Source organism: Hakea prostrata, chromosome 3, assembly GCF_041222555.1.
Source record: "Hakea prostrata isolate BN-2017 chromosome 3, UWA_Hpros_2, whole genome shotgun sequence".
In the NCBI taxonomy this organism is placed as follows: Eukaryota; Viridiplantae; Streptophyta; class Magnoliopsida; order Proteales; family Proteaceae; genus Hakea; species Hakea prostrata.
The window spans coordinates 53,773,106-53,917,284 of NC_142602.1; the positions used below are offsets into that span (position 1 = coordinate 53,773,106).

At 40.2% G+C, this 144,179-nt stretch overlaps 6 protein-coding genes across 7 annotated transcripts; 3 read left to right on the top strand and 3 right to left on the bottom strand.

Annotated features, from left to right (window-relative positions):
• Nucleotides 1-26,257: 26,257 nt before the first annotated feature.
• On the bottom strand, nt 26,258-30,232 carry LOC149022486 (uncharacterized). The gene is made up of 4 exons (XM_089147637.1): nt 29,990-30,232; nt 28,903-29,877; nt 27,622-28,426; nt 26,258-27,519 (listed from the first exon to the last, which is right to left on the bottom strand). The coding sequence occupies exons 1-4, from the start codon at nt 30,230-30,232 to the stop codon at nt 26,258-26,260; spliced, it is 3,285 nt and encodes a 1,094-aa protein (XP_089003763.1).
• Nucleotides 30,233-36,867: 6,635 nt separating this feature from the next.
• LOC149022487 (BTB/POZ domain-containing protein At3g44820-like) lies at nt 36,868-99,758 on the top strand. Of its 2 annotated transcripts, XR_016172432.1 has the most exons (5): nt 36,868-37,708; nt 38,137-38,206; nt 39,216-40,421; nt 41,041-41,667; nt 99,727-99,758. XR_016172432.1 is itself a non-coding variant. In XM_089150561.1 (4 exons), exons 1-4 carry the CDS (start codon nt 37,659-37,661, stop codon nt 41,608-41,610), a joined length of 1,896 nt encoding a protein of 631 aa, XP_089006687.1. In that variant the 5' UTR covers nt 36,868-37,658; the 3' UTR covers nt 41,611-42,591. The 2 variants fall into 2 exon arrangements, 1 of the variants encoding a protein (XP_089006687.1); XM_089150561.1 differs by lacking the exon at nt 99,727-99,758 and having other exon boundaries at nt 41,041-42,591.
• Nucleotides 42,627-44,988, bottom strand: LOC149022488 (protein NRT1/ PTR FAMILY 6.2-like). The gene is made up of 4 exons (XM_089147355.1): nt 44,791-44,988; nt 43,914-44,461; nt 43,295-43,635; nt 42,627-43,204 (listed from the first exon to the last, which is right to left on the bottom strand). The coding sequence occupies exons 1-4, from the start codon at nt 44,971-44,973 to the stop codon at nt 42,627-42,629; spliced, it is 1,650 nt and encodes a 549-aa protein (XP_089003481.1). The 5' UTR covers nt 44,974-44,988.
• Nucleotides 60,450-60,965, top strand: LOC149022489 (uncharacterized). The gene has a single exon (XM_089147638.1). It carries the CDS (start codon nt 60,450-60,452, stop codon nt 60,963-60,965), a length of 516 nt encoding a protein of 171 aa, XP_089003764.1.
• Nucleotides 99,759-101,447: 1,689 nt separating the features above from the next.
• On the bottom strand, nt 101,448-105,558 carry LOC149022490 (protein NRT1/ PTR FAMILY 6.2-like). The gene is made up of 6 exons (XM_089147639.1): nt 105,537-105,558; nt 104,343-104,417; nt 103,912-104,129; nt 102,729-103,276; nt 102,116-102,456; nt 101,448-102,025 (listed from the first exon to the last, which is right to left on the bottom strand). Exons 3-6 carry the CDS (start codon nt 104,080-104,082, stop codon nt 101,448-101,450), a joined length of 1,638 nt encoding a protein of 545 aa, XP_089003765.1. The 5' UTR covers nt 104,083-104,129; nt 104,343-104,417; nt 105,537-105,558.
• Nucleotides 105,559-123,214: 17,656 nt separating this feature from the next.
• LOC149022491 (uncharacterized) lies at nt 123,215-133,638 on the top strand. Its single transcript, XM_089150562.1, has 7 exons — nt 123,215-124,200; nt 128,551-128,695; nt 128,831-128,884; nt 129,007-129,098; nt 132,307-132,542; nt 132,679-132,849; nt 132,935-133,638. The coding sequence occupies exons 1-7, from the start codon at nt 123,233-123,235 to the stop codon at nt 133,030-133,032; spliced, it is 1,764 nt and encodes a 587-aa protein (XP_089006688.1). The 5' UTR covers nt 123,215-123,232; the 3' UTR covers nt 133,033-133,638.
• Nucleotides 133,639-144,179: the final 10,541 nt, after the last annotated feature.

Genomic DNA, 144,179 nt, shown 5'->3' on the forward strand with positions numbered 1-144,179 from the left:
AGGCAATAATAGAAGGCCTTGAGAGGGTTCTCAAAGTGTAAAGACTAATAGTAAGCTGAATTTCGTACCTTTCTCATATTAGGATGGAGGTTATATAGAGGTTACCTGGAGGCGGCGTCTCCGTTAATTTTGCCCATTTAGTTGAAGAGTGGGTGAGTTGCCTTAGGAAGCACGTTCCCTTCATTAGCCGGCCTAATAGAGCCGTTATTCCATTATCCACCTCCCCATGTATTTGAGTGGATACGATGGGTAGTTATCTCTAACTAACCCTTTTGACTTGGTCGTCTCCAACGTTATTCTTGGACTTAGCATTGAACGTCTTCTCACTTCACGAGCCTATCTAAAAAATGGATAGATCCCTCAGGGAAGGTCTTATCCAACTATTCGAGTGAGTGAGTGTTTCCTCCTGAGGGGGTTCTTCAACTCCTCCCGAAGGGGTGATACACAATTACCCAAGTGGGTGTGTGTTTCCTCCCGAGGGGGTTCTTCAACTCCTCCCGAAGGGGTGATACACACTTACCCGAGTGGGTGTGTGTGTGTTTCCTCCCGAGGAGGTTCTCGGGTTACGTATCCACGATAGAGCCCCCCATTCCATGTGATCGGCTTCTTGAACGTAGGGAATGCTTCTCTTACATCATTTCTCATCCAAGCTTTTATATAAAGACTCTTGGGTATATGTCTTCTTAAATGACAAAAGTCATTTCTTCGAAAGCCTTCTTCAAACGTTATGGTTCTCAATTTGTAACCATCGCGTCGGTTTGTTGTAATCGTTTCTTCATTACAACTTTCGATAACCCAAAGGTTATATGATCTCAACCGTTACATCCTTTGATCTTTGGCCGTTAGATCGCGACTTTTAGTATTCTCGATCTCAACCGTCGTGTCATTTGATCCTTATCTGTTAGATTGCGACCTTTAGTATTCAAGATCTCAACCGTCGCAGCCTTTGATCTTTGGCCGTTGGATCACGACCTCTCCTCTCCTTGCCCTCACTATAAATAGAGGTGTCAACATCATTTTCATTTATGTTTGAAATGTTTGTAGCTCAAGTCTCCTCAACCGTTTGCTTGCCTTTGCTTTCTTCAACTTGCTCTTCAACTTTTCAACTAGTAAGTCTCCTCTCACCCTTCTTGATTTCTTTTCTTTTACCTTTTCCGTACTTATGGATAAGTCGAAGAAGGGCAAAGAATTCGCCCGACTATCATCCCCTTGGGAGGTCCCTGCTAGTGAGGTTTCGGGTCCCGAAGCTTCTTCTCGAACATATTCCGTGTATTATTCTAGTGAAGAGGACCTCCCCGACTATGCTGATTCTCAAGAAGTTGTGAGGGCAGCAGCTAACTTAGCTAGGGAAGATCCGATTAGTCAAGAACCCTTGTGTTTTGACTTAGGACTTGATTTAATTAGCCTTGAGCCTACTTCAATACCCTCGTCCCGTCACAAGAAGTTGAGGAGATCGGTCGACCTTTTCCTACCCGATCTCGAATTGTTCTCCGAAAGCATTCCTCACCTCGTCCCCCTCTTTCTCGTCCTACGGACTCTAGGGGTCGTTGGCCTCCATTACTTAATGCGGATTTGCTTTTGGAAGAGGAAATTCGTGAAGAATCAAATAAACCAAAGATCCCTTCTCATAATGACTTTGATCGGAAGCTTTCTGGCCCTGAATTTTATCCTTGCGATCTCAAGCGAATTGATCTTCGACGCTTGAAAGATTTTTGTGGTATTCCTAATGACTACACCCTCCTTCTCCCTTCTGAGTCTAGTCGGGTTGGAGAGCCCCCCGAGGGGTCACTTTCTTTATATTTTGATGCCTTCCTAGGAGGTCTTCGACTTCCTATACAACACCTTATTGAAGATGTTCTCAAGCATTTTGAGTCTATAACTTGATCCCAAATAGTTTGAGAAATGTGATTGGTTTTGGCAGTTTTTGCTACAACATTGGGGTCAAGCCAACCTTTCCCCTTCTTCATCGGTTCTTTGAAGTGAAGAGCCAATTTCAGCGTGGTTGGCTTTCTTTTAATCGCCGTGCCATTAGTGTGGTTGACTGGTCGGACAACATAATCCTCCCGGGTACGATGCCAACATCCACTAAGGGGTGGAGACACCATTTCTTTTTCTGCAAGTACATCCCAGCCCCTCTTTCTTCTTCTCTAGCCCATGCAAGGACTCCCCCACCCCTCCCCTCCATCACAAGACCTTCCCCTCCCCCTTATATCAAAGACCTTACAGCCCCCCTCCCTTACCCTGTGGCATCACTAGAGACCCTCCCCCACCCCTCCTAAACCCTGCAGCAACCCCTCCCCAGCCCCTCTCCATCCACCCACTTTTCCCCTTTCTTGATTCTTGTTGCATATCTGAAAACAGAAAAGAAAAGAAGAAAGAAAGAAAGAGGAAGAGAGAAAGAAAGAAAAGAAAGCAAAAAAGAAAGAAGAAAGAAAAGGAAGAAAGATCAAGAATTAGAGAGAAGCATTTGAGAATCAATCAAGAAAGCCGCCAAGCCTAACTGCAAGTTTCCAAAAACCTTTCTTCCCCTACTGCAAGCCTCTCAAACATTTTCCACCCGTTCCCTAATTGTTAAACCCTTATTCCATCCCATTTGAATTAATCCCATTAGTTGATTGTTTCCTCTCCAAAGTTCTCACCTGTTTGGGTCTATTAAAACCCTAATTATCTCAGTCCAGCCCATCTCAGAGTTTGTTAAAACCCTAAACCTTCCCTAACCCAACTGCAGGCTTCCCTCTCCATCCTAGGGTAAGTTTGGTTAACCCAAAGTCATAATTCTTCTACAAGATCATCCCATTAGTGACTTTGTTAAAACACTAATCTCACTAATTTAAATCTTGGAAACTTGGGACCTCCCAAAACCATACCCAAACCATCCCATGGATAACCCTAACCTTATAGGTATTGCATTTATTAGCTGGTTCTAAGTAAAGAAAGATCCTGAAGGCTAACCCAGAACCCGGGTTACATCATGCATGTAGTGGAAGGTTTGGCCAATAAGAAAAAAATAAAAATAAAAGAGAAGGCATCATAAAGTTTTAGTATCTAAGAACACCAAATATAAACTACAAAAACTACTCCATGTTTGTTGAACCAGCTAACGCATAAACCATGGGCTTGGTTTGGTTATACCGAATAGATGCTGTCAGAATTTCAGTACCTGTAATCAGCCTAGGGACTAAGAAGAAATTTAGAAAGAAGAACAAGAATAGAAGAAGAAGAGAAGAAGAAGGGAGGGAGCTTGTATGTGGATGTTGTTTCTCCCCGGTACTTTATTTAGAATGCAAAGTCAAGTCGTAGTTTAGGAAAGTTTCCTAAAATGAGTTATAGCAAAAAAGGAAAATTCCAATATTGCATAGAATCTCCCAAATCTATTAAAAATAAAATGTCCTAAGGGGATTACTTGTCATCCAAGCAATAAAAAAAATTAGAAAGTAATCAAAATAGAAACTCTGATATTTCAAAACTTGTGCCAAGATTGCTTCTCCAAAATAGAAACTCGTGCAACTTGTTTACCAAGGTTGCTACAATTCTCAACACTCCCCCTCAAGCTAGAGTATGCACAAAAAGAACTCCAGCTTGGACAATAAGAATAAACTTGAAAGGCAGCACCATTCTGGAGCCGTGTAGTAATAGCATAGTTGTCACGGCGACGAGGCGATGCGAGGCGGTTTTAGCTAGTTGAGTTGATGAGTCGACGAGGCGCCCTCCGAGGCGCTTTTGAGGCGGTCAAGGCGTTTTAATTGAAATTTTTACTTTTTAGTGTACATCTCATACACTAATTCTTTATAAACCTATCTTATATATAATAAAAAAAACTAATATTAGCCATTTAGCCTACCTCAAGTCATCCAACATACTACAAACCACACATAGTAGGTCCTAAATAAATTTCAAGTAACATACTATCATTAACAAGAATCAAGATATGATAAAATGTAACTAAATAGTAAACACATAGATGCATGAGCAAAACAAATAGACACTAGACAAATAGAACTTGGTCAAAGGAATAGATGAGCAAACAATTATGGTTGAATGCCATTCTATCATTCTATGAAAATACAATCACTGCTGAAACCTCACCTAGATCCTGCAATCAATCAAGCAATTGTATAAGCGTAGTCCAATAAAAAAACAGCAATCCAGATTCACTTGCAGTAAAAATATGAAGAGAATAAGAGGAATTTGTATTGAATTACAGGTTCTACCAAATTAGTAGTACTCATGACAAAGAAGACATAATGGCTGCAACATCCTCCATATTAACACTGAAAAGTAGAAAGAAACACTTACCAAAGACTGCCAAAATAACTTTAAGCCTAAACAATAACAAAAAGGGGAAACAACCAATGCAGACTTAAACCAAGAGGAAATCAAAACCAAAATTCCAGAATAACAGAGGAGTAAGTAAGTCAAATAGAGCACACCCGACATGTAACCATCTAATCAGTTGACAATCTCCAAACATAAATTAAAAGTAGCAACTTATAACATTGTTACAACATAGAAAAAAAAAAAAAAAGGCATTCCGGCGACATACTGTCGCCTGAGATGGTGACCAGAGTTACCGGAAGCCCTTGCAACTTGGTCACTGTAGGCTCTGAAACTTGGTCGCTGCAGGCTCTGCAACTACGGTGGCTTTCGTATGAGCCTATGAGGGAAAAAAAAAGAAGAAGAAGCAGAAGTAAGAGAGTAGCAGCAGGCGTCGATCAATTTTGGACCTTCCAAACTGAAAAAGAGAGTACAATGGTGTCGCCGGTGATGTTTATGGCTGTCGCCGGAGTCACTGGATGTCGCCGTCGATCGAGTGGAACTCTGGAAGATAGTAGCAGGCGTCGATAGAAGAAATGAAAAGATGAAAGAGAGTAACAGGCTAACATCGTCTCTGGCTGTCGCTGGTGATGTTTTTGGCTATCACTGGAGTTGCTGATTTCATCGTCGATCAAGTGGAAGCTAAAGAGAGTAGCAGAGGGAGAGGGCCGAGAGGCAGAGACGATGAGAGATTAGGGGCTTAGGGCTTGCGAGAGTGAAGAGTCTCGAGTGAAATTCTCGGGTTTTCTTCTTTTTGTTTTGTTTTTTGGTTAATGATTTAATGTTAGAATGATCCCATGTAAAACTTATATAAGCACTCAACCATTAGATGATTCCCAATTGGAATCTAGTTTCTTTTGGCCTTTGATTTGGAATAAAATATGGTGGTTTTTAAAATCCACAATGGCGGTCAGTCGCCTAGGGGTCCGCGGCGTCTGAGGTGACCGCCTTATGGACTCCACATGAGGCACTTCTAGCCTCATCCCCTCAAACTCCTCCAGGACGCCTAGACGACGCCTTGACAACTATGAGTAATAGCAGACGTTGATAAACAATGAGAGAACTCTACCTAGGAGATAATCAACATCAACTTAAAAAAAAAACTTTAATTCTTCATGTTGAACAAACCATCCAATAATGAAAGCAATTGGCGATACTGTAGACGGACAAAATCTATAAGTATAATAGCATCAATGGCACTATCCAAATAATGCTAGTAGTACCTCCACACTTATAGATAAAAAGTTGTAGCTTCAATGTGCACACATAACCTCTTGCAAGAAGGTAGAGTAGTAGGCAAAGGTATAGGCAAGTAAAAAACAGTTTTGGTTACTATGGACCAAGTAGGTAGGTAAAAGGCAATATAAGTTATTGTGAACTAAGTAGGTAAGGTAGTATGAGTTACTATAGACCAAGTAGGTAGGTAAAATAGTATAGTTTACTACAGACCAAGTTGGTAGATAAAATGCAATATGTAGTGTAGTCAAATAAAATGCAATATGTGTTATTGCAGACCAAATAGGTAGATAAATGTAATATAGGTTACTACAGACGAAGTAGGTAGCATAGTTGTCTAGGCAACGCCTTGGCGTCCTGGCGGCCTTTGAGGAGCTGAGGCGACAAGCGCCTCATGTGAAGTCCATAAGGCAGTCGCCTCAGGCTCTGAGTCGTCGCCTACGTGTCGCCTCAGATGCCTTGGACGCATCAGACCCATAGGCGACCGACCGCCTTTGTGGATTTTAAAAACCATGATATTTTTTAATCCAAATCAAATGTAAAATATGAATTAGAAATTAGATTCCAATTAGGAATCATTGGTTGAGTGCATATATAAGTTTTACATGAGATACATGGGATCATTCTAACATTAAATCATTAACAAAAAAAAAAAAAACAACAAAACAAAACAAAAGGAAGAAAACTTGAGAATTACTCGATCCTGCGAGCCCTAAACTCTCTGCTCTCGTCGTCTCTGCCTCTCGAGTCTCGGCCCTCTCCCTTTGCTACTCTCTTTAGCTTCCACTTTATCGAGGACGAAATCATCAACTCCGGCGACAGTCATTGACTCAGGCGACAGTAAAAAATATCACCGACGACAGCCAGAACTCTCTTTCAGCTTTTCATTTCTTCTATCATGCCTGGTACTATCTTCTTGAGTTCCACTCGATCGACAACAACCAGCGACTCCAGGGACATCCAGAGACTCCGGCGGCATCCAGCGACAGCCAGAAACATCACCGGTTACACCACTGTACTGTCTTTTTCAGTTTCGAAGGTCTAAAATTGATCGACTTCTGCTGCTAGCCTGCTACTCTCTTACTTCTGCTCCTTTTTTTTTTCCCCCTCATAGGCTCATACGAAAGCCACCGTAGTTGCAGCTACCAAGTTGCAGTGGCTTCGGTCACCATCTCAGGCGACGGTATGTCGCCGAATTTTTTTTTTCTGCGTTATAACAATGTTATAAGTTGCTTTTTTTTCTTTCTTTCTTTTTGGTTTGGTTTGCATTCTTTAGATATACTGCTTGGTGTATGCACTGTGTACATGAGATTCCTTTGAACTGCAATTCTTTTGATATTATTTGCTTTTATTTATTTATCCCTTGCATTTGATTTATGTGCTTGCACTTCTATGATCTATCGATGCTAGTGTTGGTGACATTTAATGAAGGTATGTTGCCTAGTGTCTATTTGTTTTGCTCATGAATCTATGTGTTTACTATTTAGTTACATTTTTTATCGTATCTTGAATCCTTGATTCTTGTTAATGATAGTATGATACTTGAAATTTATTTAGGACCTACTATGTTTAGTTTGTAGTATGTTGGATGACTTGAGGTAGGCTAAATGGCTAATATTAGTTTTTTTTTTTTTATTATATATAAGATAGGTTTATAATGAATTAGTGTATGAGATATACACTAAAAAGTAAAAATTTCACTTAAAACGCCTCGACCGCCTCAAAAGCGCCTCGGAGGGCATCTCGTCGACTCATCGCCCCAACTAGCTAAAAACGCCTCGCATCGCCTCGTCGCCGTGACAACTATGGTAGGTAGACAAAAGGCAATATGGGTGTTACTGTAGAATACCATCTTAGGAGGATAAAAGGTCTTCACTGATAATACTCCTCAACAAATCTTGAGTAGATATAGAACAAGCCTCCAACTCTGGTTCTTCACAAAATAGTATTCTTCAACGAATTTAGAGTAGGTATAGAATAAGTTTCCAATCTCCCCCTCACATATAACATTACACGTGGACAAATAATGACAACCAATATCCAGTATAGGATGATCCCAAGCATGAATCTCCAATGTGCCCTTTTTATGGTAGATAGTCTTCATTCTTCTAGTAAGTTTGAATTCAAGAAATAATTCCCAAACTCTCCTCATGGTCAATTACAAGATGCATGCACTGGATTCACAAGCTGATGTAATATGAGTCCATCAAATAAAGTGGTTACCATATATATATGCTCAATGACAATTCTATAAATTTTGACAACAAAGAGGGATCCATCTTTCAAAATAACTTTAGTGGCAGTTCTGTAAATTATATATATTTTTTCTGTCTCCAAATAAAGAATAGCATAAAAGGGAAGCTAAATAAAGAGAGGCAAGTAGCATGACTTACGCAATGACCAAGTCATGAGAAATACACTGAATAAGGGAAGGAGAACTTATGCTGGAAACAAAGGTAATAGGTGGAGCACTAATAATTGAAAGAGGGGTTGTATGGAGGAGTAATAATCGGAAAACAAATTTGGAAGTAATTATAAATAAGGAAACCTAAGAAGATGAAAAAGTATCATGGGACATGAGGTAATATGGAATAAAGGAGGAGAGTTTATGGTATTTGAGTAAAGAAAAGCTGAAATCAGATAAAGCAAGTAATGTGATAATCTTCATCCCTCAATTAGGAAAGCAAACAAACTGTCGAAGAAAAAAAGGAAAAATAAAGTAAAGGTTTTTGGAGGAAAATAAAAAAAAATAGAAGGTGACATTCAACCTTAGTTACCAAAAATCAGGGAAGGGGGCAACAGTACTTTGGTCTTGCAATAACCAACAACGTGTTCTCAATATTTTGAGAAACAAGAAAATAATATTATTCAACAAGTCATGAACCAAAGCTGAACCAGAAAATCCTAGCAAAATAGTCTCTGCCAGAAGAAAAGAGGGCGATAGGATGTGGTGACCAACCACCAGAAACTTCCCAGATTGTGATTGAGTTTACTTCTAGGTAGATACTATAATCTCTCAAATTTTCAGCAGCATCAACATTGATTGCAAAATGAGGAGGCAGCATATCCATCATATCCCAGATGAAAAAAGAAATAGCAGATCGATCCAAAAAACAAGTGACTATCATGCACAAGTTCAGATCTCGTTTGATAAGAAAACATATCACCCTAGGTTTCCAACACAGGAATGGTAGATGATTTCATGTGTAATTAGAGGAGATGCTACCACATGATTATAATAGCTATAGGTGGCTATGCACTAGGTAAGAAGAAAATAGAGAAAATTGATCAAAATTGAGAGAGAAGAGTCGTGGGCTGATTAAACCTGCTCGGATACCATGTTAGAATTTCAGTTCCTGTAATTAGCCTAGGGACTGAGAGGAAATTCAGAAAGAAGAACAAGGATAGAAGAAGACTGGAGAAGAAGAAGAGAAGAAGGGAGAGAGCTTGCATGTGTATGTTGGCTCTCCCATGGTACTTTATTTATGTTGGAATGTGAAGAATTGCTCTAAAGTTGTTTATTCATAAACCCCAATAGGGTATTTATAGTTACAATCTAGTAAAGTCCTAGATTGTAACTATAGATATTTATCATGCCTAACTTGCTCATAATGTAATTGAATACCTTTGTGCTTCAGCTCTTTGTGAGCACATCAGCCCGCTGCTTGTTTGAAGTAACAAAGGTAATATGGATCAACCCAGCCTTAACCTTCTCTTTGATAAAATGTCTGTCAATCTTCTCATGCTTAGTCCTGTCATGTTGTAATGGGTTGTGAGCTATGTTGATCAAAGTATAACTGTATAGGAACCTCCAAATCTGTCCCAACCTCTTGAAGTGGCCCTTTAAGCCATAGTACCTCACAAATGCCTTGAGCAATCGCCCTAAACTCAGCCTCAGCATTGGACCGCGTAACCACAGCCTATTTCTTGCTTCTCCAAGTCACAGGGTTACCTCCCACATACACACAATACCCAGAGGTAAACCTCCTATCATTTGGACATCCTGCCCAGTCTGTATCCATATATGCCTGAATCTTCAAATGTCCATGAGCTGAATTTAAAATCCCTTTTCTTGGAGTGGCCTTCAAGTATCTCAAGATCCGATATACTGTATCCAAATGTGAGGAGTGGGGATCATGCATATACTGATTAACAAGACTAATTGCAAATGTGATGTCAGGTCTAGTGTGAGATAGATAGATCACCATTCCTACTAATTTTTGATACCTTATCTTGTCAACTGCTTCTCCTTCTTTTGCCTTCAAGTGTAGGTTAGGCTCTATAGGAGTCTCAGTAGGCTTACATCCTAGCATCCCAGTTTCTTCAAGAAGATCCAATGTATACTTCCTTTGGGATAGAGATACACCGCTAGCAAAATATGCCAACTTTAAACCTAGGAAATATCTGAGTTTTCCCATGTCTTTGTTCTCAAATTTGGTTCTCAAAGAAGTCTTCAATACTGAAATCTCATCCTCACTACTGCCTATGATCACAATATCTTCCACATACACTAAAGTAGAGTAGTGTGAGAACCTCATATTTTAATAAACAAAGTGTGTTCTACATTACTTTGCTTATAGCCATTGGATATCATTGCCTTATGGAACCTTCCAAACCATGCTCTTGGAGATTGCTTCAACCCATATATAAAACCCTCATTAACTTGCACACTTTCCCATTCGTCTCAGTAGTAGAATACCTAGGTGGTACATCTATATGTACCTCCTCTTGAAGTTCTCCATGCAAAAAGGCATTCTTCACATCTAACTGTTGTAAACTCCACCCTTTATTAATTGCACATGAAATAATAGTACGAACTGTATTCATCTTGGCAACAGGGGCAAATGTCTCTTGGTAGTCAACGCCATAAGTCTGAGTGAAGCCTTTGGCCACCAATCTTGCCTTGTATCTTTCCACAGTTCCATTTGCCTTGTGCTTGATCACAAACACCCATTTGCACCCAATAGTCTGCTTTCCTGCTGGCAAAGTCACGAAGTCCCATGTTTTGTTTTTCTCCAGAGCTTGCATTTCCTCATCCATAGCCTCCTTCCAGTTTGAGTGAGATAAGGCCTCCTGCCAAGTGTTAGGAACAAAAGTAGAGGACAAAGGAAATAAAACTTTGAAATTCTGGGGATAGGGAATGATATGAAACATAATTGGAAATAGGATGTTTGGTGCAAGTTTGAGGTTGCTTTCTTAATGCAATTGGTAAATCCAAAGTAGGATTAGAAGAAGGGTTAAAGACAGACTCACCTGGAGGAATGTATTGTTCAGGACCAGGAACCAAAGCTTTTAGCTGGCTTGGTTTAGAAGGGGTCACTGGTTGCTTTCTTTGATAGGTCTTCAGAGGTCTAGTCTCCCCCTTTATATCATCCACCAGCTGTTCCTGTCCGGTCACTCCATCTTCCAATAGAGGATCATCTGTAGGAATCTCAGGAGAAATATCGAAAGGAGGAATTAACACTAGAACCTCTTCACTGAAACTCTCCCCCTAAAGAGGTGTAGGGGAAAAATAAGGAATCTGTTCCTGGAACACAACATCCATAGAGACGAAAAAACGACGAGAACTAGGATGATAACACTTATACCCTTTCTGTGTGGGAGGATAACCCAAGAAAATGTACTTTATCCGACGAGGATCCAACTTTCCATGAACATGGTGGTTCCGGACAAAGGCAACACATCCAAAAAACTTAGGTGACACTGTAAAGGCTGTTGTTCCTAAAAGAACCTCAAGGGGACAACGTTGGTCTAAGACTCGGGAAGATATTCGGTTAATTAGATATGCTGCAGTAAGGACGGCGTCACCCCAAAATTGAGGGATGTACATGCATAGTAAACATAAGGGAATGTGCTACCTCAAGTAGATGTCTATTCTTGCGTTCGGCAACCCCAGTTTGAGGTGGAGTGTCGACGCAACTAGTCTGGTGAATGATGCCATGGTTTTCTAAGTAGGAAGAAAATGCTCCACCCAAATACTCAGTTCCTTTATCTGTACGAAGGATTTTTACTATCGCCCTAAAGTGAGTCCTAATCATATTATGAAAATTTTGAAAACACATGAAAACGTCACTTTTTTGGTGAAGTAAACCCATGTGGTCCTAGTGCAACAGTCAATAAAGGTAACAAACCATCTATGACCAGATAAAGACACGGTTCGAGAAGGACCCCACACATTAAAGTGAATGACTGAAAAGGGATTTTACTATGATGATTTGAAATATGGTAAACATGCCTGGTTTGTTTGGCCAAAATACATGCCTCACAATAAAAATCATTCAAATTACATCTTTTAATCAGATCAGGAAATAACTTGGACAAAACAGGTAAAGAAACGTAGCCAAGACGACGATGCCACTACAATAAGGTAAAAATGCAGGAGAGGTGGGACTAGAGACCATAGAAAGAGCTGATGGGGATCCATCCATCAAGTAGAGCCCCCCTTTATGTCTACCACTACCAATCGTAAGCCCAGTTTCCAGGTCCTGAAACACACAATGAGAAGGAAAAAAAGTTATTTTGCAGTTCATATCACGAGTAAGTTTACTAATAGATAAAAGATTAGCCAAAAACTGAGGAACATGCAAAACATTAGACAATGTATCAAAAATTAGTAGGAAAGTTGATCTATCTATTTCACACTAGACCTGGCATCACATTTGTAGTTAGTCTTGTTACCTAGTTTATGCATGAACTCTACTCCTCACATTTGGATAAGAAAAATTCCCTAAAACTTTTTGAATTTACGAAAAAGTTCCTAGAATTTTTTGAATTTATGAAAAAGTCCTTGGAATGTTTCAAATTTACGAAAAAATCCCTGAAAATTTTTGAATTTACGAAAAATCCCTAGAATTTTTTGAATTTACAAATCAGCCTCTGACTCCGAACTATTTAAATTCACGAAATAGCTCCTTGTAAATGCATCAATGAAAGAAGTGAAAAAAATCAACACGATTTGGAGGTGCAAAGTGAATGGGACCATCACTTTGGAGGTGGAGAGTTTCGATACGATTGACAATGTGAAAACCAAGATCCAAGACAAGGAAGGAATTCTGCCGGACCAGCAGCGTCTGATCTTTTCTGGTAAGCGGCTGGAAGTTCTTTTGCAGGTTCTGCGTTTTCTGGAGTTGGAACTTTTTCTTCAGCTAGTCTTGCTGATGGAGGTGCAGCAGGTTCTAGAAGGGCATTGGCAAAGGCAGCTGGTGTGGCAGGTAAAAAAGCAGCGATGGTAGCAGGTGCTTCCTTGGCAGCCAGGCGTGCTCTGAAATTGAGATGAATGAGGTTCTGTGTGGCCAAGATTGCTAAAAAAACAGCAATATCGGCAGCGGCAGCGAGGGAAATCAAGAGAAAGAAAGTTCCCTCTTTCTTGCCTAATCAAATATTAGGCTCTTGATACCATGTTGTAATGTGAAGAATTGTTCTAAAAGTTGTTTATTTATAAACCCCAATAGGGTATTTATAGTTACAATCTAGTAAAGTCCTACACTAAGTAAAAACTACTTACACTTAGTAAAAAACTAACTCTAGACTTATTAGGAAACATAATCCTATTCTAATTAGAAAACCTCAGTCCATGCTTTCAACAATTTATAAGCTTTCCTAAACTGAGTTACATCAAAAAAGGAAAATTATGTATTGCATGGAATCTCATAAATCTACTACAAAATGAAACTATCTTAGGGAGCTTACTTGTCAACCAAGCAATAGAAAAATTAGAAAGTAACTAAAATAGAAACCCTGATTTTTCAAAACTTGTGTGCCAAGACTGCTTCTCCAAAATAGAAACTTGTGCAACTTATGCACTAAGGTTGCTACATTTCTCAACAGATGCTTTTGCTTGGATTACTTAAACCTGATTTATATCGAAGGACTTATGTTCCGGTCAAATATATTCTTGTGTATGTGAATGCTATCGAAGTCGCTTTGAAAATATTTTAAGGAATGAAAACATTTATAGTTTTCCATACTTTTGGCTTTTAACAATTTTTGACCATATTAAGATTTATGGAACTTCTATATTTGAGAAATACCCCATAGTTTAAAAGTTGAAAATTTCATTCACTGCTGAAAATCAGTAATCTTGAATTTGATCTTAACTTTTTATCTTTTTGAATTTCCACTTTTTAACTATTTTTGTTGGATTCAGATAGGGAGAGAAGTTGAAAAGAACTATTATGGTGGAGAGATGAGTAAGGAGAGAGAAGGTTTGGAGAATTCGAAGCCCCTCTGTGTTTCTGCTTTGATTCTTTTAGAGGGAAGAGGGGGAGTGGCGGATGAAGGTAATTATGCTCGAGATGGTGGAAAAGGGGGTAAGAAGAGTTATGCAAATGTTGTTGGTAGTGCAAAAATTCTTGCGATTGATTCCCTGCCAAGTTCGATAGGCTGGATCTTACTAGTGGATTCTGATACCTCATATGATTGGCAATGAATCAGTTCAGACTTGCATTGATTGGAAGAGCAAATTTTTGACAGATTTCCATGAATGAGCTTTGTGAAATTGTGCAAAAATCCTAGAAGCTGAATCAGGGTATGGTGTTGCATTCTTTAGGTAGAGGCTTCATCATTTTCCAGTTTAAATCAGAAGGGGACGTGGGGGAGATATGGCATTGTGGATGCTGTAAGGTTGGGCTGGAAGGTTAGTTCACAGTTTATCAGATTTTGGAGGTGGCGTCCTGACTTCAACGACCCCCATCCAGCCCCCAAACTGGTTTGGGTTCGTTTCTCGGAGTTAACTCTTGAATATTGGTTTGAAAAAGTCGTGTTATCAATTGCAAAGACTGTCGAAAGGCCAGGTTCACCAGACAAACGCACTTGTGGTGGTGTAATGGGGCAGTGCTTTGAACAATAGATTGTAATCTACCCAAGTTTGAACTCCCATTGAATTAGGTGGTGGAGCCATCTGATAAGGAGCTGGGGCCCAATCAGAAAGAAGGAGCCAAGGACATTGGGGGTTTAGATGAGAGAGAAGTGAGGTCCTTTGTTGAAATTCAAAATTTTGATTTTCAAATTCTCGATTTATCTGGCATGGACTCTCCCCTTGTTGGCAGTTAAAGTCAGGACTCTACTCCACAAACCTAGAATCAAACTCTGCTGAGGTGGCACCATCAACTGGGGAGGATGCGGATAGGAATGAATTTGAACCCGGGCAGCACTTTGGTGCGCTGGATGATCAAGTTTTGTTCCAAAGGCACGTAGAAGAGATGGTGAAGGGGTCTCAAATTTTGCAGACAGATGCCCTCCCCTTGCTAGAATTGGAAAAAGAGACTGGTAAAGTTGAGCATGTTTCTTGTCGCTGCAAACTAGGTTGGCAAAAGAAACTGGGGGAGCAGAAGACAGTTAGAGGTTCTCAGGGGGTCTCGCTGCAGCCAGGGAAGATCTCAGTTGTGTTAGAAGAGGTTATTCAGATGTATTTGATTATGGAATGGAATTGAATATATTAGTAGGTCAGTCCAAAAGGTGTGACGGTCATCGGCTCTAATTTGTTTAAGATGAAGGTTCTTTTTTGGAGTATTAGGGGCATTAGTAAATTAGCTGGTCGTAGAGCTCTAAAGCTTCTGTTAGTGACTCATCAACTAGACTTTCTTTGGGTCGCTAAGCCTAAAGTGGAGGTGATCAAATGCTCAATTTTAATGCTTTACAGATCAGATTTAGCAGGAATTTTATTTTTAATAGCAGGACTAATAAGGAGCCTAATTTATGGCTCTTCTGGAGGCGTGACTTGGCTAGATCTATGGTGATCTCCTCGGGTCAGCACATATCAGTAGAGGTAAATTGGAGGGTGATAGATATGGGATTTCTGTGGTTCACGGAAGTTGTTTTTGTGCTGGCTGTGGCCAATTATGGTTGGATTTGGTGGTATGGCATCCTTGCCGTGGGTGGTAGTGGGCATTTTAAATGCTATGCTTCGCTCCTTGGAAAAGAAAGGCCCTGGGCTTTACAACCTTGGTGCTACATCTGATTTCTGGGCTATGGTGGACTCGTGTGAATTGATGGAGCTGCCTTTGATGTGGAGGAAGTTCACTTGGTCAAATCATCGCCGTCAAGGTAATGTACAAGCAGTACTTGACATAAGTTTTTGCAATGAGGAGTGGCTGAACATATTTGGGGATTCGTGACAGATGGTGCTTTCCATTCAGGCGTCTAATCATTCTCCTATTTTGGTTGTTTTTGAGCCAGGTGATAGACCCTCAAACATTCCCTTTCGGTTTAATAATTTTTGGATTGACACCCAAATTTTATAGGTGTTGTGAAGTGTGCTTGGACGGAACCTATGGAGGGGATGCGATCGATATTTTGAATTAAAAATTAAAGAAGGTAAAAACTGCTTTGAAGGTTTAGGCAAGAAAGGAGTTTCTGAATATTTTTTCCGCTGTTAAGCAAGCAGAGATCAATCTCCAGCATGTCCAATTGTTGATAGACCGGCAGGGTATGTGCGATGAGTTGTTTGGTCAAGAAGCGGAGATGAAGATGAAGCTTTCTATTTGTGTGAAAATACAAGATTCCTTATTACAATACGAAGCTATACTCAAGAGGTTGAAAGTTGGAGACTGTAATACAAAACTGTTTCATCTTTCCACAAAAATTCGGGGAGCCAAAAATGTTATAGGGACTTTAAAGGAGAATGGAGAATGGATAGCAAATTTGGTTGAGCTAAAAGAACATATTGTTGATTTTTTCTTAAATGTTTTGTAAAATTTCATAAGGCTGATGTCTATGTTTCTCATCAAGATTTGCTTAAAGATATGCCATGTATAATTGAGGAACAGGATCGTGATCTTATAGATGTGGTTTCATTAGGAGAAGAAATTTGAAAAGCAGTGTGAGAGCTTGATCCAGAGAGTGCTCCAGGGCCAGACGGATTCCTAGGAACTTCCTTTAGAGCATGTTGGGTTATTATTTGCAAAGATTTTTGGGCTACAGTGAAAACTTTTTTTTCCTGAACAAGAAAATTGCTGAAGGGAGTGAATAATAATTTCATTACCTTAATTCCTAAGGCCGGGAATGTTGTTTCTTTGGAGAGTTTCTGTCTGATATGCATGGAAAATTTCTTTTGCAAGGTGATCTCAAAGGTGCTGGCATCCCATCTTAGCATCATTCTTCCAAAGCTAATTTCAAAGGAGCAAGGAGTGTTTCAGAAAGGTAAAATTATATCTAATAATAGTTCTGTAGTTTCTGGACTTGCAAATATATTACATATAATACTAGAGGAGGTGGCATGGGTTTAAAATTGGATATAAAAAAGCCCTATGATTCTTTATCTTGGGTGTTCCTCTTTGATGTAATGAAAAGCTTTGGCTTTTCTACCAAGTGGGTTGGGTGGATCCATGAAATGGTTGTATCATTTATGATTTGTAAAATGGAGGTTCCATAGGTTTCTTTGGTGTGGAGAGAGGGCTTAGACAAGGGACTCTATTTCTCGTATGTTGTTGCTTATTGCAGAGGTACTTTACAGGGAGTTAAGTGCCCTAGTGAAGGAAGGGAAACTGAAAATACTACTTGGCCTCAGGGGTGTTGAGGTTCCTTTTCATTTCTTATATGCTGATGATATTTTTATATTTTCTAATGCCTCTGTAAAGTATGTTAGGAACTTGTCAGACTTCTTGAAAAAATATCAAGAATATTCTGGACAACATATAAGTGTGGAGAAAAGTAAGCTTTTCCTTGGCAGTGCTCCACAGAGAAAGCGAAAAATCATATAGTTGTTTAGCAGGCCTATCACTCCTTTTCCTACCAATAGGTGTCGATGTCTTCTAGGGAAGGGTGACTCGATCAAGAATGCTACCAGTGTTGGACAAAATAAAGAATAGGTTACAAGGTTGGAAAGGCAAGCTTCTTTCTCAAGTTGGTAGATGGAGTTAGTAAAGCTAGTAATCTCCAGTATCCCTATCCATACCTTTACTATTGGTGGCTAGGAACAATTATTAAACAAGTGGAAGCATGGATGAAAGATTTTATTTAGACTGGCAACATTGAAATAGTCAAGAAAATAACAATGAAGTGGGAGAAGGTTTGTAAACCAAAGGGAGAAGGGGGCCTAGGTATTCATAGGCTTCTTGACATGGATTTTGCTTGCTTGAGCATTGACAATCAAGCATGATGATTCAAAATTTACAAAGTTCTTGAGAGGGAGATTGGTGAATTCGAAAGGGATGCTGACAAATTCTGTTATTATTCTTTTATTCTTTTGGGGTTGAGGAAGGTATGGAATTTTGTTAGGGATAGGGAGTGCTGGACCATTGGGAATGGGAAGAAGATAATTTTTGGAATGATCAGTGGCTAGGAAAGTTCTCTGTTGCTGGCAATCTAGGCTTGGACTAGAACACCTGTAGATCGTTGAAATTGAGAGTAGAGGAGTGTATGGTTGAGGGGAAGTGGGTGCTGCCAGGAGTGAATTCAGATGCACTAAAAAAATATTTTTGAGTTCATTCATAACATGTCTATTTCAGCTTCTGCACACCAGGATGTTCGCCGCTGGGTTGGGTATTAATGGATGTTTTTCAATAAAATCTGCTTGGGAATTATGTTGACAGCCACAGCCTATTTTGGGTTGGGCGAAAACTCTGTGGACACCCCTCTTGCCTCGAAGGCAGCTTGCTTGTTGGAGAATGATGCGAGGAAAAATCCCTGTAGACGAGGAAGTTCAACATAGAGGCACCTGTCTTACTTCTTGCTGCGATCTTTGCTTTCAAGCAACATAAACTTTACAGCATTGTTTGTTGCATTTCGCATTTGCACAATCATGTGGGGAGAAATTGGCTTCACGATTTGGTCTGGAATGGAGGCTGAAACCCACCTCACTTGACTCACTTATGGAATGGAAAAGACAAGCAAAAGTTCATCCCTTGCGCTTGGCTTGGTCAATACTCAAATAGGTGTCTCCTTATTCTTTTCTATCTTTGGTTGGTCCCAAATCTGCAGAGGTACGAAGGTCTGAATGGCTCCTCTATTTGGGTTTTACGTCAAGTGATGTTTGATCTTGGAACTTATGATTACAAGATACAAGGAAGGATGTTAAACCACAGTACTTTTGTGCAAGCCAAAGTCCTTGGATTATTTCTTAAAATTACAGCTTCTCCCCTTTTCAAATTTTCTGGACTGTCCCAAGTTAGGGCTGGACGAAGCTTAATACAGATGGTAGTTCACTTGGAAACCCAGGAAATGCAGGGGCTGCTAGTGTGTTTTGCAATGATAAAGCCATGGTCATCAAATCAAATTGATTGTTCTTGGGTGTGCGGACAAATTTCAAAACAGAGATGGAGGCAATTATCCTTGGACTAGAATGGTCCAGATAATTGGACATTCGTAGGTTATGGATCAAAACAGATTCGGTGGCTGCTGTGGTACTTTTTCAACAAAAAACCTTCCTTGGTGGATGCTACAGCAATGGAGAGGGTTAGAAGGTTACTTGAACAGCATATAATGGAAGATTTCTCATTGCTACAAGGAAACAAACATGGTAGCTGATCATTTGGCTGGGTTATCACCAAGGTTGTCATCCTCAGCGGTTGTACTCAGTGGACTACTTCGATGCTAAGGGAACTAGAGTGGGACGCCTCTGGTAGGCCTAGATTTCAGTTCTAAGGCTTGATAAATCTGATTGTAAGATGCGGTGCTAGTGGAGTATGTTTCTTCCCTAGTTCCTTTTTTTTTTCTTCCTCTTATTGAGATTGGAGCCAGTGAGGAAGGGTGTATTGGGTGCAACTGATGTTGCACGCTGAGTGTGTTCGGTTCCTTGTATATCATGGAGTAATTATGTTGTACATATTTTTGCTTTAATTTAATATAGATGACCTTTTAGCAAAAAAATAAAATAAAATAGGGAGAGGGTGTTAAGATTAATATATTAAGTAAAAATAAATTTTACTTCAATGATATTTGGTATAAATAAGTGCTTGTAGGGACAAGTGACTCATAGTGCCTGTCCTGGTTTCCAGCCAGAGTTCCTGAAGTTTCACTGGTGATCAGAGACACTTATATAGGTCTTCAAGCAGAAATTTAGGAAATATGATTGAAACCAGTCGAGTTGGGTTGACACATGGAATTTTTGAAAACTCCACTGCTATCTTGTCTCAGTCAAAATTCAATGTATCCGTAGAGATTTACAACCGTGCTTCCACTTGCTTCTAAAGCTACAGATTTGATTCTTTTTTGCTCATCAATATCCAGAAAGTTTCAGGACATATATTTGACTGTTATCAGGGCCAACTGGAACAATTTTCTCTGTATGGCTTGTTCTATGGGCTAGTAAGTTTAGGAAGGCTTTTGTGTATGCTTTTGGTTGGGGTTCTTATCAAGTTTAACCTAGCTGGATGGACATGATCCACGTTGGACACCCAAATTAAGGGCAAACGTGTTTTCTGGTCTGGCAAGGGCCGTTAATTTAGTTATTTAAGATGCAATATTTTAGCTATCTTATTTTGGTAGATTATGTAGCTTTGCTTCAGTATTTTGCCTTTCTTAGAGTTAGGTTAGTTTGCTTGTTTCTTCTTTTAGTTGATCTACTTCAGATAGCTTTCTACACATGCAAAGATATTCCATATTGTATTGATTGTAAATGTGGAGTGAACTCAATTAGTTAGACTTGATTAATGAGATTTTATTATTGAAGCTCTGCTTGGGTGTCTGTGAATGTAAGATCTCTCTTCCCCCTTTTCATTCTTCTATTCTTCTCTCTACGAAGCTCACCTTAGCAGATCTCCACCTTGGACTGCACTAGGTTTGTATCAAATTCTGAGATGTCAAAAAGTTAAAAATTTATCTGTAAGTAGGAAAATTTTGGTTTAAGGCAGGCTTAATCGGAGATCTTAAACAAAGCCTGATCAAAATTGCTGAAATGTGATGAGAGCTTGAGACTGATTATTGATATGAGATCCTTTCTTTTAATTGTAAAAGAATGTATTTCTCTATTACTACAGGTAGATTTCTTCTTATCAGAAATCTTAGTTCTTATTTCAACTACTTCTGAAAATATGGAGCTTCTGGCTGTAAAGGTGACTGACGACTGATATGGAAGGTTTGAGGTAATGAGTGGTGGTGGTTTTGATGACAAAAGGAACGTCTTCGGGGTGGGTTGATAGATTTTATTGTTATTGAAGAGAGAACTAAGAACCTAAAATGGACAGTGCATTGTCGTGATAGAGCAGCTTCACAAGGGTGGCAACACTGTTTGGGAATCCTCTTATATGATTAGGCATATTTGCCATATAGTTTGTCAGTTTTTTATTTTCAGTTAATTCCTTGGTCAGCTAATCTCCATGCTGAGGAATGGGCTAGACAAGGAGTTGTAAGACTTCACTTGCTGGTTACGATGCTTACCATTTTTGAGGCAGCTTGTTTCTTTCTTCTTGTAATTTTATTCTGTTCTGCATGTTTATTTCATTGGTTTCACTCTTCCTCTTCTTCTTGTTTTCTATCTTATCAGTAATGTTGCTATTTAAAAAATCCTTTTGAATTATTTCCTCAAGTCTTAATAAAATCTCAAACTGTTAATCCTGCTGTTATGATCTAGAATGTCCCACAATCATGTTTCTTCTGTTTTGCCCCTTGCATTGGCATTGCTAATGTTGCAATATTTTCACAGTATCTGGTGTGTTGGAATTTGGAGCTGTTCTTCTTGATAATTGATGCTATTGTTTTTAGAGGAAAGCAGGACTCAGGGGTTGAAGAATAGCATCCCTGTTATCCGGATTGAAACTCGACTTTCTGCTGTGAGGAGGGAAGGGAGCTAAAAGGCAAACTCAAATCAATTGAGCCTTGGCCCAATTAAATGGGGTGGCTTTTGTTCCATCCAGTCCTAAACTCTGCATGTCTATCCTCCCCTTTCTCCTAGAGTTATTCAGCTCTACACTTGGCTGATTAGCTGCTTCAATTTGAATTAAAATTGCTATTGCGCTGGAGCATCAAAGTGCCCTTCGCAAACGACCATGCTAGCCCAAATTGCATTCTCACAGGTTATCATGTATTGGAGTTGCTCTATATCAGCTTTAGTGTCATCAGTCCTTATCTTGTACTCGTATATATCTTGGATCTGCAAATCCAAATTCAGAATCAGCTATTTCTAATGCAAATTCTCTGTTTTTCAGGTATATGCTGTTGGAGGTTTTTGTATTCTTAGGTGGGTCTGCGCTAGATGGAGTGGAAGGAAACCCAAAGATGAATCATCTGTAGGAGATCACTAGTTCTTCAAGTCATTATTATTGTTAGTCTTGGAAGACCTTACATTTTACACATTGCAAATCCTTGTTTATAGTCATACGTGGATGAAGCAATCATGAACTGTTGACCAATTATGAAATTCTTCTAATGCAAAAATCCTAATGAATTGTGTGATCTCATAACCTTGAAGCAAGCAAAATGAACCAGATGGATCTCATAAATATGTTCCTTCTCTTTTCTCTTCTTTTGGTTGTGTGGTGGTGGTGGGTAGAAACTTTTAAGAATTGGAATTGGGTTCAACCAAGGAATGGAAAAGGTCCCCTAAGGAATACCATTCCTCCTATTAGCCATGAAATAAATAGTGTAAGCCAACAAATACAGAAAGGGTTGAAAAGCCAGCGAAGCAACCTTTTCTTTGCTAACGCTTCTGTGCTTCATGGTCTTAAAGAGAATTGCAACTTTGTGTTTGGTGGTCCATACGTTATAAAAGTGCTGATGTGAGTGTGCTGCTACTAGCCATTACTGTTTTAGTCAACACAAAGCTTTCTGGAGATCAAAGCCATCAGTTTTCTGGTTCCTTTTGCCACAATTGAACAGGTAATATGTTTCCTTCTATTCACACACTACTGCTTAGTTTCTCTTTTTTTCTTTTCATAATGATAACAATAGAAAACCCTACTGCTGGAAATGTATTTTGGATTCAAACCCATTTTAATAGGACAGAAAACCTTTCTTACATATGAAAGTGACTGTAAAGTGATGAAGCAGAAAGAATTTTAATTATTATTCCAAATGGGTCTTTTGTTGATGCAACTTTCAGCTTCTTTTCTCCATGATCTGTGGTATGAAATTTTCAGAATTTCAAGAAGAGGATCTTACTTTTACTTTATTTTGGAATTCTCATTTAAAAATGTGCCTTTATGTTTGATGTGATTGATTGCTTGCACACTTCCTTCCTTAGACATTACTGCTTTCGTAGGTTTGATTTGGTTCTCTTCTGTCCTACTAAAACCCACCGTTGTGTCATAACTTTATATGTTCTTTTCATTATTTTGGAAGGAGGTTTGGACGAGGAGTCCTTTTCATTGAAGCACATCCTCTATTTTTCTGAGGCTGTGGTTGCATCATTTCAATAATGTATTGATTTAGTGTTTGGTATTCAATCTCGAGTTCAAAAATGAAACTTGTTTATTGATCATTAGATTGGCATATTTGGTGTGGTAGTGGAATAACAACCACAAGAACCACGTTTGGCATCTCTTTCTCTGGTTTCATTGACATTTGCACGCTATAAGGAAAAAATTTATAGGAGCTCAAGTTGGTCAATTCCACTTATTTAGATCTGATTCTTTAAGGGCCTGTTTGGTTACATGAATCCAGAGACTTGAAATCTTTGAATTCACAAATCAGAGATTTATACCCGTTTGGTTGTGTGAATCCAGAGATTCATGAAATATAGGGATTTACCTTTTTACACTAAAAACGTGAATTTGTATATTTATGGGAATGAGGTGAAATCCAGAGATTTCATCCTTACTATAAAAAAGTGCTAAACATTTGAACCATGACTCCATAGATGTTTTTTTAGGATGAATATATAGATTTCATTTAAAAGATTCAGGCTAACCAAACAATTATTTTTATGAAACATGACTCCATAAATTTGAGATCTATAGATTGAAATCTCTAGATTTTTGAAAACTCCATATTCAAGTAACCAAACAGGCCCTAAATCAACTATGAAAATTATTAATTAGTGAATTGTACGTGATATTATAGAGTCGCACTACTCTTGCATAACGTGTTTCAGACGTGTATAATAATTGATTATCGTGAGTGAAGCTTAAATTTTCTCTTTCATGGGAATCAATTTTTTCTTTTAATAGTTTTTGATGATCCAAAAGTCCGGTCATGAATTTCATGAGCATTGGTGTTTATGTATATTTGTTTTTAAAGGAAAATGTACATTTTTTTAACTTACATGGACGTGCATTGCGGAGTAGTTGGGAAGCAAAAATCCAATAAAATAAGACAAAAAAGAAGATTATATGCTCGATTATATCAATGGGATGCCTCAACAGACGTGCCTATACCTATACATTATAATTATTAGGTTTAAGTTTGTTTAACTTTTTTGGGTAAGAAAGTTTATTTAATTTGAGTTGTATTCACTGTGGACATGCTTTTGACACATTGGATTTATTAATTTAAAATATAAATAATTAAAAATAGTAATTACCTCATGGAAAGTTGAACATAAATTATCCAAAATGTCATACGATTCGCTCTATGATATGTATGTTTAAATTTTGATGAAAAATAATGGGTCGTGTTGCGTCTCAGATTTGACCAACTTGTTCTGATTGAAGTTCGACCAAAGTCTTGATCAATTGAAGAATGAAAAATGCAAAAGAAGCTAGATGCATGCCGGCTAGGACCCAGGAAACTGCTTCCGATGGCTAAGTCAGTCGAGAATTAGATTAGGATTCTGAGCGAGTGCTGCTTAGAGACTATCTAGCAATGTTCGTGTGTTTACTTAAGGATTGAACCCTTATTATATAATGTGCGGGTTACATTTCTTAGAGCTAATAGAGTCCCGTATACTTGTTCATCCAGTTGTTGTGGGATGAATCCCCGATTAGGAGTTTACATACTGGGTTATGTCCTTTTTTTGCCTTGGTGTGAATGAGGCATTCCTTTTATTTAACCGGGGTATGTCTGACCAAGAGGCCGGGTGATAGGCTGAGGGATTAGGGGTGCAAGTTTGGCCCTGACGGCCTTGACCCGCCTAAGCCCGGCCCTGAGCCTGAATAGGGCTTGGGCTAAAGATTTTGGCCCTAAGGGCGGGTTAGGGCCAAAATATTCTGGCCTTGAACTAGGGCCAAGGGCGGGCCTGGGATTACTCTCTGGCCTGCCCAGCCCATCCCGGCCCATCCCTGATTTTTGGCCTTGACCCAAGCCTTGATTTTGGCCCTGATCTTGGCCTTGATCCTAGCCCTAATCTTGGCCCTGATCTTGGCCCTGATTTTGGCCCTGATTTTGGCCCTGATTCTGGCCCTAATCTTGGCCCTGATTCTGGTCCTGATCTTGGCCCTGATCTTGGCTCTGATCTTGGCCCTGATTCTGGCCCTGATTTGAGTCTAAAGACTCTGGACCCTCCACCCATATGGAGAGGAATTAATTGTAATACATATGGGTGGATACTTGACACGTGTCAAATTTTAGAAACATGATCATGTTTTGTAGAAAATTAATAAAAATAAATTATAACCTCATTACCAATGTAATAAGCATTTATTTGATTTTGGCCCTGATCCTGACCCTAATTTGATCTTCATACTAACATTGATATGAGTCTAATTTGGCATTTAGTCACTTTGATCATATTAGACTATAAATTCACTTTTTATATTATTTTGAAGGTAATTTTTATTTTTCCAACAAAGTCATTTTTAGTTCAATAAAATCTTGATTTTGTTTTTTGACTAAGGCGAGATAATATATTATAAATAATAAAAACTATTACATAAAGAATTAATATCTAACAAATCTATACCCCAACTTCTCATCATGAATATCTAACAAATCTACTATGATATTTCAAAAAAAATTATTAAAATCATATAGCTATGTTTATAACTAAAACATCATTTTCTTTAACTATGAAAAAAAAATATTTTTTTTGTTGAATACTAAATTATTGTCGATTTACTTGTTAACAAGGTTTTGAATATGATTTTTTTTGTATTGAATAAAGATATCAATTTATTGAACAGTTGTGAATGAAAACATACCTACCTACGGCTTAAATTCTTGACTTTGAAGATAAAATTTTCATTTATCAGATTCCTTTTGAATTCTGAATCTCTGATGTTTCTGAGTTTACAAAAAGAGTTTGTGTGACATTCTCTATAATTGACTTGACTTTCAAATATGCCTAAATTTAATTACAATTATTCTCTCTACTTATTCTATTTCATGAATAATTTTAACTCTTTGCTGCTGGAGAAAAACCAAAGGAAAAAACAGAATAAAAGAGAAAGAGAGAGAGAGAGAGAGAAACTTGAGGAAAAGACAAATTGGAAATTTGGAATGAAGTTTGACCATTGTCTTAGAAGTTAGAAATTAATTGAGGATTGAGATAAATATTTTTCTTTTTCCCTTCGAGCTTGCATATAATAACCATAATTTTTCATCGAATAGCAAATTAGAAAACCCTAGAAATTTGGATTTCTCTAAAATCTAAATGGGTATAAATAGTTAAATACATATTGAATATAAGTTTTGGGTTATTTGTTGACATCTTTACTATTTTATTTTCCAGAACTGAGTTTGGAATTTAAGAATTTAATTACTTTAATATGTATTTTTTTTTTGGTAAAAGGTGCTTTGAATTAGAAACTGGAAAGAAAAGAGAGATTACATCCTCTGGTAACGCTTCCCACGAGTGTCCTCTAAAACTAGTTCGGACAAGCCACGTGGGAGGTTACAAGGGTTCAAGACGGTTTCCGAAGAAGCCGTAGCAAAGCTAGCAAGAAAATCAGCACACATGTTAGATTTCACGGACATGATGGACGAACACAACCCTGTGAAATCTCTGTTTGATCTCCTGAATATCATCAAAAATATCCTGCACCACCCAAGGAGTGCTTAGTGATTCCGTAACAATGCGAATGGCTATTTGGGAGTCCGATCGAATTTGCAGTTTCGACACACCATGACGATCGGCTTGAGTAAGGCCACACATAATTGCTTTTAATTCCATCTTCAGAACATTAGCTTCCTTTGACCCACCTGCAGCAACAAATATTACTTGGCTAGTTGAGCTTCTTCCAATCGCTCCATACCCACCTCTATTACCCCTTACAGAGCCGTCACAATTTACTGCTATCCAGTCATTAGGAGGTTTTACCCAACGATATAGAGTGATTTGTTTGTGTTTCATCTTCACTCTGATTCCCCATTTTTCGAAGAAACTCCGGTTATTATAGTTGTCTTCGATAAATTCTTGAGATTTAGTGAATCGTTGACGAGTATCGACAATGATGTGCGCAAGAACAACCACTGCCGTAGAGTTATCTCCCTTGTGGATACGATTATTTCTAGCATACCAAATGCGATAAATAGTTGCTGTGCATGCAAAGCATTTCACCTTGCTTTTGAGATTGGCTCCTGGCCAGTGAGAGGAGATCCAATTTAATTCATCAGTCCATGTGCTCAATGGAGAACGATGGTATCCACAGAGTGCAAGCACCCCTTGCCAAATAAACTTGGTGAATGAACAATTGAAGTACAAATGGTCCATGGATTCAGCTGCTTGATGACAGAAAACACATGTTGGATCAACTTGGATTCCCCATGACAGCATGATGTCTTTAGTGGTTAGGCGTTTATGGCATGCAAGCCAAGAGATGAAGGCATAACGGGGGTGAGTACCATGATTCCAAACTAGCTTTGACCATGAGACTTCATCGTTGCTACAACGAAAGGCATTCCAGGCAGACTTAATAGTAAATTCCCCATTCGCCACAGGGGTCCAGATGACCTTGTCTACTGCAAGATGAGGATGAAACCAAATAGATGAGATTTGATTCCAATAGTTAAAAATAGCAGTGTCAGTGATGTTTTCTCTCCAAATCCCAGGGCTTGAACATAATGATGCCACCTTGTCCGCAAGGTTTCGACCGAGGGCTTCTACAATGAGAGTGTCATTCCGATGAATAGGGCTGTCTTGTATCCAAGGATCATCCCACAAAAATGTTGAGGTTCCATCTTTCAACAAAATTTTAGAGTTGGATAATACCTCTTTTCGAGCTTTAATAATGCATCACAAAGTGTATGAGCATTGATTTGGTTGTTGTAGGCCCCAAATCGATTGATTTGCCAACCATCTATGATGAATATAAGAGGTCCAACATCGGGTACGATTAGTTGCTAAACTCCAAAAATGCTTCATGAGAAACGCATGGTTCCATTCACGCAAATTTTTAAGACCAAGGCCACCCTCCTTTTTTGGCCTACACACCATCTCCCAAGCAACTTTATAGCTGCCAGATTCAAAGGCACCTTTCCACAAAAATTTAGCTAGGATGTTGTCCAGTTTCTGGATTATGCTAATTGGAATGTAAAAAGCATTAGCCCAGAAAGAAAAGATCCCCATTAAGACAGACCGTATCAGTGCCAATCTGCCCGCATATGATAGTACACGATTTCTCCAAGAATTGATGCGATTGTTCACCTTTTGAATGAGCAGCTCATAATTCATATTGTTGGGCTTTGTTGCTGTAATTGGCACGCCTAGATACTTGAATGGGAAGGTACCAGTTGGAATATGCAAGGTATTTTCAAAGGTCTCCATAGTGGTGAGAGAGCAATTTCCATAGAGAATAGAAGACTTCTCATGGTTAATGTAGAGACCAGTCTGAAGAGCAAGACCTTGGAGGGCATTACGGAGGTAATCTGCATTTTTGCAAGTGGCAGCACCTAATACAAAAAGATCATCCGCAAAAGCTACTGTCGTGATTTGAGGGGCTTTGCAGTGAGGGTGATAATCAAAGTTACCCATGGTAGCAGCATAAGTGATATCATCAGTGAACACCTGTAGGATTATATTGAAAAGTAGTGGTGACATGGGACACCCTTGACGAAGACCTCTATTTGCCGTGAATTTTGGCGAATAGGCACCATTTACAAAGGCCACATACCCTGGGTTAATGGTGCACTGATATATCCAATTTATAAAAAGAGGTGGGAAATTAAGCTTACCAAGCAACTTGAGGAGGAAATCCCACTGGACCGAATCATAAGCCTTTCTGATATTGAGTTTGGCCGCGAATCTGGGTGTACTCATATTATTCTAATATCCATAGAGAAGTTCTTGAACTAGAAGAATATTATCAGAGATCTGTCTTCCTTCGATAAATGCGTTTTGACTAACGCCCACAAGTTTAGTGACCACCTTCTTTAGTTTGTTAGCTATGATTTTTGCAATAAACCGGTAGAGAAGAGGGGAGACTGCAATAGGTCTATATTCTGGCAAATGAGTTCGTATGTTACCCTTGGGAACTAGAGTGAGGTGAGAGAGCTTTACTTGGTCAGGCAGCCAAGGTCTTCGAAAAAATTCCCTAATCACACAAAGATCCTTGCCAATAATGTCCCAACTGCTTTTATAAAAACCTACGCCGAATCCATCAGGACCTGGGGCACTGTTGTCATCATGCCAAAAATTACAGACTTGATTTCTGAATCAGTGACAGGCTTAATTAACAAGGCTGCTTCATCCGGTTGGAGTGACCGATCAATAGATATATTAAGATTTTCACAAATTATGGGGGGAGTGCCAGAGTAAAAGGACTCAAAATACTTTCCAGCTTCAATACGAATGAGGTTAGGATCGGTTAGAATATTACCATGCGAGTCAGAGATGGAAGAGATCGCATTGCATCGCCGCCGATCCTGTATTGCTCTATGGAAGAACCCTGTATTATCGTCTCCTTTGGTCAGCCATTGAACTCTAGCATGCTGGCGATACTCTGACTTCCTAGCAAAGTATAGGGATTTGAGAGCTTCAGTCTCAACTTTCTCCTTCTGAATGTCGACAAAAGTAAATTGATTAAAAGCAATGTGATTCTGAATTTTCTTTACTTCCTCCTGTCTCTCAATAATTTGTCGATCTAAGTTTGAAAATGTTCGTCTGCTCCAAGATTTAAGACACTTCTTAACTTCCTTGCGCCTTAAAAGAAAAGCACAAATTGGAGAGCCAGGCTGGTCACGGCTCCAAGCTTCCACAACCAATGGGAGGAAGTCAGGATGGGAAGCCCAATGGTTGTAAAAGGAGAAGTGCTTTCCATGTGGGTTAGGCAGGAATCCAGTGTCAAGAACCATAGGCGAGTGGTCGGATACACCAGGGTTAGAGAATCTAACCGAAGAGTAGGGGAAAATATGCTGCCAAGCAAGGTTTGTTACCACACGGTCCAATTTGGAATCAATTCGTTGTTGCCCTTGATGCTTATTACTCCAAGTCTTTGAATACCCTGTCCACCTAAGATCCTGAAGGTCACGATCAAACATGCATTGCCAAAGGGGCTGTGTCTCCTGGAAAGAAAGGGTAAAACCGCCCTGCTTGTCCCCAACATGCATATATGCATTATAATCGCCAAGAGCAACATAATGCTTCACGGTTCACAGAGGTGTTATCTCCATATATAAAAGATGCAAAGAAGCTTTGATGAGACTGCTTCATGGAGACTTTGGTGTGTATAAGCTGTGAGGTGGAGAGAATTACTTCCATATCAATGATAGACTCATCCCAGAGAACCCATATACGCTCATTAATGAGATCGCTGTGATTAAATATTACTTTCCATCTATTCTCAAACATACGCATACATGAATTGTAATTGCATGCACTTACTCTTGTTTCAATGAAACTAAAAATTGCCAAGTTATGAGATTGTGCCCAATCATATGCTGCTCTACGTTTACCTGGATCAGTTATCCCACGAACGTTCCAAGCTCCTAACTTCATTATAAACACTTGTCAGAGGGGTTGAGGCGTTGCACAGGATTGCCCCTATCAGGACTGCAATCATGAATGCGACCATCTCCATGGTCCTCGTCAATATTTTCTCCATCATGGCCGTGATCACCGCCTGCTAACACTTCAAATCTATTACCTGGATTTGAGGTGCGAGAACGTTTAAGAAGAGACTGCCGAGGGTGGGTATTGAAATTATCCAACAGACGCCGAGCATAGTGAGGTGAGGTGGGGTTCTCTATTCGTTGCACAATAGAGTTGAGTATTTGATTTTTAACACTTTCTTCTGTGGGCCCAGGTAGGTGGAAGAGTGTTAATTCGGATGAGTTTTGTACACCATCAATTTGACTTGGTGTAGAATTCACACCCATATCAACTTCCACGATAGAATTTGAGTTGTCCACGTTTTCAAGTGGTAGATCACTATTAGGAATTATTTGGGCGAGTTTATCGCGGACTCCATGCACATTCCCGTTTGCACACGCAACCTCCAATGGAGTTTGACTGTCATCTCCCAATGGCGGCGCTGGGCATCGTCCCCTTCGACGTCGATTTGGCTTTTGCCACTGTGGTGCAATCTGCATTGCAGAAACTACCGTCGGTTGAGCATCACTCTCTGCTTGAGTTGGTGCAGCAGTGCACGACCCCTCCGTATGCCCAAATATGTCACACTTTGTATAGTTCGGGCACCCACTCGTACACAATCGACAATTTTTGTTTAGAGCCATCCCTCAACTGTATGGTGGTGGTTGATGGTAAACCACTTGTCGCTTTTATCGACACGCAAAACCTTGCAAAGGATAATCGTTGTCGGTGCATGGTGCAATTGTCAATGCAAATTGGGGTCCTGAGTGTACTCGCAATACGTCCCAGGGTTTTAGGTCCCCAAAGATGGATATTCAGCCCGATATGCGTATCCAAATAGGGAGTTCAGTTTCTTCTTTTTTCTCCATTGCGGTAGCCACTGACCATGGTAGGATGACAAGAGGACGCGAACCAAAAAGCCATGGTCCTTCTGAGATTACTTGTTCGCATGTACTCTTGTCCTTGAATTCGAACACAAAGATGCCATTGTCAAGACCAAAAACCTTCGCTCCACCAATGTGACTCCAGTTATTCGCTACGTATGTTTGCATGCTGGCATACGATGGGTTGAAGCCGAATACAAATCCTACAAGGGCTGCTTGCCATCACTTCTTCGTCAATACATTCAGTGATAATCTCGCCGTCTTCGACTGTGGGTTCAAAGAAGGGCAAAGCTGTTGAATCATTCCTCACATTCCCTCTCTTGAAAAGGTTAGCCCAGGAGCGTCTCGGTGCATGCTGTCCAGAACCTTGCGCAAAAGGTTCGGCATGGTTGAGGTGTTGAGGTCCAGGAGGACGACCCCCACCTGGCATAATTCCGGCGAAGTAGAGACCAAAGCTATAGGTTTTCTCTAGAGACCGGTGCTTTCGTGATTTTCAAATTTTTTTCTCACTTTCATATGTATTTTAATTACTACCTATCTTACATTTGATATTTACGACCAAAGATATGGCTAATTAAAGCTAGGGACAAGGCCAATTAGGGCTTGGGCCAATGAGGTCAAGGGCCAATCAGGGCTAATTAGGGCCAATCAGGGCCAACCCATCCTGACCCGGCCCAATTAGGGCCAATTAGGGCGGGAATGGCTTGGCTTGGCCCTATAGGGCTTAGGGCCAGGGACACTAATCATTGGCCCTAAACTAGGGCCAGGGTGGGAATGGGCTCAAATTATACCATATAGGGCTGGGCTTGGGATTGCAAAAGCCCGGCCCAGTTGCAGCCCTACGAGGGATATGCCATCTTTGTACAAGTGTGTGCATCTTATTTGTAACAAGTCATGTTATGGACCTATGGTGTCGTTGTCACATCCACCCAGCCGGTACCCCATTTGGAATACCCGGGATGTGATCCACAGTCCAAGGATCAATAATCTGAGGTCCATGCCTCCCACATACACGGTAACACAATCATGAACAGTAATAATCAATGGTAAAAACAGTTAATACTAAATATCATGAATAAGATAAGACTAAATAAATCAGAGTGCGGAAGGCAATAACATTAAAGCATAATCGTAAGGGTGAGAGAAGGTATGATAACCACTCTCTTAGAACAGCGGAAAAGAAGTGTGATAACGTCAAATACATGTCTAAGTGTCAAAAGATAAACTCAAAGATAAGTTAGTTACAAGACCAATGGTTCCACAAATACATCAGGGGAATGGGGCACTATGCTAGGGTTTCTTCTATACTAATAGTAGTCTCCTCAACAAGACGGATGAAGTAAACCCACACTGCCGCCTCCCGCACAACTGATTGGGGCTAACCCCGGTGCGAATAATAATCCTCCTCGGCTCCAATATACGAATCCTCACCGACGCCACTACCCGGAGGGGTAGTATGTGGAATCATAGTCCGCCTCATAGGAGGTGCCATCGTAATCTTCGGTTACTGGAATGTAATCTAAAACATCCGCACAAAAGGAATGAGTTCGAAGAACTCAGCAAGGAAGTTATTCCATAATTAGAAATCATACACATTCAGAACATATAATAATGCAATGTGATATGGAACATATGATGCAAATATGAGCCTAACTCTATGAATGCTGGTCTCTAAGGTAGACATGCTTTAAGTCATAGCACCGTACTTCTCTCGGGTCGTCGAGTCACTCTCCCATTTCCATATCTTGGGAATGCCCGGGGAAGATCGGTAAAGTCATCAAAACCATGGTAAGGGGAATCGGTCACCGCTCTCTCACATCACCATTTGGTCAAGTACTGGCGCATGTCACAGTAAAGCCTAGCCCACTCGCAAGTCATCTACTCGATCGGTCAAGTCGATTCAGATACGTCCATTCCTCGCCCCCGGCAATCCTTTCCGGTATCCTTCACACTAGAGTCGAGCGAAATCCCGGATTTCGGACTCATCAACCCTATTGGTCATCCACATATAGTAAACAGGAAGCTCTCACGTCCTCTCACGGATTGGTTACCGGTCTTGAGCGCCCGTGAGCCCAAGTCTATCCATATGCAACTCTACCAATAAATGGCCCCTTTCGTGTATCCGTAGCATGGTTTATGTCCCCTACCGGATTGGCTACCGGCCTAGAGCGCCCATCCAACCATACACTACCACGGGTTGTTCGGTCTCAATGCCCTTCCGATTCGGGTCTGACACGACAAGGATGAACCTAGTCACACAACTAGACACTCCTATGTATGTCATCCAATAACTCGAGAGAGTGTCGATAGGCACCATCGGAGAATATCCCATACTATTCCCTCCGATGCCCAAGGACAGAAGTGTCAGTAGGACACCCTCCAATCCCAAGTCATACGTAAGCAATCACACATCAGATCTCATCATTTCTCATGCATCCAATGCATATTCATAATAATACTCAAATCATGATATTGAAACGAATCATTATAAACATAAGCAAATCAAAATGATAGAGTAACACAACAATTGTATAAAGATTTAAATATTATTGTTCCAACACATATGTATCAGTATCATAATGATTGAAAGAAATTTAGGGACTTCATTCTTTGAATAAAGCATAGTTCAATATTTGATGACTTATATGTTTATGGATATAACTATCCTTACCTTGGATGAGTTGATGATGAATTGAGAATACCAAGAATAGTCCAATAGAAGTGTTAAGGCCCTAAACAGACATCAATAATAAGTTAGAAAAGAAGTCGGGAAGATCGGATGTCATTCGAGTCAAAACTGACCAAGGTTGTTGTCAGCAACAACTTTGGTCGATGGTATCGACCAAAATGATCGACCAAAATAGTCCTTGGGCAGAATAGTGGATTTTGGTCCGAAATGAGTCTTCCGGTGTTCGGATCAATCTGGAACTTGGAGGCATACTTAACAACAGTAGTAGAACACTATAAATCAAGGAATTAACCCAATCCAATGGTCTAATTAAAAAGCCCCAATTTGAGCTATCAAGTTCAAGTGATAAACATCATGGCATGAGTTGGAATTGATTGCATTGATGAGGAATAGCATGCAATAGCTAGAGGAACTAATAGAAATTCGATTGGAATCATATGGCAATGTTAAACATGAACATAACACACTTTATAGCTCAGTTTGATATCAAATGGTATGATGTTAATAGGTAAAACATGGAATACATATGCTAGGCATGAGATATAAGCATTAGCATCAATGAATGGCTAAGGGAATCATGGATTGAGCATGAGTAGGCACTTGGAGTGGTGGTTGCAAGGTTGCAGCACCATTCCAAATGTCCCATCAGCAAGATGACAATAGAAAGGAGTAGAAACTGGTAGGGTAGAGAGTGGAATGAAGAGTCTTACCTTAGTGTAGAAGATGAATGCAAGAATCAATGATAAACTAAGTGTCTTTGATGAGATGCCCTTCACACTAACCAAGGAGCCGGCTTTGGGAAGCTCTCCCCACGTTCCCGTGTGAGAAAAATGATTGCAAAAGGCTCAAGGCTCGAGGTCATATTAAATAGAAAAGGAATATTCGATGGAATCATTAACTTGGCAGACTGGGACATTTTGGTCGATGCTTTTGGTTGATGGTATCGACCAAAATGATCGACCAAGATGATTTCAGCAGAAAACTCAGGTTTAGAACAGCAACTTCAAGTAGGGATTTGAAAGGCTATACAAGGTCAAATTGAGTGAGGTTTTCTTCCACAATTCAATCAAGAAGTCTAGTTTCGGGGAATACCTTCGGATTGTGTACAGGAGGTCATTTGGTACATCAACCATATTAATATTCTCCGATGCGCAGACTTTCTTTAAACACTGACAATGCATTTAAGCAAGGGGTATCATTGTCAATGTCCATGGGCTCGGTCTCCGAATCATGATCATCAATCAGGATGGTCCATAGATCTCTTCTTCCACCGCTTCGGGTCCTCGGACATGAATACAATAGTGGATCCGGGTCAGGGTCAAGGTTAGAATAGGGCTGGATATTACAGTCGCGGGCAGGAGATTCTTCTTCTTCCATCAGGTTCACCTACAATAAATGATTGTGTTTCTAATTATAAAACATTATGATGAGAAGCTGTGTTTTGTGTACCATTATGTCCATCAATTGATTGATGTGACTGATAAATGTATTTCAACCATCTGATGTGATGTTGGGACACATGGCACCCATCTACAAGGAAATGGATGGTCCATACATGGTGATGAGTAAAGATTAGGGCCGAATGAACCCGATGGCTTGTAAAGAAGGAAGAGGGTTCGGCTAGAGTTAGTCGGACCAGTATCAGGCATGAAGTGGGGACGAGGAACCTGATCCCATATTTCAAGAAGTTCGGGATAGATATCAGGAGACTCCATGGGGGATTCAGGGAACCCTTATGGCGGCATATGCAGAAGATCTAGATGGAAAGAAATCCACCCAAGAAAGGAAAGAGAAATCTGCAGGGCTTTTGAAGGAAGTTCAACTACTCTATACCTAAATTGAACGACCAATGTGAAGCCTACGTACTAGATCTGACGACCATTAGGCAGGCAAAGGTAACTGAATCAAACTATTCCAAGTTTAGTGTTTAATCTCTACGCATTTGCAACGTCCTCTGAATTTTACCTTTACTAACTTGATCGTCGGAGATAACTTTCCAACCATTGTAGTCGGCCCGTGTCCACTCTTGTTTTGTAGACTCTTGACAGTTGAGTAGATTCAAGACGTCGCAGTCATTCCCAAAAAGCAAATATACATACATAGTCTTTTTGACGAACTATATTCAGAAAAAAATTTATTTTATTTTATTTTACTGGAGAACGAGGTGGGGTACCAATGTACCATCAGTTCAGTGGGGTACCAATGTACCATCAGTTCAATTCACTGAAAAACAGTAATTGGAGATGCGCCGAATGGTTCTTGCTGAAATATACTAAAAATTCCTTGCCAAGGTATAAGTGTATAACTGTGTAAAAACATAGTCGGGTCTCCATACTTGCCGTGTCATCATTCGTAACCATACAAGGTCTCTGGTACTTGCCATGTCAGAGCAGGGTCAAGCATCTTCATCTCTAATTAATGAAGCTGGAGCGTTGCGTTGCGGTCAGCCGTGTTATACACGCTAGCTGAAGGAGTGGGCAATGACCACTTTGAATAAGATTGAAAGGAGCTTGTGGGTTACCCCTTATGGCTACATTTTCTCCCCCACCTTGGTGTGAGGCCCTCAGTTGAGGATACGCTGTACAACAGTTCTTAATTTGTGGAGTGTTGTTTTCTTTATATTTCTAGTTGGATCAATTACATAGCGGATCACTTAGCATTATCTATCCGTTTATTTGGTCTTTATTCATTTCTTGGTTACAGAATTTATGTATCTGTTTGATAGTAGCATGGACATGGTCGACCCCCAGTGGTCCAATTCCACCTTAGAGACTTAAGAGTTCAAAAGCTATAGCTTCGCTGTCTAAGGCCGACTGCTGCAAAGCAAAAGCACATCAACTAGGGGCTAGAGACAAGAGGATGAAAACCCGTTTTCTTTTTTTTTTTTTTTTTTTTTTTTTTTGGTGAAAAAACAAAAGCCGTTCTCTTCTGTTGTGGTCTAATCTGTTTCAGCTCAACACAGCCATGATTCGTGAAGGTATTTGTCTTTTCTTCTGTACCAAATTGGAGGTTTTTATTTTATTTTATTTTATTTTTGGTGGGAAACCAACAGACGAAGGAGTCAAGCACAAGTCACGTCTCGCCATTCTCCCTCTCATGATGATGAAGCCTGAGCCCTGAGGTCCCTCTTGTAGGTGGTAGTGGAGCTCCACTACCACTGCTCTCTTCTCCAAATTAAAAAGAAGGGAAGTTAGAGAAGACTTAGAAGAAACACAAAGCATGATTTGGGTCTCAATGATTAGAAGCGTGTAAGGCTAAGTCAGCCGACCAGACCGGCGACCCATCTCGTATTGGGGGGCCTCTCGCAAGGCATGACATAGCATTCATGGTGGTAAAGCTCCGTATTTGGGCGTTGTGTGGCTATGGCTGAATCCCTCCACTTCAATTTAAAGTTTCATACACGTTTTGCCACCGAGGCTTGCCCACAAAATTTGTATTTCTTTGGTGGGGGAAACCGGGAAAGAAAGCAAAAAGTGTTACTAATTAATTGATGAAACATGTCTGTTTAGTGGTGTTGATGGTGTTTTGTGTTGGTTCCTGCTGCTGTTGTTCTTGGATGCTGTTAGGGTTGGCAAAGGCATGGCGGTTGCCTTTCCACAGACACCTATAACGAATTTCTGTATAGAGCTAATATACCCTCTTTTTTGTTTTCTCTTTCTTATTCCTCTGCAACCCATCTTTTTGATGGTTCATGGAACTAGCTCTCTTCCTCCTCCTTCCTTAACAAGGGCTCTGAAGCGTCTCTAGCTCTGGGTATGTCATGGCTCCTGCTGGGAAGATTTCTTCATTCCGTCGTGAGGGAAACAATTGGTATGTAGCTTCTTTCTTTCTGTTTCGGTTTTAGGAACCAAGTGGTGAGGAGTAAGTGTTCAACTTCTGCTGTTTCTTGGTAGTTGAAATCATCACCTTGGAGCCATATCAAAACTCCATTTTTCTCTTCAATCAAACACAGAATGTTGCTTTCCATTGCAGACTTGAATCCATATCCCCACTCTTGTTTTCCCATGGCATTCGAAACGAGTCTATTATGTCATTCTGGGATTTTCTTTTTCGTCAGATGTCACCTATCACATCAGGATTCTGTTTCATCTTTTAAATGAACATGCCAATTTCTATGCTTAGAATCAACTTTAATGCTTTAATTTACAAATTCTCCTTTACCTAAAAGAGAATTTCGTCAAGCAATATAGCATGTTGAGAGAGTCAGAGAGACTATAATGACTTCTTTTACTGTACAGGTTCTGCAATGGTGGTCTGCGTAGTGATATCACTATTGAAGTAGAGGGAGTATTCTTCCATCTTCACAAGGTATATTTTTGTCTTGTTCGTGATATGCTGTTGTATTTCTTGAAATTCAAGATACACGGACCTTTCCATTATGATGATTACTGTAACTGAAAAAGGGGTAAAAACAGTAGTGGGTATTATTGTGTAGATCGGACTTGAGAGAAATTTTCATATGTGGATTGTTGAAAGCACCAAAAATGTATTGCAAATTGATGGGTACACATGAAAACTGGCCTATTTCTCCATTCTTCTGTTGCAGAATTACACTTTAACTTTTAGGTACTTGACAATATTTATATTTTTAGCTCTCAATCATAGAATCCAAAACTTCTGTTTGCTATTTCACCAATTGCCGCTAACACAATGTTCTAAGTTCTTATTGGATGCACATGCCACTTGGACTAAGTTTTCTGGTTTCCAAAGATATTAAATAATGGGGATACAATTGGGCAATTTCTTGGTGGAGCCAGTTGGACAGTGGATCTCTCCTGTACGTTTGCATCATAGGACCTGGTATTTTGTTGGTTGGTCATCCTTGCAGTCTGTAAAATGCGTCTGTCAGATTCATCTTGACAACTAGAATAAAAATTAGATTACCTGTTTATGAGCATGAAAAAGTTATTTAATAAGCAAGTCTTCACCTTCTCTCCCATACTGGCAGCTAGGGATGAAATGTATGTGCTCTTCCTTCTTGTTTTCCTTTAGGTAATGAATGAGATAGATTGAAAGGTAGAATTTTCTATTTATCCAGTGGACTTAGCTTTTCTTCCTGCATGCTTACATTTCAGTTATTATAGGTAGCCTGTAGACATTGTTAGTAAGTCTGGGCTTTTGCATATATGTATCTGATAAGTTACTTGGAAGGTATTTTTTGCAGGATTGTTTAAATGTTTGGATCTATTGTCTGATTTTGTTTCTTTCTCCCTTTTTGAACTGTCATATTGGGCAACTTAATTGGATCTTCAATACAAAAGAAAGATGCTTTCTCTTATCCTAATAATCTCATATCTAACAAAACTTCCACACTCAGTTTCCTCTTGTGTCAAGATGTGGAAAGATAGCAAATATGTTAGAAGAATCCCAGAATAACAGGGGTGGTACTATGAATGTTGCATTGAGTGAGTTTCCCGGTGGACCCGACATGTTCCTGGTTGCGGCTAAATTCTGCTATGGGATGCGAGTGGAATTGACATCAAAGAACATAGTAATGGTATATTGTATGGCGGATTATCTTGAAATGACAGAGGAATATGGGGAAGAGAACTTGTTGGCCAAGTCTGAGGGTTTCTTCCATAAGAATACACTCCGTAACTGGAAAGATTGTATTTTAGCTCTTCAGAGTTCTGATCCTGTCATTCCAAGAGTGGAGAAGCTCCAAATTCTGAGCAAATGTCTGAGCTCTCTCTCTATGATGGCCTGTACAGATCCTAGTCTTTTTGGATGGCCCATGATGATGTATGGAAGCTTACAGAGCCCTGGTGGAAGCATCCTATGGAATGGAATAAACACTGGGGCAAAAATCCGAAGCTCAGAGTCTGACTGGTGGTTCGAAGATGTTTCTTATCTCAGTGTGCCTTTGTTTGAGAGACTTATTCAAACAATGATTGCAAGAGGTATGAGACCTGAAATTTTAGCACGTGCAATAATGTACTATGCAAGAAAGTATCTTCCAGGTCTTGGCCGGTGGCAGAGCAAACAAAGTGGCAAAACAAGAACTGTCACAAGTTTCAGCTTGACACCTGTGGCCATTGATCAGAAAGTTCTATTGGAAAGCATTGAAAAGCTGCTTCCTGAAAAGAAAGGAAAGTCATTTTGCCGCTTCTTGTTGGGACTTCTACGTGTGGCTATGATTCTGGATGTTAGTGAACCATGCAAATACTCTTTGGAGAGGAGAATAGGGATGCAGCTGGATCTGGCTGCTCTAGATGGTCTTCTCATTCCTTGTTATTCAGGTTCTGATGCTCTCTACAATACCGAGAGTGTAGAGCGGATTATACATCATTTTCTGTCAGAACCAACTATAACATCATTTTCTCCATCTTCATTTGACCAAGAAGCATCTCCTTCATCTGGATCATTAAAGAAAGTTGCAAAGTTGATTGATAGCTATATTGCAGAGGTAGCAGCTGATGTAAATTTGAAGCCTGAAAAGCTACGATCTCTCTTGGAGGCCCTTCCAGATTCTTCGAGGTTCTTGCATGACGGGCTGTATCGAGCATTGGATATCTATTTCAAGGTTTGAGCAATCACTCTCCTAATGTAGAGTAAAATTTTCTGTTACTTTTATTCATGAGTACATTAGTTAGTAAAATTTAGCAAGGTATTCACTTCTCTCTGTTCTTAGTCTTACTAATTCCACCTTTTTGAATGCCAAATAACTAGCTCCAACTTTGCTTTTTCATTAAGACAATCCTTCAGTGGAGAACTCACCCATGCTACTGAACACCTAACTGTAAAGAATACTTTTGGAATTTGTGGCTTTGTGTGATGACCAGTGAGTGGGATTTTTGGTTGCATGTGGTAACCATTAAGCCATCTCATGTTGCAGAAGGCAATTTAGAGCTTAATTATGCATCAAATGGTACATTAGTAAAAGAAAATTCAAGTAGCTGTGTTGTTCCTGTAATCTAGTATCTCCTACGACTTTGAGAATTTCAATTTGCAAATTTAGAGAGAATTAATATTCCCTGGTGTCTGCTATGACTATCTAGGAAGGTGAGGATGGATTCTTTCATCTGTTTACGTCTGTTTAGGTTTTTTGCGGTTTAGATTTATTTGCAATACAAGTTTGTAGTCTAGTCGGTTGAATCAGGACCTTGCAATTCAGCATTTAAGTGTGTTATGGCCATTGGCAGGAGCATCCATGGCTTTCAGAGAATGAGAAGGAGCAACTCTGCAATGTAATTGACTACCAGCGGCTCTCAATTGACGCCTGTGCCCATGCATCACAAAATCAGCGGCTGCCACTCCGAGTTATTCTTCAAGTCTTGTTCTTTGAGCAGCTGCAGTTGAGAACAGCTCTTGCAGGCTGTCTTCATGTCTTAGACAATGAAGGTGCCCCTGCAGGTGTTGCTAATGCGACTAGTGATATAGCAGGCCAAATACTGCACAGAGAAGGATGGGTCACAGTAGTTCGTGAGAATCAGGTATTGAGGGTAGACATAGAGAGGATGACAACCAGGGTTGCAGAACTTGAACATGAATTTGTTAGAATAAAGCAAGAGATGCAAAGAGTAGCTAAATCTCATAGCTCTCTCATTTCTCCTCGTCTATTGGCAAGGAAATTTGGGTGTAAGCTTCTACCACGATCTCAGGATGCACCAACAGATACCCTTGAAAGTGTTGTTCGGAGCCCAAGAGTATCAGTTGACCAGGCACACTCTTCTCGCCCTTCTAGACATCGAAGAAGCTTCTCTTTGTTCTGAGTGCACTAGAAAGAACAAGTGCACTGTGTGAAAAATGGCGAAAATGAACATTTCCAGGTGGCAAGACCTGCCTTTATCAGGTATTGGCATCTCGCATGCTGGCAGTAGAGTTAAACCCTGATATGAGTTACTGTGGAAGCTTCTCGAGGCCGAAATTGAGAGGTGATTCTACGTCGTTGCATTTTTTGACAAATTCATTAAAGATACGGAAATCTCTGATCTCATATTTTGACCTGATTTCCATTGCCTGTGCATATAGTGCATTTATATGTCACAGGCAAGAAATGCAGCTAATTACTTATCTTGATTTGCCCATTTAAATTGTCTTCTGATAGAATCTGGGTGGTAAACTTGATACATGCAAGGTTGCTACTTGCTGGAATGAATGCCAGTCTCTTGTACAATGAGTGCTACCTGCTGGGCTCCCCATCTCTTGCCTACAAAATTCCAGATCAACGAGTACTTCCCTCAAGAAAAACACAATTTAGAGGTCATCATTGCTACAGATGCATGTTTTGCTGAATTTAATTGTACAGTTCTGTAAAGAAGTAAAGTTCGGGTACTGGGGGAGGCTTGAAGCTCCCCTTAATCAAAACCAATTCTGAGATTGTTTCAAATCTTTTCCTCACTTTCCTTTTTCTTGGCATGGAAAGTGCAGGCTTAATGTTACTACAGCTGATTTATTGCATTTGTCCAGTTAATTCATTTAAGATGGGTCTTATTGTTTTTCCTTTACTTGAACAGCACAAGAACTTGTTTGGTAAAATGGCTAACTGAGTCAATAGGTAAAAGGATGAGGAGCATGTAATTAAATGGTTCCCAGCATCAAGATTAAACTAAAAACACATAATTAAGTAGGCTAATTTTTAAAGCATCCCAATGTTTCTAGAGTCCTTTTGAACACAAACTATGCACATCAACTTGCTTTCTTTGTACCCTAAGTACCAGCTGGAAAGAACTATCCACAAAAATGGAAATTCAAAGGGGAAGGCACAGACTGCATCAATAGAGCATCATTAACATTCTTGATCATCTGCTACTCTAATACTACCCTCCATCTGCAAGGCATGTTCAGCTTCCTCGTCCGAACTTGTAACGATGTTATCTATCCGTGAAGCATTTTTCATTGTCTTCACATACCATGTAGCACAAAGAAGATAGAATATCAAGTTTACAAAGCTTAATGCTGCCAGAAGAGCATAGAAAAAGTATAGTTTCCCATAGTTTATGTTACTGGTTAGCCATCCAGTGCCAACTTGGGTTCCAGTCACCTTGTTGACTACAGAGACCAACAAGCTGCTAATGAATAAACCAAGTCCTATAGTAGAGAGGAAAAGGCCTGTGCTCATTGATTTCATCCCTTTTGGAGCTCTTGTAATGAAAAAGTCAAGCTGACCACTGTAGATGAACGATTCTCCCATGCCAACAAGGAAGAACTGTGGGATTAACATGTAGAATTTCATAGGCAATGTTGTGACATTGGCACCCACAGCCCTAGCAACCGATAATCGCCTTGTCTCTATGACAGAAGCAACTGTCATGGCCATGATTGAAAAAACAATGCCAATGGGTATTCTTTGAAGGCTGGTAAAGCCTACAGATTAAAAAGAACAAAACAGTATCAATTTCGGAGTCAGAAATTTCTGCTCTAACGAATCAATGGTGTATATCATATGACACCTACCATGTTTCCCTTTCCACCTCCTCATCAAGGGAATGATCACCCGGTCATAGAAAGCAGAAGTAATCAATATGCCAGCAATATAGAACAAATTGAAAGAGCCTGCAGGGATTAGAAAATTTCCGACTGATCTCTCTAATGTTGAAGCTTGCACCACTGAAAAGGTGAGAACCTGTGAATGTATACACCAGCAATAGATTGTGGAGGCCCAAATTGGCAGTAGCCTAACCATCATTTTCACCTCCTCTAACTTAGTGACTGTACATAGTCTCCAACGATTCGGGGTCACGGAACCATCAGTTCCATAGTCGTTTTCGTCCAAGACCGCAGCCTTGTCCAACCAACTGCGTGCAATAAAATAGAATCAATGAACTTCGTTCACTATCTATCTAAGGGAAAACATCCTCTGCTCTGCACAGAAGTACATTTTTGTACCAAATAAGTGACTGAGAATGATTGAGAAAGCAATGGTTGATTTGAAAATAGAAATTTGAAGGTCTAAAATACCCTTGCTGTCTCCACCATTCTTGCCCACTTATTTGGTACAAAAATGCATTGTTGTTCACTGTTTGCAGAGGATGTTTTTCCATCTATATAGCTATATAGTACTTAGATTACTTACCAGAGTTGGTTTGTGTGACCAACTATTGGAGCAATCTTTGTTGAGTCATGATATAAGGCATCAATGTTGCTAGGGCATTTCAGTTTCCTCTTCCGTATTGCGGCCACCAAAACATTGAGAACTTGAACAATAGGGCTTCCTGCACATTTTTTGTACCTGTATCTTCTTGTTCTTAGCATGTATGCAAGTGTTCCAAAAATGAATGCAAAACAGAAAAGCCCATATCCCCAGCTAAAACTGACATTGTCTTGTACGTAGATTCCCACAGTGATACCAAGTAAAGAACCAAGGCTGATTACAAAATAAAATCTACTGAAAAAATAATCCATCTTGGATTTTTCCTTCTTATCATTCTCATCAAATTGATCAGTTCCAAATCCGGATACATTGGCTTTAAGCCCTCCTTCTCCTAATGCAATCACATACAAAGCAGTGAGCAGAGCTCCAACTTGGAAACCATTAGCCTCTACGCATGTATCACTGTTAATGTTGCAAGGGGGTGGGCGTAGTCCTGGCAGTGCAGAAGATAATGATAAAAGGGCAGCACCCTGCACCATTGATCAATCATATATATTCCATCAATAAGCTTGTTAGGTCAACAAAACCATATAAAAAAAAAATATGAGTTTGGATCACCCCTCCGTCAGGGGAGCAGCATCACCCCTCCGTCAGGGGAGCAGCATGTGCTCTCCAGGTGTTTTTCCCCCATAAAATTGGGTGAGGCTCACATCTAAATAATAATTAAAAAGTGTATAGAGTTGAATCGTTAGTGGGTCTCACATGACCCTCCGTCTAATTTTGTGGTGCGCTTGCTTAACAAAGAGATGATCCGAACTCGAAATACACATATATCTTCTCTACTCTATCTAGTACTTACGAGTGTCATGATTAGTGAGGAAATGACGATTGTCCAATATCGGCCTAGAAAACTATCAGCCACGAAACCGCCGAACAGACTTAAGAGCAAACCTGTGCCAGCAGTGTTTGATACGATGTTGGCAGCAGTTGCACTAGGAAGATGCAACGTCCCAACCACATAGGTGACCAAGTTGGATCCCATTCCTAGCCCAGCAAACCTCTCGCATGCCTCGAGAACTACACAAATGTTTTTTTTAATTAATAAGTAAAATATATACTTCTAAAAGAAAAACATATCTATAAACCTACTTGATGATAAATGCCTGTAAAGATATTTGATCAAAATTAGATTCTAAAATTTGATAAATGACACCATGAACTCTTTATGTGCTTAAATAGGGAAATTTCCTGCATCTTTTTGCTCTACAGTATGCATAGCATAGAAGAAAGGTAGATACCTAAGATGAGAGCGGCGGACAACCATCCTCCCGTTCTTGTCTTGTCGGCGGGTTGTCCCTTGTAATCTACCACATAAGTTGGACTCATTTTTCTTTTCCTGAAAAGAAAATTATCTTCATAAAAAATAAAATAAAATAAACAAATAAGATTACGCCCAAAAATAAGAAGGCAAATAGAAATGCGAAACAAAATTTTGACAAGAGATTGAGAAGCGAAAGAGAGAAAGATCTTCCTTATTGAAACTCACACAACCAAGAGATAAAAATCTATACTACCACAAAACTAGTAAGAGAAGTTAAAGCTAGAAAGATCACTAGCTCAATTGTAGTGTTTCACCTTACCAAAAACACACACAGTATTCTTTTGCCAAACTTCTCTTCTTTCTCTTGTTAAGAATCACCAAAATTACTTCATTTCCTACTTTGCTGGTTTGTTCCATAGAACCTTGGCCACTGTATTTATATCTATTATAATTGTAAGGAGGAAGAAAAAGAAAGAAAGAAGGGGTGGTACACATGTGCCAAAATCTATAATTATGTTTGTGTGCTTAATTTATGAGTATCATTGCGTGTTTCATAGTTTACTAGAAGACTTTATTCTTTGATGTTATCTTAACATAATAATATCTAGATTCTATTTTTTCATTTTTCTATTTATTCTTTAATGCGTAAAAGAATGTTAAATTTGACGATTTTACTCTTATATATGTTATATTTTCCTCTTGTGTGACTCTCTAACGAATTTTCATATTCTGTTATAAAAGAATTATAATTAAGCAGGATTCTTCTATATATTTGGAAATTAATATCCTACAGCAATTATCCTTTCTTCTAATACATTACTATTTAAAAGAACATTAAATTTATTTGTTTTTATGCAATAATATTTAGGTTTGCCAATGTTTGCCAATGCATAGCTGTTCTAGTGGTGAAACTAACACCTCTTAGTGAAGAGGTCGTGGGTTTGACTCTTGCTAAAGCATATTAATATCCTAATCCCCAGGCTTAATAAAACCCATTTGTACAAAAAAAATAAAAAATAATAATAATAAAAAAGGGATAATTACTATTGGCCCCCTGTACTTTGATTTTATTACTATTGTATCCCATGTACTTTTCAAAATTACTAATCCAACCTTCAACTTTGTCTATAATTACTATTACCCCCTACCGTTAAGTTCCGTTAGTTAACTGATGATGTGGCATCTTTATATTTTCTCAAAAACCCAAAAATACCCTTATACTTATCTCTTTACTTATTTACCATTTTGCCAAATAAAGAAAGAATGATTGAATAAAATTCAAATAGAAACCGAAGAGGAAGGAAAATCGAATTCAACTCAATTTGGAAACTGAATATCACCTAAAAATTTTTCAAAACAAATGAAGTTTAGTGAGGGTGAGAAACCAAATTGGATTTGGATTTTGTTTATTTATTTAATTCAAAATAAATGAAGTTTATTGAAGGTGGGAAAGCAAATCGGATTTAGATTTTGCTCATTTCTTTAATTCAAAATAGATGAAGTTTTGTGAAGGTGGGAAATCAAATCGGATTTGGATTTTGCCCATTTCGTTAATTCAAAATAAATGAAGTTTAGGGTAAAATTGACGTTTAATATGATTTTATAAATGGGGTAGCATCGTCTTTTGATTTCTTAATTTTAATGAAGGGGGGGAAAATACATAAAAAAAAATCACCGCAAAAAAAAATTATGGAAAGGGGGGGGGGGGGGGAAATTTTTAAAAAAAAAAAAAAAAAAAAAAAAAGTATCAAAAAATTGTTTGGCCCTTGGTGCTCGCGGATGGGGTAGCATCGTTTTTTTTTTTTTTTTTTTTTAAAAGGGGGGGGAAAAATATATATTAAAAAAAAAAAAAAAAAAAATATTTTTAAAAGGGGGGGGGAAAAAAAATTTTTTATATATATATATATATATTATGTTTTTAAAAAATTATTTAATTTTTAGAATTCTGCAAAGCGAAAGCGTCGGATGTGGCCCGACCGGCTGGGGTCGGAGTCCACCTCCGAAGGCTAAGTCGAGTTGATGAACTTAATCACAAACGGCTCTGCTAGAAGCACGAGCTAATGAATGAAGAAACGGGAAAGGTGATCTAGATAGCGAGACGCCGATAGTTTGGATCTATCGGTATGTACCTGAACCTGAGTCTCAGATAGTATTCTTTTTGATCGATTGATCCGTCCCTCACCTTGTATGGTAGTGAGGTTTATATAGAGTGTACCTTCGAATCTCCTTCGTTGGATGCACTCGAGCCTTCTTCGGGTAGTCGTTGGATCTTATCAATAAGATCCGTTGAGCAATAGACTTCTACTAGTTTGGACTAGTAGAGGACTCCTGAGATAACCGTTAGGTTACGCGATAGTTATCCCTTTGATGATGATTATCCGCGGCCGTCGGTTTGAGTCTGCTTGTCATCGGGGTGATTACCCTAATCCATAAGTAAGATTAGGGCACGCTTTGACGTGAGAATAATCTTTCTTCTTTGACAAGCCATCTTCCGGCTCCGGTTCGCTCGGGAGCGATTCGGTTTTCTCCGTCTCGACCGGGTCGAGGGTCGGACCAGGTATGAACCCGGTCAGATCATAAACTCTCCATATCACGAGCCCCCCAGACCAAGCGTTCGGTCGATCCCGAGGGCTTGGTTTTTAATTGGGTTCGTCGTCAGGTGATGATCTCTGCGTGCTTCATTAAATGTCATATCACATTTATTGCGGTGGTCACTTTTCCTCGAGCGTTGTGAGTGTAAGGCCACGTATCTTCGTTGCAGTTGATCTGTCGTGGCTCACGTCATCCAAGCGACGGTTTCCGAACGCCTATTTCGGATTCGTGAGTTCAAACCTTCAAAACGTCTTTGAATCTTGATCGTTGATTTTGAATCAATCTCGATCGTTCAGATTCCCGAACACTCGTGCGGGAGTTTTAAAAGCGGTTCATTGTCTTCGTAGGTTTCATTCTTCCTGTCGGAATTTGAACCTTTGTTGTGCCTTCGCGCCTTCCTGCTCTCAAGCTTCCGTCCCCTTGAATCGGTAAGTTTCTTGGTCTTTTCTTTTTGTAGTTTTTTGTAACGAGTAATGGCGGACGATAGGGCTTCTTTAGTACCCCATGTTGGTGATAGCGGTGATGCTTTTGCTTCTCCTGCTCCCGAACAGTCGGATAGTGATAACAAAACCCTAACCGTCCTCTGGCAGGAGTTCGCTGAAGTTTCTCAAAAAGGTTTTGAAAGAAAAACCGAAACTTCTCCTGTCATTCTTGAGTCTGGATCTTCCAAGATTGTCGAGTCTTCTAGGCAGCCTCAAACCTCCGGGTCCAATGGTGGGCCTGGCTCTGTTCCTTCCATTTATAATGGAGAAACCCTTCTTTCAGCTGTCCAAGATTTTGACCTTCCTTCCTCATATTAGGTTAGGGCTCCCCACCCTGATGAGAGGGTTGATTCATCCCTTTCGGGTGAATTTTCTCTGTACATAGATGCACTGGAAAGCGGGGTTCACTTTCCCTTTTTTAATCCTTTATTCTCCATGATTTTGAATCACTTGGAACATTTGTCCCGGAATGCTCCTCCCCAATAGCTGGCGTCTCATCGTCGGCTTCTTGGGTTTGTGTTTTGAACTTGGCATTACGCCATCTCTTTCTCTTTTTGTACATTTTCATGTTCTTTCTATCTCCCATCCTCCCGGATGAGTCTTTCTTTCCAAACGCAATAAGGCTGAACTTGATTGGAGGGGTAGCATCCTTGTCAAAGGAACTTGCCCTTCTAATCACAAAAGATGGTGCGAACGATACTTTTTTACGTCGAGCGCCTCCATCGGAACTTAACTTCCCGACCACCTGGAGGAGGTTTACTTCTTCGTCTGAAAGTAACCGGGGCCTTCCCTTATCCAAAGAAGACGAGGCGGCCATCAGGAAGATCAAATCCATTCCGTGGTATCAAGAGATACATGGATATGAAATGGAGTATAACTCCATCCTTCGATCTTGGGGCTTGGCTCATTGTGAGCTTCTAACCATCATCCTTTGATTTGGTGAAGTGATATGTCTTGAATTCCGATTCTTGTCCTTCTTCTTTGCGGTGCCTCCCGAACGAACCACGAAAACTGCGGGTGAAGGCCGCTAGGGCCGTTGTGACAGCCGAGCAACGATCGCCCGGGGTCTTGACTGCAGATCAAGAGGCTTCTCTTCCCTCTCCCGACCCCTCTTACGGGGGTATCGGGAATATCGGGCACTGTAGCTGATGCTTCGGGTAAAGGGAAGAAACCAATGGTGGAGAGGGCTAACGTCTCCTCCTCCGTCCGAACCAAGAGGAGGCATGACACAATTAATGCTCCCTCCAACAAAAAATCCAAAGCTTCGACGGATGGTGAGGAAGTCTTCATCCCCCATTGGACCACGAAGATGACCGACGGGGTCACTCGGGATCTGAGAAAGGCTGCAGAGTGGAGCTCTCTCGGTCTTGCTCCTTCGATCGCCGGGAGTTTGAAGCCCTGGATGACACCTCCCTTGTTAGTCAATCTACAAGGTACCGGTCTTCTTGCTTACTTATGTTTTCATAATTTCTTATGACTTCTTCGATATCTTCCGTCTTCCCTGGGAATCTTTGTGTTGAGCTTTTATCAACACATGGAAGCATTGAGCCGGGTTGGTCGCACCAGCTCCTTGCTTTGCAAACTTGTGAAGAGAAATTGGCCAAGGCCAATTCGAAATAGACCAGTTGCTGCAGCTCTTTGTGGAGCTGCAGAAAAAGCATGAGGAAGAAGTGATCTCCCTCAAGGAAGCTCTTGAAGCTTCGAAAATTCGTGTCTCTGCTGCCGAGCGCGAGGCCAGGAAGCAAAAGGCAGCTGCCACGTTGTTTGGTGACAGCCTTGAAATCAAAAGTAGGGAGCTCGAAGAACATCTGAAGTTGGCAATCCCTAGCAAGCTCTGAGCATATAAAGCCGGACCTTCGGAAGGAGTGCATTCGGAAATACCCCGAACAGCGTACCTTTCTCCGAATTGCTAGGTTTCTACAACATTCGGGCTTATCGCATGGGGCGGAACGACGTTTGGGAGCAGATCCTTGGAACGATCCACGACTTCGACACTGCTCCTTTTCGTGAGGTATGCCACCCGGAGGTCTTCGGGAAAGTTGGTATGGATCTTCCAGGCTGGGCTCGGGGAGAAGATGATCCTTTTCAGGTGACCCTCAATATGAGGCATATCCGAATGACGAGCCGGCACTTCCGGAGGAGAAATCACAAGCCGAGTCTCAAGTTGTTCTTGTAGAGGATTCAGCCGATGCCACTCTTGAGGAAGGCTCTTCTCATGGTCTGAGAAAATTCATCCCGACTAGGGTCCCTCGGGCAACAATGAAGAAAAGGCTTAGGGAGTTGTTCTTTTGTAAAGATGTACCCTCAATTTAATGAATAGACATTTCTTTATTCATGTTGGCCTCAAAATTTCCCCGTCTCCTGCCGAAGTATTGCCTTGAATATCAAAGTATTAATGATAAAACTTATCACTTAACTTTTCACTCCTCGCCGAATAATGATCTTATAGAAATATTGTGAAGATGCGTTTCGGGAAGATGCGTTAATCTTCCCCACTACTTCATTTATTGCAAAGTCCGCACGTTTCCCTTCTGCGAAGTTCAAACGTTTTCTTGCTTTTGTGTACCATTCACTGTTTCCAATGAATCGGAAATACATCCATTATTTTAATGGCAGTGCGACGATTGGAGGTTTCTCTGCATCAAGTGCTCGCATCCACATGTTTCCATGTGGCATCCCTTCGACCGTTGATCTTGCTTTTTGCGGATTTCGAAGCGTCGTTTTGATCTGGGTAGTCGGTTGTCCTTAGCCTTCAACCGTCGTCTTATACCTTAGGCTATTTAAGGCCTTCGTGGGTACTCTCCATCTATCCTGACTTCTGCAAGATAGATTTGCTAAAGTGCCAAAGCAACCTTTCGTCCTTCGGCTGCTTCCGTATTCCTCGTACTCCAACGTGACTCTATCCATTTACGAACAAGTGAGTTTTTTGATTTCTCATCTCTTTCCCCTCTTCCCCCGAAGTAAACTGCACGAGTAGTTATACTTGGGGTTTAGTTTGTTGGTGCATCGAAGCTTTAGAAAACTAGGGTTTCCCCATTGTTGCTTGTCGTTTATTTCTGTCTAACGATACGGCTGATTTTTTTTTTGTTGTTTTGCATAGTGGCTCCCAAGATCAACCCGAACTTTATCAGAGCAAAATTTTGCAAGAAAAGGGTTGCGTCGGTGGTGGTTGGGGCCAGTGCGGTGGTTTCAGCTAGTGAATCCTCCAAGCGTAAGGCGCTTGCTGGCGGTGAATCTTCAAGTCGATTCCTGCGCACGGCTTCTGTTGATGCCGTCCCTGCGCCTCCTTTGCCCGAAGTGATCGCTCGTCTTTCCCGGGAAGATCTTGATCACTCCGTTGCCGATGGTGCTGCCGGCACTCCTGCTGGTGAGCTTTGTTGGTGAGCTTGTTGGTGCACCCCCGAAGAAGACTCTTCGGGCATCCGAGGCAACTATGTTGGCGTCGATGAAGGTGTGGTCCCAGCAGGTGCTGCTCCTATTTCTAACTCCAGTGCTTGTTTGGCATCCTCCTCCTCTCCTTCGAGTTGGAGGATTTTGCCACCGAGGAAGCGCCATCGGGTGACAAGTGATGAAGCTCGGCCTTTGCTTGGTGTAGTTCATCCTTCTCATCCTTCGCCTGAATTAGTGTCAAACGAGTTTGACAAAGCGTTGGAATGGTGTCTTGCTGCTCGAATGACTTACGAGAGCGCAGTTCTTTCCAAACTTCCGGATGAAGTCTTTACGAAGTCCTTTGGTGATGTAAGTCTTTCTTCATTATCCTCGATTTTGAAAAATTACTTTTTCTGCTCCTCGCTAACTCGAAAGTTGTTTGCGGGAGTCTTCTTTGGTAACTTCCACAACCAAGTGGAAGCGGTTACTAGACTCGATGGGTTGAGCAATGAAGTTTCTAGGCTCGGGAAATCTCTGAAGCTAAAGATGTTGAGATTGCTCGCCTTCGGAATCTAGCTTGGGAGGTGGCGGGGAGAAAAGAATTCGATGATTGGTCGTCTTCGGTCGGACTTGGATGATGCCGGGGAGAAGATCCGGCGGCTGGAGCGGACAGTTGGAAAGTCGGGAGCTAAAGGATCCGAAACATTACCCGAAAGGCAAGCTGTCGTTCCTTTGCCCGAATCCCTTCCAACTGATGTTCGCAGAGCTGCGTCTTCAAGTATTTACACGGTAAGCCTTTTGTTGATATCTTGAATGCTTATAACTTGCGGGCGTACCGGGATGGTGAGAACGAAGTATGGGAATCAATATTAAGGAAAGATCCTCATTTTGATACGACTCCCTCTACGGTCTTGTTTGCCATCCTGAAGTATTTACCGACACGGGTATTCCTCCTCCCGATTGGACCAAGGATAAGATTGATCCTCCACCTTCCGATCCAGATTTTATGCAATATCTGGAAGATTCTCCTGTTTATTCTCCGCTTTGGAAGAAGTCAATTATGACGAGCTTGTACCGAATGCGAGTTTGGTGCGAGGACCATTCTTCTCCTGGACAAAAGTTGGACAAAGAGTATGAAATTGCGGAGGATTTTCTGAATATCGAAATATTTTTGTAATCCTCATTTCTTCTCTTCTTTTCCTTGACTCCCCACCAATGGTTGACTCATATGTTTGTTCTAGCAAAGTCGCGTCGATCTTGTATAACTTGTTAACAATCCTGTAATGACTTTCTTCTTTGATCAAAGATTGTATCCAGCTCTTGTAATTATTTTGATCTTGGCCTCTTTGGATCTTACGAAGAAATAAGAAATTACTTTATCTTTGAACTTTGCTAGCCACTTGAATCGCCGTTGCATTAGGTCTTAGTTATGCTGAAACAATGCCTTTACTTAAGGATTTCCGGAGAAATACAATAAGTCGAGAAGGAACTCACTCGGGTTTTAAACCGATGCCTTATACTTAAGGATTTCCGGAGAAATACAATAAGTCCGAGAAGGAACTCACTCGGGTTTTAAACCGATGCCTTATACTTAAGGATTTCCGGAGAAATACAATTAGTGCGAGAAGGAACTCACTCGGGTTTTAAACCGATGCCTTATTCTTAAGGATAATTCAAAAATTCAATAAGTCTCGAAGGAACTCACTCGGGTATCAAACCGACGCCTTGCAAAAGGAACTCACTCGGATTTTCATCCGATGCCCCGACTTAAGAAAGTTCGAAAAATTTTCCATAAGCGTTGAAGTGTTGAAGGACCCACACGAATTTTCATCCGATGCCTTATAGTTGGATCTTGTTCTTGAATGTGGTGTATGATGCCCCCAATCAAAAGATAGTTTGTTGAAAGCCAAAAATTGCATTGATTGAGTTGAAAATGATTACATCACGAACAAAATCGAAATCATCCTCAAGGATAAAACTTTTTGAGATGCCTAGCATTCCACGAGCGATCCAACTCTTTACGGGAATCTATGTTCTTCGACTGTAAGCTCTGAACCGACCGGTTTCACAACCATATAGGGTCCTTCCCGGGAAGGGTCCAACTTTCTTTGGTGGCGCGGGTCGGAAGCTAGGGTGTTTCTCAACACCAAATCTCCGGCTAAGTACCAACGATTCTTCACTCGAGTATTATAATGAGACGCTATCCTTCTTTGATAATGTTGAGTTCGTGCTATTGCCTTTGCCGAACTTCGTCCAACAAATCAAGACTATCAAGCGGTCCTTGTTCATTTGCTTTTTCCTCGAACTCACGATCCCGTAACGTCCCCGCCATTATCTCCACAGGTGCCAATGCTTCGGATCCATATGCCAACCTGAATGGAGTTTCTCCTGTAGGTGTTCGAACCGTAGTTCTATAAGCCCACAATACATTATGTAGTTCTTCGACCCAAGAAGCTTTGTCGGCTTCAAGTCTTCTCTTTATTCCTTCCAGTGGCGTTCGGTTAGTAACCTCTACCTGGCCATTGCTTTGGGGGTATGCCACTGAGGACATACGATGCTCGATCATATATGTTCCACAGAATTGCTCAAATTGTGGACAGTCGGCCGAGTACCATGGTCGGTGACAATTATCTTTGGAATCCCAAAGCGATATATGATTGATTCAAGCACAAATTTCTCCACTTTTTTTCTCAGTAATTGTCGCCGGTGCAGCTTCTACCCATTTTGTGAAGTAATCAATTGCTACTATCGGATATTCCCGTCCGCTTTGATGCCTTGGTGAATTTGCCCATGATATCAATTCCCCACATTGCAAAGGGAATGGGATTTAGAATTGAAGTCATAATTTCCGCCGGGCGCTTCAATCTTGTAGCATGAATTTGTGAGTTACTACATCGACTGAACGTAGTCCATAGCAGCCTCTTGGATCTTAGGCCAATATAACCCAAGTCTTAGAATTTTGTGGGCTAGGGCTCTGCCACCCATGTGAGCGCCACAAATTCCTTCATGAACCTCGGCCAAAGCTGATTTTGCTCCTTCGGGGCCTATACATCTCATAAGGGGTCCATCATAAGATCTTTTGTATAGTCTCCCATTCCGAATGACAAATCTAGCTGATCGAATCTTGATCAACCTTGCCTCTCTTGGATCCTCGGGTAACTTGTCATCTCTTAGATATTCGATTATTGGATCCATCCAGCAACGTTACCGCTTCAATATAAGAAATTTCTTTCTCATGATAACTTGGAAAAGTTACCTCTTCAATGTAAACCGAAGGGTCTAGATTCTTTTCCTTGGCATTGGCTAGTCGGGATAGCTCATCTGCCACTGAATTTTCATTCCTCGAAATCTGAGATATCTTCAAATTCGAAATTGGTTCTGAAATGCCTGCACTATCTCCCGATATTTTTGCAAGCGTGGTTCTTTAATGCCATACTCCCCCTGGACTTGGTTGACTATAAGTGAGAGTCACTATAAATAGTAACATCTGCAATAGCTAATGCCTTTGACAACCGAAGTCCTGCTATCGGGCCTCATATTCCGCTTCGTTATTACTTGCATCAAATGCGAATCTCAAAGCATATCGAATAATAAATCCTGCTTGGACTTTTTAATAGAATTCCAGCGCTTTGCTCCATCTTTATTACTCGAACCATCCACATATACCTCCCAAGTGGTTGGTATAATGGGATCCTCAATGGTGGGTTCCACTTTGGTGCGAGTAGTTTCTACTACAAAGTCGGCTAATGCACGAGCCTTGATTGCGGTTATGGGCTTAAAACTCACTTGGAACTCACTTAGCTCAATCGACCAGGATACCATCCTTCCGGACAAATCGGGTTTGTTAAGAACTTTACTAAGAGGAAAAGTTGTAAATACCTCAATTGGATGAGCTCTGAAAATATGGCCTTAGCTTCTGGCGGCCATCATGAGAGCAGAGCACTGCTTCTCAATCTGCGAATATCTCGTCTCCGCATCTAGCAACACGTGGCTTACATAGTAAATCGGCCCTTGTTTCTTATCTTTCTCCCGAACAAATCTTGCACCGACCGCCGAAAGGGATGTCGCTAGATATAGCTGTAATATTTCCCCCTTCTGCGGTGCAGGACGGGATCGGTGGTTGTCCAAGTGCTTCTTTTAATTCCTCGAAAGCTTTACGGCACTCTTCAGTCCACTTTGCTTCCTTACGCCCTTCGGGTCTTTAAGTGCCTTGAAGAAAGGCAAACATTTTCTCTCGGACTTGGAGATAAATCGATTTAAGGCGACAACTCTCACTGTCAAACATTGTACATCCCGAACGGTTTTGGGAGCCTCCATATCAATCGAGCTTGTATTTTGGCAGGATTTGCCTCAATTCCCCTCTGTGATACCATGAAACCCAAGAATTTGCCCGAGGAGACTCCAAAGGCACATTTTTTGGGGTTCAACTTCATTTGATGTTTCCTCGATCTTGAGAAAACCTCGATCAAATCTGCAATGTGATTTGCTTTTGTAAAGCTTTTCACCAGCATGTCGTCAACATATGCCTCAACATTCTTTCCTATCGGCTCTTTGAAAATCTTGTTGACGGCCCTCGATATGTTGCTCCTGCATTCTTCAGGCCAAAAGGCATGACCTTGTAATAATAGCTTTCACGATCAGTCATGAAAGCCGTATACTTCTCATCCTCCTTATTCATAAGGATCTGATTATACCACTGAGTAGGCATCCATGAAACTTAAAGTTTCATATCCTGCGATAGCATCTATTAAGAGGTCAATCCGAGGCAACGGGTAGCAATCTTTTGGGCAAGCTTTGTTTAGATCCGTGTAGTCTGTACACATCCTCCACTTCCCATTCGCTTTTTTCACCATCACCACGTTGGCCAACCAAGTTGGGCACTCGATTGGTTCTATGAAACCAGAATTCTTAAGTTTTTCAACTTCGTTCCGAACGGCTTCATACTTTTCAATAGAGAAATTTATCCTTTTTCGTATCCTTGGTTTCGCCTTAGGGTCTATCCGAGTTTGTGCTCTGCAATGGCCCGATCGATCCCCGGCATGTCCTCGGCAGACCATGCGAATACATCCTTATTCTGTTGAAGAAATAACTTCAACTCATCTTTAAACTCTTCCAGCTGTTCGGACCCGACATAAGTAATCTTTTTCTCATCCTCGGTACATAGCTGGATTTGCTCCGATTTCTCCATTGGTTCGGGCCTTTGCATCTCTGTCTCTTCTCGTTCATCTCGAACTTCTATGGGGAGGGCAGTAACCTTCCTCGGACCCTCCTTGTCTTTTAAATCGGCAACATAACACTACCGAGAGATCTTATGGTCAGAGGAGACTTGACCGATTCCCATATCGGTCGGGAATTTTATCTTCGAGTGCTTTGTCGAAACAATAGCACCTATCTTGGATAAAGATGGTCGCCCGAGAATCATATTATAGGCTGGTAGTTCTCGAACCACCAAAAAATTGATTCGGACAGTTGTTTCTTTAGGAAAACTTCCAATGGAAAGATCCAACCTGAACCGATCCTTCCGCTCTCTGCAGATGACCTGCAAAGCCATATAGGTGTGTAGATGAAGGTTTCATCAAGTCCTGATCCACCTTCAATTTTTGATACACTTCGTAAGAAATTAGGTCAGCTGCAGACCTTGTATCAATCAATACTCTATGCACTTCCCGCCGTGCAATCTCTACCTTGATGACTATAGCATCATCATGAGGTAAACAAACATCTCTTTCGTCTTCTTCGCTAAAGGTGATAGAATCTTCACCATTCAGCTTCTTCCGCTTCTCGCCTCTCCGGCTCCAACAAATTTGGATTTGGTTTTTAAACTCCGGAATGATTCGGGCTCTGGACCCCCGAAGATGGTAAGAATCGGTGACCGAGTAGCAGCTTCAATCACCTCCTTGCCTTTTTTAGACTTCGGGGCCTCCCTTGATCGTTCTGAACTAACCGAACGATTCCTTTTAGGGGCAGCCGCACGTGGCCCACGTGGCTCCTCCCTTCTCCCGCTAACAAGACTGAACGGATGTCCCCGAGATATCAATCTCTCAATATACGCCTTGAGATGACGACGATCATTAGTGTAATGACCATAGTCCTTGTGGAATCGGCAATACTTTTCCCGATCCTGCTGCTCTCCGGGTTTCAAAAGAATTTTAGGCGGTCACTTCAAAATATTTTTTCTTTTGAGGATATTCAAAATATCAGCCCGAGGAGCATTCAATGGAGTGTACTCACTTCTACCGGGGGATCTTTGGCGCCAAGGTTGGGATCTTCCAACCCGATCGCGAACATTCTTCTTTGGCTTCTCGCTTTCGCTCAGAGCCTTTTGTTCCTTATTGGAGACTTTATTATCTCCTTGGCGCGCATCTAGAATCTCCATGACTTCAGCCCGCTTCGGCATCTCGTACCAACTCAAGCATAAGTCGTGGGTATATCTTGTAGTAATAACTCCAGGAGTTTCCGATTTGTGAGTCCTGTGAATAGAGCGGTTCTGGCTACCTGTTCATCCAAGTTTTCTATCTCCATCGTCACTTTGTTGAATCTTTTCAGAAACTCTCTGATCGATTCGTTCTTTCCTTGTTTGACAATAAACAAGGTTTCTTCCGTTTTCTTGACTCGTATCCCACTCTGGAATCGCCCTATGAATTGGCGCGCCAATTCGTCAAAGTTTACGATCCTTCCCGAGGGGAGGTTAGAAAACCACTTTTGTGCCGCTCAGTTAGAGATGAACCGAAAACCCGCATAAAATTTCATCGAATTACTTGAAAGCGCCATGGTCTGTTGGTAATAGCCGATGTGAGCTGTTGGATCTCCGGAGCCATCGAATGTTGAGAAGGTAGGCAAACGGAAGTTATGGGGAAACCGATATCCCGCAATTGGCTCAAGCAAAGGAGTCTTCCGAATGACCGAGTAAATATCCTCGATTATTCTTCCCTTAGCCAATTGCCCTAACTTCTCATTGATGTTGGCCAATTCTTGACCAATGCGGGTCGGGTGATCTTCAGCAATACGATCACGACCTCGATTAACACGATCATCACGTGCTACTCGATCATCACGAACAGCCCGTCCTTCACGAATGTTTCTCTCGTCACGAACCGCTCGATCATCACGAACGGTTCTTTCGACGGTGGGTGAGTGAGTTCTTACCCCTGTATCCAACCTTGTATTTGAATCAGTTGTACTCTCTTGTGGTCTGTTGAACCGATCGCCTCGCCTTGGTTGATCATCAATCCTTCGAAGTCCTCGGTCTCCTTCACGGAAATTCTGATCAACATTCCGATCTTCAGCCATTCTTTGGTCACGTGGTAATGCATGTCTCCCTGAATCGTGTTGATCAGGTTCTTGTGGTAAAACCACTCGTCCTGGTGAGCACGCGAAGTGCTTGGCTCACCTCCAAGAGTTGAATCTTTACCTGATCCAATTGATCTTGGATTGTATCAGGAGGAAGATTACGTCCTCCCTGGCCATCATCTACCTCGATAGGATTTTGGCTATCCTGGGGAATATCTGGATTATTCACCCCAGGTATCTGAACACCGGAATTGCGTTGTGCAGCGGCTGCTGATCTAGTCACCATGGCTTTTTCAAGTCTTTCCCACAGACGGCGCCAAATGATGCGTCCAAAATCTGCTCAGCCCTTGGATCTCCACGTGATGTCCTGCAAAACGAAAGCGTCAGATGTGGCCCGACCGTTGGGGTCGGGAGTCCACCTCCGAAGGCTAAGTCAGTTGATGAACTTAATCACAAACGGCTCTGCTAGAAGCACAGAGCTAATGAATGAAGAAACGGGAAAGGTGATCTAGATAGTAGGACGCTGATAGTTTGGATCTATCAGTATGTATCTGAACCTGAGTCTCAGATAGTATTCTTTTTGATCGATTGATCCGTCCCTCACCTTGTATGGTAGTGAGGTTTATATAGAGTGTACCTTCGAATCTCCTTCGTTGGATGCACTCGAGCCTTCTTCGGGTAGTCGTTGGATCTTATCAATAAGATCCGTTGAGCGATAGACTTCTACTAGTTTGGACTAGTAGAGGACTCCTGAGATAACCGTTAGGTTATGCGATAGTTATCCCTTTGATGATGATTATCCGCAGCCGTCAGTTTGAGTCTGTTGTCATCAGGGTGATTACCCTAATCCATAAGTAAGATTAGGGCACGCTTGCAGCAGAATACTCTTTCTTCTTCAGCAAGCCATCTTCCGGCTCCGGTTCGCTCGGGAGCGATTCGGTTTTCTCCGTCTCGACCGGGTCGAGGGTCGGACCAGGTATGAACCCGGTCAGATCATAAACTCTCCATATCAATATATATATATATATATATATATATATATATATATATATATAAAGAATTAATATCTTACAAATTTACACCCCGACTTCTCATCATGAATATGGACATATTTCTTTTGGCGGTTGAAGCCTCCTGATGTGCCTGTCAATGGTTTTGGTTCCACTGTCGGTGGGAAAATTTCTTATGCAAGAGTAGTGGGGACCTCGGTGCTACCTGAGATTGATTCCCTCCCTTCTCCTATACAAGCGGGAAAACTTCGTAGGATTATAATCCCACAACAGGAATACGAATTACAACGAAATCAATTCCGATTTTCTTTGATTGGACGAGCAAATTTTTGCATCACAACCATGGATGAATTGCAAGAGATTGCTAGGGGTGATTGGAAATTGTCTAAGGGGGTGATCTTGCATTCCTTGGGGGAAAGGGTGTATCATCTTTTAGTTTCATAGTGAGGCAAATATGATTGAGGTGTGGCGCAGAGGATTTTGGAATGTGGGTAAGCAATACATTCGTTTTCAGCGATGGCGGCTAGATTTTAATATCCATTCTCCTCAACCTGCGGGTAAGTTGGTTTGGGTTCGTTTCTCTGATTTACCTCTTGAGTATTGGCATGAGAAAGTGCTTCTTTCTATTGCAAAGTCTATGGGTTGCCCTGTTTCTCTTGATAGACGTATTCGTCAAGGATCTGTTGGTCACTATGCTAGAGTTTTGATCGAATTGGAGGTTGATGTTGTTCGTGCGAATGAGGTTCAGATCGAGCATCTTGAACCAGGGACTTTTCGAGTTTTTAGTTTTTTTCAGAATGTGATTTTTGAGGATGTTATTCAGCGGTGTTCTCTGTGTAATCGAGAAGGCCATTTGGGTCTTCATTGTAAGTTCTCTTCTAAGGTGGATGAGTTGCAGGTGCAGCCTTCAAGCGTTCTAGCAGAAATTCTTACTGTGGATGAGATTCCTAATGCAAGTGTGCGAATGTAGACTCCTAATTCACTTCAACAACCCATCCGTGTGGCTTTAGAAGAGTCAGATTTGGAGGATTCGGCAGATTCATCCAATGAAGATTTGGTTGATTCAATTTATAATTTGAATTCAAACCTCAAATCCAATAGAGTGGTTCCTTTTGAGGTGGTAGTTGAGTCAGGTAAGAGTTCCTCCCTTGATCTGTCTCTCTCTCTCTTGGAACAGATCCTTTCCAAATTCAAAAGATTTTGAATAAGGAATTGAATTTGAAGTTGGTTACAAGTCCTTCAAGTAGCGTGGATTGCTTTGTTGGAACAAGTGGGGCCCAACAAAATTTGAATGGAGATAATGATCAGTTGGTTGAGTATCAACTGGGACCATGTGGGGCCCAACAAATTTTAGTTTGAGATAATGATTAGTTGGCCAATCAATTTTCGAAATTGAATTCGAATTTGGTTATAACTCCTTCAAGTAGCGTGGACTGCTCTGCTGGAACAAGTGGGGCCCAGCAAAATTCGGTTGGAGATAATGATTTGTTGGCCAAGAAAAATTTGGAATTGAATTCGTGGTTACAACTCCTTCAAGTAGCGTGGATTGCTCTGCTGGAACAAGTGGGACCTAACGAAATTTAAATGGAGATAATGATTAGCTGGTTGAGCATCATGTGGGACCATGTGGGGCTCAGCAAAATTCGGATGGAATTAATGATCTGTTGGTCCAGCAAAATCTTGATAAGCTCTTCTCTCCTGGTCTTTCTCTCTCACATGGAACGGGTTCTTTTCAAATTCAAAATATTTTGAATAAAGAATTGAATTCGAAGTTGGTTCCAACTCCTTTAAGTAGGGTGGACTCCTAGCAAAAATTGATTGTAGATAATGATCCATTAGTTGAGCATAAAGTGGGATTATGTGGGGCCCAACAAAATTCGGATGGTTTGGAAGGCTCTTCTTTGCTTGTTCACTCCAGTATGGATGAGCAGCAGCTTTTGGAAGTAGTTCTCTTTCAAGCTCTCTTCCTGATCAAGTAGAGGGCGGCTTTTTTCGACGTAAGCCTGGTCGCCTAAGGATAAATAAGAAGGTTAGAGCAAACTGATGTTAATATACCCTGGATAGCATTGATAAGGAGAGAACTTGATTTTGAAGTTGTTGGTCGCTCTCGTTTCAGATTTTGATTCGTTATCTATGATTATGTGAGTTGGATCCAGTGAGGTTGAGTGTATTTGGGGGCAACTGATGTTGTGGGTTTGAGGAATGGCACTTTGATAGTATGTTTGTAATTTTTCAGTTCGCTTTTTAATACAAATGACCCTTTTAGTGAAAATAAATAATATTCAGGGAGCATGATTGATGCTTCAGGTACAGGTTTGATAAGATAATGCACATAAAGTTATATATAAATGAATGAAAAAGTTCTTTCATTGTTCTTGATATGTAATAAAATCTAAAATAAATAATTGAAATATGAACAAAAATATTTTTTCTTTAATTAATTACAACTTAAAATAATATTCAACTTTGATTAGATAAAGGGACTTAGAAAACTTGAAATGCATTGAAACAAATTGTGTCAATCCCTTAAAACTTATCATACATTAGGTTGGCTAATCTATTATTATATTAGGTTGGCTTAATCTATTATTCATACATCGAATATGGCCCCTGATGCGTCCAAAATCTGCTCAGCCCTTAGATCTTCTCGTGATGACCTGCAAAACGAAAGCGTCAGATGTGGCCCGACCGCGGGGGGGGGGGGCCCCGCCGGGGGGGGAAGGGGGTTGAAGTAAAAAAAAAAAGGGGGGGGGGGGGGGGGGGGGGGGGGGGGGGGGGGGGGGGGGGGGGGGGGGGGGGGGTGGTGTGGTTTGGATAGTTTAAGTCTATCAGTATGTATCTGAACCTGAGTCTCAGATTGTGTGTTTTCGATCCCCCTCATCTCGTATGGTAGTGAGGTTTATATAGAGTGTACCTTCGAATCTCCTTCGTTGGATGCACTTGAGCCTTCTTCGGGTAGTCGTTGGATCTTAACAGATAGATCCGTTGAGCAACAGACTTCTACTAGTTTGGACTAGTAGAGGACTCTTGAGATAACTCTTTAGGTTATGCGATGATTATCCCTTCGATAATGATTAGCCGCAGCCGTCAATTCGAGTCCGCCATCATTAGGGTAATTACCCTAATCCATAAGTAGGATTAGGGCGTGTTTGTAGTTGAATCAGTTTTCTTCTTTAGCAAGCCATCTTCTGGATCCGGTTCGCTCGGGAGCGAGTCGGTTCCCTTTGCCTCGACCGGGGTCGAGGGTCGAACCAGGTATGAACCCGGTTTGATCATAATTTCTCCGTATCACGAGCCCCCCAGACCAAGCGTTCGGTCGATCCCGAGGGCTTGGTTTTTAACTGGGTTCTTCGTTAGGCGATAGACTCTGCGTGCTCCATTAAATGTCATATCACATTTAATGCGGTGGTCACTTTTCCTCGAGCGTTGTGAGGGTAAGGCCACGTGTCACCTTGCAGTCGATCTGTCGTGGCTCACGTAATCCAAGCGATGGTTTCCGAACGCCTGTTTCGGATTCGTGAGTTCAAACTTTCAAAACGTCTTTCAATCTCGATCGTTGATTTTGAATCAATCTCGATCGTTTAGATTCCCGAACACTCGTGCGGGTGTTTTAAAAGCGGTTCGTTGTCTTCGTAGGTTTCATTCTTCCTGTCTGGAATTTGAACCTTTGTTGTCTGCTTCGTGCCTTCTTGCTCTCAAGCTTCTGCCTCCTTTGAATCAGTAAGTTTACTGGTCTTTTTCTTTTTGTAGTTTACTGAAACAAGTAATGGCGGATAATGGGGCTTCTCTGGTACCCAGTGTTGGTAATAGTAGTGAAGCTTTTGCTTCTCCTGCTTCCGAACAGTCGGATAGTGATAACAAAACCCTAACTGTCCTCTGGCGCGAGTTTGCTGAAGTTTCTCAAAAATGTTTAGAGAGAAAAACCGAAACTCCTCCTGCCTTCCTCGAGTCTGGATCTTCCAAGATTGTCGAGTCTTCTAGGCAGCCTCAAACTTCCAGGTCCGATGGTGGACCTGGCTCTGTTCCCTCCATTTATAATGAGGAAACCCTTCTTTCAGCCATCCAAGATTTTGATTTTCCTTCCTCTTATCAGGTTAGGGCTCCCCTTTCTGATGAGAGGGTTGATTCAACCCTTTCGAGTGAATTTTCTCTGTACATAGATGCACTGGAAAGCGGGGTTCGCTTTCCCTTTTTTAATCCTTTGTTCTCCGTAGTTCTGAATCATTGGGACATTTGTCCCGGAATGCTCCTTCCCAATAGCTGGCGTCTCATCGTCGGCTTCTTGGGTTTGTGTTTTGAACTTGGCATTACGCCATCTCTTTCTCTCTTTGTACATTTTCATGTTCTTTCTATCTCTCATCCTCCCGGATGGGTTTTTCTGTCCAAACGCAATAAGGCTGAACTTGATTGGAGGGGCAGCATCCTTGCCAAAGGAACTTGCCCTTCTAACCACAAAAGATGGCGCGAACGATACTTTTTATGTCGAGCGCCTCCATCGGATCTTAACTTCCCAACCGCCTGGAGGCGGTGTACTTCTTCTTCCGAGAATAACCTAGGCCTCCCCTTATCCAAAGAAGACGAGGCGGCCGTCAGGAAGATCAAATCCATTCCATGGTATCAAGAAATACATGGACTTGAGGTGGAGAATAACTCCATTCTTTTGTACTGGGGCTTGGCTCATTGTGAGCTTCTAACCATCATCCTTTAATTTCCTGAAGTGATATGTCTTTAATTCCGACCCTTGTTCTTCTTTGCGGTGCCTCCAAGAATGAACCCCGAGAAGCTGCGAGTGCAGGCCGCTAGGGCCGTTGCGACAGCTGAGCAACGATCACCCAGAGCCTTGACCGTAGATCAAGAGGCTTCTGCCCCCTCTCCCGACCCCTCTTATAGGGGTATCAGGAATATCAGGCCTGTGGCTGATGCTTCGGGTAAAGGGAAGAAGCCAATGGTGGAGAGGTTCAATGTCTCCTCCTCCGTCTGAACCAAAAGGAGGCATGATACAATTGATGCTTCCTCCCATAAAAAATCCAAAGCTTCAACGGATTGTGAGGAGGTCTTCACCCCCCAGTGGACCCTGAAGTTGACCGACAGGGTGACTCGGGACCCTGAGAAAGCTGCAGAGTGGAGCTCCCTCAGTCTTGTTCCTTCTGATCGCCAGGAATTTGAAAACCTGGATGACGTTGCCCTTGTTAGTCAATCCACAAGGTACCGGTCTTCTTGCTTACTTATATTTTTCATAATTTCTTATGACTTCTTCTCGATATTTTCCGCCCTCCCCAAGAATGCTTTGTGTTGAGCTTCTATCAACACATGGAAGCATTGAGCCGTGTTGGCCGCAACAACTCTTTCTTTGCAAACCTGTGAAGAGAATTTGGCCAAGGCCAATTCTGAGGTAGATCGGCTGACTGCGCATGCTGTGAGGAGCTGCGAGAGAAAGCATGAGGAAGAAGTGATCTCCCTCAAGGATGCCCTCGATGCTTCGAAGGCTCGTGCCACTTTGCTGCCGGCGCGAGGCCGGGGAAGCAAAAAGAAGCTGCCACGTTGTTTGGGTGACGGGCTTGAATTTCAATGTAGGAAGAACGAAGAATATCTTAAGTGGGCGGTCCCTAGCAAGCCCGATCATATCAAGCCAGAGCTTCAGAAGGAGTGTGTTCGGAAATACCTGAACAACGTACCTTTCTCCGAGCTGCTAGGTGCCTACAACATTCAAGCTTATCGCTTGGGGCAGAACGACGTTTGGGAGCGAATTCTCGCATCAATCCCTAATTTCGATATTGCTCCCTTCAGTGAGGTGTGCCATAAAGAGGTCTTCGGGAAATTAGGCATGGATCTCCCGGACTGGGCTCGGGAAGAAGATGATCCTTTTCCAGCTGACCCTCAATATGAGGCATACTTGGCGGACGAGCCGGCGCTTCCAGAGGAGAAATCACAAGCCGAGTCTCAAGTTGCTGCTATAGAGGACTCAGCCAATGTCATTCTTGAGGAAGGCTCTTCTCAAGATCCTGAGAAAAGTCCTCCCGACCAGGGTCCCTCGGGCAACAATGAAGAAGAGGCTTAGGGAGTTATCTTTTGTTTCTTTTTGTAAAGATTGACCTCCTTGTTAATGAATAGACATTTCTTTTTCATGTTGGCCTTTCCATTTCCCTGTCTCCTGCCGAAATCTTGTCTTGAATATCAAAGTATAAATGATAAAACTTATCACTCAACTTCACATTCCTCGACGAATAATAATCTTGTAGAAATATTGTGAAGATGCGTTTCGGAAAGATGCATTAATCTTCCCCACTACTTCATTTATTGCAAAGTCCACACGTTTTCCTTCTGCGAAGTCCAAACGTTTTCTTGCTTTTGTATACCATTCATTGTTTCCAATGAATCGGAAATACTCCCATTATTATAATGGCGGTGCGACGATTGGAGGTATCTCTGCATCGGGTGCTCGCTTCCACATGTTTCCATGTGGCATCCCTCCGACCGTTGATCTTGCTTTCTGCGGATTTCGAAGCGTCATTTTGATCTGGGTCGTTGGTTGTCCTTAGCCTTCAACCGTCGTCTTAATACCTGAGGCTATTTAAAGCCTTCATGGGTACTCTCCATCTATCCTGCTATCTGCAAGTTAGATTTGCTAAAGTGCTAAAGCGACATTCCGTCCTTCTGCCTTCTTCCGTATTCCTCGTACTCCAACAATAGCTCTATCAACTTCTGAACAAGTGAGTTTTTTTTTTTTTTTTTTTTTGGTTACTCATCTCTTTCCCCACTTCCCCCCTGAGTAAACTGCACAGTAGTAGTACTTGGGGTTTAGTTCGAGTTTTTCTGAAGTGATAATGAACTAGGGTTTTCCCTTTTTTTTTTTTTTTGTTGTCGTTGGATATCTGTATTGATACGGCTTTTCTGTTTGCATAGTGGCTCCCAAAATCAACCCGAACTTTATCAGAGCGAAATCTAGCAAGAAAATCGTTCCGTCGGTGGTGGTTGGGGCCAGTGAGGTGGTTTCAGCTAGTGAATCCTCCAAGCGTAAGGCGACTGCTGTTGGTGAATCTTCAAGTCAGATTCCCACAGTTTCTATTGATGCCGCCCGTACGCCTCTTTTGCCCGAAGTGATCGCTCGTCTTTCCCAGGAAGATCTTGATCACTCCGTTGTTGATGGCGCTGCTGACGCCCCTGCTGCAGAGACCGTTGGTGCACCCCCGAAGGAGACTCTTCGGGCATCTGAGGCAACTATGTTGGCGTCTGATGAAGGTGTGGTCCCAGCAGGCGCTGCTCCTATTTCCAACTCCAGTGCTTGTTTGGCATCCTCCTCCTCTCCTTTGGAGTTGGAGGATTTTGCCACCAGGAAGCGCCGTCGGGTGATAGGTGATGCAGCTCATCCTTCTCTTGATGTAGCTCATCCTTCTCATCCTTCGCCCGAATTAGTGTCAAACGAGTTTGACGAGAGCGTTGGAATGGTGCCCTTGCTGCTCGAATGACTTCTGAGAGCGCAGTTCTTTCCAAACTTCCAGATGAAGTCTTTACGAAGTCACTGGTGATGTAAGTCTTTCTTCATTATCTTTTGATTCTGAAAAATTACTCTTCTGCTCCTTTTTTTTTTTTTTTTTATAACTCGGAAGTTATTTGCAGGAGTCTTACTGGTAACTTCCACAACCAAGTGGAAGCAACCTCTAGGCTCAATAGGTTGAGCAATGAAGTTTCCGAGGCTTGGGAAATCTACTGAAGCTAAAGATCTTGAGATTGCTCGCCTTCGGAAACTAGCTTGGGAGGTTGCGGGAGAAAAGAATTCGATGATCGGTCGTCTTCAGTCGGAATTGGATGATGCCAGGGAGAAGATCCGGCAACTGGAGCGAGCAGTTGGAAAGTTAGGAGCCAAAGGATCTGAAGCGTTACCACAAAGGCAAGTTGTCGTTCCTTTGCCCGAATCCCTTCCAACTGATGTTCGTAGAGCCTGCGTCTTCAAGTATTTACACAGTAAGCCCTTTGTTGATATGCTGAATGCTTATAACTTGCGGGCGTACCGGGATGGTGAGAGCGAAGTATGGGAATCAATATTAAGGAAGGATCCTCATTTTGATACGACTCCCTATAGTCGTTGTTTGCCATCCTGAAGTATTTACCGACACGGGTATTCCTCCTCGATTGGACCAAAGATAAGATTGATCCTCCACCTTCCGATCCAGATATTATGCATTATCTGGAAGATTCTCCTGTTTATTCTCCCCTGGAAGAAGTCAATTATGACGAGCTCGTCTTGAATGCAAGTTTGGTTGAGGACCATACTTCTCTCTGGACAAAGTTGGACAAAGAGTATGAAATTGAGGAGGATTTTATGCATACCGAAATATTTTTTGTAATCCTCATTTCTCCTCTTCTTTTCCTTGAATCCACACCAATGGTTGACTCATATGTTTGTTCTAGCAAAGTCGTGTCGATCTTGTATAACTTCTTAACAGTCACCGATGATGACTTTCTTTTTTGACCGAAGATTGTATCCAGCTCTTGTAATTGTTTTGATACTGGCCTCTTTCGATCTTTTGAAGAAATAAGAAATTAACTTCATCTTGAGCTTTGCTAGCCACTTGAAGTTGTTCAGCTTTGTTGAATTAGGTCTTAGTTGTTTGAAACAATGCCTTTACTTAAAGATTTCCGGAGAAATACAATAAGTCTGAGAAGGAACTCACTCGGGTTTTAAACCGATGCCTTTACTTAAAGATTTCCGGAGAAATACAATAAGTCTGAGAAGGAACTCACTCGGGTTTTAAACCGATGCCTTTACTTAAAGATTATTCGAAAATTCAATAAGTCTTGAAGGAACTTACTCGGGTTTCAAACCGACACCTTGCAAAAGGAACTCACTCGGATTTTCATCCGATGCCTCGACTTAAGAAGATCCGAAAAAATTCCATAAGTGTTGAAGGACCCACACGAATTTTCATCCGATGCCTTATAGTTGGATCTTGTTCTTGAATGTGGTGTATGATGCCCCCCAATCAAAAAATAATTTGTTGAAAGCCAAAAATTGCATTGATTGAGTTGAAAATGTTTACATCGCGAACAAAATTGAAATCATCTTCAAGGATAAAACTTTTTGAGATGCCTGGCATTCCACGACCGATCCAACTCTTTCTGGGTGTTGATGTTCTTCAGCCTATAAGCTCCTGAACCAACTGGTTTTACAACCATATAAGGTCCTTCCCAGGAAGGGTCCAATTTTCTTTGGTGACGCGGGTCGGAAGCTAGGGTGTTTCTCAACACCAAATCTCCGGCTAAGTACCGGCGATTCTTCACTCGAGTATTATAATGAGACGCTATCCTTCTTTGATAATGTTGAGTTCGTGCTATTGCCTTTGCCCGAACTTCGTCCAACAGATCAAGACTATCAAGCGGTCCTTGTTCATTTGCTTTTTCCTCGAACTCACGATCCCGTAATGTCCCCGCCATTATCTCCACTTGGTGCCAATGCTTCGGATCCATATGCCAACCTGAATGGAGTTTCTCCTGTGGGTGTTCGAACCGTAGTTCTATAGGCCCACAGTACATTATGAAGTTCTTCGACCCAAGAAGCTTTGTCAGCTTCGAGTCTTCTCTTTATTCCTTCCAGTAGCGTTCGGTTAGTAACCTCTACTGTCCATTGCTGCGGGGGGTATGCCACGAGGACATACGATGCTCGATCATATATGTTCCACAAAATTGCTCAAATTGCGGACAGTCGAATTGAGTACCATGGTCAGTGACGATAATCTTTGGAATCCCAAAGCGATATATGATTGATTCAAGCACGAATTTCTCCACTTTTTTCTCAGTAATTGCTGCCGGTGCTTGCGCTTCAACCCATTTCGTGAAGTAATCAATTGCTACTATCAGATATTCCCGTCCGCCTGACGCCTTGGTGAATTTGCCCATGATATCAATTCCCCACATCGCAAAGGGAATGGGATCTAGAATTGAAGTCATGGTTTCCGCCGGGCGCTTCGATCTTTGTAGCATGAATTTGATGGTTACCACACCGACGAACATATTCCATAGCAGCCTCTTGGACCTTAGGCCAATATAACCCAAGTCTCAGAATTTTGTGAGCCAGGGCTCGTCCACCCATGTGAGCTCCACAAATTCCTTCTTGAACCTCAGCCAAAGCTGATTTTGCTCCTTCGGGGCCTATACATCTCATAAGGGGTCCAGAATAAGATCTTTTGTATAGTCTCCCATTATGAATGACAAATCTAGCTGATCGAATCTTGATCAACTTTGCCTCTTTCGGATCCTCAGGTAATTTGTCATCTCTCAGATACTCGATTATCGGATCCATCTAGCAACGCTCTGCTTCAATATAAGAAATTTCTTTCTCATGATAACTTGGAAAAGTTATTTCTTCAATATAGACCGAAGGGTCTAGATTCTTTTCTTTGGCATTGGCTAGTCGGGATAGCTCATCGCCTTTGAATTTTCATTCCTCGAAATCTGAGATATCTTCAAATTCAGAAATTGGTTTTGAAATGCCTGCACTATCTCTTGATATTTCCCAAGCGAGGTTCTTTAATACCATACTCCCCCTGGACTTGGTTGACTATAAGTTGAGAGTCACTATAAATAGTAACATCTGCAATAGACAATGCTTTTGACAACCGAAGTCCAGCTATCAAAGCCTCATATTCTGCTTCGTTATTACTTGCTTCAAATGCAAATCTCAAAGCATATCGAATAATAAATCCTGCTGGACTTTTTAATAGAATTCCAGCTCCTGCTCCATCTTTATTACTCGAACCATCCACATATACCTCCCAAGTGGTTGGTATAATGGGATCCTCGATGGTGGGTTCCACCGGTGCAGTAGTTTCTACTACAAAATCGGCTAATGCCTGAGCCTTGATTACAGTTCTGGGCTTAAAGCTCACTTGGAACTCACTGAGTTCAATTGACCAGGACACCATCCTTCCAGACAAATCAGGTTTATTAAGAACTTTACTAAGAGGAAAAGTTGTAAATACCTCAATTGGATGAGCCTGAAAATATGGCCTTAGCTTCTTGGCGGCCATCATGAGAGCCAGAGCCTGCTTCTCAATCTGCGAATATCTTGTCTCCGCATCTAGCAACACGTGGCTTACATAGTAAATCGGCCACTGTTTTTTATCTTTTTCACGAACAAGTACCGCACTGACCGCTGAAAGGGACGTCGCTAGATATAGCTGTAATATTTCCCCCTTCTCTGGTCTGGACAAGATCGGTGGTTGTCCAAGTGCTTCTTTTAACTCCTCGAAAGCTTTCTGGCACTCTTCAGTCCATTTTGCTTCCTTGCTGCCCTTCAAGTCTTTAAGTGCCTTGAAGAAAGACAAACATTTTTCTCCGGACTTGGAGATGAATCGATTCAAAGCGAGCAACTCTCCTGTTAAACACTGCACATCACGAACAGTTTTGGGAGCCTCCATATCAACCAAAGCTTGTATTTTGGCAGGATTAGCCTCAATTCCCCTTTGTGATACCATGAAGCCCAAAAATTTGCCCGAGGAGACTCCAAAGGCGCACTTTTCTAGGTTTAGCTTCATTTGATACTTTCGCAGTACTGAGAATACCTCAGTCAAATCTGCAATATGATTTGCTTTTGTAAAGCTTTTCACTAGCATGTCGTCAACATAAGCTTCAACATTCTTTCCTATCAGCTCTTTGAAAATCTTGTTGACGGCCCTCTGATATGTTGCTCCTGCGTTCTTGGGGCCAAAAGGCATGACCTTATAATAATAGCTTTCACGATCAGTCATGAAAGCTCGTAAACTTCTCATCCTCCTTATTCATAAGGATCTGATTATACCTCGAGTAGGCATCCATGAAACTTAAAGTTTCATATCCTGCAGTCGCATCTATCAAGAGGTCAATCCGAGGCAACGGATAGCAATCTTTAGGGCAAGCCTTGTTAAGATCTGTGTAGTCTGTACACATCCTCCACTTCCCATTCGCCTTTTTTACCATTACCACGTTGGCCAACAAAGTTGGGCATTCAATTGGTTCTATGAAACCAGAATTCTTGAGTTTTTCAACTTCGCTACGAATGGCTTCATACTTTTCAATGGAGAAATTTATCCTTTTACGTATCCATTGGTTTCGCCTTAGGATCTATCCGAGTTTATGCTCTACGACAGCCCGATCGATTCCTGGCATGTCTTCAGCAGACCATGCAAATACATCTTTATTCTGTTGAAGAAATAACTTCAACTTATCTTTAAATTCCTCTAGCTGTTCAGACCCGATATAAGTAATATTTTTCTCATCCTCGGTACACAGTTGGATTTGTTCCAGCTTCTCCACTGGTTCGGGTCTTTCTGCTTCTTCCCGATCGTCTCGAACTTCTATAAGTAGGGCAGTTACCTTCCTCGGGCCCTCCTTGTCTTTTAAATAGGCAACGTAACATTGCCGAGAGATCCTCTGGTCAGAGGAGACTTGACCAATTCCCATATCAGTCGGGAATTTTATCTTCAGGTGTTTTGTCGAAACAATAGCACCTATCTTGGATAAGGATGGTCGCCTGAGGATAATATTATAAGCTGGCAGTTCCCGAACCACCAAAAAATTGATTCGGACGGTTGTTTCCTTAGGAAAACTTCCAATAGATAAGTCCAACTGGACCGATCCTTCCGCCACTGCAGATGACCCTGCAAAACCATATAGATGTGTGGATGAAGGTTTCATCAAGTCCTGATCCACCTTTAATTTTTGATACACTTCATAAGAAATTAGGTCAGCTGCAGACCCTGTATCAACCAAAACTCTATGCACTTCCCGACGTGCAATCTCTACCTTGATGACTATGGCATCATCATAAGGTAAACAAACGTCTCCTTTGTCCTCCTCGCTAAAGGTGATAGAATCTTCACCATTTAGCTTTTTTCGCTTCTGCGTCTCTCCAGTTCCAACTTAAATTCCTCCAGCTGTTCAGACCCGATATAAGTAATCTTTTTCTCATCCTCGGTACACAGCTGGATTTGTTCCAGCTTCTCCACTGGTTTGGGTCTTTGCATCTCTGCTTCTTCCCGATCATCTCGAACTTCTATAGGTAGGGCAGTTACCTTCCTCGGGCCCTCCTTGTCTTTTAAATAGGCAATGTAACATTGCCGAGAGATCCTCTGGTCAGAGGAGACTTGACGAATTCCCATATCAGTCGGGAATTTTATCTTCAGGTGTTTTGTCGAAACAATAGCACCTATCTTGGATAAAGATGGTCGCCCGAGGATAATATTATAAGCTGGCAGTTCCCGAACCACCAAAAAATTGATTCGGACGGTTGTTTCCTTAGGAAAACTTCCAATAGATAAGTCCAACTGGACCGATCCTTCCGCCACTGCAGATGACCCTGCAAAACCATATAGATGTGTGGATGAAGGTTTCATCAAGTCCTGATCCACCTTTAATTTTTGATACACTTCGTAAGAAATTAGGTCAGCTGCAGACCCTGTATCAACCAAAACTCTATGCACTTCCCGACGTGCAATCTCTACCTTGATGACTATGGCATCATCATGAGGTAAACAAACGTCTCTTTCGTCCTCCTCGCTAAAGGTGATAGAATCTTCACCATTTAGCTTTTTTTGCTTGTGCGTCTCTCCGGTTCCAACAAATTTGGATTTTGTTTTCAGACTCCGGAGTGATTCGGGCTCTGGTCCCCCAAAGATGGTAAGGATCGGTGACCGAGTAGCTTCAATCACCTCCTTGCCCTTCTTAGACTTCGGGGTCTCCCTTGATCGTTCTGAACTAACCGAACGATCCCTTTTAGGAGCAGCCGCACGTGGCTCACGTGGCTCCTCCCTCCTTCTGCTAACAAAACTGGACAAATGTCCCTGAGATATTAATCTCTCAATATCTACTTTCAGATGACGATAGTCATTTGTATAATGACCATAGTCCTTGTGGAATCGGCAATACTTTTCTCGATCCTGCTGCTCTCCGGGTTTCAAAAGAATTTTAGGCGGCCACTTCAAGATATTTTTTCTTTTGATGATATTTAAAATATCAGCCCGAGGAACATTCAATGGAGTATACTCACTTTTACCGGGAGACCTTTGGCGCCAAGCCTGAGATTTTCCAACCCGATCACGGACATTTTTCTTTGGCTTCTGCTTTTGCTCGAGGAGCCTTCATTCCTTATTGGAGACTTTATTATCTCCTTGGCGCGCGTCTAGAATCTCCATGACTTCAGCCTGCTTCTGGCATCTCTGTACCAACTCAGCATAAGTCGCAGGCATATCCTGTAGTAATAACTCCAGGAGTTTCCGATTAGTGAGTCCCGTGAATGGAGCAGTTTTGGCTACTTGCTCATCCAAATTTTCTATCTCCATCGTCACTTTGTTGAATCTTTTCAGAAACTCTCTGATTGATTCGTTCTTTCCTTGTCTGACAGTAAACAAGGTTTCTTCCGTTTTCTTGACCTGTATTCCACTCTGGAATCGCCCTATGAATTTGCGCGCCAATTCATCAAAGTTTACGATCCTTCCAGAGGGGAGGTTTGAAAACCACTTTTGTGCTGCTCCAGTTAGAGATGAACCAAAAACCCTGCATAAAATTTCATCAGAATTACCTGAAACTGCCATGGTCTGTTGGTAATAGCCAATGTGAGCTGTTGGATCTCCGGAGCCATCGAATGTAGAAAAGGTAGGCAAACGGAAGTTATGGGGAAACTGATATCCCGCAATTGGCTCGGCAAAGGGGGTCTTCCGAATGACTGAGTAAATATCCTCAGCTATCCTGCCCTTAGCCAACTGCCCTAATTTCTCATTGATGTTGGCCAATTCTTGACCAATCTGGGTCGAGTGATCTTCAGCAATATGATCACGACCTCGATTAACACGATCATCCCGTGCTATCCGATCATCACGAACAGCTCGTCCTTCCCGAACATTCTGCTCTTCGCGAACTGCTCGATCATCGCGAACGGTTCTTCTGACCAGTTGGTGAGTGAGTTCTTACCCCTGTATCCAACCTTGTATTCGAATCAGTTGTACTCTCTTGCGGTTTGTCGAACCGATCGTCTCGCCTAGGTTGATCATCAATCCTCCTAGGGCCTCGGTCTCCTTCACGAAAATTCTGACCGATATTCCGGTCTTCAACCAATCTTTGATCACGTGGTAACGCACGTCTCCCTGAATCGCGTTGATCAGGTTCTTGTGGTAAAACCACTCGTCTGGTGAGCAGGCGGAGTGCTTGGCTCACCTCCAAAAGTTGAATCTTTACCTGATCCAATTGATCTAGGAATGTATCAGGAGGATTACGTCCTCTCTGACCATCATCTACCTCGATAGGATTTTGGCTTCCCTGGGGAATATCTGGATTATTCGCTCCAGGGATCTGAACACCGGAATTACGTTGTGCAGCGGCTGCTGATCTAGTCACCATGGCTTTTCAAGTCTTTCCCACAGACGGCGCCAAATGATGCGTCCAAAATCTGCTCAGCCCTTAGATCTCCTCGTGATGACCTGCAAAACGAAAGCGTCAGATGTGGCCCGACCGCGGGGGTCGGGAGTCCACCTCCGAAGGCTAAGTCAGTTGATGAACTTAATCACAAACGGCTCTGCTAGAAGCACAGAGCTAAGGAATGAAGAACTGGGAAAGGTGATCTAGATCGTAAGCCGCTGATAGTTTAAGTCTATGAGTATGTATCTGAACCTGAGTCTTAGATTGTGTGTTTTCGATCCCCCTCACCTCGTATGGTAGTGAGGTTTATATAGATTGTACCTTCGAATCTCCTTCGTTGGATGCACTTGAGCCTTCTTCGGGTAGTCGTTGGATCTTAACAGATAGATCCGTTGAGCAACAGACTTCTACTAGTTTGGACTAGTAGAGGACTCTTGAGATAACTCTTTAGGTTATGCAATGATTATCCCTTCGATAATGATTAGCCGCAGCCGTCAATTCGAGTCTGCCATCATTAGGGTAATTACCCTAATCCATAAGTAGGATTAGGGCGTGCTTGTAGTTGAATCAGTTTTCTTCTTCAGCAAGCCATCTTCTGGATCCGGTTCGCTCGGGAGCGAGTCGGTTCCCTCTGCCTCGACCGGGGTCGAACCAGGTATGAACCCGGTTTGATCATAATTTCTCCGTATCAGCCCCATTGGGCACATAATATACAACCATTTTTTCAAAGTTGTCATTCTCGATGGCTTTTACTTTAGGCAACTCACACTCTAGTAATAGGTGGACTCATATCTGGTCAATTTCTGACAAGGAAATGGACCATCCATTTTCTTGTAGATGTGTGACATGTGTCCCAACATCACATCAAATGGTTAAAATCCATTTATAAATCACATCAATCAACTCTTTGATGTGACTTATAAAAGGATTTCAACCATTTGATGTAATGTTGGGACACATGTCACACATCTACAAGGTAATGGACGGTCCATTTCTGACAAGGAAATGGACCTGATAAATTTCCAGTAATAGGTAACCCGCTCCAAATGGTCATACTTTGCTTCCCCCACCCCCCCCCCTTTTCTCCAGGAGCTTCTTTGTAGTTTTCACTCTACTCTAAATAGTCCTTTTTGGGATTCAAAGTCTTGACGTGATGCCAACTTTGATACCAAACATTAGTTCACTTTACTTCAGATAGTCTTTTTTGGGATTTAAGTCTTGATGTGGTGTCAGCTTTGATACCAAATGTTAGGTACTTGACCATGCGCCAAAAACTACGAAGTTGATGGAATCTTTTTCGTCAAGCCCTTTAACCTATCTCATACTAGGTTGGGCCAATCTAGCCCCTATATACCAATGTGGACCCCATTAGGTACATAACAATTGTTTTTGAAAAATTTTCTTTTGGCTAATATAATTCTAGAGTAGAATATTTATTTGTAACTACAAATTTTTTTTTCTTAATGTCAAGGGACTTGATTCAAGTTCTAATTGTTTAATTACGAGAATTCAGGCAAAAAAGTTAAAAAAAAACACTTAACGAGCAGATTCAAGAAATATGGTCATAACCAAATTTAAGGCCTGTTGAGCATGGTCCAAAATTTTTAGAAAGGAGCATTAATATTATTCAAATCCTAGAGGATCTTGATCAAAATTTATTTCGAACGATTTTGGGGATTGAATACTGAGCACAATCTTGCAACAATAATTTGAATTAATTTGGGATTGAATTTGGGTATCATTTTTAGGTCTAATTTATTTATAAAGACTTTCCTTGTTTGTTATGGCTCATTTGGTTAGGTGAAAAAAAAAAAAAAAAAAAAAAAAAGAGAAGAAGAAAAGAAAAGAACAACTAATTTAGGAATATTACCATCCATTTTTTATTTTGATGATTGATTAGATTTTTGTATGTATCCTTAATTTAAGAGCGTGGTCAGACATCTTTTATTTCAAGATTTTTTCTTTTTGTGATCAATTATATTTTATCGGGGTAAATATTATTGTCCCTTTGTACTACAGCTTAATTACTACTTTGTCCCCTATAGTTTTCGAAATTACTAATCCGACTTTAGACTTTACTTGAAATTACTGTTGCCCCCTTACTGTTAAACTCCATTAGTTAAGTGATGATGTGGCAACTTTTATTTATTTAAAATTTCCAAATAACCCTAAGATTTTATATTAGTCATTTACACTTTATATAAAATTACATTGCTATTCTTAGTAATTAGGATAAAATTAACCCTAATTAAAAGATCATCTTCTCTAATTCAAAATAAAGAGAGAAAAGAAAAGGAAAAAAAAAAAAAACTCATCTTCTTCTCTTACCCAGCCCTAGGAAAAAAAGAAGTATGTTTTTCTTCCTCTCCCTAGACAAAATCGAAAATCAAGATTCAAAATATAAGATAATGAAAAAAATAGTAAATCCTTATTTTTTAGCCTTTATACATTTACTTTTCAATTTGGCGTTATATTTTAGTTATTGTTATTTACTTTCCAATTTGAGGTTATCAATTTTTGAATGTTCTTACTTCCAATAAGTTTTTATTTATTTACTATCTAGTTTGACGTTATCAATTTTAGAAGGTTTATTTTCTTACCAAAAAAAAACCAAACAAATTAGGATGTTCCTACTATCAGGCTTCTTTTTTTTTTTTTCAAATCCAAAATGACAAGATTATAAGTGTAAAATTCATATTATATATGGTTTGTTCTATATGAGGATAATATTGTCACTTGGCTTCTTAATTCTAGAAGGGAAAAATAAACATTAAACGTTTAACCGTGACAGTCTCTTAACATTGTTAGAACTGAGGGGGCAATTGTGATTTTATAAAAAGCAGGGTCCTTTTAGTAGTTAAGTTATAGTAAGGGGGCAATGGTAATTATCCCTATTTTATTTTAATTTTTTTAAAAAGATTTGTTTTAATCTAAGAATTAGGTTGTAATGGCCTGTATAAGGCATGCAGTAGTTAGAAATAAGGAAGTAATTTGGTCATTCAAGATTTGAATGTCATTCTCCTTTTAATTCTTTTGAAGAATTCTCAAACCTATCAGAAATATCGATGCTGTTTGATTTGACTTATCAAATGGATTTTTATCATTGTTTGTGGCATCCTTGTATTAGGGTTCTGGTTTACATTAAGCAAGACTTGAGGTTGTCCATCTAAATTTGGTCGTAGAACACTTGGGCTTCCTTAGCTAATTGACTAAGATTAAGAAAGACATTTTTTTTGAAATCCTTCAAGGACTAAGTAGGAAAAGTTGGAGAGAATCTAATGGGTTGGCTCAGTCAGCAAAGACCATTGTCTCACAGAATGAGGCCAAGAGTTTGAAACACCCCCCCCCACACAAATATATAAAAGGGAAAATTTCAGGGACACCCTAAGTCCCCAAAACTATGTCTCATGGGTAGTCGCCTCCTTTTTTGTTAGAACCATTAGTTCATAGAGAAAATGATGGATATACCCTCTATTAGATTATACTATGTTTGGAATTCAAAATGATCAATGTATTCTTCTAGTTATATCTCTCTTAACATGAAGAATATACCCTAAATGATCAAATCACAATGTCCCTCTCCCTTTCCTTCTATTTATCTCTTTTAGATGCTGTTAGTGAAACTCCTTTCTAGTCAGACCATTGAAGCTCAACATAATTGATCACTGAAGCTTGTGATGTTCCAAATCCAAATTGATAACTAATACGGTTGGATTGAACCATGTCTAGTCTAACCGACCAACTGTGCTCAAACATAACCCGATCAAGCCAAGGTAGAATCACACCCCCAAAGCTCCATATAGAGTGGCACCAATAGAGCTGAAGGAACTGCAAGCTCACTTAAAGGAGTTGCTTGGCAAAGGGTTCATCCAACCTAGTGTATTACCTTGGGGTGCCCCAATTCTATTTGTGAAGAAAAAATATGGTAGTATGTGTTTGTGCATAGACTACCGTGAGTTGAATGAGTTAACTGTTAAGAACAAGTATCATCTTCCTCGGATTGATGACTTGTTTGATCGGTTGAAAGGTGCAACAGTGTTCTCAAAGATTGATCTAGGATCTGGGTATCATCAACTAAGAGTAAAAGTTAGTGACACCTGCTAGACTAAATTCAGGACCAGATACAGGCATTACAAGTTTAGAGTCATGCCAATCAGTCTTAGTAATTCACCAAGAGCATTTATGGATCTAATGAGCCCAATATTTCAAGATGTGTTGGATAAGTTCATAATTGTGTTTATTAATGACATTATGATCTACTTGAAGAATGAGAAGGAACATGTTGAGCATCTAAGATTCACCTTGCAGTGGTTAAGAGAGAAGAGGCTGTTTGCAAAATTCAGCAAGTACGAATTTTGGTTGATCAAAGTGGCATTCTTGGGATATATAATGTTAGTTGAAGGGATTAAAGTTGATCCAGAGTAGGCTAAGGCTGTGGCTGATTGGGATAGACCCAAGACAATCACGAAAATCAGAAGTTTCCTGGGTATGGTAGGATATTGTCGGTGCTTCATCGAGAACTTCTCTAGATTGTTGGCTCTTATGATGAAGTTTACTGTGAAAGTAGCTAAGTTCGAATGGAATGAAGCGTGTGAAAATAGTTTCCAAGAACTTAAGAAGAGATTGATAATGCTCCAGTGTTGACAATAGCAGATGATTTAGGAGGTCTGACGTGTATATAGATGCATCTAAGGTTGGTTTGGGATGTGCCCTAATGTAGCATGGAAAAGTAATGGCATATGCTTCTAGGCAATTGAAAGACTACGAACACAACTGCCCTACACATGACTTAAAACTTGTAGCTGTAGTGTTTGCCTTAAAGATATGGCATCATTACTTGTATGATGAGAGAATAGCCATATACATTGATCACAAGAGTTTGAAGTATTTCTTCACTTTGAAAGAATTAAACATAAGGCAACGTAAATGATTGGAACTAGTAAAGGACTATGATTGCGACATTCAGTATCACCCTGGGAAGGCGAATGTGGTTACCAATGCTTTGAGTAGAAAGAGAAACCAACAGACTATAGATCTGACATCTCTTAGTAAGCCCTTGTTGTACTCCATCATTGAATTGGGATTATATATTTTTCTAGAGGGTTCAAAAGCTATCCTAGCATCTTTATTAGTTCAATCGACCTTGAGGGAAAAAATTATAGAGGCGCAACCTACACATCCTGAGTTACAAAAGAAGATCGAGTTGATTTCTTTAGATTCGTAGGAAGTACCAGATTTCTCCCTAGCCTCTGATGGTGCTTTGGTGTTCAGAGGAAGAATATGTGTGCCAACAGTGGAAGAACTTATGAAGGATATCCTAATTGAAGCTCATCAGTTAGTATTTACCATTCACCCTGGTAGCATGAACATGTATAAGGATCTGAAAGAGAATTTTTTGTGGACTGGTATGAAGAATGATGTTGAAGACTTTGTTGCTAGATCTAGTACTTGCTAACGAGTGAAGGTTGTTAGGCAACCATTGTTGGGTCTCCTACAACCACTCCCCATACCTAGTTGGAAGTGGGAGGACATCACTATGGATTTTGTCACAGGTTTGCCTCATACGAGCAAGGGAATGGTTACAGTATGGATAATAGTGGATAGGCTGACCAAATCAACCCATTTCATACCGACGAAAATCCCCTACACTATGGACAAATTGGCAAGACTATATGTTGACAGCATTGCAAGACTGCATGGGGTATTGGTCAGTATTGTGTCGGACAAAGATCTGAGGTTTACCTCCCATTTCTAGAAAAGCCTACAGAGAGTACTACGTGATACGCCCATGATCCTAACCAAAACCCAAATTGCAGTTCTGAGAACTCGAGCATCCAATGGGATGAAGTTGTGGGCCATCCGAATTGAAGCTCATGATTTGGCCCCAGAATCCATAGACCTAGGTGAAGGAGATGGTGAAGCCCCTGCTTTGTTGGGAACCTGAAGGAGATCTAGTCAGAATCCTAATGGTTAGGCAGGTGGATATCTAGCTTAAGGGAGATAGAGCTAGGAGATGCCATTAAGCCAGGTATGAGCCTTCTAAATGATCCCTAGGTATGTACCCATGTTTAGGACCAGTTGAGAGGGCGAACCATCCTTGTACTACAAAGTACTAGGGGCAGTTGCTTAGGGCTGTCAATTGACCAAGCAACCGCTACCCTAGGCAATTGATTGGACTTGTATGGGTAGTTTTGTTTCTTTTGCCTTTGGCAGCCTATTTAAAGCTCTCTAAACCCTATTTCCACATTATTTTATTGCAAAGACAATTGTGGACTTTAGAGAAGCCAGAGAGCATGTGGAAGTGAATAGAAAACTTACTCTTATAGAGATTCTCGCAGATTTTCATCGATTTTTAGATCTTAGAGGTAAATAGACTAATACACTCTCTTTCTCTTCATTATTTTTATTGTTTTGAGAGTTGCTTTTCTTGAGAAACCTATATTGGAAGAAGATTTGATTGGGAAAATAAATATTTACCATTGATCCTGATCACATTGTACCATGAGAATAGATCCTATACCTATTTTAATGGCAGATTCTTTCGGAGAAGGTTTTTAAAGGTTTAGATTTGAATTTTTTTATTGGATCTCCTTGCTTTTGAAGATGGGGATGTTTTTATAGTGATTTAGAGACGTGATCTAAGCCTAGGATCATCCTAAAACCTATCTAGAATGGGAGATCAGAGGTTGGACTTTTGGATTTGGAAAACTGCTAGTGCGACCAAGCAATTGCTATAGGCGGTCATTGGCCAACCCACCAGGTCAAGCAACCGACCCATTTCAAAAGTAGTTTCAATGATTGTTTTGGCCTTTTTAATTCTAAAGCACGAATGTAACTATATGGACATATTCATAGGACCTACTAGGATTTGCTAAAGTGTTGGGTTGTGTGGAACTAGGACACATAATAGATTTTATCCATTAGATAGGTAAGGAAATAATTACATTTATACTTAATTCTTCGATATGTTGTCTTCTTTCATAACCCCAACATGTCTATGTCATGTTAGTACGTTGTAACTTATTGTTTAAGCATGGTTTTTTTATGTGTATATGAATCTTGAATGTTTACTGTTGTTCTTCATTTAGTTACATGATGTGGTATGATAGATGCTATGACTTTGACATGATGAATGTTTGGGTTGGTATACCTAGCCTTATACATCAGGGGCTGTGGTCTAGACCATTGCCCTTGGTGCTTTTAGTGCATTATTTAGCTGTTGTTCGCATGTTAGGATGTCCAGATGCAAAGTTAGGTCACCCATGTACATGCTACTACCCCTTCGGCAAGGGAATTGAAGCCAAGTGACCCGTGATCCTATGGGCATCCAACATAGGTAACCAATCTGTGAGGAGACACAAGCCTGTTGTCGTATCATGTGATGGTAAGGTTGCATATGTGGAAACTTGGGATTGTGGTCATCCAACAGAGGTAGCCAGTCCGTGAGGAGACGCAGAGCATCTGCCAAACCATATGTGGATGACCATAGGGTTCTAGAACAGGCATAACCAGTCCATGAGGAATAACATTCCTAGGCAAGGTATGAAAGTTCGACGGAATTCACTAATTCGCCAAGGGGCGAAACCTAGCGAATCAGCGATATTTTAGGCGATTGGTACTGTTGATTTGGTCAATGATATTTGCCCCTCATTATTAATTTAATTGATGAAATGGTGAGCAGGTCAAGTCATTCAATTGATAATAAATGCTTGGGCTCCACTCTAAACAACTCATCGCCGTCAATAATATCTACCCCTTATTATTAACTTAATTGATGAAATGATGAGCACGTGAGGTTAAGTCATTTAATTGGTAATAAATGCATAGGCCCCACTATAAACAACTCATCACCTTTTTTACCTTAGGGATTGAAGCATTAGCCACTAACTTTCTTTACTTCTTCTTCTTCTTCTCTAGAGCTGCAGCCTGCAAGTCTCAAATAGTTGCAAAACGATTCCCACTCCATTCTCTATTTTATTTTCTTTCTCAGCTTCCATCCCTTCTGCGAAGTTAGTCGGTATTGTCAAAGGGAGGGTTCCTTTTGTTCCTTTCTACCTCCATCTGCGAAGCATCCTTGACATCTTCAACAAACAGAGACTAATGCCATAGCAGCCTCAATGGTGCATCCAAGCACGGATGTTGTGTCAAACACCTCTGGCGAACATGTGTAAAATCCAGCCCAAACCTAACTAGGACACCCTAATGGCTTTGAGATAAAGTTGGACCTTGATTTCAGTGTTATTATCTTTGAAAGACTTAGGAAGTCATGCCATACCTTTCCCTTAGGGTAGATCTGTAATATTTAGCCTTATCCTAACTTTGACCTGGCCCGGAATTTGTTATGTTTGTAGGTCCGAAGACCCGAAGTGGGGGGGGGGGGAAAGAGACTTGTGGACCCTTTTGGTTAATGATTATGAATCGGAGACCGAGCCCATGGACATTGACGATGATGCCCCTCACTTGAGAGCATTGTCAGTAATAGTTTTGAATCTGCGCACCGAAGAGGGGTGAATAGTTGAAATACCTAATGAACTCCTGTGCTCAATCCGAAAGTATTTCCCGAAACTAAACTTCTTGATGGACTTGTAGGAGAAAACCTCATTCAATTTGACCCCATATAGCCCTCCAAATTCCTGTCCGAAGTTGCTGAACTATGTCTGGCAAATCCTGCTTGCGCATTGAAGAAGGTGAGCTTAGTTGGTGGACCTAATGAACTCCCATGCTTGATCTGAAGGTAATTCTGGAAACTAGACTTCTTGATTGACTTGTAGGAGAAAACCTCACTCAATTTTACCTTTTATAGCCCTCCGAATCCGGATCCGAAGTTGTTGAACTATTCCTGAAAATTCTGTTGAAACTACTTTGGGTCGATATTGTTGGTCGATACCATCAACCCAAGGTATCTACCCAACAAGCCTAGATTCGAATAAAAAGGTGCTTTTTGGATATTCCTTCCTCCTTTTAAGTGAAACCTTGAATCTAAAACATTATTTCACTCATTTTAACATCTGAGAACGTGGGAAAGCTCCTCTAAGCCTCCTCAGCTTGGGTGTTGATCTTCTTCAAGAATCCTTTGTCTCTCTTCTTTAATCTCTTCTACAAAGTATGTGATCTCTCACTCTCTCTCTAATCTACTTCTACCTCACCTTATTCTTGCTGTTGGGGCTATGAAGGAGGTGTTGCAACCTTGCAACCACCTCTTCTAATGTCTCTTGTGATTCCTATAAACCCCCATTCATTCTATCAATGCTATGTATCTCATATCGATTCTTAACCTTGTCTTTCTTATGAAATTCCTCCAGAGCAACATGATTTCATCTCCTAAACTGTTCCTATAGTATACTAAGTCTGATTATATGTTAATAATCAATCCTAATCTATTGCTTATCATTCTCTTGATTGAATCCCTGATCTCCCTTGCAATTGCATTGATTTCATTATGAAACTTGATGTTCTTGCTCTCTTACTTTGATTCCTCTTCATGGCGACATGAGTTCATTTTCTTAATTTGATTTTCTTTAGCAATGAGGTCTGATTATATGTTAGTAATTGTCTATATTCTGCTGCTCATCATTCTATTGATTAAATTCCTAAGCTCTCTTGCATTTGCAATTGATTCCATTGAAGACCATGAATTCCAACTCTTGAACTTGATATGCCAATTTGGGGATTTCTAATTTGACCATTGGATGATGTTAATTCTTTGATAATTAGTGTCTCTATATAGTGTTTAAGCTGCTCCCCAAGTTTCGTATCGATCCGAGACCCGGAAGACCAACATTGAGCCAAAAACCCAACTTGTTGTCCGAGACCCTTTGGGTTGATACAGTGGGTCGATACCATCAACCCAAGGTATCGACCAACAAGGTTTCTGTCAGAAACTTTTGCCCAGTTTTGATCCATTCGACCTTCGATTATTTTGATTTCTTCTCTAATCCTTCATGTATGTTTGTTTAGGGCTTTAAGACTATAATTGGACCATTCTCTTGTGACTTCGGATCATCTTCTTCACAATTTGAGGTAAGGACGGTCATTGCCATATAACATAGGCTGTATGACTTTTACACTGTTGTTGGTAACTTAGTAGACTTGACTTATTAGTTGATTTTAGACATCATATGACTACTCTAGTTACCTTATGACAGTAGCACCATGCTTAATTACTTGGTTTATCATGTTTACTTATTCTTGTCATTTATTTATACACTGTATTATAAGATGTTATGACATGTTTTCAATATGGTAATGTATTGTTGATATGTAATGGATGGAAATAAGCATGTGATTGCTTAGGTATGATTTGGGATTGGGGAGTGCCCTATTGGTACTTCTGTCCTTGGACATCAAAGGGAATAGTATGGGATGTTCTCCGAAGATGCCCATTGACGCTTTCCTGGATCATTGGATGACATACATAGGACTTGTTTAGTGGTGTTTGGTTAGGATATCCCTATCATATCAGACCCGAATCGGAAGGGCATTGAGACCGAACGACCCGTGGTAGTAGTGTGGATTTGTGGGCGCTCAAGACCGGTAACCATTCCGTGAGAGGACATAAATTGCATTGCGGATACCCGAAAGGGGCCATTTATTGGTAGGGTTGCAAATGGCTAGACTTGGGCTCATGGGCACTCAATGTAACACCCCCCATATTTCTGACCCGAGATCCGTATTCCAGGTCCGAGAACCCGAAGGTTTAGTCGGGTGAACTTGTGGAGTATCCGGATTGAAGCCCATGATCCATACCCAGGACCCATGGATCTGGATCCTTTATCTGAAGAGCCTGCCTTGGCTGGAGCTGGGAATTCTGGAAGTCAGGTGTTGTTCAGAGATGTCCGGAATGAAGGTAAGATCTCCCCCATCTCTTATTTAGGGCTAGGTTGGCCTTGGGTATCAAGCCCCTAGTAAAAGCACCCTTGTATGGCAAATTACATGGGGGCGGTTACTAGTGGTGGTCGCTTAACCTAAGCGACCGGCCCAAGCGACCGCCCGGTCTGTTTTCGGGGATTTTGCCCTATTTTGCCCCCTGACTTCTATAAAAGGCAACCTCCGTCTAATTAACGAATACTTTATTCGTGGTTGCTTATTTGGGAGGTTAGACGATGCAGGGGAAGATCCGAAAGAGTCTCCTGGAGATCGATGGTTGACTTGGAAGATCAGTTCTTTCCTTCTCTGACTCTCTGGCGTGAGGTATTGAATTAACCCTTCGTTCTTTACTCTCTTTGTCCGTTAAATTAGTATTACCTTTTTCCCTCGTCTTTGTGATTACCCCCTTGGATATTTTAACTCTCTTTTTAATCTACTTGAGATGGAATAACCGTAAACGGAACCCTGTTTCCGTGAGATGGTTAATCCAATCAAGGGGAGGGTTAGGGGTAATCTATTGATGGTAATGGTTAATTTTCTCTCACCCTTTTGGCTTAGGGAGTGTTTAATTCAAGACTTAGGTCAAGATTACTCGAAATCCGGATTGAAATTGAGTAATCAGAAGCCTGAGTTTCGGATTGAAACTCACTGTTTTTGGGGCGTTCACTAGTGGCGGTCGCTTAACCTAAGCGACCGACACAAGCGACTGGCTGGTAAACAGTGACCAATTGGATTTTGGTTCTGATTCAAATTGATTCATGTGACTTATATATTCTAATAACCCTGTGTTTAGGTGTTTACTGTTTAAAAGAAAAGTCTACTAATAGTTATTGGATTCCATTTTTACGGACGTTTCAATTATATGCAAGTAAGGACAGTCTATCTTATCTATCTACATATACTTGAACATGTTAATCTGATAGTTGTTAGTCTTAATTTATATTGTTATATGCTGCTGTAGTTGTATTTAATTCTAATATACTACTGCTGTTTGCCTTGATTTCATAATTACCTGGTGAATTGTGAATGTTATATGATTATGGTAATTGGTATATGGTTATGATAGTTGGGGTGTTCCTTTTGGGATATCTTGGCTGATGATATCAGAAGGCTGTGGAATGGGACACATGCCTGCTGATACCTTCATCACTATCATGATTAATTGATGACATTATTAGGAAGAGTCTAGATTGCATGGCTAGGTACCCCACATGCTACTACCCTTTCGGTAGGGGGATTGAAACCGAGTGACCCGTGATGACAGTGATGTGACTTGGTGGTCCACTGTTAGTCATATAAATGGTAGGGTTGCATATGTTAGGGTTGGGCTCATGGATGTCCAAGGACCGGACCGGGTGTCGTGAGGAATCATGAGAGCATCCGCCCCAATAATATGTGGATGACCATAGGGTTAAGGAGTGGAGTCCAACAGAGGTAGTCAGTCCGTGAGGATTCTTACTCCTAGGTTGCGAAGGATACTGAACCGAGTTGGTTGGTGCCATAGGGGATGTATCTGGACTTCATGTAGACATGTAACCATTATGACCTTGCATTGGATTAGAAACCCCGACATGCGCCAGTACTCATTACCAATGGTCGAGGTGAGAGAGTGTAGACTTAACCCCTAACCATGGTTTGTGAGCCAGGTGTGGACTTTCCCTTTTCCCTGGATCCCTACAGAGGTAACCAGTCCTTGCCGGATCAGAGTGATGAGACTTACCCAGAGGAGGGCTGGTGTTTATTCTTAAAGCATGTCAACTGTTAGAGACTTGCATAGTTAGAAATCATAGCATCATTCATATTTTGCATTCATTCATATTACTGTTGTATCATGGCATTATTGGATGATGGATGAGATATATGATTGTTTCTTACTGAGTTCTTTAGAACTCATTCCTTTATTCTTTGTATGTTTATAGCCTGCACAGAAGAGGGATTTATATCTGAAGATGGGCTGGTTTCCTATGAAGGAACCATCCCGTTTGAAGAAGATGTGGCACCGCCAATGGGAGATGGAAATAGCATGTGCGGGAGTTCCTGCGGGTGCATGGAGTGCGCTTATCGCACCGGTTGATGGTCAGAGGCGAAAGGTGGTCGTAGCGGTTCGCACAAGAGATCGGAGAAGAATTGGAGGACCCCTCACCTTATTAAACTTGAGTCTAAGTTCATTGACTTAGAAAAGCAAACTGGAAAGAAACTGATTTAAACACTTTTGAATTATTCCGCTGCCCTCATTTTTGTTTATCCTTTATTCTTTATTTCTTTCCTTTGATATTGGAGTATTTTGGACTCCTGTAATTCATTTAATTCAGTTAATGAATATTCTTTGCTCTTGATTATCTATATTTGTCTTAAATATTGTTGATAGACTAAAACCTTGGATCTTGTGACGGACCGCACCCACGGGTTGTCGGGCAAGTAACCGAGACCGACGGGTGGGGTGTGACACTCAAGACTGGTGAAATGATCCGTGAGGGGACGTGAGAGCTTCCCATCTACTATTTGTGGATGACCAATAGGGTTGATGAGTCCGGTGGGTAATATCCGTGACTCTAGTGTGAAGGATACCAGAAAGGATCTCGAGAGGGGAGGAATGGACATATCTGGAACTGACATGATATGACTAAGTAGATGACTTGCATTGGGCTAGGCTTTACCCTGACATGCGCCAATACTTAGACCAAATGATGATGTGAGAGAGTGGTGACCGAAACCCCCAACCATGGATTTGTCCGAGAGGGATGCATGACCCAATTCCCCCCGGTGATGAGTGACTGAGACAACCTAAAGAAGTATGGTGCTATAACTTAAAGCATGTCTACCTTAGAGACTAGCATACTTAGGGTTAGAATCATATATCATCATTGTCTCATATCATATTGCATCATGCTATGTTGTGCATCATATGATTTATGTTATTATGGAATAACTTTCCTTGCTGAGTTCTTTTGAACTCACTCCTTTTTGCAACATATTTTGTTAGACTTTTCTGCAGGTACTACTACTGTTGACTGTGACGGTCAACACTTTGAGGACTAAGTTGGTGACTCATACCACTTTGGCTACGATGACTACATCTGTGAAGGCTATCAGTTCAAGACTCATATTTGTCAGGAGTAGATCCGGCCTGGCTTAGTTTCTTATGATTATGTTATTGAGGAGACATTGTATAAGTTAGCAGAAACTGTAACTTAGTTGCTTACCTTGTTATTTCCCTTCTTTGGAGATCTGGTTGTAACCTTTACCTTATTATTTCGATCTACCTTCCGCACACGTTTGTAGAGTATATTTCCCCTATACTCTATAGTTGTCTTTTGATTTGGTACTTGTTATTCCGCACTCTGATGTTATTTGTGATCCTTCTGTGATAATTTCTTAACTTTTATTATTAGATTACTTGAATACCATAATTTGTTCTTGCTTTTGATTATATTATTGTGCTAAGTGGATATGATCATTCCTAAATTGGATCTGTTGGGCTGTGGATCACTCCCGAGTAACCCGGATAGGGTACCTCCTGGGTGGATTTAGGGCAGGATGTGACAACATGAGAGCGATTTTCACCCGTGATTCGCTTGTGTTTCGCCCTTTCGCAGGAAAATCAGCAAAAAATCGACGATTTTCCTGCGATATTTAGCATATATCATTTTCGCCAATGTGTTTATTTTGCTTCTCACCGAACCGTCCGATATTTGACGAATTTCGGGCAAAATTCACCAAAAAGTAGATCCATGTTCCTAGGTGGGTAAGGATACTAGACCAAAAGGGCACTAGGCATGAGGAAAGGTATCTGGACCACATGTGGCATCTTATTGTATGTCCTTGCATTGGGTTAGGATACCTCGACACGCACCAGTACTCATACCAATGGTCGTGGAGATGAGAGAGTGTGGCCTTATAACCTCAACAATAGTGTGGTGTGGACCGTACCCTATACCTAGGATTCCAATAAAGGCAACTAGTCCATGAGGGATCAGAGTGACGAGACTTCCTAGAGGAGGCTAGTGTTCATCTTAATGCGTGTTTACATAGGTAGACTAGCATGGTTAGTTTATTAGCCGTGTACTTAGAATATCATTGCATCCTCTATATTCCTACATTCATGTTATCATGGTATATGTAGATTGTTGCCTTACTAAGTTCTGTAGAACTCATCCTTGTGGATTTCCTTGTTTTCTTCATATTACTTTGCAGGTCATGAGGTAACCTTTCTCCCAAAGAGTTCGACATTGGTGGAATAGAGGAATGAACCCTTAGGAGTACTCTGAGCCACACGGAGACACGTGCCTCTGTATGGACTACTCCTACGGAGTCTAGCCCTTCTAAGCATCGAGACATTACTTGCGAGGGCGTGGTGGCACTGATTGGGATTATGTACACGTTTGTTTGCCAAGTTTGGCACATTGCGTGACTTATGGATTCATTTGGAATAGAATAAGTGTAAACTTGAATTAGACTAATTCCTTTGCTTCCGCTTATAGATTTCATTTCAAATATTCCTTAAGATTCTTTTTAGCATTTTGGACATTTATTATTCTCATTTGTTGATGGAATATTTATTTCTTCTTCATGATTATGGTTTTGTGTGCTTTATTTATTACTGAGATTGTAATATAATCTTGTGACTGTGATCACATCCACGAGTAGTCGGGGCGTATCTGATACTATCGGGATGGGTGTGACACACTAGGACCCAGTTGGATTTGAGTACAGCCCATCATCCTTAGATGGATGGACAATTAGAAAGAACCCTCAAGATATTGGAAGATATGCTTCAAGCCTATGTTGTAGACCAAGGTGGTAACTGGGATGATCATCGTGCATGGGTGGAATTTTCCTATAATAATAGTTACCATCGACAAGTTGGCATAGTTCCATTTAAGGCTCTATATGGGCGTACTTGCAGGACTCCTCTCTATTGGGATGAAGTTGAAGAAATGTGTGTTTTGGGTTTGGAATTGATTGAGACCACTAGTGCTATAATATATGTGATAAGGGAGAGAATCGAGGCTGCACAATCCAACAAAAATCCTATGCCAATAAAAGAAGAACAGATTTGGACTTCCAAGTTGGAGAATGGAAATTTTGAAGGTATCACCGATGAAGAGCACAATGAGGTTCAACATTAAAGGAAAGCTCAGCCTTAGGTACATTAGACCATTCGAGATTATTGAGAAGGTTGGTCTGGTCTTACATGTTAGCTCTTCCTCTTTCTTTAATTGGTGTGCACGATGTGTTCCATGTTTCAATGTTGAGGCAATGCATAGTGAACCTGAGCATCTCCTACCACAAGAGCCTAAAAGTTTGAGCGCAAATCTTATCTATGAAGAAGCCTATAGAGATTTTGGACTGCAAGGATAAGCAACTAAGGAATCTGACCATACCTTTCGTTAAGATCCAATGGAAGAATCATACACTCAAAGAGGCATCTGGGGAAGCAAGATTAGATGAGAGAAAAGTACCCCTACCTTTTTGCAAACCAAGGTATGCTTCAATTTCAAGGATAGAATTTCTTTTTAAGGGGGAAGCATGTGATGATCCCCATAATCCTAACCCAAAACCCTAATTGTAGGTCTAGGAACCTGTGAATCCAGTGGGAATAAGTTGCAAACCATCAGACTTGAAACCTATAGTTTGGCACTAGAACCCATGGATTTGGATGATGAAGATAGTGGTACCGCCGTTTTGTTGGAAACTGGAAGAAGACCCAATAAGAATCCATATGGCTTGTGCATGTGGATTTCCAGCTCATGAGTGACAGATTTAGGAGATACCTAAATCCTAGGTAAGAGCCTTCAGAATGTTCCCTAGGCATGTACCAGTGTTTTGGACCAATTGGGGAGGCAAACCCCCTTTGTACGATAAAGTACTGGGTAGCGGTCTCTCCAAGTAGTCAATTGACCAATCAACTGCCACCCTAGCTGGTCAGTTTTAGGATTTTCACCATCGGAACCTCTATTTAAGGTTTAAAACTTTGATTGTTGTCATTATTATATTCTTGATGGTAGAGAGGCTTGGAAAAAGTCAGAGAGCACGTGGAGAGGCAAGAGAAGGCACCTTTTGTGGAGAAACCATGTGACTTTGTTGGATTCGGATCTTGAAGGTAAGAGAACTAACCCCCCTTCTACTCTTCTCTATTAAACCATTATTCTAAGGAGTTATCTTGAGGGGAAAATCTACTTAAAGTAGGATTTGGTTGGGAAACTGTTGTTTTCCATCAATATCAAATAATATAAGAGGAATAAGATCTGTATCTATTCTGACGGCATACTCTTCCAGAAAAGAATTCCTAACTAGCAGATCTGATCTAGAACTAGGGTTTTTTATGTTTTCTTGTTTTGGATGTTTTAGAACCATGATTTACACTTGGGATCACTTCAAAACTTATCAAAGATGGGAGATCAACAGTGTGAATTTCGGACCTAAAATCTGCCAGAGATACCTAGCGATTGGTCTAGGTGGTTGGTTGACCCAACCAACCGGCCCTCTTTCTAACTTTGTTTCGAAGTTTGATTTGGCTAGATTGATTCTAATTCTTGAATGTAATTATATTAACATGTTTATAGACCTACTAAAAGTTGCAGAATACTGGTTTGGGTGAAACCAACTTATGTAGAAGGTTTTAGACATTATTCCAATAAGGGAATAATTGCACTTATGCTTGGATGATTGGTATGCTATCTCCTTTAGTATTCGAAGCATGTTCTTGTCAATTTAATATGTTGTAATTTATTGTTTAAGCATGCTTATCATGTGAATATGAGTTATGGTTATATATTGTTGCTCTTTACTTAATTACTTGATGTGGAGTGTTGTAATGTGTGATGTTGAGTGTGGGAATGCTTGGGTTTGTGTTCCTAACATCATACATCAAGGATTGTGGCTTAGACCATTGCCCTTGAAGCCTCTAATACTACATATAGTTGTTGTTTGCGCATGTTAGGATGTCCAAATGCATGGTTAGGTCTCCTATGTACATGCTACCATCCCTCGGCATGTGAGTTAAAGCTAAGTGACTTGTGATAGCCATAAGGCACTGGTGGCGTCCAATAGTCGGTAACTGTCTTGTGAGGAGACACAAGCCCACTGACGTATAATTCATGGTAGTGTTGCATATGTTGAGGGTTGGGCTCATAGGCATTGAACAGTCAGTAACCATCTCATGAGGAGACCTAAGAGGCATTCGTCCTATCATATGTGGATGACCATAGGGTTATGGGGTTCTTAATCCAATAGTCGATCCCGCAAGGATTAGAAACCCCTGGGTGGAGAACGATACTAGACTAAAAGGACACTAGGTATAAGGAAAGGTATTTAGATTACAAGTAGTATGTTACTTTTATGTCCTTGTATTTGGCTAGGATATCCCTGACACACGCCAGTTCTCATACCAATGGTCGTGGTGAGAGTGTGTGGCCCCATAACTCATACCATGGTCAGATTGGTTTAGTATCCCCATACCTAGGTTATGATGCCCAAAGTCGATTTGATGTTGTGAGAGGTCTGTGTTAGATTACCTAGAGGAGGTTGGTGTCCATCCTAATACATAGAGACTGGCATGGTTAGCATTCTAGCTGCATGCCTTGGGCATCATTGCATCTTTGCATTTTTCTGCGTCTCATGCTATCATGGTATATGTGAATTGCTTACCTTACTGAGTTCTTTGGATCTCACTCTTGTGAAATTTTCTTGTTTCTCTTAGATTGCTATGCAAGTACCGATGGAGCCCTGTTTTCAGAAGGATTCACCACTGAAGGTGTACTAGAGGCGCCAATGGAAGTTGGTTATAACGTACACGACATTCCGTTTGGTTGTGTGGAGCACTCTTACACGCCTATCAATAGGGATAGTATCATGATTGCTCATCGATGGGACTATGGGTTAGAAAATAGTACCATGATGGCACATTTAAGACATTCGGAACAAGATACATGTGAGACACATGAAAAAGATTGTAAACCCTTAATTTGAGCATTTCTTTCCTTCCATTTGTAGATTCCTTTGTGTTTCCTTTAAGACTTAACATTTATTACATTTAATTATTATTGGGTTTACTTTTCTTTTGTTTATGATTATGGTTTTGTGTGCAATATTTATTACTATAGCTATAACCTGATCTTGTGACTGTAGATCACATCCATGGGTAGTCGGGTTTGATCCGATATCATTGGGTGGGGTGTGACCCAAGTGGCTAGCTATTTGGAAACAATGAGCCATTTACTTTAAATAGAGAGCCATTGAGTAAATAAGACCAATTCTTTTAAAAAATAATAATAATTATAGAAATAAATAGAAAGAAATCCATTTATGAAAAGGTCAACTGTTTGGTACAAATCACCGGGCGTTTGAATCCAATGGCTATATTCCAACGTTCATATTACTCAAGTGCCTAATCGTTTGTTCTAAACAATGAGCCGTTTTTGCTAAAATATGACTGTTAATAACCGTTGGGACTTAAACTTAAGGTAATTATTCACCCTATTAATACTCACACCGTTCGAGAGTAAGAACTCTACCAAGTTCTCTTATTTCATAGTCTCCTAAGTCACCAAAGCTTTCATTTTTCACATTGAAAAATAAATTCAAGCCTCTCACCTCTTGTGCACTCCGCAAAGTATTCTTCCAAGGATCCAATCCCATCAAGATTGATAGAGATTGAGGTGATTAGAAGCTAGTTGGGAGCTCAGGCAATCTCGAAGTGGTGCAAGAATTTCATTTGTGCATTCATCTCCATATTGCACTACATTCACTCTAGGGGTACAGTGTCACACCCCTTGATAGGTAACATCTATCATTGTGCTTGTTTTAATTTAATTCTAGTTCTAGGTTGAATTAGAAGTGTAAAGGGTGCTTTTGCCCACATCAACAAAGAGTGTAAATGGCGATCTTGCCCTAAGAAATAGATTTATAAGGATTTAATTATTTACCTACTGTATTGAAAAGAGAATTACTAGTGGAATACTCTATTGAAAGCAAGAGAGAAGTGTACGTAGACATGCAAGTCAACCATCATACAACATTGTGTTGTGGTTGCTTGAAAATTTGCTTAAAACAGTCCAATTATTTTTGAATTCACAATTATTAAAAAAATTGAACTAATTCACTAGTAGTAACCTCTTCACTCCCACCCCCTCCCTTCTAGGTTACATGCATTTACACATGATACTTGTACTCATGGAGGAAGAAGGAAGATGAAACTTAAGATTCTAATTTTACTGAGGGCGACATAATAAAGTTACAAGAAATTAAGGGCAACTTAGCAATTATGAAATTATCTAACTATGACTTAACATAATTAGCCAACAGGGTGTGCAATTGTGCAAATTTAAGAAACATTTTGGGATGTCATTATCCCTTTGGCATAGCTTGGGGTGTTGTGCTTCTTGCAAATTATCTTGGGTATCTTTGAAACTTTCACTATATAAAAAGTTATATTCCAAGAAAGATGGTGTATTTAGGGTTTTTATGTTGTGTTGTCAAAAAGATAGAAATGCCCCGACTAGAAGATAACATTTCTCTACCTTTTCAGAGGGGTCTCAAACATGTGCCAAAACTCCTGCAAGTTTAATATATGCAAAAAAGAATGGGAAAAAAAACCTGATTACGTAAGAGTTGTTTCTATTCCAAGAATGTCAAAAGAAACAAAAGAAATGGGAACATCAACATATATTCCCTAAATGCTTGCATTCAGAAGAGTGACTTGATCTACAATGAAAGAACTAAAAAAGTTAGTAGCATACCTAAAATAACCTTCAGATAAGTGCTGAAAAAGGATATATGCATGGCTTAAGTCTTGTTCTTGTATGATTTTGAGAAGCGAAGATCCCAAAAAAGAAGTGCAAACATCATAGAGTGACCCCAGTATTTTTACGACAAAAAATTAATGCCTAAGCCCAATCAATTCAACCCTACTAAAAATAATAGTCAAACCAAACCAGTTTACACCCTATAAGTTAAGATGTCAAACGATATGGTACAGCTTCCTCTGCTCCTAAGCTTGATTTCTTTGTCTTCTCAACCCTCCCTCCGTTAACCTGTAGTTTTTCTCTTCCCCATGTCTTCCACTGGAGAACCACCTACCAACAATGGAATCCTTATTCCAATCAGAAACCCTAACGTCAGCTTCCCACATCTTCCATTCCTAGAAAGTTCACATCCTGATATTCCAAGGCCGGAGGACACCCAGATGTCTCTGACGACAAGCTTATATTGGATCCTACAACTGAGCTTCGTTTGGACCAATACCCTTGCTGGTTTTGTCTTGGAAGGACGACCATTTCGTCGCCAGTCTGTTACAGAGGGCTTAATGGTAGCTTGGGATACTCGTCAAAAAGTGGAGGCATGTCCACCGGGAGAGCATAAATTCTTACTCTAGTTTCGTCACACCTTGGATATAGAGAATGCCATTAGTGAGGGCCCTTGGACAGTGGCAATATTTTGGTGCTAGAGCCTTGAAATGAGAAGCAAATTTGGTAGTTTACTCACCACAATTTTTTAATTCAATTTCATTCGAGTCCAATATATTTGTTGGACCCTAATGTTGCCATGAAGATCGTGAGGAAAATGGGAGAAGTAAGCTAGGTCGATCATGATAACCAATGATGTATAGTTTGGGTCTAGAGTTCATTATCAAAGGGCAAGGATTAGCATACCTCTACAGGCTTCCATTACCATTAAATGACTAGAAGGAACTGCAACGGTAGTGTCGATTCAGGATGAAAGATTACCATGTACTGGAACTTCTATGGACTAATAGGCCGTGAAGAAAAATGATGCATAGCTCAGTTTGAGGAATATCAATGTCATAGAACCAAACCATGGCTGCAATGCAGCGCTGAAATATAGAGATTTGTTGGCATTTATTAATAATAATATGCCCAAGGGAAAAAGTGGAAACTCACTTTTGGGCAATTACAAAATATAGGGTTATATTTTGGTAATTATCGCATCACTTGTAACAATTGCATTGCGGCATTCGTGAGTTTTCAAAAAAAAACGGCTCTCTCTCTCTCTCTCTCTCTCTCTCTCTCTCTCTCTCTCTCTCTCTCTCTCTCTCTCTCTCTCTCTCTCTCTCTCTCTCTCTCTCTCTCTCTCTCTCTCTCTCTCTCTCTCTCTCTCTCTCTCTCTCTCTCTCTCTCTCTCTCTCTCTCTCTCCAAGAAATGCAAAAAGGACGAAGGAAGGTTTCTAAAGCTCTTCCTCTTGTCGTTTTGGATCTCGATCTTCTACCATTCATCCACAGCGGCATTTGGGTTGTGGAGTTTATTCCCTTTCTGCATGATTGTGGAAATTAACCGGTGATTTTTCGTGGAGGAACGAGAACGTGGATTCCAAACTACTTCCGCTGCAGATCTTTCTATATTAGGAAAAGAAAATCCAGGTAAGGATCTATCTCCCTTCTATTTATAGAATAGAAAGATCAACCTATATTGGTTTTAAAGCCAGGTTCCTACAGTTCTTTGTTCCTCCCAATTGTTTGTTTTTTTTTTTTTTTTTTGAATGGATCCAATGGGAGGATCAAGGGTTTGGTAGAAATCCACAATGGAGAATCTAAGGTTTTATGGAAACCCATGGAGGATCGAAGGTTTGAGAGAAACCCTAATTTTTTAGTTAGGATCCAAGTGGGAGGATCCTTGTGATTTTCCCTTTTGTAAAAACATGCATGAATTGATACTCCATGAGAATATATTTTTTTTTAATGTTTGTTGGATTTTTCATGCGTTTTTTGGGAGAAAAAACTATTTTTTTTCCTTGTTATGAACTTTGATTCATAAAAGACGTCGTTTGGTCATAGAGGAATAAACAGAAATTCCGTTTGGTCAGACGAAGATCCGTCTGGTCACAGTGGACCAGACGAAATTTCCGTCTAGGGAGATGGACTCCCAAACGGTGATTTGTCTCAAAATCCGACTGGCTGTCAGTCTGGTTCAAAATTTGTTTCTAACTTTCTAGACTCCAGTGGCTGACACTCTGAGTGATGTTTGGGCATTAAGAGCCTAATGGGGCTAAATGGGAGCTACTGAGGTAGAAGTGTTCTGTGTGAACCACCTCATAGCATGAACATGATTTAAAGTTTTGCTTTTGTAATTAATAACAGTTTTGCTTTGGGTTATTTAATCATGCTTCTAGTGCAGAATGAAACTAGTATATAAATTCTATGTGGATTTGCATGAGGATTTGATTGGATGTTAGTTAGCATTTATTTTGGTTCAAATGCTTATCCCATAGGCCGACCATGCTAGTGTGAATTGTTGTTGCTTGTGTTTTATGCTAGAAAAGTGGAACTCATCCTTGCACATATATGGTTTCTAGTTTAAATGGCTGCTACCAAGAGTATTTTTGCTGACCTCACCAAAGGAGATAAGTTGAATGAGAGGAATTATGATCTCTGGCACCGAAAGGTGCAATATCTCCTGGAAGAGCAGGACATGCTGGAAACTATAAACCAAACCATGTCCCCACCTGAAGAAGGTACCACTGCACAGCATCACAGAGACCTTGAGATTTACAATGCTTGGAAGAGGAAGGATCGGGTAGCTAGGATTACTATCCTGAGCTATATGAAGGATGACCTAATACTTCGATTTGAGAAGCATAGGACTGCAAAGTTTTTGTGGGAGGTAGTGAAGTTCCAGTATGGAGGGACTTCCACCACTAGAGGCCGCCAACTCAGACTGACTTTTGATGGTTACAAAATGCGTCAGGGTCACACCATATGGCAGCACATAACCATCATGTCCAACATGATAAGTGAGTTGAGCGCATGTGGACGCCAAAAGACTAATGAGGAACAAGTCTCTGCAGTTATCGGTCACCTGCCAAAGACTTGGGAGCACATGAAGATCTTCTTGACTCATGCTGATGATGTCAAGACTTTTTATCAAGCTACCAAGCACCTTGAGCTGGAGGAGGATTGGATGTTGGCTGATGCCCCTCCCACTGAAGTATTTGTTGTTGAAGCAAGCACTAGTAAGGGTGCAGGCTTTAAGCGCAAGAGGGAAAAAGCTAAGTTCAAGGCAAAGTAACAAGGGTGAAAACAGAAACAAGAGTGTCCCTATGCGTTCAAGGGTGACCAATGCTGGCAAAAAGAAATCATCTTTGATTTGCTTCAATTGCCGAAAACCTGGTCACTTTGCTCGTGAGGGGACATTGTTATACCACGGTCTATTTATGGTAGGGTTGCATATAATAAGGGGCTCATTGGCGCCCAATAGCCTGTTGTATAGGTGAGGGGACAAGAGGTTGCCCACCTATTATATGTGGATGATCATAGGGTTATGGGTGCATAGTCCGAGTTGGTTGGTGCCATAGGATACAACATTCTCTAGTTTAGGCGCTGATACCAGACTGAATTGGTTGGTGCCATAGGAAAGGCATCTGAACCTAGAATGATATGGTTAAGTAGATGACCTCTTGCATTGGATTAAGTAGATGACCTCTTGCATTGGACTATGTGAAAAAGGGCGGAAATGAACATTTCCAGGTGGAAAGACATCATTAGTAATGATTCCTGCCTTTCTCAGGTATTGGCATATCGCATGCTGGCAGTAGAGTTAAACCCTGATATGAGTTACCATGGAAGCTTCTCGAGGCCGAAATTGAGAGGTGATTCTACATCATTGCATTTTTTTGGCAAATTCATTAAGGATACTGAAATCTCTGATCTCATATTTTGACCTGATTTCCCATTGCCTGCGCATATAGTGCATTTATATGTCACAGGCAGGAAGTGTAGCTAATTACTTATCTTGATTTTCCCATTTAAATCGTCTTCTGATAGAATCTGGGTGGTAAACTTGATACATGCAAGGTTGCTACTTGCTGGAATGAATGCCAGTCTCTTCTACAATGAGTGCTGCCTGTTGGGCTCCCCATCTCTTGCCTACAAAATTCCAGATCAACAAGTACTACTACCCTCAAGAAAAACATAATTTAGAGGTCATCATTGCCACAGAAACATGTTTTGCTAAATTTAATTGCACAGTTATGTAAAGAAGTAAAGTTCGGATACTGAGGGAGGCTTGAAGCTCCCCTTAATCAAAACCAATTCTGAGATTGTTTCAAATCTTTTCCTCACTTTCCTTTTTCTTGGCATGGAAAGTGCAAGCTTAATGTTACTACAGCTGATTTATTGCATTTGTCCAGTTAATTCATTTAAGATGGGTCTTATTGTTTTTCCTTTACTTGAACAGCACAAGAACTTGTTTGGTAAAATGGCTAACTGAGTCAATAGCTAAAAGGATGAGGAGCATGGAATTAAATGGTTCCCAGCATCAAGATTAAACTAAAAACACATAATTAAGTATTGTAAGGTCAAGTGAATTTGCAGATTCCTCAATAATGTTTCAACAAGTTTAAGGTGTTTAGACACCCCGATTTGTGCAATACGGGTTCTACAGTGTCTTCACCCCAAAATCAGTCAGCTCAACCTTTAAGGTTGCACCCCAGAAAGGTTACTTAACGTATATCAGGTAATGTTCATTGCTTGACAGAACAACAATATGGAGAGAGAGACAGAAAGAGGAGGAGGAAATTTAGTACTTAGAATGAACTCGGAAATGGCTTTATATAGAGCTCCAAAGGCTGTGGGTGAAAGGGTAAGGTCACCTCTCTTTGTTGAGGGTACTTTTCAGCTCAACTCCCTTCAAGAAGGTGCCTATCCAGCTGACCTCCCTACTAGAGAGTGCCTCTCTAATGGCATCTCCACGTAATCACCCAGCAGCGGGCTTTCCAGAATAGGGCCCATGACAAAATGGGCCTTCCGGATCAAAGCCACGACCCACGGGCTTTCCAGAGTAGGACCCATGACAAAATGGGACTCCCGGATCAAGTCCCAAGTCATATATATATAAAGGGTCAACAACGGGATCAGGCTTGGTTCGTATCGCACAAATTAATAATACATGGGCCCTTACTATATATAAACCATATAATCAAATCCTCTCAACCCGATGTGGGACTAAATAAAACCATGGATAAAAGACACAATTAAAATAGATATTTATATTAAATAAGTTTCAAACATATTTACAACATAATTAAGTAGACTAATTTTTAAAGCATCCCAATGTTTCTAGAGTCCTTTTGAACACAAACTATGCACATCAACTTGCTTTCTTTGTACCCTAAGTACCAGCTGGAAAGAACTATCCACAAAATGGAAAATTCAAAGGGGAACGCACATGCTGCATCAATAGAGCATCATTAACAATCTTGATCATCTGCTACTGTAATACCACCCTCCATCTGCAAGGCATGTTCAGCTTCCTCGCCCGAACTTGTAACGATGTTATCTATCTGTGAAGCATTTTTCATTGTCTTCAAATACCATGTAGCACAAAGAAGATAGAATATCAAGTTTACGAAGCTTAATGCCGCCAGAAGAGCATAGAAAAAGTATAGTTTCCCATAGTTTATGTTACTGGTTAGCCATCCAGTGCCAACTTGGGTTCCAGTCACCTTGTTGACTACAGAGACCAACAAGCTGCTAATGAAAAAACCAAATCCTACAGTAGAGAGGAAAAGGCCTGTGCTCATTGATTTCATCCCTTTTGGAGCTCTTGTAATGAACAAGTCAAGCTGACCACTGTAGATGAACGATTCTCCCATGCCAACAAGGAAGAACTGTGGGATTAATATGTAGAATTTCAAAGGCAATGTTGTGACATTGGCACCCACAGCCCTAGCAACTGATAATCGTCTTGTCTCTACGACGGACGCAACTGTCATGGCCATGATTGAAAAGACAATGCCAATGGGTATTCTTTGAAGGCTGGTAAAGCCTACAGATTAAAAAGAACAAAACAATATGAATTTTGGGGTCAGAAATTTCTGCTATAACCAATCAATGGTGTATATCATATGACACCTACCATGTTTCCCTTTCCACCTCCTCATCAAGGGAATGATCACCCGGTCATAGAAAGCAGAAGTAATCAAAATGCCAGCAATATAGAACATATTGATAGAGCCTGCAGGGATTAGAAAATTTCCGATTGATCTCTCTAATGTTGAAGCTTGCACCACTGAAAAGGTGAGAACCTGTGAATGTATGCACCAGCAATACATTGTGGAGGCCCAAATTGGCAGTAGCCTAACCATCATTTTCACCTCCTCTACCTTAGTGACTGTACATAGTCTCCAACGATTTGGGGTCATGGAACCATTAGTTCCATAGTCGTTTTCGTCCAAGACCGCAGCCTTGTCCAACCAACTGCGTGCAATAAAATAGAATCAACGAACTTTGTTTACCATCTATCTAAGGGAAAACATGCTCTGCTCTGCATAGAAGTGCATTTTTGTACCAAATAAGTGATCAAGAATGGTCGAGAAAGCAATGCTTGATTTGAAAATGGAAATTTGAAGGTCTAAAATACCCTTGTTGTCTCCACCATTCTTGCCCACTTATTTGGTTCAAAAATACATTGTTCACTGTTCGCAGATGTCTTTACATCTATATAGCTATATGGTACTTAGATTACTTACCAGAGTTGGTTTGTGTGACCAACTATTGAAGCAATCTTTGTTGAGTCATGATATAAGGCATCAATGTTGCTAGGGCATTTTAGTTTCCTCTTCCGTATTGAGGCCACCAAAACATTGAGAACTTGAACAATAGGGCTTCCTGCACATTTTTTGTACCTATATCTTCTTGTTCTTAACATGTATGCAAGTGTTCCAAAAATGAATGCAAAACAGAAAAGCCCATATCCCCAGCTAAAACTGACATTGTCTTGTACATAGATTCCCACAGTGATACCAAGTAAAGAACCAAGGCTAATTACAAAATAAAATCTACTGAAAAAATAGTCCATCTTGGATTTTTCCTTCTTATCATTCTCATCAAATTGATCAGTTCCAAATCCGGATACAGTGGCTTTAAGCCCTCCTTGTCCTAATGCAATCACATACATAGCAGCAAGCAGAGCTCCAACTTGGAACCCATTAGCCTGTACGCATGTATCACTGTTAATGTTGCAAGGGGGTGGGCGTAGTCCTGGCAGTGCACAAGATAATGATAAAAGGGCAGCACCCTGCACCATTGATCAATCATATATATTCCATCAATAAGCTTGTTATGTCAGCAAAACCATATAAGAAATACATGAGTTCGGATCATCTTCCTGTTAGGGGAGCAGCATGTTCTCTCCCGGTGTTTTTTCACCATAAAATCGGGTGAGGCTCATATCTAAATAATAATTAAAAAGGGTTTAGAGTTGAATCATTAGAGTTGGTCTGGGAATTGCTCCCATAAGTGATAAGCTTAGAGAAAGTCGTTTGAGGTGGCACGGCCACATTCAACGGAGACCTATAAATGATCCTGTACGGAGAAATGATATAATCCATATTGAAGGAACTAGAAGAACTAGGGGTAGACCTAAGATAACCTTAGGAGAAGTGGTGAGAAAGGATATGTATAGCTTAGGCCTTGTATCTAAAATGGCCTCGAACAGAACTTATTGGAGGGCAAGAATCCATGTAGCCGACCCCATTTAGTTGGGACAAGGCTTATTATTGTTGTTGTTGTTGTTGTTGTTAGAGTTGAATAATTAGTGGGTACCACATGAGCCTCCATCTGATTTTGTGGCATGCTTGCTCAACAGGGAGATGATCTGAACTCGAAATACATATATATATATATATCTTCTCTACTCTATCTAGTACTTACGAGTGTCATGATCAATGAGGAAATGACGATTGTCCAATATCGGCCTAAGAAACTATCAGCCACGAAACCGCCAAACAAACTTAAGAGAAAACCTGTGCCAGAAGTGTTCGATACGATGTTGGCAGCAGTTGAACTAGGAAGATGCAACGTCCCAACCCCATAGGTGACCATGTTGCATTGCACTCCTAACGCGGTCAACCTCTCGCATGCCTCGAGAACTACACAAATGTTTTTTTTATTAATAAGTGAAATACACTTCTAAAAGAAAAAATATCTATAAATCTACTTGATGATAAATGCCTCTGAAGATATTTGATCAATAGATTCTAAAATTTGATAAATGACACCATGAACTCTTTATGTGCTTAAATAGTGAAATTTCCTGCATCTTTTGCTCTATAGTATGCATAGCATAGAAGAAAGGTAGACACCTAAGATGAGAGTAGCGGACAACCATCCTCCCGTTCTTGTCTTGTCGGCGGGTTGTCCCTTGTAATCTACCACATAAGTTGGACACATTTTTCTTTTCCTGAAAAGAAAATTATCTTCATAAAAATCAAATAAAATAAACAAATAAGATCAATGCCCAAATATAAGAAGGCAAATAGAATCACGAAACAAAATTTTGACAAGAAATGGAAGTGAAAGAGAGAAAGATCTTCCTTATTGAAACTCACACAACCAAGAGACACAAAAATAGTAAGAGAAGTTAAAAGCTAGAAAGATCACTAGCTCAATTGTAATGTTTCACCTTACCAAAAACACACACAGTATTCTTTTGCCAAATTTTTCTCTTCTTCCTCTAGTTAAGAATCACTGAAATTACTTAATTTCCCACTTAGTTGGTTTGTTCCATAGAACCTTGGCCACTGTATTTATATCCATTATAATTGTAAGAAGAAAAAAAATATACTTATCATTGTGGTACATATGTGCCAAAATCCACAATTATCTTTGGGTGCCTGATTTATGTGTCATATTGCGTGTTTCATAGTTTACTAGAAGAATAAGATTGTGGTACATATGTGCCAAAATCCACAATTATTTTTGGGTGCTTGATTTATGTGTCATATTGCGTGTTTCATAGTTTACTAGAAGACAATGATTGTGGTACATATGTGCCAAAATTCACAATTATCTTTGGGTGCCTGATTTATGAGTCATATTGCGTGTTTCATAGTTTACTAGAAGACTTTATTCTTTATGTTATCTTAAGATAATACTATCTAGATTCACAGAAAGTTATATATAAATGAAAAAGTTCTTTCATTGTTCCTGATATATAATAAAAATTTAAAATAAAATAATTGAAATATGAACAAGAATCTTTTTTCTTTAATTAATTACAACTTAAAATAATATTCAACTTTGATTAGATAAAGGAAAGGGACTTAGAAAACTTGAAATGCATTGAAAAAAATTGTGTCTATCCCTTAAAACTTATCATACATTAGGTTGGCTAATCTATTATTATACTAGGTTGGCTCAATCTATTATTCATACATTAGAATATGCCCCATTAGGCACATAATATACAACCATTTTTCTAAAGTCATCATTCTCGATGGCTTTTACTTTAGGCAATTCACACTCTAATAATAGGTGGACTCATATTTGGTCCATTTCTGATAAGGAAAGGGACCATTTATTTTCTTGTAGATGTGTGACATGTGTTCCAACATCACATCAAATGGTTAAAATCTATTTATAAATCACATCCATGTCAGAAATGGACCTAATAAATTTACAGTAATAGGTAACCCTCTCCAAACGGTCATACTTTGTTCCCCCCCCCCTTTTCTCCAGGAGTTTCTTTGTAGTTTCCACTCTACTCTAGATAGTCCTTTTTGGGATTCGAAGTCTTGACGTGATGCCAGCTTTGATACCAAACTTTAGTTCACTTTACTTCATATAGTCCTTTTTGAGATTTAAAGTCTTGATGTGGTGTCAGCTTTGATACAAAATGTTAGGTACTTGACCATGTGCCAAAAACTACGAAGTTGATGGAATGTTTTCGTCCAGCCCTTTTTAACCTATCTCATACTAGGTTGGGTCAATCTAGCCCCTATATACCAATGTGGACCCCATTAGGTACATAATGATTGTTTTTGAAAAGTTTTCTTTTGGCTAATATAATTTAGAGTAGAATATTTATTTGTAATTACAATTTTTTTTTCTTAATGTTAAGGGACTTGATTCAAGTTCTAATTGTTTAATTATGAGAATTCAGGCCCCGAAAAAAAAAAAAAAAAAAAAAAAAAAAAATCTTAATGAGCAGATTCAAGGAATACGAATCTAATCAAAGTTAGGGCCCATTGAGCATGGTCCAAAATTTCTAGAAATGAGCATTAATATTATTCAAATCCTAGAGGATCCTGACCAAAATTTATCTCGAACGATTTTGGGGATTGAATACGGAGCTGAATCTTGGACCTAATTGCAACAATAATTTGAATTAATTTGGGTATCATTTTTCGATCTAATTTATGTATAAAGACTTTCCTTGTTTGATATGGCTCATTTGGTTAGGTGAGAAAAGAAAAAAAAACTAATTTAGGAATATTACCATCCATCTTTATTTTGATGATTGATCAGATTTTTATATGTATCCTTATTTTAAGAGTGTGGTCAGACATATTTTGTTTCAAGATTTTTTCTTTTTGTGACGGCTAATTTAGGAATGTGATCGACAATATTTTATCGAGATAAATACTATTGTCCCCTTTACTATATTTTACCGAGATAAATACTAGGGATAATTACTGTTGCCCCCTTGTACTTTGATTTTATTACTACTTTATCCCCTGTACTTTTTAAAATTATTATTCCAACCTTTAACTTTGTCAACAATTACTAATGCCCCTACCGTTAAGCTCCATCAGTTTACTGATGATTTGGCATCTATATATTTTTTCAAAATCCCAAAAATAACCCTGCAATTATCTTTTTACTTATTTGCTCTTTTATCAAGTTATAATACTACCTTTAATAGGAAAAAATTAACTTTAATTTTACTTTTCTTTTAAAAAGAAATCACCAAATAAAAGAAAGATGTGATTTTTTTTCTCTAAAAATAAATCACCAAATAAAGGAAAAATGTAATTAAATAGAAACTAAAATATTAAGAAATATCAAATTTAATTCAAAGCTGAAAATTGAAAATCACCTAATATATGTTGACCATTAAGTATGTTACCAAATTTTCTATCAATTAGATCTTATATGCTAATTTGTTTGTAAAACTTCCATCATGGTGATTATAAAAAATTTAAGTGGAATGTGAAAGTTTCAACAATCATAAGTATGTGGTCCCACCAAATCCAAAACTAATTCTAAAATATAAGATTTTAAGGATATAATTGACATGCAATATAGTTTCTATAAATGAGAGTAATGCCATATTTTTTACTTCTTAATTTTAAGGGCAGAATAGACATTTCATATTTGATGTTAACAGTCACTTAACATCTTTAGAAGTGAGGGGGGCAATATTAATTTCACAAAGAAGGGGGTTTGATTAGTAATAAAACCAAAGTATAAGGGGGCAATAGTAATTATCCCTAAATACTATTATCTCCTTGTACTATAACTTAATTACTACTTTATCCCTTATACTTTTTGAAATTACTAATCCGACTTTAGACTTTACTTGTAATTACTATTGCCTCCTTAATGTTAAACTCCATTAATTAAGTGATGATGTGACAACTTTTATTTATTTAAAATTTTCAAATAATCCTCAGAATTTATATTACTCATTTACACTTTATATAAAATTACATTATTATTCTTAGTAATTAGGATAAAATTAACTCTAACTAAAATATCATCTTCTCTAATTCAAAATAAAGGAAAGAAAGAAAAAAAAAAAACTCATCTTCTTCTCTTACCCAACCCAAGGAAGAAAAAAAAGTAAGTTTTTCTTCCTCTCCTTAGACAAAATCGAAAATCAAGATTCAAAATATAAAATAATGAAGAAAAATAGTAAATCCTTAGTTTTTAGCCCTTATACATATACTTTTCAATTGGTGTTATATTTTAGTTCTTGTAATTTACTTTCCAATTTGATGTTATTAACTTTTGAAAGTTCTTACTTCCAATAAGTTTTTATTTATTTACTATTTAAGTTTTTATTTTGCTACAGGGGTAGACGGCTAATTCGACTTCCGAGCGCAAGTAGGAGCAAAGTGTCTGGGCTGTTTACAGAAAAAACAAATGGGATCCCTTGGCACAACTGGAGGTACTGCCACTGGAGGCTTCTGATTCACCGGTCTAGAATTCACATTCACTGGCCTAGTAACTGGAATATTCACTGCTTGTCTGTTCCCACTGAACTGATTATGCTGTCCGGCCTGTGTAAATCCCGAACTCTAGCCTACACTCCTAAACTGAAAAACAAGAGTTGCTAGCTGCTTTGATACACTCGAAGGAAGTTGGCAGTTGTTGCAATGGCGAACGTACTCCATAGCATCCTCTTGGATTTTTGGCCAGTATTACCCCAGCCTTAAAATCTTGTGTGCCAATGCCCCACCGCCCATACGTGCTCCACAGATTCCTTCGTGCACCTCTGCCAAGGCGGTTCTCGATCCTTCTGGTCCCAGGCATCTGAGCAATGGCCCAACAAAAGATCTTAGGTATAGTCTTCCATTCTGCATTGTGAACCTGGCTGCTCGAACTCGATTGATTCTAGCCTCCTTTGGATCCTCGGGCAGTTTATCATCCTAGATGTATTCAATGATCGGGTCCATCCAGCACCTTTCATCTTCAATGTAAAAAACTTCTTTCACTTGTCCACTCAGGAAACTTAATTCTTCAATATAGACCAAAGGTTCAAGAGTTCTTTCTTTGGCATTGGCCAGCTTGGAGAGTTCGTCCGCCATGGTATTCTCCTTTCTCGGGATCTGACAGACTTTGACATCTTTGAAATTTTTTCTAAAGATCCTTATCACCTCCTGATACTTTTGTAGTCTAGGTTCTTTGATCCCGTATTCTCCCTGTATTTGATTAACAATAAGTTGAGAATCACTCTAAACAGTAATCTCAGCTATTGCTAGAGCCTTTGACAACCGAAGACCAGCTATGAAGGCTTCATATTTTGCTTCGTTATTGCTTGCTTTGAACCCGAACCGTAAGGTGTATCGTATGATAAAGCCTCCCGAACTCTTCAATAGGACTCCTGCTCCAGCCCCCTGCTTGTTGCTCAAACCATCCACGTAAATGTCCCACATGGTCAGGAGGGCTGGTTTGGTATCTTCTTCTAACAGGGTTGTAGCTTCCACTACGAAATCTACCAAGCCTGAGCCTTTATGGCCGTTCAGGGCTTGAAGTCTATCTGAAATTCCCCAAGCTCTACCAACCATGCAACCATTCTTCCAGATAAATCGGGTTTATAAAGAACTTTTTTCAGAGGAAAAGTAATCAGTGCCTCTTTTGAGTGAGCCTGGAAGTAAGGTCTTAGCTTTCGGGCTACTTTCATAAGAGCAAGCGCATGCTTCTCGATCATTGAATATCAGGTTCTGCATCCAAGAGTACATGGTTGACATAGTATATGGGCCATTGCTTTTTCTCCTTTTCCCGAACAAGGACTGCACTTGTCACATCCACCCAGCCGGTACCCTATCTGGCATACCCGAGTGTGTGATCCACAGCCCCAAAGAACAAGTATCGAGGAAATCATCCTCCCACATATGCAATAACATTTCATGAGATCCAAATAAGGAAAGAAAATGATAATATAATCAGAGTGCAGAAAATGATACCAAATGTGTATATATTCAAAAAGGAGTAGAGTGAGGCGAAATCTCACTCCACAGTTACAGCGGAATGTAGCTCATAAGTCAAAAGAGAAATTATAACTGTTCTCAAAGGAAAGTAAGGAAATGAAAATCAGACTAAACTAAAGAGTCTTCTACTTTATAAAGAACAACCTTATAAGTATAAACTTCAAATATCAGGCACAATCGCTTCCACTCCACAGTTGGGCTAATCATGGTACATAACATGATCACACGAGGAATCATCACTGAGATCTTCGTAACCACCAACACCTTGCTTGAAGTATGCTTCCTCAGCTTGCGCTTCTTCATATTGGCCGTCATAATACTCAGTACATGTAGAATAATCTAACAAAAGATATTTACATAAAAAGGAATGAGTTCAAAAGAACTCAGCAAGGCAAGTTAATCCACAACAACATAAATAACATGATTGCAGAACATAGCATGATGCGATGTGATATGAAACAGACAATATATGTATGAATGTAACTCTATGTATGTTGGTCTCTATAGGCAGACATGCTTTAAGTCATAGCACCATACTTCTTTGGGTAGGTCTCAATTCACTCATCCTCGATTGGCAAAGGGTCCTTCATCCCTCTCGGACAATCCATGGTTGGGGTATAGGTCACCGCTCGATCACATCACCGTTTGGTCTAAGTATTGGTGCATGTCAAGGTAAAACCTAGCCAAATGCAAGTCATCTACTTAGTCATATCAACTTAGATCTAGATACGTCCATTCCTCCCCTCTCGGGATCCTTTCCGGTATCCTTCACACTAGAGTCAGCATAGTCCCGGACTACGGAGTCATCAACCCTATTGGTCACCCACAAATAATAGACAGGAAGCTCTCATGTCCTCTCACAGATGTACTCACCGGTCTCAAGCGCCCATAAGCCCAAGTCTACTATTCACAACCCTACCAATAAATGGCCCTCACAATGTGATTCATGTCCTTTCACGGGTTGGTTACCGGTCTTGAGCGCCCACGAATCCCCATTGCTACCACAGGTCGTTTGATCTCAATACCCTTCTGAATCGGGTCTAATATAATGGGGACATCCTAGCCAAACACTACTAGACAAGCCCTAGGTATGACAATCAATAATCTGGGAAAGTATCAAAGGGCACCATCGGAAATATCCCATACTATTCCCACAAATGTCCAAGGACATAAATGTCGAAAGGACACTTCCCAATCCCAAATCATACCTATTCAATCACATTCTCAAATCAGTCATAACATACACCACCGATATCTCATCATATAAAAAGATACACATAAACATGATCAATCGCATATGTAACTGACAAGAATAAGTATTAATAATCAAAAGAATACATGAACATGATACTACTATAGTTAAAGTACTTGCATCAGTAATATAATAGTAAGAAAATACATTTATGGTAGTGAATCCAAGAGAATCCCAAAATAGAAACTAAGATTCACGCAATCTACTTAATTATGGAATAACTATCCTTACCTTAAATAGCTTCGATGAATATCCAAAGATCAAAGAGAGTGGTTCCAAACTTAGCAAATAACCCTACACAATCATAGATACATCATTAGGAAAGAGCCTAAAAGATTGAAGATTAAACAAATCAAATCGGACGAAGAACACAGCTACTATCTTGCTTGGTCGATTGGGTGGTAGCTTGGTCTAGTCGACCCAGCAATCGACCACCTGAGACAGTACGAAACAGAATTGTGGTTCTTTATCCGAAACTCAATCTACAAGATCCAAAACACTCCGAAACTTGGAGAAAACCTCTAGAACAGTAATCTAACACTAAAATAGTATAGATTAGACACTAACAATGATAAAAAATAAAAAAATAAATAAAATAAATAAAATAAATAAAAAAACACTACTTACTAATTTGGAAACATGACTTTCTAATTTGGTAAAATTCATAGTTTTCGATGAAAACATGCTATGAATTCAAAGGAAGAACTAGAGATGATAGGATCTCATTCTAGTAGAAGATAAGCAAGAGACCAGACATGAAACCATCATGCATAACAGATCTAACATGCTAAGAAATCAAATCGAAAGAATAATCATGGTTTCATGAAGATTTCACAATGATCATGGCGAAGATCAATATGAAGATCATAAAGCCTTAAGAATGAAAGGAGATTATAGAAGAGATGGTTGCAAGGATGCAGCATCTTCTTCATAGTCTCAATCACAAAGAATAAAACATAGTAAGAGTAGATATATACAACACAAGAGAGATTACTAACCTTTGATTGAAGAATAGGAGATGAGAAGCTTGAAGTCTTGCAAAGTTCTTCACAATCACCAAGGAGAGGCTTTGAGAGAGTCTTCCCACGTTCTCTGAGGGTTTTAGAAACAAAGGAGGCTAAGAAACTCGTACTTCTATTATATAGAGCACCAACAGACCTAAACAGAAGATTTTGACAGATTTTGACCCTGTTGGTCGATTGGTTGGTCGATTAGCCCAATCGACCACCCAGTCGACCAAGCCAATCAGCAAGGTCAAGACAGGGAATTGAAGGCCCATATCAAGTCCAAACCTAATGAGCTTCTCCCAACACAACATATGACTTACCTTGTATAAAGAAATGCCTTCGAATCATGTCTAACTATACTCAAGTCCATCAACTAGACTCATCTTCAACAAGGTGTAGTTTACTTTCCAGTTCTGAACAAGCTTCCAAGTATGGAACACCATCATCAACTTCCATGGGTTATGGGTCAAACACCATGCGTTCCACTGAGATGGCTCATAGTTGGCTTCTTCCTTTACTTCGGGTCTTCGGTCCTACAAACAACAGGGTTTCAGAGTCAAGGTTAGGGCTGGGTTTCACAGCACTGACTGCTAAAAGTGAAGTTGCCAAGTAGACTTGTAAAATCTCACCCAGTCGAGATAGAAGAGGTGGTTTCCCAAGCATTTCCTTCAAATTCTCGAAGGCTTTCTGGCAACTGTTCATCCATCGGGCTTCTTTGCTTCCTTTCAGGTCTTTCAAGGCTTTGAAAAATGGTTGGCACTTTTCTCCTGATTGTGAAATGAATTGGTTTAATACTGCAATTCTTCCCGTTAGACATTGTACATCCCGAACGGTCTTCGGAGGCTCCATATCGATCAAGGCTTGAATTTTGGATGGGTTAGCCTCAATTCCAATCTGAGAGACCATAAATCCTAGGAATTTTCCCGAAGATACCCCGAACATGCATTTTTTTGGGTTCAACTTCATTTGGTATTTTCGCAAAACTAAAAATACCTGTGCCAAGTCTACGATATGTCCCGAATGCTTGAGGCTTTTTACTAGCATATCATCCATGTATGCTTCCATATTTCTCCCGATCAGATCTTTAAAAATCTTGTTCACTGCCCTCTGATAGGTTGCTCTTGCATTCTTCAACCCAAATGGCATAACCTTGTAGTAGAAGCTTTCACGATTGGTCATGAAGGCTGTAAACCTCTCATCGTCCTGGCTCATCAGGATCTGATTGTAGCCTAAATAGGCATCCATGAAACTTAAAGTTTCATATCCAGCAGTTGCGTCGATCAGGAGATCTATTCGAGGCAGAGGATAGCAGTCCTTCGGGCATGCCTTGTTGAGATCTGTGTAATTGGTGCACATTCTCCACTTGACTTTTGATTTTTTGACCATTACTACATTGGCCAACCAAGTTGGGCACTTGATCGTCTCAATGAAGCCCAAACTCTCCAGCTTCTCGACCTCTTCCCTGACAGCTTCATGCTTTTTGATAGAAAAGTTTCTCCTTCTTTGAATCACAGGCTTGGCCTTCGGATCTACCCAAAGTTTATGTTCGGCTACTGAACAATCAATGCCTGGCATGTTGTCAGCCAACCATGCGAATACATCGATGCTTTCTTGAAGAAAACTCTTTAATTGTTCTTTGAATTTTGCTGCCTGTTCGAATCCTATGAAGGTTGTTCTTCGTTTGTCCTTAGGATCCCATTGGATTTGATCCAATTTCTCCACAAGTTCGGGCCTCTGCATTTCTTCTTCATACCCATCATTTCTTCTTCGTCCCCATCATCCCGAACATCAATTGATAGAGTCGTGGCCTTTTTTGGACCAGCCTTATCCTTTAAGTAAGAAACATAACACTGGGTGGGAGGGTTTTTTATCAGAAGTTACCTCACCAATTCCCTGATCTGTTGGGAATTAGATCCTCATGTGCTTAGTCGAAACCACTGCCCCTAGCTTTGTCCGGGAAGGCCTCCCAAGTATGACATTATATGTTGACAATTCTCGAACGACTAGAAAATTTACCTGAATGGTTGCTTCCTTCAAGAAGCTCCCCAACGTGAGATCCAGCTACATCGATCCTTCTGCAATTGTTGACGATCCAGTGAACCTGTCACACCCCACCCGCCGGTCTCGGTTACCCACCCGACAACCCGTGGGTGCGATTCAATATTTGAAATTAAATGAATTACAGGAGTCCAAAATACTCCAATCTCAATAAATAAAGGAAAGAAATAATGAATAAAATGGATAAAGGTTTCAGCGGAAGTAAACAAAAAGGTTATATCAATTTCTTCCTAGTTTCCTTTTCTAAATCTAAAAAGTGTTTTTCATGGATCTCAAGGTAAGGTGTTCTCCAATTCAACTCTATTCGCCGAGCGAACTTTCTAACCACCCTCCACCTTTGATCATCAATAGGTGCGATAAGCGCACTCCAAGCAGCTACAGGAGCTCCCGCACATGCTATTTCCATCTCCCACTGATAGTGCCACATCTTCTTCATACGGGATGGTTCCTTCATAGGAAACCAGTCCATCTTCCTGTAAAGTTCCTTCTTCTATGCAGGCTAATAAACAATACAAAATAAAGACGTGAGTTCTAAAGAACTCAGTAAGAAACAATCAACATCCCATCAATATATCCAATAATGCTAAGATACATGAATAATATAAGTGAATGCAAAACATGAATGATACTATAATTTCTAACTATGCATGTAACATCCAGCCCAAACCTAGCCCGGACACCCTTTTTATTTTGGGATAAAGAAAGACTTGTTTGATATTAGACTTTAAAGTTGGACTTTAGTTTCAATATTATTATCTTTGAAAACCTTAAGAAGCCATGTCAGACCTTTCCCTTAGGGTAGATTTGTAATGTTTGGCCTTATCCTACCTTGGCCCGGCCCGGGACCTATTATGTTTGTAGGTCCGAAAACCCAAAGTGGCGGAAATGAGACTTGTGGACCCTTTTGGTTGATGTTTTGGTGTCGGAACCCAAGCCCGTGAACATTGATGATGATGCCCCTCACTTGAGAGCATTGTCAGTGTTAGTTTTGAATCTGCGCACCGAAGAGGGGTGAATTATTTGAAATACCAAATGTACTCCTGTGCTCAATCCGAATATATTTCCTGAAACTAGACTTCTTGATGGACTTGTAGGAGAAAACCCCACTCCATTTGACCCCATATAGCCTTCCAAATCCCTGTCCGAAGTTGCTGAACTGTGTCTGGAAAATCCTGCTTGCGCATCAAAGAAGGTGAGCTTATTTGGTGGACCTAATGACCTCCCATGCTTGATCCAAAGGTATTTCTGGAAACTAGACTTCTTTATTGACTTGTAGGAGAAAACCTCACTCAATTTGACCTTGTATAGCCTTTCAAATCCCTACTTGAAGTTGCTGTTCTAAACCTGAGTTTCTGCTGAAATCATCTTGGTCGATCATTTTGGTCGATACCATCGACCAAAAGCATCGACCAAAATGTCCCAGTCTTCCAAGTTAATGATTCCATGGAATATTCCTTTTCTATTTAATATGACCTCGAGCCTTGAGCCTTTTGCAATCATTTTTCTCACCTGGGAACATGGGGAGAGCTTCCCTAAGCAGCTCCTTGGTTAGTGTGAAGGGTATCTCATCAAAGACACTTAGTTTATCATTGATTCTTGCATTCATCTTCTACACTAAGGTAAGACTCTTCATTCCACTCTCTACCCTACCATTTTCTACTCCTTTCTATTGTCATCTTGCTGATGGGACATTTGGAATGGTGCTGCAACCTTGCAACCACCACTCCAAGTGCCTACTCATGCTCAATCCATGATTCCCTTAGCCATTCATTGATGCTAATGCTTATATCTCATGCCTAACATATGTATTCCATGCTTTACCTATTAACATCATACCATTTGATATCAAACTGAGCTATAAAGTGTATTATGTTCATGTTTAACATTGCCATATGATTCCAATCGAATTCCTATTAGTTCCTCTAGCTATTGCATGCTATTCCTCATCAATGCAATCAATTCCAACTCATGCCATGATGTTTATCACTTGAACTTGATAGCTCAAATTGGGGCTTTTTAATTAGACCATTGGATTGGGTTAATTCCTTGATTTATAGTGTCCTACTACTGTTGTTAAGTATGCCTCCAAGTTCCAGATCGATCCGAACCCCGGAAGACTCATTTTGGACCAAAATCCCCAAAATCCTCTATTCTGCCCGAGGACTATTTTGGTCGATCATTTTGGTCGATACCATCGACCAAAGTTGTTGCTGACAGCAACCTTGGCCAGTTTTGATCCAATTGACATCCAATCTTCCCGATTCCTTCTCTAACTTATTATTGATGTTTGTTTAGGGCCTTAACAATTCTTTTGGACTAATTCTTGGTATTCTCAATTCATCATCAATTCAACCCAAAGTAAGGATGGTTATCTCCATAAACATATAGATCATCAACTTATGATTTATGTTCTTATTTATGAATAGAATCTCTTGATCTCTTTTAATCGTTATAAGATTGTGATATACGTGTTAGAACAGTAGTATTGAAATCTTTATACTCTTGTCATGTTACATTACTATTCTTGTTTACTTATGTCTATGATGATTCATTTCAATATCATGATTTAACTTGTATTATGAAGATGTATTGGATGCATGAGAAGTGATGAACTTGAATATGTGATTGTCTAGGTATGACTTGGGATTGGGGAGTGTCCTATTGACGCTTCTGTCCTTAGGCACCGGAGGGAATAGTATGGGATGTTCTCCAAAGGTGCCTATCGACTCTTTCCCGGGTTATTGGATGATATACATAGGATTGTCTAGTTGTTTGGCTAGGATGTCCCTGTCGTATCAGACCCGAATCGGAAGGGCATTGAGACCGAACGACCCGTGGTAGCAATGGGGATTTGTGGGCACTCAAGACCGGTAACCAATCCGTGAGAGGTCATAAATCTCATTGTGGGGGCCATTTATTGGTAGGGTTGCATATGGATAGACTTGGGCTCACGGGCGCTCAAGACCGGTAACCAATCCGTGAGAGGACGTGAGAGCTTCCCGTTTACTATATGTGGATGACCAATAGGGTTGATGAGTCCATAATCCGGGATTACGCTGACTCTAGTGTGAAGGATACCGGAAAGGATCGCCGAGGGCGAGGAATGGACGTATCTGGAACTGAGATGATATGACTGAGTAGATGACTTGCATTGGGCTAGGTTTTACTGTGACATGCGCCAGTACTTTATCAAATGGTGATGTGAGAGAGTGGTGACTAAATCCCCAACCATGGTTTTTTGATGACTTTACCGATCTTCCCCGGGCATTCCCAAGATATGGAAATGGGAGAGTGACTGACGACCCGGGAGAAGTACGGTGCTATGACTTAAAGCATGTCTACCCTAGATGACCAGCATACTTAGAGTTAGATTCATATTTGCATCATATGTCTCATATCATATTGCATCATGCTATCTTGCACATCATATGATTTATGTTATTATGGAATAACTTTCCTTCTTTGAGTTCTTTCGAACTCACTCCTTTTTGCAACATACTTTGTTAGACTTTCTTGCAGGTACTACCACTGTTGACTGTGGCAGTCAACCCTCTGGAGGCCGAGTTGAAGACTTGTATCATACTGGTGGCGATGAACCAGTTGATAAAGACGAGTAGACCGAGATCGGGACTTGTTTGTAGCAGTTCAGTTTTATATTTGTGTGTTAGGGATGGGATGTCGCCTCATTCCCTTTTTAACCTTTTATTTGAATTGTCGGGACTATAGCTTAGTTGTTTCACTTGTTATTTGGTGAATCAGTTGTAACCTTTACTTTTAGTCGTCTCATCTTCCTCTATTATTATAGGATGGGTTTCTTCCCTCCTTTTCACACTTGATTGTTTATACTAATGAAATCCTTTCCGCACTCTGATGTTATTTGTGAATCCTTCTGAGGTACTTTCTCGACTTTTATTATTGAATTATTTGGAAATAAGGAATTGTTCTTGCTTTTGATTATATTATTGTGCTAAGTGATTATGATCGTTCCTAAACTTGATCGGCGGGACAGTAATTCACTCCCCGGGTAATCCAGATAGGGTATCCCCTTGGTGGATTTAGGGCGGGATGTGGCGAGATGGTATCGAGCCCAAGTTTTCGGACAATCATAATCATGGAACACAGTAATGGAAGCATCCTTGAGTCATAGACCCAGAAGTGACTCAAACTTTCTTAGAATGGAATAATAGAAAACTTGGATTAGAAACTTAATTAAATGAAGCATAATACATACTGGTTGAATAATACACAATAATTAAAATTTTATGACTTGTACTTGGGTTGTAGTCATGGTTAGAGTTAAGTTGTCAGCTTTGAGTTATTGAGTATGTGTGTGGAGTCTTGAGTTGAAAATTTGTCGCCGAGAGTCGCCCTTGTGAGTAAGTCTTTGTGGTGAGCCGTGTTGTCATTATGTGTCGTCATGAGTCTGAGTTGAGTTGTCGTCATGTGTTGTCGTATGAGTTTGAGTCGGGAGTCGTCATTGGGAGTAATGGTCGTGAGTGGTCGTCATGAGTTATAAGTCATAACTAAACATTAACAACTTCTAATGCAATAAAAGAAATGCATAATGTACAATAACATAAGTGAAACAAACTGAATTTCATTAATCACATAGGAGATTTTTACAAGTCTGAAAGGAAATACATCATTGAAAGCATAAAAGGAAACTCCTAGTACTATCTATCTAGGTGATCGACTCTGACGATCTGTCTGATCCCTCCTAGATCTGAACTCCTCCTCCAGTCGTGCAAACCTCTCACCAAGGGTGCACATTTGTAATTCCATCCTCTCCTGTCGAGCCTCAATCCTCTCAAGTATAGAGTAAATCGATGACTAATGAGAAGCCACACCTGGAGCCTCAGAAGTCGTATGTGTTGGACGTCCAATCTCATGGAAGCGTGGTGTAAGAATCTCCTCGTGTCTCGAAATCTCATCCTGACCTCGATCCTCGTCTCTATGATTTTCATCTCCTTGATTATCAATAACATCCTCATCCTGAACTGGAGCCCCATCATGATCATCATTGTCACCATGCTCATCCCCATCATCACTGTCATCGGCATCCTCATCCTCTATGTCATCATCCTTGACATAGAGAATTCATCAGAATTTCCAGCTACGGCCATGGTTTGCTAGTAGTAACTGATGTGGGCAATTGGATCTCCCGAACCATCAAATGAAGAAAAAGTCGAAAGTCTAAAGTTGTGGGGGAACTCGAACCTGGCTATGGCATCTACGAACGGAGTTTTTCTGATAATCAAATAGATGTCATCAGTCCTCTTCCCTTGTGAGAGTTGGCCTAACCTTAAATTTATGTTTGCCAATTCCAGACCAATGTGCACCGTTCGACTATCATTTGTTCAAACGCTGTCTCTGCTGGAACGTTTGGAAGTTGGTGTATGGGTGCAAACCCCTTGCTCCAATCTGGTTGTAGTCCTAGTTCAACTCGCCTGCGGTCGGTCGTGCCGACCCTCTCTTCTTGGTACTTCCCTTGTTCTACACTCTCGGGATCGACCTCTACGACCTTCTCGGGACCTTGCTTGTAATTCTGATCCTCGGGCGGTTGCCTATCTCTTTGTTGAGAACATCCTCGAGCAGGAGATAGATGTCTACCCATTCTTCACGTATGCCTTCGGGCTTCTTCTTGTTCATGAGGATTGGAAGCCTGTGGAGCTACTACCTATCTCGCTATCGTACAAAGCGTCTGCTGCATTTCTAGGAATTGCACCTGAATCTGATTTATCTGTTCTTGAAGATTATCTAAGTTTTTGAGATGTTCATCTCCATTTAGATGTTGATCTTCACGAACTCTTCAAGCGTTACTCCCTTCAGGAATTTCTTCTTCAGGAATTCCTCCTCCCAGAGGAGGACGGATATCTTGGAGTCTTTGGGCTGCTGCTGCCTCTAATCTGGTAACCATGGCTTTCTGAAGCGGTTCCCACAGACGACGCCAAATGGTGTGCCCAAAATCTGCTCAGCCCTTGGATCTTTGAGAACGAACCTGCAAAATAATGTTAGATGTGGCCCAGCCGTGGGATAGGGAGGCCACCTCCGAAGGCTAAGTCAATTAAGGAACTGATCACAAGGCTCTGGCTAGTTGCAGAGCATAAATTGAATATAATAGTAAAGGAAACGATTCAGATACCTCCACCGTATGTAGGTGTCTTCTTTATATAGATTTTACCTTTAATTCTCGACCGTTGGATTCGTTCGTGATCCTTTTTGGTGGCCGTTAAATCACTAGGGTTTTACCCTACTTATTCGGAGCAGGAGTAGTTACCTACAATTAGAATTTCGTTTGAGAGATAATTCTTCCACACTCAGATTTGTGAGTGGGAGATGTATATTAACATTATATGAATTACAATTCAAATATTTAAATTTGAACTACAACTTGTTTACAATCAAACTCTACAACTTGTTGATACTTTAACTATAACTCAAACTCTTCTTGATCAATTGGAGATAAGATCAATCGAGGATAGAGCTAGTTTCCTTGGCACGATCCCCACTCGACATCAATGGAAGTTACCTATTGTGACTCGATTACGTATCCCGCAATCTTCGGGATCACGTTCATCCCTTGTAACCATTCTCCATGCGTTACTGCTGAGATTTGATCAAACTGGTTCGAACATGGTTCATCTGGGTTGGAGACCCGAACTCGGTTGAGTCGGGTTCGGTATTATTTGACCCATATCAATGGGACTCGGTGCAAGTGATTCAAAAAGCAAAACATGCTCATTCAACATTTTTGTTTCTCAAATTCACCAAGTAAGGATAAGGCAAATTGTATGGATGGAGATTTGGGATCACAACAAAGATGGCATTTATTGTCAATGATGGGTTAGTAAAGCAGTTAAAGGCTCAATCTCCCTAAGAGAGGTCTTGGGTTCGCATCCATTCAGCGACATTAATTATATAAAAAAGCTCCCTTGATGACGTAATCGTGGTGCGCACAAGTTGGCTCGGATGAACCCCATATCCAAAAACAAAAGATGGCATTTACGCCACCCAACTTGCCTCAAATTAAACTCTTGATTTTTCTTTCTACAAGGAAACTCACGCGGGAGGAGCAAGAAACATTTGGGTCTACTTGTGTTGGCTATTGCAAATCCAATTAACTATCTATTAGTTTTGCTGGATGAGGCTGTGGTCTTGCAATATTTCAGTGGTGGTGGACGTGAATTTCACAGAGGTGAATTTGGAATCAGATGTAGTTAATCTCATGGCACTTATCAATGTCCCATCTCTTCCCTATGTTTTAGCCCTAGTTATTAAGGACATTAGGTCTCACTTAGTTCAAATTTAATCTCGGTCCTTGCATTATGTATCTAGATCTACAAATGTTATTGCAATTATCTAGCTGGGTTAACCTTGTCCCTAACAAGTGGAACAGTTTAGCCTAGTAACAACCCTTGGCTTCTTAATCCTTGTATCATACTATATTCTAGGTAATACAATATGATTTTAATACAAAAAATAATATGATAAGATTTTCATAAATTAATGGAATAAAATTGTACAAAACGATATGCCATATGTAAAGAATTGTGGGTCTTGCTTGGGTCCTCCGTATTAAATGCATAAGACCATCAAACCACACACTATGGGCCATCGGATCAAAATTTCAATCTCGAGAGACTCAATTTCAACCGAATTGGATCTGATTGTTCAAAATGTCGACTTGACGGTAACACGCATTCTAAGCAATTTCAAAGAATTGTATTTATGTTTTTATAACTCCTTTGATATCTATTGATGGGCTCGTGGTAGGCTGTGGTAGATTTTTTTTTTCCTTTTTCGAAGGAGAAATAGGCTGTGGTAGTCAATGTTCGACATGTCGCCTGGTGTCGCCATGTCGGTGCCTGACGACACCGGCGAAACCGGCGACACAGTCGACATGTCGGGCGACTTGAGTGATCGCTGCAAAGCCTACAATCGACGGTGTATCGGTGATCCTCAGAGCCGGGCGACTTCTTATTTGGGGCGACTTGAGTGATCGCTGCAATCGACGGTGAATCGGTGATCCTCAGAGCCGAAGATCTGCTCCAGCCTCCATGTCGACTTTTTATTTTTTATTTGGTGGATCGCTGCAAACCCTCAGAGCCGAAGCTCTTCTCCAGCAGAGTTCTGGGTTTCCCTTTCCCCCAGTCCCCACACCAGATTCTTCCGTTACAGAAGATTGAGGTGGTAATCGACTTTTTCAAAGAGGAAGAAAATGCAGAACCCTAAAAGAAGTGAGCACCGAAAAGGATTTGAAGAAAATGGTAGAGGAGCGAACACAGGTGACTGAAAATGGAATTCGCCGGCCAAATACTCACCTGGATTTGCTTTCTACAGCCCGCAATGCCTCTCTGGTTCTTCACTTCTTCTTCCTGGATAAATTCTTAACTTTCTTCCAAAAACGTGAAATGAAATCACTCGCTGGTTCTTCCCTTTTTAATCAGATTATTGCTTCGATTTTCAAATTTATTCGGTTCTAGAGAAAGAAGAATACATTTCAAACGGCAATATACCGGAAATTTGCGGAAGACACCGCCTCTGGTTCCTGTCGATTGAGCGACATTTCGACCGTCGGCGATATGTTGCCGACAAAAAGTAAAGTCGGTGTCGCTGGGGGGTGTCGTGTCGCCCCCCAGCGACACCTCGAAATATCGCCTCGTGTCGGCGATATATCGCCAACACGAGGTACCTTGGTGGTAGTTTTGGTTAGTTTCCTTTCCCTGTCGAAAACCTAAGAAAAGAGTAAAAGAGAGTCCAGATCACCGACCCGACAAAGTGCTCCCCGACACTTCCTGACCACATATATCAGTGGGGCCCACGGTAAAAAACACTTTTTGGAAAAAAATAAAAAAATAAACTTTTTCAACACCAGTGGGCCCCACTGATATATGTGTCAGGAAGCCATCTGTGCTCCCCTGACGGGGTGATGATCCGGATTCAGTAAAAGATGCCTGAGAGTTATTGTTGGCCCAGTGGGACCCAGTCCTCGCGAAAGTGTCTTCAAATGCCAATAATTAACGGAGCCGTTACACACCGTGACGATACCGGCGTGGACAGCTCACCGTACGCATGCACCGTTACTGATTTGAGAGTGGTTTGTTCACTTTCTTCAACGATTGAACGTTGGCAGCTAACGTCGTCTACCTCCCGTTCCGTCTCCCTCGTTCGGAAGCCCTAAACCTTAATTTTCCGCTGCCCAAAATCTCCCTGTCTCTTCTATGGCCTCGTGCGACGACGACGATGATTTCCCTCTTCTCGGAGACGATAATCAGACAACCCATCCTCAGCACCCTCTCCTCCACCACCACCACCGCCATCATCAATCGTTTGTTCCTCATCGTTTCTCTGCTGTTGCGGCTGTTGCTGCCGCCGCCGCCGCCGCTGCTGCCAAAGCCGATCTGATCCACCATCAAGCACCACCACAGCCTCCCTCTCACCCTCTCAACAATCTTGGCCCCGCCTCCGCCGGTGGTGGAAGCCCTAAGAACGTTGCCCTTGCAACTCCTCCCGCCGCTGGTGATGAGGACGATGCGGATGCTTACAGCGAGGCTGCTTTCTGCTCTCAGGCTGAACCCAAGTGCCCTCCTCCCTTTCACGATGTTAACCCTAATTGCTTCGCTTCCGAAGAAGACGCCAACCCCTTCGCTGCCACCGAGGACGAAACTGACGCTAATAAATCTAGGCCTGATAATATACTCATCGAGAAGCGTAAGGACCGGGAAGAGCTCAGTGATGGTGGTACCACTTACAACTACAAGAAATCCAAAGCTATTTGCGGTTCCGCCACCGTCGCCTCTGGTGGAGGCGATTACAGGAAGGATCGCGAGGAATGGAGCGATAGCGCCATTGGTTGCTTACTTGATGCGTATACGGATAAGTTTCTCCAACTGAATCGGGGAAATCTTAGAGGGAAGGACTGGGAGGAGGTATCTTCGATTGTAACCGATAGGTGTGATAAGCAAAAGTCTTATAAGAGTGTAGAGCAGTGTAAGAATAAGGTGGATAATTTGAAGAAGAGGTACAAAGTTGAGAAGAATCGGATGAATAATGGCGGTGTGACGATTAGTCACTGGCCTTGGTTTAAGAAGATGGAGCAGATTGTTGGGAATTTTGCATCGTCGAGGGCTTTGTCCGATGACGACAAATCTGTTGGGGCCTCTTCCAGCATGCTTCGGCAGAACAAGAGGTTTTTGCTGTTTTCAGTTGAAATTTTTTCCGGTGGCTTTATTTTGTGTGGATAAGCAATTGGTTGTGGGACTTTGGCTCTTATTCTTCCCTGATTGACCAATTTGTTTTCCGTACTAGTTGTGTTTTGTTAATTGCTTGTTAGCTCCTTGAACTTATGAGTTTAGATTTAGTCAGTTTCTTGTACACAACCCTAGTCTGCTAATGGTGTTTCTGTGCAATTATTTTGGTGTTGGTCCTACTGTTAAAAGAAACCAAAAGAATGAATCAAGGTTGGGCGATTCCTGTCAGATGTTTTATCCAAGAGGAAGAGAAAATGACTTGTTGACGTTGATTTGCAATACAAGAACTTTCTGACCTACTGTGTTTTTGACCAGTGATTGCCCCCTTTTTCCTTTTTCTGCTTCCATTTCCCTGGCTGACATTTAGATCTACTTCGTTATCATTTCTTTTAATGTGGTTATTTTCACTATAAAGACTCCATAATTTTGAGAACCCCCAGCAACATGCTCGCTTTTGGTCCATTGCAAAGATCACCAGGACAACTGCTTTCTCAACCAGCTAGGACAATGTTATAGTCGTTATAGTGATATAACAAAGTTGTTACATTTATTTTGTGTGTATATATATATATATATATATATATATATATATATATATATATATATATATATATATATATATATATATATATTTAATTATTTATGTTTTGTCCCACAATGTTGCTTAAATTTCATTACAACGTTGGAGGGGAAGCAATGGAAAAGGGGTGCTGCTGGGGGAATTGTGGGAGGGAAGGGTAAATCATTTTAACTTTAGTTGGGATTTGAAGTTTTAAGTTATTTGAATGCTTTTGATTGTTATTGGAATTATATTTCATTAGGGCATCATTTGTTTGCTAAATAAAAAGGGGTGAGAAAAATTAATATGAGACCTCCATGTAGTGGAGTGGGGGAGTAGAAAAGGAAAGGAAAGGAAAAGATTTTGTGGAAAAGTTGCAAATATGGGTCCCATTTTTATCATATTCCTCACTTTCTCATATTTAGTAGGACTTCAAAAGGGGGTGGGGTGGGAAAAGTAGGATGCCATGTCAGCAAACAAGGTTCTTTAAATCAAGGAAGCTTGTCTGTTGACTTTTTTATCCCATTGAACTAAACAAGCCATGTTTTGGAATTTTGCGGAAAAATTTACATTTTCCACCCCTTTTTTCCCACCCCATTTCAAATTCTTTCAAACAAATGATACATAGCTTCCTTCCTTGCTCCATTGTAAATTGTTAAAGGGGGTTAGAACTGCGATTCAAAACCACTGTCGTGCAACCCAAACACTGTCTATTTAAAGAAATTAGGGTCAAATGCCCAGGCTAAATGGGATGTTAAGGGTTATCGCTTATAGACTAGAAAGCAGGTCTACTATCCGAATTTCATAGTGAAACAGAACTGGAAACTGTGTGAGTTGATTGTTCAATGATTATGAAGATATCAAGTAAACTAAGGAGATTTAATATGTCCTGTAGTGATTTATTGATAGCATTTGTGTTACATCAAGAATCGTTTTTAAGCAGTAATTTATTTTTTCTTATCATGGATGATTTAACCATAGACATTCAGGATTAGATTACATGGTGTATACTTTTGTGTGTGGTATTGTTTTAGTAGATGAGACAAAAGCAAGGATTAATGCCTTAATTGGAGTTGTGGAGATCAACTATGGAATCACAAGGTTTTGAGTCAAGTAGAATGTATAAAAAGTTTTTGGTATGCAACTTTAATGAGCAGGAGATTCCTAGAGCAATTACTTTAGGTATCTTTTTAAAATGTGATAGAGGAGAATGTTTCATAAAAAGATAAAATAGGATGGATGCAGTGAAGTATTTTAAGTTTTAAAGAAATACTTTGACCACCCAAAACTTTGGACACATCTCTTCAGTTCATCCATTCTATTTTAACTTTGGTGTGGTGCTGGCTCATAATAAGCTACGGGAAAGTCGTTTAAGGTGGCATGACCATGTTCAATGAGGCGTTTCAGTGCGCTTTAGTATGGATGAATGATCAAATTTAAATGAAAGGAGCTCAATGTGATGGAGTTTTATCACTAGCCTGGGCTTCTTTTCTTAGTAGTAAGTCTAGATTTGGGTTATATACATATTAGGCCTTTGGTTGTATGGGTTCTCTATGTATAGCCCACTTTTATGGAGCTAAAAAATGGGTAATTAGATTAACTATGGAAGTTTATTTTAAGTTGTTTTGGTTTAGTTCTGGTTCCATTTAAGTTGCAATTAATTGTTACTAAGTGTCCTGGTGAGCCTAGATTAGGGCTTTATAATTCCACATTGTGTTGAATCTATTGGTTTCTTAGTGAATATAACTTAGCTATTATTTTATGAATTCGGTGAGGCCCTTCCTTTTAGTATAGGAGTCTGTTTTTGAGACTTCTATGATAGGTTATGAGCCTAGATTAGGGCTTTATAATTCCATACTGTGTTGAGTCTATTGGTTTCTTAGTGAATATAACTTAGCTATTATTTTATGAATTCAGTGAGGCCCTTCCTTTTGTTATAGGAGTCTGTTTATGAGACTTCTATGCTAGGTTGTAATACGTTGTATTAGTGAGCGTGAATTTGATTACTGAATTTGCTATTCAATCTGCTGCTGCTGTGGCCATTATCTTCCTTGTGAGAACTCAGTTTAGTCCTGGTACGATTGTTTCCGATTCACTTGACTTCTGATGTTTGTGAAGTACCCGGAAGGTTTATTGGTGGCATTAGTTGGATCAACTGACTCCTCAATGGTGTGAAGCCTGGCAGGTTGAGATCAAAGCTTCCCCTTCAACTAGGTTGAGGGTCTCATCCAATAGAAGGTTCTAGTTTGAATTTTTAGACTCCAGTGAGCTGCTGCCATTGAAGGACTGCAGCTCTAGTGAGTACAAATTAACATTACTGCAATTCTTCTCCTAACCTGTTAGAAGATCCTAAGCAATGTGTTTTTTTTAGTAGAATTGCACACAGCCCAGCCCAGCCCAGCCACCTGATCATCATCATGAACCGCAGCCTCCATCCATAAACCCTATCTTCAATTCATCTTTCTGCCTGTTCCAATCATCATAAACACTGGTTTCCCTAACTTATCCTTAGGTTTCTAATTTCTGTAATTTTTCAGCTACATTTATCTAACCATCAAAACCTCACCATTATTTTGTATCACATGCTCCGCATGCTTTCCTAACAAACCATTCCAATTTGGTTGCTACCTCACCAGCCAAAACCCTTGGCTTTCACCTTATCAGTTCTGCATAAGAAGATAGGTCAGTTTTCACAATCCAACCCTTGGATGTTGTCCAATATTTGGATCTCATGGTCCTTGCTACCTATATAGACCTTGGTCCAAACCTCAGCCCAGGTTTCCTCCCCTAAATACCCTATTTCCCCTGTTCCAAACCCAAAACCATAACCCGAACCTGTTGGATTTCAAATTCAGTGTTCAGTCCTCTTCCATGAGATACCATATTCCCCATCACTCGGTCCTAACCATACCTTCGAACCATAGTCATGACCTAACCCCTAACCTCTAGTGGACTCCATACCCAGTTTTACTTTTAACCTAAACTAATTGTCTGGTTCATACAAGAACCTTGTTTAACTGCCCCTAGTTAACCCCTTCTAATCTACATCAAAAAGTTCTTAGGGCAGACCTAATATTATCTCAGGAGAAGTGGTTAGAAAAGATATGCATGGCATGTGCCTTGTATCAAGTATAACCCCAAATAGATGTGGTTGGAGGGCAAGGATCTGTCTAGTCTTGTTTATTTAGTTGGGATAAGGCTGATTTGTTGCAGTATAATATATCTATGGGAAAATTATATATTATATGATCTATATGATATTTATTACAACATCATTCAATGCCTGGCTGAAGATTGACTACAAAGCACCAGCAATTTGCACGTAAATGTTAATACCCTTTGGCTCAAAATGCAAACAAAGGGTTGATTTCTTTGCCCATTGTGAAACTTTATAAGATGATGTCTGCACCAATAGTATGTTTTCGAGTTTCCTTCTCCACCTCCCCCCCCCCCCCCCCAAAAAAAAAAAAACCTCTCTTTTTCTTTGCCCAGATTATATTTTTATAGATGGTAGATTTCTTGTTCTAATTTGTTAGCTTTATTGAACATTGGTCCATATACGTGAAATTCATGCAATATTGTATTCATACTTGGATTTTTACTTCAAGGCTTTATATCGCTTGTGGAATAAACTAAAGTTGTATTTTCTGTTAGGTCCATCACCAATATGGCGAATGAAAAGACGAATATTCTATTTGTTGCCTGAACCTATACTGGTTATTTTATGTAGATGTGGAATTTCAGCACCTAGCCCAGGGGGCTTGCCAAATAATGTGAAGTCCAAATCATTGACAAATCCTAGATGGCGGAGGGTTGTCCTCAAAATTAGTGGTGCTGCATTAGCTGGGAGTGGTCCTCAGAATATTGACCCAAAGGTGATTAGTTGGTTCAAGTTTATTGCTATTATAATTTGGATAATTTACCATGAAACCCATTTGTGGATGAATAAAATCATGTTATTGAATTTTCTGGGGTGAACTCTATGTTAAATTGCTTCTTCCTTTTTCCAGGTGACTCTGTTGATTGCTAGAGAAGTTGCAATTGCTTCCCGTCTTGGGGTGGAGGTATTTCCTAGAAAGTTTCCCTAGTTTTTTGGTTAAGTACTCCTTTCTGCATGTTTATGTAGTATGATCTAGTGTGAACTTTATTTCGTTTCCGAGATGCTTAGGTTTATGCTGTCAATTAGGTTGCAGTTGTGGTTGGGGGTTGTAATTTCTTTTGTGGAGACACGTGGGTAGCTGCAACTGGGCTTGAAAGATCTACAGCGTACCAGATTGGGTAATATAATTATCCTATTATCGTAACTATGATTATTTACAGCTTTATAGTGGTCCTACTCTCATTAGGCCTGTACACTACTGGAAATTGATTCAGACACTGCTTAACATATGTCTGCTTTTGGGTTGACATGAAATTGAACTTAAAAAGGTTGTTCAATCCGCACTGGTAACTGTTTAGAAATGTCTTGATTCTTGATGCACCTCCCAACATGCACTAGCCAATTGGAAGTCTTACTGAATGGAAGGTTGTTCAATTCGCACTGGTAACTGTTTAGAAATGTCTTGATTCTTGATCAAATTGCAGTATTACTTAGTGATATTTGATCCTTTGATGTGTTCCATGATTGTCTAGGCGTTACCAAGGCATCTAGGTTTTTTTTGTTGCTTAACATATGGTCCTTACCCTGTCTGCTTTTGGGTTGACATGAAATTGAACTTAAAAAGGCCGTTCAATCCGCACTGATAACTGTTTAGAAATGTAAGGCCGTTCAATCCGCACTGATAACTGTTTAGAAATGTCTTGATTCTTGATCAAATTGCAGTATTACTTAGTGATATTTGATCATTTGATCTGTTCCATGATTGTCTAGGCGTTATCAAGGCATCTAGGTTTGTTTTTTGCTGGGCAAGGCAATTATGCGTTGCATTGTTTCTATTGGTGCTGAATCTTGTGCTTGCACTTATTTACTTCAAGATATGATTCATAAATTGGCAAATACCTCCCCTCCCAAAAGAAAAACTGAATATGGTAAAAATAGTTTAATGTTCAAGCTCCAAAAGAAGGGGAAAAAAGAAAAGACCCTTCAAGTGAAGAGCATGCAAATACCTCCCCTTCAAAAAGAAAAACTGAATATGGTAAAAATAGTTTAATGTTCAAGCTCCAGAAGAGAGAAAAACAAAGACACTTCAATTGAAGAGCATAAAAACTGGATTTTCAATGGTGGATGAAATTTTCAGCATTTTAAGGGTGGGGGTTTACTCAAATCTAAAAATTTTATAGATCCTAGTATGGTAAAACAGTGGTAAAAACCAAAAGTGTGGTAATATCTCTTTAGTTGAGATTGGACGGAATTGGTTTGGTGGGAAGCCCTCTCTCTGTTTTTCCAGTTATCATGAAATAAAGATAACCAACTTCAGATATAATTGAATAAGTTAGGGATGGTAGACAACCAGAATCCAGATAACCATATTATTATTTTAGATAAAGCATATCAACTTATGCATTAAAGAGCTATTTTTTTGTTTTTCTTCTGTTTTGCCCACTTAAGTTGGGCCCAAATTTTTGTTTGCCCACTTAAGTGGCCAATATTACATGTTGCCCAATCTGGTGAACTTGGAATATTACAAAAATCCAACGTGAGTTTTTAAACCTTAACTGTTAAGTTTTCAAATTTTGAAATGTATTAAGACCTAAATGCCCCTCACCCCTGTCACTCAATGTGTACCCAACCCCTAGGTGGTGAAGGGATTACCCATCTTCTTCCTACACTAGCGGAAACCCCACCACTGCCTGTGGCCACAGTTGTGTAACTCCCCGGAATGCACCAAAACTCCCCTTAAAGTCCTCTTGCCTTTGCCGGAACTGTCAGTTTCGGTGGAAAGTCTGGCAAGATCGTCACTTCCTCAAACGTCAAATTTCAAAAACAAAATGTCTTCCAAATTTATTAATTCTTGAAACAATGATCGAAAACCTTCGGCCTTGAGCATCTCTATCCCCTTCATTGCTGGGATTTGACTGGTGCAGGCATGGCCGCTTTCACGATCAATTACAAGGGTAAGGGTTATAAAGAAGCTTTATTTTCATTCCTACATATTTGGGGCCAAACACCCAACCAAGAGTGCCCATAGGCGACGTCATGAAGCAATCGTTATCAACATTTGGGATATGGGTTGAAAGAGTAAAAGGGGTTTGCAGTTCTGTGGATTCTGCGACTCTCAACAACCTTCTTTTTGCAATTTTGATCTTCTTTGCATTAGGTAAGCTACGGTATTTGCCATTGTTGATCTTTTGTTTAATTATGGCAAGCTTATGTATCCAGTAAGTCATGGCAAGATTATGTATACAAGAAATGCCGTAAGAATTTTGATGACCTGATTTCAAGTTTGGAGGTTTTGCATCTGGTCAAGACTTCCGACTGGAAGCTGCTAGGGCTGGAAGGTGTGGAACTCCACATCTGGTGGGGTTTGGTAGAGAAGGAAGCCATGGGGAAGTACAAGTGATCGTCTTATCTTTCTCTTGCTCAGATGGTCCAAAACGCAAGTCTCAAGCTCCGTATCTCTCTCTGTTTCCATGCTTCTAGACAACCAAAAATCCCTCTTCCTACTTGGATATTTTAGATCCATGAGCCAAACATCTTCCTCACAGTTCGCTTTGGAAACCAGTACATAATCTGTGGAGAAGGGGTGGTGATCATCGGTGGCAGTGGTATTTTCGGTGAGGTGTAGGAAGAAGATGGGTTCGCCCTTCACCCTACAGGTTGGGTACATAGTCTGTGTGGGGGGCATTTTGGTCACTCACATGGATAAGGGGTATTCATGTCATAACACATGAAAACTTAACAATCCAAGTTAAAAAACTAACGTTGGATTTTTTGTAATATTCCAAGTTCACTAGATTGGGCAACATGTAATATTGACCACTTAATTGGCCAAGCTAGAGTTTGGGCCGAACTTAAGTGGGCAAAATGGGGGGAAAAAAACCCTCTATACATAATTGTCATACTGATAATGTTCTACCCCAAAAAGAATATGAAAAAAATACTGTTAATTTAATTTTCTTGATGACCCTATGGTATCGCTTTTGTATGATTATTAGGTTAATGGAAACATATAACTATGCTCCAAAGGTGTTATAGGGTGGATTTAAAACCAGTAAAGTGATGGTTTTATGGCCCAGAAAAGTTGAGTTTATTCATCCAGTATTCTCTTCCTATTTGGTTTCCCATATTAATTGTTTAAGTATATATGAAATATGTTCTTTTCTTTCTGAAGGAATGAGGAAGAGTTCTTCTATGTTCTTCTATTGTTTAATAGCTGCTCTATAGACTTAATAATTTTGGTTAACAAGATTTGATTGTTTGGTTGGTGCACTGTTGTACCATATAGAGTGATCTACCCAAAACCTTGTTGTCTAATTTCAAATTTCAATGTCGGAAGAAATGATGCAAAATTATTCTGTATTCTAAATGCTTGGTAATGCCTAACAGGATGATGGCTACTGTGATGAATTCAATATTGCTTCAGTCAGCGTTGGAGAAAATGGGTATTCAGACTCGAGTACAAACTCACTTCCAGATTCCAGAGGTTACCGAGCCATATAGCAGGAAACAGGCTGTTCGGCATCTTGAAAAAGGAAGAGTTGTGATATTTGGTGGTATTGGGGCAGGCATGGGAAACCCTCTATTCACTACCGATACAGCAGCAGCCCTAAGGGCTACAGAAAGTATGATACTGCCCTGCACACAACATCCCTTGTGCATTTTTTGGTTGCCTGTTACTCTTAGGTAGTTTTTGCTGCCTCTCACTTTGCCTGTTCTGGATGAAATTCTAACATCTTATGTCACAATTGTTCTGGTCAGTACAAGCAGAAGCATTACTGAAAGGTACCAATGTAGAAGATGTCTACGACTCCAGAAGCAACATCAATAATGTGACTTTTGAGCACCTCTCATTCCAAGAGTTTGCTTCCAAAGGTGTTTCCTCCATGGACATGATGGCGGTAACATTCTGTGAAGAGAATTGTATCCCTGGTATACATATTTTGTTATTCCTTTTTTCCATACCTAGTAGTGAATGTTTCTCTGTTGCTAAAATGTCATTTTTCTGCCTTCCCAGTTGTCGTATTTAATCTAAATGAACCTGGAAACATTTCTAAAGCATTATGTGGAGACCAGGTTGGTACCTTGATTGATCAAGCGGGGAGGATCAGCTGATGCATAAGTGGATTTTAGAAAGTCTCTTTTAATTTGAAGCTGCTGCTTGTGAATACGCATGAAAAGGGATTGGAGGCTTGGGTTTGGCTGATGCCATTGACTAATTTTAGTGGCCAGGGTAAAATACGTTGCCTAAGTTGTCAGCTTTCAAGGCCCCATGGGAGATCGTTCTTGTTGATACAGGTTTAGAAATTGGCCAATATTGCTTCCTCTTTGTAATTTTTTTTTTCATTTTCCCCTGTAAATGATTTTGACAGCCCATGATGTTAGATAAGTTATATTTGTCTGAATTCGGAATTAAAGCCTGCCTGTATAAAGAAAAAGTGATTCAGTACACAATGATTTTGACAATTATGATCTATTGAGGTCTTGTAGTCCTTTGTAGTATCATACGTGTACGGTGTACCTCACCAGGTTCTTGATAGTAGAGCACTTTTGAGAAGTTCTAGTGCTAGCCGTTTTTAACTGAACCCCAATGCTACCCAGGGATGTCCGTTGCAATGGGATTCGTAGTTATAAGCATGGTGGGAGATCTGGCGAGATTTTGCCGAGATCTTGAGAGATATTTCATTTTTTTACATAGGCGAGACAAGATGGAGGTCAAGATTAGAGAGTTAGGATATCTTGTTCGAGATCTTGCCATATCTCGCCTAAGATCTCGTTGGAATTTTCAATTTTTGCCTGTTTTGTGGATTTTGGCTGAATTTTTACTTGCAATTACTCTTTAGCACATCTACAAAATTGAAGGAAAATCAATCATTCTTTACTTGTTTTATAAATTTAATGATTTATATAGAACTTCTAATGGTTGTATAATTTTATTATTTTATTTTTTAAAATTGAGATTGTGATACTCATATGGATGGAATTTTGATAATATTAAGGTTGCTTGATGCATTTGATACATTTGTTTTTCATTTATATGTCTGAAAGGTTATATATTACATGTTGTATAATCTTGCATTCCCAAACCTTACAACATTTCAGTTTCACATTATGGGTAGACTTAGAAATCATACATAGAGTTGTTTTTAACAAATCCAAGGCCATCAATGTGTTCTTTTTTTTTGAGTAATTTTCATCTGGACCCCCTGAGGTTTAGTGTATGTCATTTTTAGTCCAAAAAAATTGAAACTTTGCATATGCCTCCCCTGTAGTATGAAAAAAGTCAATTTAAGGACAAATTATCGCTTCTTGGACGAATTTGCCCTTTTTTTTTCTTTCTTAATTTAATTTGTTTATTTTTACATTTTACGGGATTAAAAGTTATTAATTTACAAAATCAGACCTTCCTCTATCCCCCAAATACCCGATCGAAACGTTAAAGGTTCGGTTAAAGGTTCGATCGCCAGGTCAACCTATGATTGCAACCAAAACAGCCGATGGAGATCTGCCGTTTTCATCATCCATAAATGTTGATTAATTTCATTTCCTTTCTCTTTCTTTCTCTTTCTTTGTTCGGCTCAATTGAGAAATGATTAATAAGGTTTTTCGTCGTGAAATAGAGCTAACTCAGCCATCGTAATGGATCATTCTTCATCTAAATGGTTAAAGGTTCGACCTATTACAGAGGTCAATCGGCGATTAGATCCCAAAGCAGCCGATGGAGATCTTTCGTTTCATCATTGGTAAATGTTGATTAATTTCATTTCCTTTCTCTTTCTTTCTCTTTCTTTGTTTCGATCAATTGAGAAATGATTAGGAATCTTCAATTAATGAGAATTTCTTTTCTGGATTTCTTAGGATTTGAGATCGCAGAGAGGTTTTCTTGTAATGGAATTAGTTCCAACCCGATTACTTACCTCACGGGACCACTTCAATCGAGGTGATGGCAGCGGTGAACGCAATACCGGATAGGTTTGTCTCGCTCCTCTGTTTGGAGCTTTCGTTGCAGATGCTTTTCTCGGTCAATTTCAAACTATCCTCTTGGTTACACTCTTCTATGTTCTGGGTACTCTCTCTCGCTCTCGACTCGACTAGTTGGAGATTACTTTCCACCCATTAATTTTCATTTCCTAATCTTCAACTAGGGTTTGAAAAATAAAGATTCAGAATCGGTAGAACCAGGGATTTTGGAATTTGGTAATGAAGGAGGGTTTGATTTTGTAAATTAATAAACTTTAAATCCTTAAAATGTAATAAAAAATAAAAGGGCAAATTCGTCCAAGAAGCGATAATTTGTCCTTAAATTGACTTTTTCCATACTATAGGGGAGGCAGATGCAAAGTTTCTGTTTTTTTGGACTAAAAATGACATACACTAAACCTCAAGGGGTCCAGATGAAAATTACCCTTTTTTTTTTTCTTTCCCGTCCAAACACCAATGTGTTCAAAATGCCTTAATAGGCTAAATATCAAGTTTCAACCCAATTGAGACCCTAAAATCTACCGAGTTAATGCAAAAAAATTGTATATCTCGATTGAAATGGTCGAGATCTCAGTTTTTCTAGGAGGCGAGATCTCGCTCGAGAGCTAGATCATCTACCATGGTTATAAGGTGGCAAGGTTACAAAGGAGTTTGGGGTTTTCCTAAGTGCGATGGCCACTGGTGGCCATAGAGTGTTACTCTCAAAAACAAAATTTTAGTATACATTTTTTAATACATCTTTTGGCACAAAAGCAAAGTAAAACATATATCATTCTATTTACAAACTAGACAAATATTATGCTATCTTAGGGTGCAATTAAATGAAAGGATCTTCTTAGTATCTTTGAATGCTAATCATAGATTAAATTGTCGAATTGGAAAAATCAAGTGTTATCATTGTTGCCTCTAAACTCAATTGCCCTGCAAGCCTGGTTACATTCAATAGAATGTGCTCGGCCAATGGAGCCAAGGAATGCCTCCGATGATCAAATCAGTGAATGTTCACAGCTTTAGGAAGAAAATTAAGATGCATAATTCTGAAATCAAGTGTGTAGTCCAATGTATGCATACATGATAGTGCCAATGAACTAGGTTTTTATAAGTGTTTAGATGTTACATTGGCCATATGATCAACTTCGCAAGTGCTTCTTGAGCATGCAATATAGGTCGTTCCTATGGTGAATGGTAGTGGAGTCCTTATTGGTCTCCGTGACCTACTCTACCTCCCCTATTTGACCAAAAATTCTTTTTGGAGAGCTAGGGAAGGTTGGTTACAGCTCTAACTGAATCGCTTTATGAGTGCACATCCTGGTTCAACCATTGTCTGACTGGTCGAATGGTTCAACCGTATCAATCATATATACCTTTGTATGGGCTTTGTGCATGAACTATTTGACGTGATGGCATCCACCACAAGATAAAGCATTGCCCTTAGACCTCCCTGTCAATTCTACCAGAGAGCATCAGTAAATCATAACTCCACTTTATACACAGCCTAATTAGAGTAAAGGTGAGTGAGAGGTGAGCAAAGGAGATACAGAAATGCAAAACTTGCCAAGTTCTCTTCCAGGGATGGTCACCCCACTTGTACCATTGATACCAATTCCTTAAAATTTGTGTACCTCAATAGCTCTATGTCAAAAACTCTAGTGTGTATTAGGGATGATTCAAAAGTTTTATCATTAAATTCAAGATTAAAGATGACTTCGTCATAGCTTGTTGGAGTTAGTTCTTATCACAGTGGATCCTTATCTCTACATTGTACACAAGTAGACTTGTTGTAAACCCACGATTGTAGCTTATCCATTTCTTATAAATACTACCAGTACTAATCATAGGTTATTGTGAGTAGGAATTTCAAAATACTTTGAATTCTAGGACTTTACATGATATTACGAGTCTAAGACCTCCATCCATTGTTTTCCCTAGGCTAACTTCTCTCTTTCAGGCATCTTCTCCCATCTGAATCAATGGCAGCTTCAAGCATTCCCAATAATGCTAGTTCAAGTTACTCTTCTCAAGCATCGGCTCCCTTCTCTACTACTTCTGGTTAAGCTCAACAAACATAACTACTTGCTATGGAAAAACCAACTCCTTCCCTTTCTTCATGCTAGTGACTTATATGGATTTATTGATGGGACTAATGTCCACCCACATAGAACACTTCCACCAACATCAAACTCACCCACCACCATTAAGACACCTAATCCAGGGTTCAATGCATCGAAGAAACAAGAACTATAACCTTGAGTTGGATAATTTCTTCATTGACCAAAAATGCTCTTGCTCACATTGTAGGCACAAGTACCTCTTACATAGCCTAGACCACACTAGAACACACGTATGCCTCTCAACCATAAGCTAGGAAAATGCAACTAAAGTATCAATTATCTCAAATTAAGAAAGGCAATAGCACCATGGTTGATTATTTACAAAAGAATTTGTTAGGGATATCTCAGAATTTGAATCTTCAAATTCAAAATTAAAGATGACTTAGTCATAGCCTATTGGAGTCAGTTACAACTATAGTGGATCCTTATCTTTAGACTTGTAATTGTACACAAGTAGACCTTTTGTGAACCTACGATTGTAACTTATCCGTTTGTTATAAATACTATGTTTCATAGTCTCATTGATCGGCATGGTACCTACTCTGGACAACAATTGAATGTCCAAAATACACGAGCTTAGTACAGCCCAAGTACCCCAGAGAGTTTGACAAAATTACCTACTCATTTTCTCATAACTCCCACATCAAAAATTGATATCCACTTGGGCATTCCCCTTATCCATGGCAAACTCAAGAAGAAAATTGTGAAACACTCATTTCTCAAGTCAACAACCAATTATAACATTGGAGAGCCAAACTTCTTCAACCAGTTAGAGTATTCTTATTCAATCCACCATTTCAGCTATATGTTCTCATTTTTTGTCATGCTTCAAGTTATCGACCTCGATTATGAATAAATTAGAGAAAGTTACTCGTGATTTCTATTGGTCTAATGGAGAGGCACCATCTCCTGGGAAACAATTTGCAAACCTCTTCACTATGGCAGACACAACTGGAAAAAGTTGGAAGCTTTTAACCTCGCTCTTTTGGCTTGGAGGCACAAATATTTCAAACACACCTTCTTTTTGGAAGCCATTCCTACTCCTTTGGCTTCATGGGTTTGGAAGTCAATGCTATCAGCTTGGATCTCCTCAAGAAGGGTCTCTTCCTACAACTTGGCAATAGTATATATGAATTCTAACCCTTAGATTCTTAATTGGATTCCTGATCATCCCCTTGATGTGGGGTGCTACCTAGCTGGTTACTTACAACTCAAGGTAGCAGACTTTACTCTCCAACAGTCATTCTCTTGGATTTTGAGATAAAGTCCTATCTTGGTGGCCACCGGATACTGCTCATAAGATTCTTATTGTTCCTCTATCATTGCACTTCTTCTATTATTGCACCCATAGGAAGATAAATTAATCTAGAAACCTACCTCTTCTATAAATTTATTTAGAAACCTACCTTTCTGGTTGTTTCTCATAAAATATGCCTACCACCTAGCTCTTCAACCCTCTTTCTCTTATGGACTCTCCACAACTACCTCCTTCGCCTCCCTTCAACTGGCTGAAGTTCTGGCAAATTCCTCTACCTCCCCCGTATTCTTCATTTCCTATAGAAGGCAATTCATGAGAAACCAACTATTGTGGATCTTCTATCATCTAAAGCTTGTGTAGTTCTGAATTCTTACCTACTTTTTTGCACCCATTCTACCTCAGCACAACATCTTTGTTTCACGCCCTTTCACATTTTTTTTTTTTGGTGAAAGAAAAACTTTAATTAAAGACAAGTTAGTGCTAATAGCACCTACATATTGTACGTGAAATATTAGTACAACCATCCAGCTGTGTAGCTGCAAAATATGCATAATTTTCAAGATGCAGAAGGAGCATTGGGTTAGGGAAGTCAACATATTTCACAAACTTTGTTGTTCCAGCCAATTCCATTATCCTTGCTAGTTCCTCTAAAGGCCACTTCTCTGTTGTCGGCCTCGGTAATAGCTTCGTGATTTGGCGATGGTTAGTCCAAATCTCGTCTATCCTTATCCTCTTCCCTTTCGTGATATGCATGCCTGACTATAGGCCAAAAAGCATCGTATTCAATATCCCTCTAGATTCCTGCCTTCCAAAATTGACAGACTGTATATGTCCGTCTCTGCATATCCCAATGCTCCAACCTGTTGCTCCTAGGTGTTGGCAAGGGACCCCTGCACACATCAAAATATTTTTGTTAACATGTAATGTATGCATACACAACTTATCTTCTAGATCAACTAGATTAGAGTTGTTAAATTGGTATTCCTCATTGTATAATGACTCCCTATCTTCATTCCTTTGTAGGTTCAACGCCTTAATCCAATGATTTATGTTATGTAACACCATCATTGGATTAGGTGGTTTCTCATTAAAAACCCTCTCATTTCTTACCTTCCATATGAAGTAACAAGTAATTATAAAAACTAACATAATCCATCGCGCATTGTCTTTACTCAATTGTGAATGCATGTCGATGCATTGATTGAGAAGCGAAGAGTTTTTCCAGTGTTAAGTTCGGAGACCCAATGGTCCCGCCGCATGGATTCTTTTCCCCCATTCACATGAGACGAAAATATGCCATATTGTTTCATCAGCTTTTCCGCATATAGCACAATCAGCCCTAATGTTTGACCACTGAGCCAACTTGGTTCGGGTTGGTAATCCTGTGTTTAACACCCTCCAAAAAAAGACTTTAAATTTAGGGTGTATGGGGAGTTGCCACATTTGTTTCCACCATTTCATTGAAGTCTGGTTGGGGTTCCCTAACCTTTGTTTAACTATTTTCTTATAGGCCTGTTTAACAGTAAAATCTCCATTTGGAGAGTTAAACGAAAACCAAGAATCTTCAGAGTTTGTTAGAGTAGCCGAAAGAATTAAGGAGGATAAAGGGTTTGGAAATATCTCCCTGTTTTGATTCCGATTTTGAAATGCTGCTACCATGTCCACCACTGTTGCTTGTCTGAGCCACCTACCAAAGTCCTGATTTACAGTAATGGTTTGAGTTTGGGAATGAGACCATGGATCAAACAAGACCACGGAAAGAGGTACTTCGTCCATCCCCGATCTTTCTAACTATCATTATCCTTAGCTGAGGGATAACATTGGCTATGTTGTTCCAAACCCATGACCCCTTTTTTTTCGAGACCACTGGGTCAAAGATGCTTCGGTCCTTGAAGTATTTGGCCTTGAAGATTTTAGCCCATAACGCTTCTGGATTGTTGATTAATCGCCATCCCTGCTTGAGTAACATTGCCACATTGTAATCCTCCATTTTCTTGAAGCCCATTCCTCCCATCTCTTTTGGTTGACAGAATTTTCCCCACGAGATGAGATTCATTTGTTTGTTTTTATGGGGTTTTCCGTTCCAAAACCTTTGGCATATCGCATCAATTTTTTTGCACATGGTCTTGGGGATCTTAAGCATTGCATCTGATAGAGCGCCATTGATTGGATTGATGCTTGCATTAACACTCCCCTTCCAGCAAATGAGAGATTAGATGCCTTCCAAGTCGCCATTTTCTTAGACATTCGATCCATGACCGTCTGCAGAGTCTTAGCTTTCGCCCTTCCCGAGATCAACTGTGATCCCAAATACATTGTTTTTTGTTTGATTTCTTGTACCTTCAAAATTGAAAGTAGCGTGTTCCTGCTGGTTACCGGAACATTCCGACTAAAGAACACCCCGCTTTTCTCGAAATTAATTTCCTGGCCTGTGAGATCGGAAAAAAGTTCAAGTACCGCTTTAAGAGCCAGCATACCTCTTCGGTATCTGCTTTGCAAAACAAAAAGGTGTCATTTGCAAAAAACAAATGAGTGATTTCTGGTGCCCTTCTTGCCACCTTGACCCCACTTAATAACTTTAGAGATTTATACTCATCAAGCAGTCGTGAGAGTATCTCCATAACAGATAAGAAGAGATAGGGGCTAAGAGGACATCCCTGCCTAAGTCCCCTGGCCCCAGAAAACCAACAGTAAGGCGAACCTCTAATCTTGACCGAAAAGGAGGGTGAAGAAATTAACTCAGTGGTGAGTTTACACCACAAGTTGTCAAAGCCTAAGAACTGAAAAATCTTTGTTATAACAGTCCTATCGGCTCTATCATAGGCATTAGACATATCCAACTTGAGAGCGATGACACCTTGTTTACTGCGCGTATTACGCATAAAGTGAAAATTTTCATGTGCCACCATGATATTGTCAGTGATTTGTCATGCCCTTTCACATTGCAAGTTTGGGATATATTGGGCTTTTCCCCTCAGAATACTTCTCTCTTGTTAAGCTCACACATCCAAAACCTTGTCTGTGATCCCAACTCGCACTCAACTCAGCCTTTCCATCAATCGCACATCCAAATTTCTCTATGGGTACTCTATGAGCAATATACATCCTTATTTGATCCTTTTAAGTCCAAAGAAGACAGTGAATGGGTCTCTAGTATACTTCGAAGTGCAGTTACTGAATACTTATTTGATACGCCTTCTTCTCACAATAGGCCTAAACAACTTCTAGTGTGATAGCACCTCCAAACTATGGTTGGGTGAAGAAAAATGTAGAGGATCCTCTAATTCAGAAACTCACCTTGTAAGATTGAGGGTATAGCACGTGATGATGATGGTAGGGTACTTTTCTCTTTTGGTCAAGGAGAAGGAATTCAAGAATATGTTGTTACATAAGCCATGGGGTGCACAAAAAGAGGTTGAGAAATGCATTGTTTCCAATAAAAATTTTGGAGCGAAAAAAATGAGCAAAAAAGCTTCCTTAAATTGAGGAGCTTATATGCTATTATGGCACCAACTTTTCTCCAACCCATGCTTAAAAAAAATTCCACCATATTCAGTTATACTTTATGGAAAACATAAAACAAGTTTGTAGAACCCACAAGTTCGACGACAATTCAACCTATATATGTATTATGTGAGAATCAGGAGGCGTCAATATAACATGTTTTTATGGATTGTGACTGGACAAAAAGAATCTATGCTGCCGGACCACTGGGACTAAGAACTAAATTTATCTCTCAAAACTCTTTGCTCCATTTATGCAAAGCATCATCGCAAGGTTGCTCGGTTGGTAAGACCAACACCTCTTAGTGAAGAGGTCGTCGATTTGATTCTACCTAATGGTATATTATGTAATACCCAATCTCCAATGTATAAAAAGTCATCGATTCAAATTTGGAAAGAGAGAGAGAAAAGAGGCGATCCTAGGTGACCAATCTTTGGATAAGATACAACCAAGAGCTCATCTCAATTTTTATAATAACATGTTATTTTGTGTAACATGAAAGGAACACAAAAATTTTCCAATAATGAATCCCCCAACCCCAATCAAGTTGTATCTAATGTGCATAACTGGATACGGAACCTAAAACTAGGAGAATGGGAAACCCCATGAGCTGAAAGCAATCACAAAGATCAAGTAGTTCATAGCGAAAGACAAGTCTGCTTTTGAGGCACTTTTAATTGATTTGAATTACTTTCACTCTTTTGTCTTAATTTGTGCAAGTTTTTTTTATTAAAAACTAAACCAAACGGCACGGCGCGTGGGCTGTTTTTGGGGTAAAAAATTCCACATTTTATTGAAGGAATGCATAAAATCAGCTAACAAATTTGAGGGTATTATGGAATGCCTAAGTCTGGAGTTGATCAAGTGCATGGAATCAAGTCATCAATACAAGAAGTATGATGTAACATCGAGGAAGCATCCGTGGCCTATCAACACAGGCAGAGCTATTAAGGGGCCAAAGGGCCATGATTTCCATATTCCTTTGATTTTTTCTTGATTTTCTCTTTGTATGTATGGAATAGAGTCCGGAACCACTACTTTCACCCCCACCCCCCACTTTTTAAGAATTCCTAAACTTTCTTCTAAATTTTGATTTTACTGATAACAATTTAAATATCGTTAGAATTTCAACCATTGAATTTATCAGATCTAATTATAATTATTGAATTTTTTTTTAATCCCTAAACTTTCTTTTAAATTTTTAATTCATATTAATAGCAATTTAAATCTCGTTTAGAATTTATCCATTGATTTTATTAGATCTAATCATATTCATTTATTATTATTTTTTAATCCCTGAACTTTCTCTAAAGTTTCGATTCCTACTAATAGCAATTTAATTTTTTTTTATCTGAGGTTCATCCAGGCCAGCTTGCACGCACCATGAAGCAATTTAAATTTTAAGTTCTATTAGTTAGATGTTTAGAATTTCAGACATTTATTTTATTAGACCTAATCATAATCATTGAATTTTTTTTATTTTTTATTTACTTAAATCTATGAAAATTGATTGTTTTCGACTTTTCCCTATATATTTAGTTAATAGACTTTAAATCTAACTTTTTTTCTACCATTTCTTTCTGACCTTCTTTCATTCATGATTTTTTAAAGCATTAAATGGTAACAAATCTAATCCTATAATTAAACCCCTATGTTTTATTTCAATATATTTTCTATAATTTACTTATAATTGTGTTATCTATATTTTAGTCCTCCTATTAATTTATCCAAATTTTAATGTAGGTCCCACATCATAATTTAATAAAATATTTAGAGGTGGGACCCACAATAGGTCCCGATGGGCCCATGTAATATGTATGATGAAAAGGCGGTAATGCTCATCAGACGGAGAGGTGATCCAGACTCATCATTCGGCCCCCAATGTTCAATCCTGGCTCCGCCCATGAGTATCAAAACTATCAGTAGCCAATTTCATAATTTTAAATCTCAAACTCTATTATCCTTTTTCATTAGGAAGACTGTCAATGGTAATGTGATAAAGCAAAACAATGCCAATGTAGCACCCATAAATATGTGAACTTGCACTTTATAATAATGAACATTTTCTTTTCTCATCTTATAAATAAAAATTAAAAATTAAAAACCACATGTTCTATTTTTTTTTCCTTTTTTTCCTCCTTTATTTTCTTGTCACCCACCCTATTTCACATGTGCCCTACACTTTTAAGTATCCTATCCCTTTTCTCCTATCAACAAAAATGGACAAAAATTGAGGGAAAAGTAAAATACATGAACTTCACAAGCTAAGTTTATGTTATCCACAAAATCTATGCCATATGGCAGGAATGGTTTCAAGCATGGGGTGGGGGAAAAGCGAGTGTTAAATTAGTGAATAGTCTGCTTAATTTAAAAAGTTTGTTTGCTTACTTTCCCTCTACAGTGATCCA

Excerpts from the sequence above, each read along its gene's own strand:
- LOC149022490 (XM_089147639.1), bottom strand. The coding sequence starts at position 104,082 with ATGGTCACCTATGGGGTTGGGACGTTGCATCTTCCTAGTTCAACTGCT. Across the intron at positions 103,277-103,911 it reads CCTCATTGATCATGACACTC|GGTGCTGCCCTTTTATCATT; the intron begins GTAAGTACTAGA and ends TCAATGGTGCAG. Across the intron at positions 102,457-102,728 it reads GGTCACACAAACCAACTCTG|TTGGTTGGACAAGGCTGCGG; the intron begins GTAAGTAATCTA and ends TATTGCACGCAG.
- LOC149022486 (XM_089147637.1), bottom strand. The coding sequence starts at position 30,232 with ATGAAGTTAGGAGCTTGGAACGTTCGTGGGATAACTGATCCAGGTAAA. Across the intron at positions 28,427-28,902 it reads TGATGACAACAGTGCCCCAG|TGCACCATTAACCCAGGGTA; the intron begins GTCCTGATGGAT and ends TGGATATATCAG. Across the intron at positions 27,520-27,621 it reads AGCAACTAATCGTACCCGAT|CTCGAAAAGAGGTATTATCC; the intron begins GTTGGACCTCTT and ends GCATTATTAAAG.
- LOC149022488 (XM_089147355.1), bottom strand. The coding sequence starts at position 44,973 with ATGGGATCCAACTTGGTCACCTATGTGGTTGGGACGTTGCATCTTCCT. Across the intron at positions 43,636-43,913 it reads GGTCACACAAACCAACTCTG|TTGGTTGGACAAGGCTGCGG; the intron begins GTAAGTAATCTA and ends TATTGCACGCAG. Across the intron at positions 43,205-43,294 it reads GAGGTGGAAAGGGAAACATG|GCTTTACCAGCCTTCAAAGA; the intron begins GTAGGTGTCATA and ends TTTAATCTGTAG.
- LOC149022491 (XM_089150562.1), top strand. The coding sequence starts at position 123,233 with ATGGCCTCGTGCGACGACGACGATGATTTCCCTCTTCTCGGAGACGAT. Across the intron at positions 132,543-132,678 it reads AGCCCTAAGGGCTACAGAAA|TACAAGCAGAAGCATTACTG; the intron begins GTATGATACTGC and ends TGTTCTGGTCAG. Across the intron at positions 132,850-132,934 it reads TGAAGAGAATTGTATCCCTG|TTGTCGTATTTAATCTAAAT; the intron begins GTATACATATTT and ends CTGCCTTCCCAG.
- LOC149022489 (XM_089147638.1), top strand. The coding sequence starts at position 60,450 with ATGATTGAGGTGTGGCGCAGAGGATTTTGGAATGTGGGTAAGCAATAC.
- LOC149022487 (XM_089150561.1), top strand. The coding sequence starts at position 37,659 with ATGGCTCCTGCTGGGAAGATTTCTTCATTCCGTCGTGAGGGAAACAAT. Across the intron at positions 38,207-39,215 it reads TATTCTTCCATCTTCACAAG|TTTCCTCTTGTGTCAAGATG; the intron begins GTATATTTTTGT and ends TTCCACACTCAG. Across the intron at positions 40,422-41,040 it reads CATTGGATATCTATTTCAAG|GAGCATCCATGGCTTTCAGA; the intron begins GTTTGAGCAATC and ends GGCCATTGGCAG.